General features: G+C 43.7%; 2 protein-coding genes across 2 annotated transcripts; both read left to right on the top strand.

Annotated features, from left to right (window-relative positions):
- Window positions 1-13,322: 13,322 nt before the first annotated feature.
- LOC138789270 (mucin-5AC-like) lies at window positions 13,323-49,783 on the top strand. Its single transcript, XM_069967873.1, has 35 exons — window positions 13,323-13,395; window positions 14,731-14,748; window positions 16,379-16,441; window positions 16,900-16,953; window positions 17,118-17,171; window positions 17,330-17,591; window positions 18,038-18,155; window positions 19,103-19,193; window positions 19,282-19,391; window positions 19,618-19,834; window positions 20,193-20,318; window positions 20,431-20,548; window positions 20,906-21,044; window positions 21,887-21,997; window positions 22,095-22,164; window positions 22,326-22,463; window positions 22,617-22,781; window positions 22,910-23,004; window positions 23,146-23,272; window positions 23,367-23,622; window positions 23,784-23,839; window positions 24,654-24,754; window positions 28,065-28,219; window positions 28,306-28,444; window positions 28,524-28,634; window positions 28,747-28,926; window positions 29,074-29,313; window positions 29,517-29,673; window positions 30,117-30,245; window positions 30,711-30,855; window positions 31,424-31,464; window positions 33,021-33,347; window positions 33,807-44,291; window positions 48,348-48,608; window positions 49,551-49,783. The coding sequence occupies exons 1-35, from the start codon at window positions 13,323-13,325 to the stop codon at window positions 49,781-49,783; spliced, it is 15,165 nt and encodes a 5,054-aa protein (XP_069823974.1).
- A 31,467-nt stretch (window positions 49,784-81,250) lies between these two features.
- Window positions 81,251-143,646, top strand: LOC138789268 (mucin-2-like). The gene is made up of 44 exons (XM_069967872.1): window positions 81,251-81,617; window positions 82,618-82,703; window positions 92,867-92,942; window positions 96,637-96,898; window positions 97,845-97,959; window positions 98,377-98,467; window positions 98,971-99,077; window positions 101,090-101,306; window positions 102,751-102,876; window positions 103,316-103,433; window positions 104,927-105,065; window positions 106,430-106,540; window positions 107,601-107,674; window positions 108,618-108,751; window positions 110,201-110,365; window positions 111,225-111,319; window positions 112,165-112,291; window positions 113,207-113,462; window positions 114,202-114,251; window positions 115,124-115,224; window positions 118,514-118,665; window positions 119,270-119,408; window positions 119,526-119,636; window positions 119,740-119,919; window positions 120,009-120,248; window positions 121,375-121,531; window positions 122,117-122,245; window positions 122,956-123,106; window positions 123,415-123,455; window positions 125,326-125,571; window positions 126,712-128,054; window positions 128,112-128,135; window positions 128,217-128,822; window positions 128,889-129,064; window positions 129,137-135,888; window positions 137,128-137,475; window positions 137,587-137,685; window positions 137,844-137,884; window positions 139,262-139,390; window positions 139,883-140,359; window positions 140,608-140,736; window positions 141,234-141,288; window positions 141,978-142,110; window positions 143,142-143,646. Exons 1-44 carry the CDS (start codon window positions 81,251-81,253, stop codon window positions 143,311-143,313), a joined length of 14,847 nt encoding a protein of 4,948 aa, XP_069823973.1. The 3' UTR covers window positions 143,314-143,646.
- The last annotated feature ends 533 nt before the right edge of the window (window positions 143,647-144,179 follow it).

The following is a 144,179-nucleotide window of genomic DNA, read 5'->3' as shown; positions in this document are numbered from 1 at the left end:
ATTTTTATTTTAATTATTATTACTATTATTATTTTTTACTTCCAATTCAATAAAATAGGTGCAGCATGACCAGGAGAAATAAAGTTTCAGCTGGAGCTTCTACCCAGACGTTGTTTTGGGAGTGATCTGCTTGTTCACAGTGATTCGTGTGAACGTGCAGATCACCAGTGAAACTATTGTCGCATAGGTAAAAGCTCCGTCCATTGCTTCATTTCTACTTGTCTTTCTATGCCTATTTTAATGAATTGGAATTTTTTTTTTATTGAGAATAAGTTGCATGCACATCTAATCTGCCCCCAAGTGCCCAGCACTACTATTTAAGGGCCCTTTTACACAGAAAGATTATCTGACAGATTATCTGCCAAAGATTTGAAGCCAAAGCCAGGACTGGATTTAAAAAGAGGAGAAATCTCAGGCTTTCATATAAGACCTGATCTCTGTTTATAGTCTGTTCCTGGTTTTGGCTTCAAATCTTTGGCAGATAATCTGTCAGATAATCTTTCTGTGTAAAAGGGCCCTAAGGCTGCTCCATCTGTCCACCTGAACCTGAGCAATACTTCTGTGAAGTTGTTCTGAAATAATGTCTTTCCGTGCCTGGTCCTCCTCTACCACACTGGAACTCTTGTGTTTGATCTAGACTGTTGGCTCTGAATCTGTAATGGCTTCCATTAGAGATGAGTAAAGCAACCGGAAATGCATTTTGCGAGCTTCACAAATTTTGGGTCAAATTCTTTAATATTCGCAAATCGAATCTTATAGAGGATGTACCACCTGGTACATCCTCTTTAACCTGAACCCACGGATCGATCGGCGCCGGCACTGGGAAGTCTGTGCCGAGTTCCGTTTTTCTGACCGCCGCCCGGTTTCCGTGCACTGCGCCGTTCGATCCAGCGGTACCGGCCGGTGCTGAAGCACTGGAGGTCGGCCGGGCCGCCCCCAGTGGGGGGTTATTCCCTCCCCTGTATGACGCGGCTCGCTTAGAATGAACGGAACGTCATACAGGGGAGGGAATTCCCTCCCACTGGGGGCGGGCCGGCCGACCTCCAGTGCTTCAGCTTCCCAGTGCCGGCGCCGATCGATCTGTGGGTTCAGGTTAAAGAGGATGTACCGGGTGGTACATCCTCTTTAATGAATTTCAATAAAACTATAGTAGCTACAGTACTGAGACTATTACAGAAGGAGGCATTTGTTAACACATGTTCTTTTAAAAGTGTCAAAAATTAGAAAATCACAATTTCAAAAAAATGTCAATCAGCCAGTCAAACATTCAATCTAATGAGACCCAACTTGTATAATACAGTAGAAGTAAAGTGCGACCACTGATTATGTAAGGTGCATGCTCCTTTCACTGATCCCAATAAATTGGTATAAGTTTGGTAGGAGTTTACAGTGCCCAGTACCCAGTGAGTGAATAATATGGACTGTGTCTTCTCTGGTCCCAGTGAATTCCTATAGGCACCCAGTTATTTGGTAAACTGGACACTTGGTCAGCAGCTTAAAGTGACACTGTCACCCCCTTTTTGTATTTTGACTGCTCTCCACAGGTGTAAAGGGTAAATTTTACAGTTTTCATTACTTATTTTATATTATACCTCATGGTGCTTGTTTTGGTAAAAAGTGGTTTTTATCAACTGTGGATTGGGATATGTGGGCAGGGCTTCGCGGCCTAAGCACTACTTAGCTTCGCCCCATCCGTGATGTCATTGCCGCCTAGCCTCGCCCCCTCAGCGGCCATTGCTGTGGGTCAATCTAGGGGGTGGGGCCTAGATTTTTAGGCTGGCCCTTCCAATGGCGTAATGAATGGGGCGGGGCTAAGTGGCACCAGGGGCGGGGCGATGTGGCGCTTACATATCCCAATCCACAGTTGATAAAAAACACTTTTTACCAGAACAAACACCATGATGTATAATATAAAATAAGTAATGAAAGCTGTAAAATTTACCCTTTACACCTGTTAAGAGCAGTCAGAATGCAAAAAGGGGGTGACAGTGTCACTTTAAACAAACAATCACCCACAATCAGTCCTCCTATCCTTTCCCCTCTGCCCCTATATCACTCTGTTAGTCTCTCCATACTCTGCTCTAACTGCCTGCTCTCTCCTCCACACACAGCCGACTGGCCACCTCCATAAACAAACCACCTTATATAGAGGGGGAGGTGCTGACATCACAGAGGGCCCTGCAGCTGATTGGACGGGTGCTAGAGATTATGATTAATTCCTTTCTCCCGTCCAGTGACCCTCCAGACAGCATGTGCAGCCGCCATTTGTTTTTTGTTTTTTTTTTTTGCAAATTTCCTCAATGAAGTGGTGGGAATACGATTCACAAAAAAAGGCGAATTGACGGCCCGATTCGCAGCAAATTTTGCTTTTCTTCGCTTATCTCTACCTGCCTTGTTCCTTATCCATGTCCCTGAGTAAGCTGTTTTGGACTTGCTTATTACCTACATTTAGACCCTGAATTGCTTTTCCCTGACCCCTTGGTGCCCTACTTTTGTGTCTTTTGGTCTGCTGAGCAACCGGGACCACTCTTGGAAAGTGACCTCTACCAGCTAAGTCCAGATTCCACATCTACGAGTGAGATAATTAGTGGCAAACCAAGAGGGTACTTACTGTAGATTCCATTCCTAAGTTTGGCCCAAATTCAACCCAGTTGAGTAGCAAAGTGTGTCCACACATGTTCGTGTTACAATTATTTACACAAATTGCTCCTTTGCAGCAGTGTATAATATACTGTACAGTAAGTCAAACAGAACATCATCAGGGACTTTGTTGAGAGCTGGAGGTCAGATAATACATCAAAGGTGACATTAATAGTTGTGGCTGAGAAATTTGTAACAATTTCCATGACTTCAAATTTTTACTAGTTTTTCTTTAACAAATATAAGGCGTGTTATGAGATGTCAGCCTTTAGTTGACATATCAAACATCAGAGCCCTTTTCTCACGCTGAACCTATATAGAGTAGTGATAATTATATCAGGAGAAAGTGGAGACAGTTATTGTAACACGGAAACGAGATAACAAGTATTGTTTGTGCACATAGTCCTCAGTTTAAATACAGATTTATATCAACAAATCATTTTAACGTAAAATTTTAAGCGCAAAAATCTTTGGTTGTTTGTGGCAACAAACCAGAGCTGAGTGCTCAGTTGTTGGTGTGTTTCAGCAAGCAAACCACATCTGTGCTCCCTGGCTATCTACCACAAACTAGCTTCCTAACTACCCTCTAGTCATTTGGATCTTATTCTACTTCTTGTTCTCTGCTCATTTTGCAGTTTGATCGCAGAAGAAGAACATTTTGTCCCAGGCTCCAGTACCCCTTTGTTTCTTCAGTCGGTGGTCATCGGGGACCTTTTGTGAGGGTAGCAATCTGGGGGTTACCTGCAGCAAAGCCCATCCTTTCTTTGCGACAGGCTCTGGTAAAACCAAGGGGCTTCTTGGACTCCACTCCTTGGAGAAGGTACATCAGCACTCCTGGGTGATCCAGCGGATCGACCTCTTTGTGCCAGGTCCATCCATTACAGTCGGCTGGTTGTATGTTTTGTGCGGCAGTAAAAACTATCACTATCGGCCACTCTATGTAAACTCTCTGTTGTGAGCGGATAAATGAATGTTAATGACCACATGACTGATCACTGTTTGATCATTGATTGGCACTCATTGGCACAGGCAGCTAAAGATTCCCACATGAAAAATGACCATAACACAAGTCTAGAGCCCACAAAGCTTTAATCTCTAAAATGATGGTAATTGCAATCACAATAATGTGTATAATTTTCTCTGTCCAAAGATTTACAAATGGTTGGGAACCCTGCCATTGAAGTGAAAATGAGTGGTAGTCTTAGTTGATTGGTTTACTCAGGGTAAGACTAACATTTCTATGGCCCACCAGATATAAGTCTAAATTGTAAAATAGCCAAGGAAGAATCAGCCACCTCACCATTGAATTTAATGGGGAAAATCAGTCATGTGACCCTCATCCTTAAATTACATGAGAGTCCCAGAGAAGGGACCTATAAGGCATTAGGCTATTATGATCTGATTCAGGTTAATATGTATCTGTTACATAAGGTATGTAATGTCATTGAACCCGCCATTTAGCGGGAGAGATGGGAGCGGGGGAGATAGCAGCTGGTAGCCAGTGACAGGGTCGGGGGAGATGAGAGTCGGGAGCAGCTCTGGGGAAGATGGGAGCCTGGAGCAGGTGACAGGAGTGGGGGACATGAGAGCCGGTAGCAGTGACAGGATCGGGGAGATGGGCGTGGGTGATGGGGGGTTGGGAGCAGGTGACAGGAGCAGGGAGATGGGAGCGGGTGACAGGAGCGGGGAGATGGGAGCGGGTGACAGGAGCAAGGAGATGGGAGCAGGTGACAGGAGCAAGGAGATGGGAGCGGGTGACAGGAGCGGGGAGATGGGAGCGGGTGACAGGAGCGGGGAGATGGGAGTGGGTGACAGGAGTGGGGAGATGGGAGCGGGTGACAGGAGCAAGGAGATGGGAGCGGGTGACAGGAGCGGGGAGATGGGAGCGGGTGACAGGAACGGGGAGATGGGAGCGGGTGACAGGAGCAAGGAGATGGGAGCAGGTGACAGGAGCGGGGAGATGGGAGCGGGTGACAGGAGCGGGGAGATGGGAGCGGGAGACAGGAGCAAGGAGATGGGAGCGGGTGACAGGAGCGGGGAGATGGGAGCGGGTGACAGGAGCGGGGAGATGGGAGCGGGTGACAGGAGCAGGGAGATGGGAGCGGGTGACAGGAGCGGGGAGATGGGAGATGGGAGCGGGTGACAGGAGCAGGGAGATGGGAGCGGGTGACAGGAGCGGGGAGATGGGAGCAGGTGACAGGAGCAAGGAGATGGGAGTGGGTGACAGGAGCAGGGAGATGGTAGCGGGGGAGATGGAAGTGGGGGAAGGCATCCGTGCTGCCATTCCCACTATGACCTGTCCTATTTTTTTGTGCCAAGGATCACGGCACGGATGATGGCATGGATAATATGAATGCACACATAGAATTTCATGGGCCCTAAAATTGTCCATGGCCACAGATCTGCGACCAGGGACAATTTTACGGGACGTGTGAATAAGACCTTATATGTGACAATCCATATCCTCTTATTGGTAAGGGAAGTGGTAATATGAAGAAATGTTTTTACATCCCACCTCTGGGGTTGCTGAAGGCTGTACATAGGGAGAAATAACAGTAACAGCCAATCTTCCTGCTCTCACCTACAGTTACACTACAATTATCAGAGATGTGTACCTATGCATCCATTAAATCACCAGGATAGAGGAGTAACAACGAAAGCTTCAATTGAATTACAGCAGAGATCTTGAAAAGTTTAGGTTAATTTGATAATTTGATATTTCATAAAACCAGGTGTTGTTGGTGGCTTTCATGTAAGTAGTGGTTATTACCTAACAAAAAACAATCCAAGAAAGACTACTAGAAAACTGGCACGCAGGTCATGGGTGTTCAAGGCTAATTGATACTGTGTGTAAAAAGAGCGAAGGTTAGCCTGTTTGTCCTTCCCCAGAACTTAGTCCTATCGAGCATCTATGGGATGTGCAAGAAAAAGTCTGATCCATTAGGACCTAATCTTGCAAATAACAGAACTTAAAGTAGATAGTTATGGTGCGTTTACACAGACAGATTTATCTGACAGATCTTTGAAGCCAAGACCAGGAACAGACTATAAACAGGGATCAGGTCATAAAGGAAAGACTGGGATCTATGCTCTTTTCAAATCCATTCCTGGCTTTGGCTTCCAAAATCTGTCAGATAAATCTTTCTGTGTAAACGCACCCTAAGCCCTCATGGGCAGGGTCCTCTTTCTCTGTGTACCAGTCTATAACTGGTTATTCATGTTGTTTTCTTGATTTTATGTTACATTCTGTATGTTGACCCTTATCATATGTAGAAGGGCTTTCAAAAAAAAAAAAAAATAATATTAATAATAATAATGAGTCCCCGGGTATCACGTCATGTCAAATGTTTTGCTCCAATAGGGTTTGATCATTACCAGTGATCATGAGAATGAGCCAGGAGAAGCGTGTGCCTGTGCATCACTCCTCACTCCGTGCACTCTCTGCCCACTTGAAGAAGTTGGACCTAATGGACTTATAATGGATTGCATCTCCTGCAGCTGGACAGACAAAGGAGCGAGCCAGGGAGCGATGTGGTCAGCTGCACTTTTCCCCTGGCTTGTTCTAATGATTGGTGGAAGTTTGAATACCCAGACCCTGACTGATAAAACTTTTTAAGAACTCTTTGAACATGTCAAATATTTTTGTAAAATGACAGGGACAATCTAAAGGATTTGCTACTAAATTCTTGCTACCACTGAACACCTTAAGAGGTCTCCTGGAGTCTATACGGCAACAGATCAAAGCTGTTATGGTGATACAAAGGCAACTGACCCAACATTAGATCATGCTGTATAGAGATAAGATTACAGCAGAGCATTACAGCATAGTGTAAAAATGTATAAAACAACATACAACAGTATTATTAATTGAGAAAAAAGGGGATACACAGAACAAATGTTTGAAATAGATGTAAATAGTACTAAAAATAGCAATTAAAATGATACGAACCCTCAGGAGGATTTCAGTAAGGTCTTCGGCTGGGTTGTATCGCCTAATGTAATTTTTTACTATTCTATTGATAAGTTCATTTAGATGTTGTCATTGTTTAGTTTTACCACTGGTACATCATGTATATCCATACTGTACATTGATGTGCATGAATATGTTTTCCACATGAATTTATTCATCTGTTGGCTGTGTTCCCACTATGGGTACGTGCCATCAATTGGTGGGGAAAGGCAGCCATCTATTCACAATGAAGCCAGAGACAGCCCCACTCTTGTCTCCAGCTTTTTACTGCTCAGTTCCATTGAAGTGAATGGAGCTTAATTGCAAACCGCACCTGAACTGGACACAAGAGTCATGTTGTCTCTGAAAGAAAGTGGCCATGTTTTTGTAGCACTGGATAACCCCTTTAACACAGAGAGATTTATCTGACAGATTTTTAAAGCCAAAGCCAGGAATAGATTATAAACAGAGAACAGGTCAAAGACAGAGATTTCTCCTTTTTTCAAATCCATTCCTGGCTTTGGTTTAAATAATCTGTCTGGCAGGCCCAGTGTGCATTTATTTCTGCTAGTCCAATAAGATTAGGGATACAATTGATTTAGATGTCTCTTCTATGGTTAGTAAAAACTAAAGAGTTAATATAGATTGGCTGTCGTCTAGCTAAGCCTACTATGTACATATAATCAAACACCCTATTTATTTTAGACATGTTTGCTTGACCCAAGGGAACAGTGGAACAGCATATATCCTTGTTATATAGTTTCAGCTATGTGTATATACAGAGATATAGATTTGTATGTTTCAGTTTTCATGGCAATAGAAAAAAACATTGATTTGTCCCACGTTTGTAACCATTTTTTTTTTTTTATAACTTATTCTATTCTTTGGTGTATGTAAGATACAAAACTTAGTAACTTTGCAAACTGTTTTGATTACAAATCTTCTGCTGTTATGTGTCTACAGCTCCTATGCAGATCTATGCATGCCTATGGGTCAAGGGGGTACTCCGGGCAAGCTTACTTTGAATGGAGCTCAGCCACCGGAAGTACGACGTCACAGCTGCGTTCCAGTGCCGCCATTCTGTGCCTTGACGTCAGCTGCAGAGGGTGAGCCTTGCTTCAGGCTGTGCTGTCCTCCTCTTCAGATACAGCGCTGTGCCGTACTCTCACGATTGGCAGCACGTAAATGCAGCTGTGCCGCAATATCACACTTTCAGGGGCTGAGCTCCGTTCAAAGTAAGCTAGCCCAAAGTACCCCTTTATGACTAGAGAAGCAAATTTAGCAAAAATTTGATTCGTTAAACGAAACCTTAAAAAATTCATAAAAAAAGTTTATTTAACTCTCCACGTTCCCCCAGTTTCCTTTTCCGTGTCTTTAACTGTGCACTTACTGACTGAGGGACAGCACCATGGACAGTGATTGGCTGAGTGGGCTGTCACTCTTAAGACACAGGAGTGACAGCCAGTTCAGTCAGTGACTAGTTACAGTTATTGGCTGAGTGGAGAGTGACTGCCCACTGTAGGCACGGAAGAGGACGCTGGAGGAGCGCGGAAAGGTATGTATTGATTCATTAAGTTCGGTTCGCTAAGCTTACGAATTTTGCGATAAAAATTTGTGAAAGCTGCAAACCGAATTTTTAAATGCTTTGCTCTCTTCTTATGACCAAAAAACTATGGTAACATGAAATAGGCGGCAGATGGAAGGAAGGAAGGATGACCCCAGGATCTGTATGTTTTCCCAAAAACACAAGTTGATAGAAGCCAGTTTGTTATTATGTAAGTGAGGTTCAAAAGCCCAGGGGGCAGGTAAGTCCAGCCCATGCCCTCTTAAGGCCCTATTACATGAAACAATTATCGGCTGTTACGGCTGATAATCGTCTTGTGTAATAGAAGACAACGATCAGCCGACATGCATGATCAACGATTTAGATAGCTGCGATATACTGCTGTCGCTCTGCGTACTAGGAGCAGCACTAGGAGCAGCGGCAGAAGACCGTGGCTATCTTCTATGGGCTGCCCGGACGGTCTAGCAATCACCCGGGCAGCCCCCCCCCCCCCGCAGCTCCCTGCACCTACCCCCCGGCTCTTACCTGCTCGCTGCTGGCACGCGTAATAACAGACCTAGAGAATAAGTAGCATCCCTTGCCGATGCATCTGCTTAGCGTTCGTTTTTGTGTGTCTGCAAAAACTAACAGGTGGGTTAAAAATGGCCTCTGGGAGAAGCCTGCCTAGAAGTTGCCAGACAATACATCAGTAAAAACAGAGGGGCACAACGAGCCATGTGTATACGCTCCGGACAGAATCCAATAGTCAGCAAGGTTACGTATATTTTCGAAATAATCACAGCCGTTGTACCACAGCTGTGGTTTTAAGAAAATATACCTTGTGTGAACCTAGCCTAGCAGTGGATTTCATGCTGAGAGTTCTGCAGTAAAATCCCCTGCGATACTGGGTCCTTTTCTATGTCATTTTCTATGGCTTTACATGCTTGCACTGGATTTTTCATATGGCTACGAGTATGTAAAGCCCCAAGTAATGTATTAGCTTGGCAGCTGCTGGGTTAAGTGGGAAGGGGCATTACTTGCTTGCTGTGGAATGAAAAATCTGCTGCAAGTATGTAGAAAACTACAGGACACAGGATCGCAGCGGATTTTGCTGTGGAACTCGCAGCATGAAATCTGTTGCAGATCCTGTTCGTGTGAAAGTGGCCTTACGGACAGAAAAAATAATTTGTGGTTAAGTGTTTACTATCAAATTGCTCCCATCCTAAAGAGAGGATCACCAAAGCCATCTTTGTCTTTACAATGCACATCACAGGGAAGTCAACAATAACTTGGGGTAGTAATTGCATGAAGAATACCCGTGAAGGGAAAGACTCTGGTTATTCTGCACTGGGCTGCTTTTTTTTATTGTGTACAAACTTTATGCGATGCATGGTTGCAAGGGGCCTGCTGTGCTGTGTTAAGTGAGAAGAAAATCTGCTCCTCTCATTAGATTTCAGTGAATCTCTAGTTATCCATAAAAAAAATTTGCCACAGTTTTTTGGAAAAAAAATAAATTCAACAACAAGGTGACACTCAGAAATTACTGTAGCTGGGGCAAATATCAGAAAAGTGAGAAAATATTACTTTACCGAAAGAGTAGTAGATCCTTGGCACAATCTTCCAGCATATGTGGTAGATAAATCTACAATAACGGAATGTAAACATGGCTGGGATAAATATATACTGTATCTATCCTAAAAGATAATAAGAAAGTACTTACTACAAGGGCAGACTAGATGGGCCAAGTGGTCTTTTTCTGCCCACAACCTCCTGATGTACCAATAGAGCTTCGATCTAAAATAGGCAACTGAAAGATTGCTCATAAAAGTCCCCTGGGGGACTAAAAAAGTGTAAAAGGTTTTTGTTAAATATTTAGTGTAGCCACACATGGAATTGTCAAAACTATTTAACCCCTTGCCTCTGCAGCCTGTTTTGGCCTTAATGCCTGGGGCCTATTTTTCAAATCTTACCTGTCTCTCTTTATGTAGTGATAAATCTGTGATGCTTTTAACTATCACGGTTTCATGACATGTTCCTCTTTATGTTTGTGGTATACTTTTGTTGATACACTCAGTAGTTTTTTGTAAAAAAAAAAAAAAAAAAACACATTTGCGCAAAAATGTATCTTTTTTTGTATTCAAAATCTCTTTTTCTGAGAAAAATAGTCATGCCACATAAACTAATTACAAATGCAACATCCACAACATGTCTACTTTATGGGTATATTCACACGGGCGGGCTTGCAGCGAGATTCTCGCTGCGAGCCCGGCAGGTCCTGTCAGTTCCCATAAACTACATACTTGCTGCGGTCTAAACGACCGCAGCGAGTATGTAATTATACCGCGCTTAACCCCTTCTACTCCCGCCGGCTCCCCTGCTGTAAGCAGCATACATTACCTGTCCTTGCTGCACGGGTCCGGCGTCCTGCTCTCCCGCCCGGCCAATCAGTGGCTGCGGCTGGGCAACACACTAATTGGCCGGACGGGAGAGCAGGACGCCGGACCCGTGCAGCAAGGACAGGTAATGTATGCTGCTTACAGCCGGCGGGAGTAGAAGGGGTTAAGCGCGGTATAATTACATACTCGCTGCGGTCGTTTAGACCGCAGCAAGTATGTAGTTTATGGGAACTGCCAGGACCTGCCGGGCTCGCAGCGAGAATCTCGCTGCGAGCCCGCCCGTGTGAATATACCCTATGGTGACGTCATTTGGTGAACATCCTTTTACTTTTTAGGATGTTAGAGGGCTTTGAAATTTTGCAGCGATTTTTCAAATTTTCTGGAAAATTTGAAATTCTGATTTTTTTAGGGACGAGTTCAGATCTGAAGTGAATTTTAGGGCCTGTATGTTAGTTATCCCCATAAATCTCTCCTCTGTAAAAACTGCACCCCATAAAGTATTCAAAATAGCATTCCATAAGTTTATTAACCCTTTAGGTATTTCGCTGAAATTTAAGCAAGTTGGAGGGGAAATTTAAAATTTTCATTTTTTTGGCAGATATTCCATTTTAATCCATTTTTTTCCTCTAACACAGCAAATACCAACTGAGAAATGAAACTCAATATTTATTTGCCTTATTCCAATGTTTCCAGAAATCCCCCATATGTGGCTGCAGTGCGTCATCTGACTCAACCACAGGCCTTTTAAGGCCTTTTTTTATTCAGTTTTTTTTTGTTAGCTATTATACCATTATACCATTATATGTCACAGGCCTTTGAGTGTCAAAATATTTGTGTAAGACAAGTTGAGGTTTCCATCGGTACCATTCTGGGGGACATGTGACACATTTTTTTTATTAATTTTTTATGAGGTGGTAAGAATAAAAACACAATTTAGCAGCTGTTTTTCCATTGTGATATCCAGTGATATCCATTTTATATAGCTTTTGTTATAGTTTATGGCATTTATTCTATAAAAACTGTGTCTAGCATATTGTAAGAGTGGTAATATTTTTTTTTTTTTGCCAATGGAGTTATTTGAGGGCTTTATTTTTTTGCGGGGGGGGGGGGGGGTGGAGAATGGAGAGAGGGGGGTTGCAGGGTTAGCCTCCGGCAGGGAAGGGGTGCCTGGGGGGAGCGCAGCAGTGGCAAGGCATGTGCCACAGCCTCCTCCCAGCACCCGATCGGCGAGAGGCAGCTGATCTTCCCATAGATGCTGCGGTTGCACTGACCGCGGCGTCTATGGGGTTAACTGCCCGGTAGGAAGCGCGGCTCCTCTCCTGGCAGTGGCGGCTTGAGGAGGCTATGTGTGGCAGCCTCCTTCAAGCGCTGGAATGCAGCTAGGGACAGAGGGGGAAGGCAGGGACAGTATGACACCCAGGGATGTCATTTTGGGGGAAGGCGTTAAATATGACGGTGTTGATATTGCGTGCTTAATGGCAGAAATGAAAAAGCTCCAAAGTTCAACATTTGAGATTTTTGATTATATTAAAATCAGAAAAAAGTAGGAAAAAGTGATTGAAGTCACATCTATGCAAAAGTAATACCGATAACAGCTACAGATTTCAGCAATTAAAATTTAACCTTACACAGCTTTATAGATGGAAAACAAAACATAAATATAGATATATCAGTCAGAACAAGGTTTTTCTTGTGTTACAGTAACAAGTTACTTGTTACAGTAAAACAAAAAAAAAAGTGCCCACATTTGGTATAGTTAGAATAACCATAGACCTATAGAATAAACCACCTGGCATGTTAGTTTTATCATATAATCAACTCCGAAAAAACTACTGGCTCTCAAATTTCTCAGTTGCATATTTTTTGTGGTGCATGTTGGGACTGCCCCAGGGCCTAGGTAGCTATACTAATTTTATTTCTATGGGCAGTATGTATAAACTATATATATAAAACTTCTGCATCTCTGTTGGCAGCTTATCTTCTCAAGGAACATAAGTGCTTAGTGTGTTGATATGTAACATATCTGACTATTCTCTCCCATGCCATCTGCCAATCCTGTTGATATCAGGGATGGTCATCTTCGATTTGTATGCGAAGATTAAGGATAATCCACTTGTTAAAAATGTTAGTAAACCCATTTAAATTGATGAAACAAAATGCTTCTCATACAATAAAGAAGGCCGTACATCTTAAATACCCGTCTCGGCCAACAATTATTCTTCCTGTCCTCCCCATACACATGGTTGAACATTTCTGTGTTCTTTAATCCGCAGCCAGATAGCTCTGGAGGCAGTTTTTCTCTCTAAAAACAAAGGGGTTGGGTAGTGAAATTTCATCATGCCTAACCCCAATTTCCACCGACATTATCTATCAGTAAAGACTCGGAAGACCCCAATACACTTTATACTGATGCCCAATACAAGTATAAAGTGTATGGGGACTTTAAAATTTAGCAGTAAATTAGGTAATAATAGCATAGAGAGAGCTGCAAACTCAAAAGTGATATAGCTCTATTTTCTTGTCAGGTTCATGACTTATGTTTAATACATCTTTATACATTAATCAAACCACCTCCCATAATACAAACAGATTCTCTGTATCCTTTATCCTTAACACCATAGGACCTCCTATTTTTTGCCAATGCCAATTTCCTCTACACTGACTCCCCCCCATTTTATACATGAATTCCACTACCATACCTAGGCTTATTCTATAAAAGGACCAGATAAGACTCCTAGCTTCTGTTCCTCCTATTATCCCCAGTTCGGTATCCAGTAACCGAACTGCATGCAACATGGGGACAAATAGGAGGTTACTGATATCTATAGGAGGCCTCCTGCTTCTTCTTACCTGTTTCCAAGCACAAGGTAAGTGGAAAAAAAGATATCCAAATCTTGTGAACGCTACATATATATATATATATATATATATATATATATATATATATATATATATGATTGAAGTTGTTTATCACAGTATAAACTCATTCCCATATTTCTATAATTGGTTTCTACTATAATTTTAGTTTGGTTTTAGTGTTTTTTTATTATAAGTGACCTTATGAAGTTCATTGACTAGATATCGGCAATGCATCAGCTTTGGACAACTAATTGCTTATTGAAATAAAAATCACAGAATGTAGAAATCTTGTTAAATATAGTGTGGGCATACATAATACAAAAGTATACTACTGTTTGAACAAAGGGATGAAATGAGCCATTACATAAATACAGGATATACGCAATGATGATATTTTGATTGCTCTGGATTAGCAGTGTTTAACAAGTCAAGTCTTCAATGGATTACACAAAAAGGCAAAGTTTATTTATTCCTTATGCAAACTGTGGCTTTAAAAGTTCAAGAGCGATTAGTAAATTGTCAAAGATGTTCCACTGCGCTGAGTAAATATGCTAGGGATTATGGTGAGCCGACAACAAGGAATCCGATTATGTCATAAAGCTTGATAATAAATGAAAACCCATTCTAATAGTTTAATATCAGCTATATGTAGTCATTATATAGAACTTAAAGAACTTGCAGGGAATGCATTACAAAAAATTATTTATGCCTTAAAAATTTTAATATAATAAAAAAAATATATCCTACCGCTCTAGGTCAAGAGGTCCTATGCCATGTTGGTAACAGTATAAATTTTGTATAGCTCGATCTTCCAGTTCTATGCCCTCACAGATCTCCCTATTTAAATCATACAGGACATTTAGTAGTTTAGCAAACAGTAGGGATTGGCAATCTGACTGCAGGGTCAGAGTTTACTGAGTTTGTAGTCTGTTACCGTGGGGATCTATAGCGATTTTTAAAATATCATAGCACTATAATATTGCAAAGTTGCTTCACATTTTTGTTTAGATGCAATGTCACCCCAAAAAAATAAATAACTAAACAAAAAAACATTGTGAAGGTGTGCAAAGCCTTTAACCAATGAGCCACCAAGGTTAATATTATTCCAATAAGCCACAGTGGTTATTATTATTCAACAGTTTATTTTAAGGCTATGTTCCCACTATGTAGAAATTATTTTAGCAGCATTTTAGTGCTGAATATGGGGTCAAAATGGCGACCATCTACAAGGACGGTCATTATTTTTACATAGTGGGAACATATTCACAACTGCAAAAATGTCATTTAGGTATTTAATTTTATTATTTTTTTTAATACATTTGTACATTTTTTTCATTCTACAGCTCAGAAAAAGATTTCAGGTGAGATATTTTGTTTTTTATACATTGCTTCCACATTGCATCTTGGAGCAGCCGAATTTATTAAACTAATGGAACTAAAGAGTATAAATTTTGCTCAAAGTAACATTCAAAAGGCATTTTAAGATTAGAGCTGTAATCTGCACCAGTTTTGACAACAACTTTAAGTTGTTGTTAGATATACTATGGATAGAGCTGGCCATACACTATATAAATGGCAGCTGACCCCACCAATTTCCATTGTAACACTGACCATCATATAGGAATGACAGCCTCCTACTCATTGGCAATAAGGCAGGGGCATAAGTAGCAATGGCTGGGCCCCATAGCAAATATTTAATTGGGCCCGACTGACCACAAACCCATCAATTGTAGCCATGACGTTTAACATTTAACTACCAGAGAAGGCCACTGGGCACCCTGATGCATCGATCCCTGTAGCAGTTGCTATGGCTGCTAAGGTGGTAGTTACTCCCCTGCCAAAAGGTACCATATGTGTTTTGCCAGTTCTGTCTTTCACTGTTACCGTATAAGTATTTAGAGGTTATAAACAGATAAAATCCTTATCATAAGGTAAAAACCTAAACATATACAAAGAAACTACCATCCATATACTTATACTTCAAAACATATTTCCTATACAGAATACATTGATAACAGCCACTGACAGGCAGCATAAGTTCACTCCACTGTCTATTGCTAGTGTTCAACTTCTACATTCTCCGTCTTCCAGTTAGTCTCCGTTGACATTCTTCAGCACGGAGAGAGAAGCCTCCCATAGACTGTAATTATGACAGGGAGGCTGGCGGGATTCCCCCCCCCCCCCAAGTGTCAGGTGTCTGAAGTAAATGAATGAAGGTGGATTGCATCAGTGCTGATCTCTCCTATTGTTGAACGGAAATATAATAATATCCCCTTGTCAATCCCTCTAATACTCTGTAGATATTAATACGCTCCTACGTACAGGAATCTGCCCTGCTAATCCTAATCAGACATAAACTAACAATCTATGTTTGCGTCTATGTCCTCGTCATATTGATTCATTGCGGATATGTTTGAGGTGTACATTCGTTGCCAAGCCACAGTAAATAATCACTTGGTATTCATAGTTTTATTTGCTTAATATATTATCTAATCCTGTATTATTTATTAAACTAATCCTATAATGGTTGATGTAGAAAATGTATGAAGGAATACACAAGAAAATTATCTAAGGCCGTTCTTAATTCCAGTCCTCATGGCCCACCACCAGGTCATGTTTTAAGGATATCCCATACAAAGAACACCTGTGATAATATCTGATGCACTGAGTATATTGATATCACCTGTGAAATACTAAGGAAATCCTCAAAGGATGACATGTTGGTGGCCATAAGGACTACCACACTCTTGTCTCCAGTTCGGGTGTGGTTTGCAAGTAAGCTTCATTTACTTTAATGGAACTGAGTTTCAAACCCTACCCAACAAGAGTGGTAGAAAAGTGGCCATGTTTTTGTAGCGCTGGATAACCCCTTTAAGAAGCACTGGTCTAAGAAAATTCAGTAATAGCCAATACACTATTGTAAGAAATCACTGCTCCCCCTAGGGCCTGGGAGAATAATGACTGATATATTTCTACTATTGTAATTTTTAGAAGAAGACTGGGATTCTGTTGATCAAGAGTATGGAGAAATGAATGTAGATGAAATTGACTCAGGTGTGTATTCTATGTTCTTTGCACTTTACATGATTTTGGATGCGATACATGCAAAAAAAAAATGCAAATATTCTTCAAGGAAAAATCCAGTAGTCAGCTGTAATTTGTGGTGGGGTCGCACAATGTGAGTATAATTTCTTATGAACCCATTTGAAAACTCTGGGTGTTCTCTAAAACAAGCTGGGAGAAGTGCACGCTTAGACCATTCTCTTACAAGCTCTGTGCATGTGACCAAGTCTGTACGTCTGGGATCGGAAAGAAGTGCTCAGCTAGGCACTTCTCCTCGCACGTTCTAGCTATCCGAACACCTACACCCCAACTGATCAAATTTCTTTTATAAATGTCCCTACGATGTGTCAAAGGTCACAGGTACATTTTAAATGAGTATGACATTTGTTGAATAACTCTGTTTTTGGTTCTTCCTTATTAATAATGTGTATGCACATTGGCATTTCTAGCAGAAGAACAGCAGGTTGTTGGAGATGATGATGAAGATATACAGCAGCAATCAGGTGAGATGACATTGCATATTATATGGTACTCCTATGTAATAATGATCCATTTAGATACATGAAGGTGTAGCTTCTGTTCCCTATTAGCTGATAGTAAAAGGACCATATTCTGACACATTCAGATTGCATTCCAAACCAAGCAACTATATGATACTTCTTTACAGGTGGAAGTCCTTCGCGGGTGAACATTATCGCCTCTCCTGCTCCAGTTTACCGAAGTACGTAAAATACAGAAGTACATATGCCATTGCCATTGGTCACAAATCCAAAAATCTGCCCAATAGTATTTCCAAAAAAACAAACACCCCAAAATGTTCTATTCTTTCATTCTTCAGCCTTTGTATCTATAATACTATATTCTACTTTATACCCACAGCTCTGAATCCATCTCATAACCAAAAAATTTGCAGCACCTTTGGTAACCATAACTATAAGACCTTTGATGGAGACATCTTCCACTTTCCTGGGCATTGTAGTTACCAGTTTGTGCGTCATTGCAAGACCAACTTTGAGGAATTCTTTGTGGGAATCACACGACAGGTCAGGAAAAATGTTCCCGTCATCTCTGGCATCAGCATGAAGCTAGATGGTGCTGATATTATTGTGGCTGAGAAGTCGGTCGTAGTGAACAGTGAAACGTGAGTTATTATTATTGTAACTTTTATTCATTAGGAATCGGAGAATTGTAAAGTAATAGAAGATTGTAGATTGTTCTTGTCCTGCTCTGACTTTTGTTAGTGTGCTGTGGCATGATGATTTGTACAGTATCAAAAGTTACTTCAGTCACAGTAAACTGTAAACTTTATGGATTATATTGTATATAACAGCATCACGTTTAGGAGCTACAGTAATACACATTGGATATGTGTCGGCCTAATGCTTATTCAGACCACAACCTTCTCTCTCCTGCTTTCCCCATAGGTATAGCTGACATTAATCCAATGTACATGACCAGACTAATATATATGAGTTAAAGTTAGAAAGGAAGACACATATGACCTGTCCATCAATTGATTATTCCTACCAGCTATTATTTATTTTTTTGTGAATGTATTTTATACTCATACATGTAATATCCTGACAGTGTGACAGAACTTCCGTTCAGCATTGGTGGAACCCAAATCTCAAAGACTGGTACCTATATAAGAATCTATTCTAAAATTGGCTTTACAATGCTATGGAATGAAGAAGACTCCATCACGGTAAGAAAAAAAAATGGTTTCTCTATCGCTATATAGTTCAGAGGCGGACTACCAAAGTAATTGGAAAATATGTGAAATGCTGAGAAGATCAGCATCATTGAGGTTGAAGTTATCTACGATGGCCATAAAGTGCTTTTCTCATCCGGACAACTTATGTCCTATCATCACTATCCACAGGATAGGGCAACACTAAGATGGGGAGTCTGACCGCTCGGCCCCTCAAGCATTCTCTAGTATGGGGTCTCTGTAAGGAGCTGTGGGCTGCTTACGCGTGCTTCCACTTTATTAATTATCAATTGTCAATTAATGGAGAGGCAGCACATATGCCTGACCCACAGCTCCGTTAAGAGCATATATTAGGGTCCCCATACTCAAGATCATGGTGGGGCACCAGCAGATCAGTTTGCACTTTTTTATTTTTATTTTAGTTACATTGCTTTTAACAGCAGATAGTTATATGCTTTACAACAAGCAGTAGGGACATGAAAACAATAGACTGGATAGGACCCTATAGACTTCTATGGGAACTTTTTCTGTGACTTGTGGATTCTACAGGGAGGTGGAGGCTGAGCTCTGACTTCATTTATTTGAATAGTAAGATCCTCTGCACCTCTGTGACCTATGGACTGGTGTTACAAAGGAGACTGGTGAAAAACTTTCTCTTTAGAACGGGATGTGTTAGCTTAGTTTAGTGGAAAGAATGGAAACTGGAATATTTCATGATTATTCTATTATAGAGACAGACAAATGGAATTAAAAAAAAATCACCTACAAATTCTTTAAAAATATGTTGAATTAAAAACTTGAAAGCTTGACTTGAACAATAAGACATTAATCCTGAGATTTCCTTTTCTTCTTTGGGATGAACACTAGAGGGTTGTATCTTTTTTTGACTGTACTATGTTATTATGTTAACCATTCAAAAATTGTCCATTTTACATTTATAGCTGGAACTGAGTGAAAAATATGTCAACCAAACCTGTGGTCTTTGTGGTGACTATAATGGGATTCCAGTCTACAATGAGTTTATGATTAACAGTAAGTACAATGCTAATTTCCAATAGATCAGATATTAACAGCACTATATACAGTATGTTCTAGAATGTTAATTTTACCTTGTCTGTAGACGCTCTTCTAACTAATGCTCAGTATGGAAAACTTCATAAATACCATATCCCTGAAGAAAAAAGCTGTGAGGAAACTACAGAGGAAGCAGAAACAACCTGCCCCCATAATGTAAGATACTATACTTGTCGGAACGAAAAACTGAATATGCATAAAAAATGTTGGCACTGTTCTTTTATACGCTTTAATATTAGCATCTGATCAATTCAATGGGATTCACAGAATTAATAGACATATTTGAAATTTGGTGTATTTCCAACCAATATTGATCACATATGGGCTAAGAAATCTTTCCTTTTTTAATTTTTTTTTTCTTTCAACATTTTATCTCCAATAGAAACAAATATGTACACATGTCCTGACTGGTTTAGCTCTCCAAGAGTGCAATTCAATTGTTCCAGTTCAGAAATACATTGAACTCTGCGAGCAAGATATGTGTAGGTGCACAGGAAATTCAACAGGGTTCTGTCTTTGCAACATCTTTACTGAGTATTCCAGACAGTGCACCCATGCCGGAGGAAAACCAAAGAATTGGAGAACATCCAAGATCTGCCGTAAGTCATAATTGCAGACTTATGTAAAGGTAGTTGTGTTTGGTCTACTCAAGAATGACGTAAAGGCCATCTTATATAAAACATGTCCAGTCCACGTTATTGCATTGTAAACTTTGATGTTACAGTTTCACGGCCAGGACATACAGTACAATCCAAAAGGTCCAATGCACGGACCAACCCATAAGAAATAAGCCAAGCTTAAAATGGGATATTCTTCTGCTTCGGGATCTATGATTGTGTTGTCTATAATATATATATATATATATATATATATATATATATATATTAATTATTATATCACTGGGACAATAAAATTACTCTATATACTCTATAACATGCAAATTGTATTCTCTTCCAGCTCTAAAATGCGCATTCAATCTTCAGTTTAAAGAGTGTGGCACGGCCTGTCCGGACACTTGTACTAACCCTGAGCGCTCATTGGTCTGCGATGATCACTGCACAGATGGTTGCTTCTGCCCCGCAGGTAATCTATTGTAGTTTTGTACATAACATAAACCTGTCTGACGGATGGAGTGTTGTCCTCTACAAAAAACCCCCCCAAAAAACAAACTTTTTTTGATCTTTTTTTCCCTAAGGGATGGTGTTTGATGACATCAGAAAAACAGGCTGTATCGCAAAGGAGCAATGTCCCTGCACCTATAACGGAGAAGTTTACACATCAGGAACAGGATATGCTGAGAAATGTCAAGAATGGTAACTACTGCTGCTACATTACCTATCTAAGCCTGTGTTTTCAACCTGTGTGTTAGAGGTTATATACCATGACTCTAGGGGGTGGTTGCATTGTGTTAAAGGTGTTCTCCAGCGCTACAAAAACATGACTGCTTTCTTCCAGAGACAGCACCACTCGTGTCCAGTCTGGATGGGGTTTTGTAATTCAGTTCCATTGAAGTAAATGGAGCTTAATTGCAAACCACACCTGAACTGAAGACAAGAGTGGTGCTGTCTCTGGAAGAAAGTGGCCATGTTTTTGTAGCGCTACAAAATTAAAGTGAACAATTTTTCCAGAGTACAAAAATGTTGTCTCTAACAATAACCGTTTCTCAACAGCACATGTCAAGGAGGAAAATGGAACTGTGTTAAAAAGCAATGCTTAGGCGTTTGTGCCCTTGAAGGAGGTTCTCACGTCACCACCTTTGACCTTACTCGCTACAACTTCCATGGAGATTGTACCTACACATTATCTAAGGTAACTAAGGGAGATAGAGACAAAAAATACATGAGCAATTACTCTCACTGCAGATCATGCAATCATAAATGGCTAATCCCAACAAGATATACGTATATCATTTAGTATACAGAAGAGAGGCTTTAAAAGAAACAAACATCTTTCTATTATACATAAGACCACTAAAGTTGCAATGGAGTATGCGAAACGATGCTGGGCCTATTCACCAAGATGTAAGGAAGATTCCCGCTTTTTTTCCATACAACATAAAATGGAGGAATACATAAAGAATAAAACAAATAATGGAAGTGGTGGCCTCTGGATTAAACAGTCTTTCTTATATAAGAGATGGAAAAGGGTTGATGAGACCCATCTGTCTTGAGATGGTGGATACAATGGCCTCAAGCAACATCAGAAATAGAACTACATCAACCTAATATTTTATTTCTGGACGACCAAATACTGTAATAACCCTACTATACACACTACCTCTAGTCTTTGCAGCTGCTTCATCGGTGCTCCTGGTCCTCGTATGGGCTATGTTTCTTACCTGACCGCTCAGCCTATCAGTGGCTGAAGCTGTGTCTGTCACTCATTAGCACAATGGGCAAGTCCTGAGGGTCAGGATGACACAGAACCAGGAGGACCAGGAGAGTCAGGCTGGAAGTTAAAGGTAAATGGACAAGGGGCCTAGATTATGTTTGTAATACATATACAAACCCTAGCCTGGAGAAAATGTAGTGTTTGTCTACACAAACCATTTATCAAGGCATCTTTATATCTTGTTGATGACCATGAACCATACTAATATGCATTGAATGGTGAGTTTATATACTAATAACTCTTTTATCCTATGTTTATAGACTTGTGATTCCAGCCTGTTCAGTGTTTTGGCAGAACTTAGCAAATGTGGCCATACCGATACAGAAACCTGCCTCAGGAGCATTTCCGTTAGCTTGAATGGTGGAAAGGAGGTAAGAACGGTGGTTTAAGAAACAAGAATAGTTATAAGAAGTGGAAAATATATCAGATAATTTTCACAACTTATTATATAATTTTTTTTGTCTTCAGTTCATCTTCGTAAAGAAATGCGGAAGTGTATATGTTAACTCCGTCTACACCCAACTGCCTGTCTCAACGGGTATGTATGATGATATTATAATCTAGTTATAAACTGTCTAAATTTGGCATTGTTTGATGAAATAAAACACTATATATATATATATATATATATATATATATATATATATATATATGTGTATATATAGTATAATTTATTAATATATATGTTACCGTTTACAGCTACTGCTACCATCTTCAAGCCTACATCCTTCTATGTCATCATACAGACTAATATTGGCCTGCAGGTTAAAATTCAACTGGTGCCCACCATGCAGGCTTATGTATTAGCCGATCCAAAACATATGGACAAAACTTGTGGTAAGACCTCATACATTTTTTGTTAAATGACCAAGATTAACAATTGCAATGTACTTATTAAATATTCCCATTACCATTGCATTGTACCTAAAGCACAGCATAGTTGGTAGCATGATAAAGAATCGATTTCAAAGCAAAATTACATCTTTTTAGGTCTTTGTGGAAACTTCAATGAGGTTCAAGCTGATGATTTTAAATCTCCTGCTGGAGTCTTAGAAGGAACCGGATCATCATTTGGCAACTTGTGGAAGTCTCAGCTTGACTGTCCCAATGTCAAAAACAACTTTGAAGATCCCTGTTCGCTCATTGGTCAGAATGGTGAGCATCGCTAAGGCTAATGTATAAAGTGATGATACAATATTATAGTATGATATATAGTATCTATCGGCATCTTCTGAAAAAAACCTCCTCTCACGAATGTAATTGACTACATATTTTGTTTTTAGAACAATACGCATCCCACAATTGTGATGTGCTGCTGGCTAGTGATGGACCGTTTGCCAGCTGTCACAAGACTGTTGAACCCGAAGCCTACCATAAGGTAAAGCTGAAAAGTACTATAACAGGGAAGAAAGCTTAAGTTTGAAATGGTGGTAGTAGCACACTATAGACAGAAATAAAATGGGAGATTTACATTTATAATGCTATATTTCACATATTAATTTAACTTATGTATCTACAGAACTGTATGTTTGATACTTGCAATTGTGAGAAAAAAGAAGACTGCATGTGCTCTGCCCTCTCAGCCTATGTTACTGCCTGCACTAGACAAGGAGTTGACCTACGCAACTGGAGGACAAATATTTGCCGTAAGTTTCCCCAGCGCAATAATGCTTTATCATTATAAGGTTATTGGGTAAAAAAAAGGGTCTGACATATTTTATTGATGTGCCTTTCCTTTAGACTCATACACGACCATCTGCCCGCCTGGTCAAACCTACAGCTACACTGTGACCACTTGTACTCCTAGCTGCCGTGGCCTCAGTGAACATGATGTCACCTGTGAATATGATATTGAGACTCTTGATGGTTGCATTTGTGAAGAAGGAACCTACCGAGACGACAGTGGAAAATGTGTTCTTCCTGCTCTATGCTCTTGTTACTATAAGGGAACTGCTATGGCACCTGGAGAAGTCATTCATGAAAATGGGGCAATGTGGTAAGATGACACTTATCAAACTCATGTCCTAGGGCAACAAGAAACCAGCATTTATACCAGTACCATCATTTATCTAATGCTAGATTGCTAGATCACAAAACAGCCAGTTATACAGATATATGTCCTTATACATTCTAAAATATCCTTGTTGTCCTCCATAGCACCTGCACTAATGGAAAACTGGACTGTGTTGGTGTAGCTCCTGTGGTGGTAAAAGGTATTTTATGCTTTGTCTCTTTATAAGCTCTTTCTATTAATTGTAATGGTTCATAAAAGTGAATGTCTACTTTACATGGGTTGAACAGGTCTCAATAACTTGTTGCTATGAGCCTTAACACAACTCAGTTATCGTGCAGGCCAGACCTCATGAATAATTGCTGGATCAATAATGTGGCCGTTTAATTTCAACATTATTGGTAGCACACCCGCTTTACACAATGATGATATCAGCTGCTTAAACAACGTGATCGGCCCAGAAACAAGCCTTTTCTCATTTATCATCTGATTATTCATGGGGCAATCATTGGTAATGAGTGTTTCTAGCAATGCTCATGGCCCCATAATTAGCCCATGTAAGGCTGTGTTCACACATGCAGTAACACAATAAGGCCATGTTCACACTACGCATATTTTTGTTAAACTACGGCCGCTGTTACTGATTGCAACAACAGCTGTGATTAATATGAAAATATACGTTGCATTGCTGTCTATGGAATCCCGGCCAGAGTGTATACACATGGTATACACTCCGTGCAGGATCCCTAGGCTGCTATTGAATTAATAGAAAACCCTGTCAGTGCACACTATGGAGCGAGCGGCTCAGGCCGCACGCTCCATAGTGTACAGTGGAGAATTCTGATGTGGGCGCACACGGATGTGCCCGCATCAGAACTCAGTGGCGCGAAAGATCATCTGGCCGGTACTGCCATCTCTTACAGTGTGTGAACATAGCCCAAAAATGCAATGTGAAATTGCTTCGTTCTAGTTGGACATAGCCATATGTTTATTTAACATTATTTTTCTTTTTGAAGAATGTGAACACCCAATGGTCTACTTCGATTGTGACAATGCCACTGCAGGAACTAAAGGTTTTGAGTGTCAGAAAAGCTGTTCAACATTTGATTCAGAATGCGTAAGTTAACATGATTGTTTTGAAAAGAGATTCCCAAACCTAAAACATCCATGATAGCTGACTGTATAGCACGGACTGAACTTTTCAACTTTTATGGAACTCCCTGCATCATAATTTATTTTGATGTAGTGAACTCAGAAATGGGTAAAGCTGTTTGCTACTGAACTGACATGGCTGAAGCAGTGACTTTCTTATTCCTCAGATGTGTTTTTGCAGCTCACCCTCATCAACATAAATGGGAGTTAGTTGTAATACCAGGCACAGCTTTAAGGGGTATTCCACTCAAGAGCTAAATATTTAAATGCTCCCAAACCAGCTCCTTGCTGGTCTCAATTACCAAGCCCCCCTGAGTATTTTGAACCATTGCCTGTCTTTCTAGCTGCAGCTGTTCCTGATTTACAAGTTTTTCTAAAAGCTAGTCTATATGCAAGTTGGTGATGACTGGGAAACTACATCTCCCAGTATGCATTGCCTTTCATAGCCAAGAGCCAAGTGTCTGCCTCATCTTGTAGTATCTGCCCATTGCTGGCTCAATCTGCTTCTGCTTTACACTGTTAGGGTACAAACACACACACACACCGTATACGCAGCAGATACGCAGCAGATACGCAGCAGATTTGATGCTGTTTTCAGTTATTTAGATCTAATCTGCTGCGTATCTGCTGCGTATCGCAGCAGTAAATACGCTGCGTATATGCTGTGTGGGTTTATACCCTAAACAAAATATCTATCTATCTATCTATACATCTACATCGTTATATTAGAAAGAGACAGATGAAACAACAGTTTCTTCCTTTCCCTATACTTCTCAGGAGGCTGTCACTGTTCTGTTGTTTCTCCGCCCCTTGGCAATGTGCTCCTGATTTGTTTGATGTCAATGGTGGGCGAGGTTACAGATGAGGTGTTACAGCTTGCCTGGCAACAGAAAAGACAGAGCTCATGTTACTTTGGTCTCAGAAGGAAGGGGGAGGACAGAGAAACCAAGACAGAGTGGGCAAGGAAGTGAGGACTTTCTTAAGCTGCAGGGTGTAAGTCAGGATGTGCTGCAGACAAACTATTCATGTAATAGAAACAAGCTTAGATTATGGGTGGGGATTGGTGAGGGCAGACCATTTTAACCAACTCTGTACAATCCCTTTAACAATTTTTTGTTATCATAAAACCAATATTTTGCTTGTTAATGCATGTTTGGAAAAATAATTTCTTTTGCAAATGAAAGTGATCTTATAATCTAAACATAAACTGCTAACTGGCACAAAGTAACTTGAGGTTAACGAGTCCCATTGCAATCAATGGGAGACTAAAGCATTTTACCAGATGCCCGCACCTTGAGAGCGGAGAGTGGCGGTTAACAGGGATTTTTTTTTTTTGTTCTTTTTTTTGTATTTTTTTATACTTTGTTCCTTCAGGGGATGTTTAAATATACAAATAATTGAACAAAGGAAATTTAATAGCTTTATGCAAAACATATTACAACAGGGACGGGGAATGGTGGAAATTGCAGGCATTCTCCGCCTCAATTGTAATGTGTTTTGCATAAAGCTGTTACATTTTTTAATTCTAATGTTTGTATATTTTGTTTAAACATACCTAAAGGAACAAAATATACAAAAATGAGAACAAAAAAAAGGAATTGTTTTGTCTGGAGCTCGTTCAACACACATTAAATGTCTGATAGGTCAATTACTGGCAGTGGTGGATCACTACTGTGGCCAGTGATTGGCTGAGCAGGCATTTCCTATCTGTGTGTCAAGAAAGGTCTAGGAAGTAGAGGTCAGCAGGGATCCAAAGAACAGTAGTGTGGGAGCTGTACATTTTTTTTTTTAAAGACAAGTCTTCCTTTTTATAAATATTTTATCCACCAGACAATCCCTTTAACCCCTTAAGGACAGAGCCAATTTCGATTTTTGCATTTTTGTTTTTTCCTCCTTGTGCTTAAAAGGCCATAGCACTTGCATTTTTCCACCTAGAAACCCACATGAGCCCTTATTTTTTGCGTCACTAATTGTACTTTGCAATGACAGGCTGAATTTTTGCATAAAGTACACTGTGAATCCAGTAAAAAATAAATGTATAGTGAAATTGAAAAAAAAAAACGCATTTTGTTTACTTGGGGGAAATGTGTTTTTACGCTATTCTCCCTGGGGTAAAACTGACTTGTTATATATGTTCCTCAAGTCGTTACGATTAAAACGATATGTAACATGTATAACTTATATTGTATCTGATGGCCTGTAAAAAATTCAAACCATTGTCAACAAATATACGTCACTTAAAACCGCTCCGTTCCCAGGCTTATAGCGCTTTTATCCTTTGGTCTATGGGGCTGTGTGAGGTGTAATTTTTTGCGCCATGATGTGATCTTTCTATCGGTACCTTGATTGCGCATATACGACTTTTTGATCGCTTTTTATTACAATTTTTCTGGATTTGATAAGACCAAAAATGCGCAATTTTGCACTTTGGGATTTTTTGGCGCTGACGCCATTTACCGTGCGAGATCAGGAATCTGATTAATTAATAGTTCGGGCGATCACGCACGCGGCGATAGCAAACATGTTTATTTATTATTTATTTATTTATTTACTTTTATTTATAACCTGGGAAAAGGGGGGTGATTCTGACTTTTATTAGGGGAGGGGGCTTTTTACTATTAACAACATTTTTTTTTAAACTTTTACACTTATACTAGAAGCCCCCCTGGGGGACTTCTAGTATATACACTTTGCTCTCTCATAGAGATCTCTGCAGCATAGATATGCTGCAGAGATCCATGAGATAGGCACTCGTTTACTTCCGGCTGCTGCAGCCGGAAGTAAACGAGTGCCGAGCCGGGGACGGCGCCATCTTGGAGCGGTCCCCGGCCGGCTTCAGAAACGGAGATCGCTCCTCCGGGATAACATCCCGGAGGAGCGATCTCCTCCGCTAGACACCAGGGAAGTGCGGCGTCCGGTAATCGGATGCAGCTGTCATGTTTGACAGCTGCATCTGATTACTGTATTAGCGGGCACGGCGATCGGACCGTGCCCGCTAATACCGGCGGTCCCGGGCTATAAGCGGCACCCGGGACCGCCGCGGTTCAGAGCGGGGTCGCCGCGCGGCCCCGCTCTGAACGTCCTTAACGGCATCAGGGCGTAAATATACGCCCTATGTCGTTAAGGGGTTAAATGGTTTTATTAGCCATAATATACATAAAATAAAAAATCAAATAGTATACATTTTATCTACATTTTAATTAAAAATATAGCATATTATTTGGATGCTTCACAGATTAGATTGTTTAGATTTAGTTTTTTTCTTTGTTTTACAGCATAGCTCGGGTTGTGTATCTGGCTGCATATGTCCTGAAGGATTGGTGCTTGATGTTGAAAGAAACATTTGCATTGCTGAAGATGATTGTCCTTGTAGACTCAATGATGACTATTATGCAGCAGGAGAAACAGTTCAAGTCAAATGCAACACATGGTAAAATATTGGAGACCACAGTGGGTTTTTTGTTTTTTTTAAGGTAACATCTTAACAATAAATAATCTTTTGATCTTATTGTGCAGTACCTGTAAGCGTAAAAAGTGGGAATGTACCACAAACACCTGCTTGGGGACTTGTGCTGTATATGGAGATGGGCATTACCTAACCTTTGACAACAGAAGATATCGTTTCAATGGAAATTGCTGGTACACTTTAACCCAGGTACATATGAAAGTCTTTTTGAATAAAGGACATCATTTTTGCACAATCACAACTCACAATCTTCTCTATGTATTCCTAGGATTATTGTTCAGGTGACCCAAATAAAGGTACATTCCGACTCTTCACAGAAAATACACAGTGTGGCTCCAAAGGCACCACTTGTTCAAAATCTATGAGACTTTTCCTGGGTGTAAGTGTTTAATATGCAAAACATATGCATCCCACAACTTCAAATTTCTAACAAGCCACATTAATGTTTTTCTAATGTTCCCCTCCCTCCCAATTTTTATCTTCACTTGCAGAACTACGAGCTCAGTCTTGGTGATCAGAAGTTTGATGTGGTCAAGAGGAACAATGGACAATATGTTCCCTTCAAAGTTCGACAGATGGGCCTCTATTTAGCGGTTGAGGCGGCCAATGGTTTAGTTCTGGTCTGGAATAAGAAAACCACTATCTTTATTAAGCTGGACCCAAAATTTGAGGTAAAAAATTGCATACTGTGGTCACTCCAAAAACAAGCCACATGAATGCTTACATTTCAGTTTCCCAACTTAAATATAAATTTTGGTTAATTTCATCGATTTTTTTCCAGCTAGCACCAAATAATGTCATATTCTTTTGTTTTCCAGGGAAAAGTCTGCGGTCTCTGTGGTAACTTTGATGGAAATGCGGCCAATGACTTTGTAACCAGAAGTCAGTCTAAGGTTGGAGATGTCGCTGAGTTTGGCAACAGCTGGAAGCTTTCTGAGAGATGTTCTAATGCTGTGGACATTAAGGATACCTGTGCATCTAATCCATATAGAAAAGCATGGTCCCAGAAACAATGTAGTATCATCACTAGTGGTGTGTTTGCTTCCTGTCATGGCCTGGTGAGTATAAGTTTATTTTTTGTCATTACACATGTGATCAGCTAGTTTTTTATTTTTGTTCTCATTTTATAGTTTAATTTGTATTGTTATTGGAAAATACTGGAAAATACTGGAAAATAAACTGATACAAATACTGTCTCTAAAAGTATAAATAATAAAGCCTTATTGCACCATTTATAATATCCGGGTAATTCAATAATCAGGTGGACCCTGTTAACTACTATGAAGCTTGTGTCAACGATGCTTGTGCTTGTGATACCGGTGGAGACTGTGATTGCTTCTGTACTGCTGTGGCAGCTTATGCCCAAGCGTGTAGTGAGGCTGGGCAGTGTATCAGATGGAGATCTCCAAACATTTGCCGTAAGTATTTGTTTTTCAAATAGTTTGAAACATTTTTGTCTCCTATATATTATAAATAACACGTTTTGATTCATGTAATTCATTACACACAGCATCTATATGTTTCTATACGGAATGAGTCTTGACCATAGGCTATGGCTGGTATTGGTGCTTGTTCCTCTTAAAGTGAATTGGGCTGAACTGCAATACAAGCTGAAATGTGATATTGAGCCATGGATGAAGTCTAGAAAAGAAAAGCAGACTATTTATAATACCACAACCAATCTCTTTTACTTACCTCTCCATGCAAATTCTAAATATATGTCTTGATCTGAGCTTCCTATTGACTAATTAGATGTAGAGAAACCTATAAATTCTCTAAGTATAAATGAAGCTTATTCTTTTACTGCTGCCACACATTCTTTATGCCAGGTGAAACATTGTTGAATCATTTGTCTCCGCAGCTGTATTTTGTGATTTCTACAACCAGCAAGGACATTGTGAATGGCATTACCAAGCCTGTGGTGCTCCATGTTTAAAGACTTGTATGAATCCAACTGGTGTTTGCTTTAACAAGCTCATTGGCTTAGAAGGTAATTTTTTTTTTTAATTTACAAAAAAAAGAATAGTATTTTCATCCTTAAAAGACAAGAACCACTCCACAAATTAAACATTAGAAACAAAAATAGCTATTGGTAAATATATTCAAGTCGATTTGTGGATTTTTCACATTCTACATCATAATGGACAACTAAACAAAATCTCTCAAACCAACCCCATGTGCATTATAAGGACATATGGAAGTCTAAGAAGGAGGCTTCCTAGTTGGGCTATTACTAGCCAGAGAGCGTAACTGCTTAGTTAAAGCAAATAATTTTTATCCACTTAAAAATGTCCCCATCTAATATAACAGTGGCCAACATGTAAAACTGTAGCTGAAAATACTTCCCCAACATTATTAGTTTATTGCTAGGGGTTCCACTTTCAGATTTTTTAAAAAAATCACAACACTGTTGAGTCATGCTAAATTATAAAATTATAATGTGTTTTCACTTAAGGCTGCTACCCTACATGTCCTGAGGATAGACCATTCTTTGATGAGGAATCAATGCGTTGCGTTGCCTCTTGTCACTGTTATGATGAATACGGAGAAGAGTATAAACCAGGAGAAAAGATGCCAGGTCCATCCAGATGTTCTGTTTGGTAAGAGTGTTAACATTGGCATATCTAACAGTTTTCATATAAATGCCGGATACCTTTGCTTCTACATCTCATGTTTATTAAAAGCAGATTATTGATAATATTCTTTCTTGCTGAATCCCCATTTTACAGTTTTCATGATATAATGAACGAGTATTATAGAAGTAGGTTACAGCCACCCTTCCTTTCTGCAGAAATTTTCTAGACGGATTAAGTGGAAAGCATTTTATAGCTAGGTTCACACAATGTCTTTTTTTGGCCATCCGACTGACGTCTTTTTGGGCGTTTGTCATTTTCAGGTCAAATAACATCCGTTATTTTGCAATGATGTCCATGAATTAAAAATAATGGATGTTATTTGGCCTCAAAATGGCAGGCGTCCAAAAAGATGTCCGTTGAACAGCCAAAAAAAGACATTGTGTGAACCTAGTCTATTTATGTCGCAGACTCTTCATACCTTTGTAATCTGTGTTGTCCTGGACATTCCACTCCAGAAATAAATCTGAATACGTATAATAGTAATACCTTAGTATGCTACAGAACTTAACTAATACAAGTATTTTTTTTATAGCACATGCACCAAAAATGGAAGACAATGTACCCAAGCATCAGGTATGACATATTATTATAAAATGCTATACATCAGATACACTGTATTTTATATAACCATTTACTATATACAGAATAAATTTTATGTTATTATGTTATTGTTATTATAAGAGATAAGTGAATAGTGAAATATTCAAAAATTCGATTCCAATAGCCCCCATATTCCTATATTTCGATCGAAGGTAGAATCCCATTATAGTCTATGGGAGAAAACTACTCGGGACTTAGAAATCAATATTCGACCACTTGGAGGTCACCAAGTCCACAATGACACCTCAAGAAATGATGCCAAAACCTCTGGAATGCATCTGGGACACCAGGGGAAGCATGCCTGGGTGTATCTAACTTTTGGGGGTCCCTTCCTATCCAAGGGCCCTATTACACAAGACGATTATTGTTTACTAACTATTGTTCGCTAAGCGTTCGCTAATTGTTTGCTTTAATTAAACATTCGTTCGCTCAAGTTCTGCATTTGTTCTCTACTCGTTCATTGTTTTGCTGGGATCGGATGGAGTAAACGATCGTAGTAGCGTTCGCAATAACGATCAGAACTAACGACTACAGTTCTGTGTAATATGGTGAACGATTTCAGTTTAACGATAAACAATCTTGTTTGCAATTGTTTATCGTTTGTCGGTAAATGTTAAAAATCGCTTCGTCTAATAGTACCCTGAACACACTGGGGGAGATTTATGAAAGGGTGTAAATATACAACTGGTGTAAACTACCCACAGCAAACAATCACAGCTGAGCTTTTAGCTCTAGTAGAACAAAAGCTGAGCTGTGATTGGTTGCTGTGGGCAGTTTACACCAGGTGTATATTTACACCCTTTCATAAATCTCCCCCACTGTCTCAAAACAGCTTCTAAATCTCTGCTTTCTATACTTTTAGCGCTGACACCTAACTTCACTTAAAAGCTTTCTATCCCTGGTATACAGTCTGTCCCTCTCTAGCACCAACCAGCAAGTGACACGAATCTGAAATCACTGATTCGTATATTCAGGAGGCGACATAGTCTAGCCAGCAAATTACAGTTAAAGCTTTTTTTTTTTAAAGTCCTGCCTATTCCTAGTGCCTATCCCTCCCCTCTGCATGTTTATTGGCTAGCAAAAAAGCGCCAGGGGGATGGGAGGGTGAATCGAATTTTTTCTGCGTTTTTGTTCAAATATTCGAACGAAAACGAATAGCTCGAATAGGGTAGTTTTCAATCTAATAGCTATTTCACCGTATAGTATTCTCTTATCACTAGTTATTATGTATAATTATTCCTCCAACATAAGAAATAATGGTATATATAATCTGCACCCCTTCTACCTTGTAAAGCTATAAATAGATGTGTTTCCTTAAGAATGTATCAATGTATTTCATGGCAAATAGTAATACTGAACACATATTTCGTACTGCTTTACCACACAAACTGAATGCAGCTATTGCAAACACATACAGAAAAAGGTGTTCTCCCTTACTATTTCTCTTGTAGTAGACGTATCTGCATCTATTTAAAACTAACCAGTCTTGAACATTTTTTGAATGTTTTATGTTTTTCTTTCAAAACAAGGTTGTTGCACATATCAAGGCAAAGAATTTCTGCCTGGGGACATAGTCTATTACACAGCTGATGGAATTGGTGGCTGTTTAAATGCCATTTGTTCTGAAAATTCAACAGTAGAAAGGAGGATTGGCCTGTGCCCAACTACCACAGCTCCACCTACAACATTTGACTTCAGTCCTTCATCTGAAGAGCACACTCACACTACACCACCAACTACCTATGGTATTTCCCCAACATCTTCTACATCCACTGAATCATCTCCTGAAACTCCAAGTGGTGGGCAAAGCACGGAACAACCAATTACTTCCTCATCTAGTTCCGAAAGTCCATCTGGTATTATGTCTATTAAAATGCATGCTTTATGCTACTTTTATACAAATTCTGCTGTTTTAAGAAAATGACAGGAAGACATGAATTTAGTTACACCCATCTGGGACATGCTATAAGTGCTCCCTAGATGTGGGTCCCAACTCTGGGACCCACACCTACCTTTAGAGTGCTTCTATTGACTTTAGTGTACCAGATGAGTATAACCCTTTAAGTAAAGATTGTAAACTATATTGCTAGAGCTTAATGGTTTATCATGTAAGCATAGTAATATAGATATATAGTATTTATTGCATAGTCTATATTGTGTCAGTATACACGTTTCTTAAAATAGACTTTGATAATATACCCATTTTTAATTGCTTAAGAACCCAAGTTAGGTTTCAGAAAATGTGTACATGTTTTGTCATTTTATTTGTTCATCTTAATATACTGACCTTACCTTTATTTATTTACATTTCTCAGCTTCAACCCCAGCTTGTGTTGAGGCAAATGAATGTATTTGGTCACAATGGTATGATGTCAGCAAACCTGGAGACGGTAAAGGAGATTTTGAACGATTTGAAGATATTAAGAACAATGGTTACACAATATGTGAAAACCCAAGAAATGTTGAATGCAGAGCAAAAGAATTCCCTAACCAATCACTAAAAGATTTAAAGCAACAAGTGACATGCAATCGAAAAATTGGCCTACTTTGTCTCCACAGAGATAATCCAACCTTGTGCCATAACTATGAAATAAGAATGGAATGTTGTAAATACATGCCATGTACATCTACTCCTTCATCAACAAGTAAGGAACAGCTTCCATCTACAAGCTCTTCTGTTGAGATTAAAACACAGCCTTTTACACCTAAAGAGCACCCAACATCTTTGCCTGTTCACTCAGCTTCAGAAACACCTATTAGCACAAGTGCTAAACCACAACAGCCAGAAACTACAAAAACTCCTTCGACCACATCTACAGGTACACCCGAGTCTTCTAGCCCAGTGACAGGAAAAACATCATATGAAGAGACACCAAAGACTCCTACACCCCCTCAAACAACAACCTGCGTGTTCAAGATGGAATGTCGTTGGACTTCATGGTATGATATGAATTCACCTAGTGGCAGAAGTGATGGAGGAGAAATTGAAAATGTTAAAGACATTGAATCGACCGGACATGACGTTTGTACAAATCAAGAAGTTAAAAACAACATAGAGTGTGAAGCTGTAGATAATAAGGGACTCACTATTGCTGATAACAATCAACAATTCACTTGTGATATGGACAATGGGCTGATATGTAACAACAGAGACCAAAACAAGAAAGAGAAGTGTTATAACTATAAAATGCGAATTGAATGTTGTAGAAAAGTCTGTGAAACAACAGAAACACCAGGAGTCACCACCACTGAAATTACAGAACCAAAAGCTCCTGGAAGTGAAACAACAACCCAGGGAACGACACATTCTACCCCAGTATTAACACCTGAAACTTCTGAGCCCACAAGTCAAGAAACACCAACCACCAAACAACCAGAACCCGGAACAAGCATATCATCTACAAAAAAACCTGGTTATGAAACCCCATTAGAAGGCACATCTCCTCCTTCATTATCATCATCCTCATCATCAACTGAAGTTGTAACTTCATCTACTCCAGCAACATGCATACATAAAATGAAATGTCGTTGGACACGCTGGTTTGATCTCAACAAGCCTTCACTGAAAAGTGATGGAGGAGACAGTGAAAATCCAGATGAAATAAAATCATTTGGACATGAGATATGTAAAGATCCAGAAATGGAACATAAAATAGAATGTGAGGCCATTGATCATGAAGGAATAACAATTGCTAATAATCAACAGATTCTAACCTGTGTCTTGGGAAGTGGATTGACTTGCAGGAACAGAGATCAGAAAAAAAAGGAAAAGTGTCATAATTACAGAATACGGGTTCAGTGCTGTGCATCATATTGTGAACCAGTTGGAACACCCACAAAATCAAGTCCAGTAGCCACTAAATCTCCTACCCCTACCACAAGCTCAATTACTGAACCTACTTTATCTTCTCCTAAGGACTGTGAAAATGAAAGGGCAGTAGAATGTCGCTGGACTCCCTGGCTTAATGACAATCAGCCATCTACAGCAATTAACGGTGAAGAAAGAGAAAATTCATATTACTCAAGGTCTTTGGGAACAGAAGTTTGTAAGCCTGGTGAGGTTGAAAATCAAATTGAATGTAAAGATGAACAATATTCTGAAACAGCATACAAACAAAATCGGGGCCAAAAAACTACTTGTACTTTAAAAGATGGTTTGATTTGTAAGAATCAAGATCAATCTGGAGAAAATTGCCACGACTATAGTATAAGGATTGAATGCTGTTCTAAAGAGTTTGTGAAATCTTGTGGGCAGTCTACAACCTCATCCACTAAAGTTACAAGTGTGCCAACAACTGTCTCTGTAACAAAGCCTTCTTCTTCAGAAACATCACCACCTACAACATCAATTACTGGCACAGCCCCTGAAACTATTCCAGGCAGTAGTACGAATGCACCACTGTCTCCAAGTTCATCTGAAATCACATCTGCCACATCATCACCGACACCAGGTTGTGTTAAAAAAACTGAATGTCGCTGGACTTCATGGTATGACAACAATGTTCCTAATCCTAAAGGCGATGGAGGAGATACCGAAAATGCTCAAGACATAACAGCTAAAGGAATGAAGATTTGCAATGAGAATGAAGTTAAACGAGATATCAAATGTCAGGCTATTGATAAAACTGGTGCAGCAATAATGGGCAATCAACAAAAAATTACTTGTGACCTGGCAAATGGATTAAGCTGTATGAACAAAAACCAGAAGAAGAAAGAAAAATGTTACAATTATAGGATACAGTTTGAATGCTGTGCAGATTACTGTGAGAAAGTTGAGGCAACTACATTGGCTACAACAAGTTCAACAACTGTGACAGAGACTTCTTCTAAAGAAGTAAAAACCACACCACCCTGGGGTGTGACTGAAAATTCTTCTACAGAGATACAATCCACACCACCTGCCAGTGTGCCTGAAAGTTCATCTACAGAGGTACAATCCACACCACCAGGTAGCCCTGAATCTTCATCACCTAGTGGTACAAAATCTACAACCAGTAGCATAGGTCTAACATCCTTTCCAAAAACAACATCTTCTACCACAAAAACAGAAAGTGCTTCAAACCCTCCTGCTACAACTACAAGCTGTAAGAAATTACGAAAAAGTGAATGTCGCTGGACAGGCTGGCAAAACAATAATGAACCTTCCAAAGGCACCAGTGGAGAAGAGATTGAAAATTCAGAAAAGCTGAAATCTGAGGGAATTGAAATTTGTACAAATGAAGAAGTTGAAAATAAAATTGAATGCCAAGCTGTTCAAAATCAGCAATTAAGTTATAAAGTAACAGAACAAAAGACAACTTGCAATGTGAAAGATGGCTTGGTTTGTAAGAACAATGAACAATCAGGTGAAACCAAGCAATGTCTGGATTATGAAATCAGATATGAATGCTGTTCTAAAAAGTTTATAGAATTCTGTGGAAAAACAACCCCCTCTCCTACTTCACCATCATCTAGTGAAGTAACTGGAACTCCTTTAACAACTTCGATTACAGAACCTTTATCATCCGGTGACTCTACACCTGGTAAAACACCAACTCATGTTAGGTCATCATCTGAAGAGCCTTCAACCGAAGAACCATCGACTTCTGAGGGACAAGAAAAAATATCTCGCCCACCTGGCACTCCACCTAAAGGCACAACACCTGGTGAGCCATCTACCACTGAAAGACCAGAAAAAAACCCTCAACCACCAGGAACTCCACCCAGAGGCACAACACCTGGAAGGATTGTATCCTCTGGTAGCCCATCATCTGAAGAACCATTAACTTCTGAGAGACCACAAAAAACACCTCGACCACCAGGTACTCCACCCAGAGGCACAACTCCTGGAAGAATCCCATCTCCAAGCAGCCCATCATCGGAAGAACCATCAACTCCTGGAGGAAAAGAAAAAAACCCTCGCCCACCAGGCACTCCACCAAGAGGATCAACACCTGGAAGAATTCCATCCCCAAGCAGCCCATCATCAGAAGAGCCATCAACTTCTGAAAGACCAGAGAAAACACGACCACCAGGCACTCCACCAAGGGGCACAACTCCTGGAAGAATCTCATCCCCAAGCAGCCCATCATCGGAAGAACCATCAACTCCTGGAGGAAAAGAAAAAACACCCCGTCCACCAGGCACTCCACCAAGAGGATCAACACCTGGAAGAATCCCATCTCCAAGCAACCCATCATCAGAGGAGCCATTAACTTCTGAGAGACCAGAAAAAACACCTCGACCACCAGGTACTCCACCAAGAGGATCAACACCTGGAAGAATCCCATCCCCAAGCAGCCCTTCATCGGAAGAACCATCATCTCCTGGAGGAAAAGAAAAAACACCCCGTCCACCAGGCACTCCACCAAGAGGATCAACACCTGGAAGAATCCCATCTCCAAGCAGCCCATCATCGGAAGAACCATCAACTCCTGGAGGAAAAGAAAAAACACCCCGCCCACCAGGCACTCCGCCAAGAGGATCAACACCTGGAAGAATTCCATCCCCAAGCAGCCCATCATCAGAAGAGCCATCAACTTCTGAGAGACCAGAGAAAACACGACCACCAGGTACTCCACCAAGAGGCACAACTCCTGGAAGAATCCCATCTCAAAGCAGTCCATCTTCGGAAGAACCATCAACACCTGGAGGAAAAGAAAAAACACCCCATCAACCAGGCACTCCACCAAGAGGATCAACACCTGGAAGAATTCCATCCCCAAGCAGCCCATCATCAGAAGAGCCATCAACTTCTGAGAGACCAGAAAAAACACCTCGACCACCAGGCACTCCACCCAGAGGCACAACACCTGGAAGAACCCCATCTCCAAGCAGCCCATCATCAGAAGAACCATCAACACCTGGAAGAAAAGAAAAAACACCCCGTCCACCAGGCACTCCACCAAGAGGATCAACACCTGGAAGAATCCCATCTCCAAGCAGCCCATCATCTGAAGAACCTTCAACTCCTGGAGGAAAAGAAAAAACACCCCGTCAACCAGGCACTCCACCAAGAGGATCAACACCTGGAAGAATCCCATCCCCAAGCAGCCCATCATCAGAAGAGCCATCAACTTCTGAGAGACCAGAGAAAACACGACCACCAGGTACTCCACCAAGGGGCACAACTCCTGGAAGAATCCCATCTCCAAGCAGCCCATCATCGGAAGAACCATCAACTCCTGGAGGAAAAGAAAAAACACCCCGTCCAGCAGGCACTCCACCAAGAGGGACAACACCTGGAAGAACCCCATCTCCAAGCAGCCCATCATCGGAAGAACCATCAATAACTGGAGGAAAAGAAAAAACACCCCGTCCACCAGGCACTCCACCAAGAGGATCAACACCTGGAAGAATCCCATCCCCAAGCAGCCCATCATCAGAAGAGCCATCAACCTCCGAGAGACCAGAGAAAACACGACCACCAGGTACTCCACCAAGGGGCACAACTCCTGGAAGAATCCCATCTCAAAGCAGTCCATCTTCGGAAGAACCATCAACACCTGGAGGAAAAGAAAAAACACCCCGTCAACCAGGCACTCCACCAAGAGGATCAACACCTGGAAGAATTCCATCCCCAAGCAGCCCATCATCAGAAGAGCCATCAACTTCTGAGAGACCAGAAAAAACAGCTCTACCACCAGGCACTCCACCCAGAGGCACAACACCTGGAAGAACCCCATCTCCAAGCAGCCCATCATCAGAAGAACCATCAACACCTGGAAGAAAAGAAAAAACACCCCGTCCACCAGGCACTCCACCAAGAGGATCAACACCTGGAAGAATCCCATCTCCAAGCAGCCCATCATCGGAAGAACCATCAACAACTGAAGGAAAAGAAAAAACACCCCGTCCACCAGGCACTCCACCAAGAGGATCAACACCTGGAAGAGTCCCATCCCCAAGCAGCCCATCATCAGAAGAGCCATCAACTTCCGAGAGACCAGAGAAAACACGACCACCAGGTACTCCACCAAGGGGCACAACTCCTGGAAAAATCCCATCTCAAAGCAGTCCATCTTCGGAAGAACCATCAATACCTGGAGGAAAAGAAAAAACACCCCGTCAACCAGGCACTCCACCAAGAGGATCAACACCTGGAAGAATTCCATCTCCAAGCAGCCCATCATCTGCAGAACCTTCAACTCCTGGAGGAAAAGAAAAAACACCCCGTCAACCAGGCACTCCACCAAGAGGATCAACACCTGGAAGAATCCCATCCCCAAGCAGCCCATCATCAGAAGAGCCATCAACTTCTGAGAGACCAGAGAAAACACGACCACCAGGTACTCCACCAAGGGGCACAACTCCTGGAAGAATCCCATTACCAAGCAGCCCATCATCGGAAGAACCATCAACTCCTGGAGGAAAAGAAAAAACACCCCGTCCAGCAGGCACTCCACCAAGAGGGACAACACCTGGAAGAACCCCATCTCCAAGCAGCCCATCATCGGAAGAACCATCAACAACTGAAGGAAAAGAAAAAACACCCCGTCCACCAGGCACTCCACCAAGAGGATCAACACCTGGAAGAGTCCCATCCCCAAGCAGCCCATCATCAGAAGAGCCATCAACTTCCGAGGGACCAGAGAAAACACGACCACCAGGTACTCCACCAAGGGGCACAACTCCTGGAAAAATCCCATCTCAAAGCAGTCCATCTTCGGAAGAACCATCAACACCTGGAGGAAAAGAAAAAACACCCCGTCAACCAGGCACTCCACCAAGAGGATCAACACCTGGAAGAATCCCATCCCCAAGCAGCCCATCATCAGAAGAGCCATCAACTTCTGAGAGACCAGAAAAAACACGTCAACCACCAGGCACTCCACCCAGAGGCTCAACACCTGAAAGAACCCCATCTCCAAGCAGCCCATCATCAGAAGAACCATCAACACCTGGAGGAAAAGAAAAAACACCCCGTCCAACAGGCACTCCACCAAAAGGATCAACACCTGGAAGAATCCCATCTCCAAGCAGCCCATCATCAGAAGAACCTTCAACTCCTGGAGGAAAAGAAAAAACACCTCGACCACCAGGCACTCCACCAAGAGGATCAACACCTGGAAGAATCCCATCCCCAAGCAGCCCATCATCAGAAGAGCCATCAACTTCTGAGAGACCAGAGAAAACACGACCACCAGGTACTCCACCCAGAGGCACAACACCTGGAAGAACCCCATCTCCAAGCAGCCCATCATCGGAAGAACCATCAACACCTGGAGGAAAAGAAAAAACACCCCGTCAACCAGGCACTCCACCAAGAGGATCAACACCTGGAAGAATCCCATCCCCAAGCAGCCCATCATCAGAAGAGCCATCAACTTCTGAGAGACCAGAAAAAACACGTCAACCACCAGGCACTCCACCCAGAGGCTCAACACCTGAAAGAACCCCATCTCCAAGCAGCCCATCATCGGAAGAACCATCAACACCTGAAGGAAAAGAAAAAACACCCCATCCACCAGGCACTCCACCAAGAGGATCAACACCTGGAGGAATCCCATCTCCAAGCAGCCCATCATCGGAAGAACCATCAACACCTGGAGGAAAAGAAAAAACACCTCGACCACCAGGCACTCCACCAAGAGGATCAACACCTGGAAGAATCCCATCCCCAAGCAGCCCATCATCAGAAGAGCCATCAACTTTTGAGAGACCAGAGAAAACACGACCACCAGGTACTCCACCAAAGGGCACAACTCCTGGAAGAATCCCATCTCCAAGCAGCCCATCATCGGAAGAACCATCAACTCCTGGAGGAAAAGAAAAAACACCTCGCCCACCAGGCACTCCACCAAGAGGATCAACACCTGGAAGAATTCCATCCCCAAGCAGCCCATCATCAGAAGAGCCATCAACTTCTGAGAGACCAGAGAAAACACGACCACCAGGTACTCCACCCAGGGGCACAACTCCTGGAAGAATCCCATCCCCAAGCAGCCCATCATCAGAAGAGCCATCAACTTCTGAGAGACCAGAAAAAACACCTCGACCACCAGGCACTCCACCCAAAGGCACAACTCCCGGAAGAACCCCATCTCAAAGCAGCCCATCATCGGAAGAACCATCAACACCTGGAGGAAAAGAAAAAACACCACGTCAACCAGGCACTCCACCAAGAGGATCAACACCTGGAAGAATCCCATCCCCAAGCAGCCCATCATCAGAAGAGCCATCAACTTCTGAGAGACCAGAAAAAACACGTCAACCACCAGGCACTCCACCCAGAGGCTCAACACCTGAAAGAACCCCATCTCCAAGCAGCCCATCATCGGAAGAACCATCAACACCTGAAGGAAAAGAAAAAACACCCCGTCCACCAGGCACTCCACCAAGAGGATCAACACCTGGAGGAATCCCATCTCCAAGCAGCCCATCATCGGAAGAACCATCAACACCTGGAGGAAAAGAAAAAACACCTCGACCACCAGGCACTCCACCAAGAGGATCAACACCTGGAAGAATCCCATCCCCAAGCAGCCCATCATCAGAAGAGCCATCAACTTTTGAGAGACCAGAGAAAACACAACCACCAGGTACTCCACCAAAGGGCACAACTCCTGGAAGAATCCCATCTCCAAGCAGCCCATCATCGGAAGAACCATCAACTCCTGGAGGAAAAGAAAAAACACCTCGCCCACCAGGCACTCCACCAAGAGGATCAACACCTGGAAGAATTCCATCCCCAAGCAGCCCATCATCAGAAGAGCCATCAACTTCTGAGAGACCAGAGAAAACACGACCACCAGGTACTCCACCCAGGGGCACAACTCCTGGAAGAATCCCATCCCCAAGCAGCCCATCATCAGAAGAGCCATCAACTTCTGAGAGACCAGAAAAAACACCTCGACCACCAGGCACTCCACCCAAAGGCACAACTCCCGGAAGAACCCCATCTCAAAGCAGCCCATCATCGGAAGAACCATCAACACCTGGAGGAAAAGAAAAAACACCCCGTCAACCAGGCACTCCACCAAGAGGATCAACACCTGGAAGAATCCCATCTCCAAGCAGCAAATCATCAGAGGAGCCATCAACTTCTGAAAGACCAGAAAAAACACCTCAACCACCAGGCACTCCACCCAGAGGCACAACTCCCGGAAGATCCCCATCTCCAAGCAGCCCATCATCGGAAGAACCATCAACACCTGGAGGAAAAGAAAAAACACCCCGTCCACCAGGCACTCCACCAAGAGGATCAACACCTGGAAGAATCCCATCCCCAAGCAGCCCATCGTCAGAGGAGCCATCAACTTCTGAGAGACCAGAAAAAACACCTCGACCACCAGGCACTCCACCCAGAGGCACAACACCTGGAAGAACCCCATCTCCAAGCAGCCCATCATCGGAAGAACCATCAACTCCTGGAGGAAAAGAAAAAACACCTCGACCACCAGGTACTCCACCCAGAGGCAGTACTCCTGGAAGAATCCCATCCCCAAGCAGCCCATCATCAGAAGAGCCATCAACTTCTGAGAGACCAGAGAAAACACGACCACCAGGCACTCCACCAAGGGGCACAACTCCTGGAAGAACCCCATCTCCAAGCCGCCCATCATCGGAAGAACCATCAACACCTGGAGGAAAAGAAAAAACACCCCGGCCACCGAGCACTCCACCAAGAGGATCAACACCTGGAAGAATCCCATCCCCAAGCAGCCCATCATCTGAAGAGCCATCAACTTCTGAGAGACCAGAAAAAACACCTCGACCACCAGGTACTCCACCAAAAGGATCAACACCTGGAAGAAGCCCATCCCCAAGCAGCCCATCATCGGAAGAACCATCAACACCTGGAGGAAAGGATAAAACACCCCGTCAACCAGGCACTCCACCAAGAGGATCAACACCTGGAAGAATCTCATCCCCAAGCAGCCCATCATCAGAAGAGCCATCAACTTCTGAGCGACCAGGAAAAACACCTCGCCCACCAGGCACTCCACCAAGAGGTACAACACCTGGAAGAACCCCATCTCCAAGCAGCCCATCATCAGAAGAGCCATCAACTTCTGAGAGACCAGAAAAAACACCTCGACAACCAGGTACTCCACCCAAAGGCACTACTCCTGGAAGAATCCCATCCCCAAGCAGCCCATCATCTGAAGAACCATCAACGCCTGGCAGAAAAGAAAAAACACCCCGGCCACCGGGCACTCCTCCAAGGGGATCAACACCAGGAAGAATCCCATCCCCAAGCAGCCCATCATCAGAAGAACCATCAACTTCTGGGAGACCAGAAAAAACACCTCAACCACCAGGTACTCCACCAAGAGGATCAACACCTGGAAGAATCTCTTCCCCAAGCAGTCCATCATCTGAAGAGCCATCAACTTCTGAGAGACCAGAAAAAACATCTCAACCACCAGGGACTTCCCTCGAAGGCACAACACCTCGTGAGCCAAGTACATCTACGGAACCAGAAAAAACACCTCAACTTCCAGGTACACCACCACGAGGCACAACACCTGGAGGGTCACCTACCTCTGAAGAACCAGAACAAACATCTCAACCACCTAGAACATCTGGTGAAATCCTTTCGCCCAAAGTCACAACACCAACAACTCCCGGTACCTCTACTTCAGTTTCTAGTACAACATCAAGCCCTGTTACTGTCACTTCAACTTCTGGTACAACAGTGTATCCAACAGGCTACTCACCTCTTACCACATCTTTTGCCACTCCTAGTGGTAGCACAGAAGTTTTAGCAACAACAGTTACACCAGAACAAAGTACCCCATCATCTGAAGCTCCAACATCCCACCCTGGGCCCAAAACAATGTGTTTCTGCAAAGTTAATGAGGAGTTGTTTTCCCCAGGTAAGATCCAATATTTAAATTTACATTGGACTATATGTGGTCCCTCAAGTTACAATATTAATTTGTTGCTGGATGACCACTGCATGTTGAAAATATTGCATCTTAAGATCAAAACTCTATATTTAAAGAAAAATAAGCAGGTATATAATATGGGTAAAGCAAGTCCTTACATAAAATAGTTAATGTGTTTACACAGACAGATTTATCTGAAAGATTTTTGAAGCCAAAGCCAGGAACAGAAAGTAAACAGAGAACATGTCATTAGGGCCGTTTCTCTTAAGAGTAGCATGTTTTATGGAAAGGCCATAAATTATACTTTCTGCGACACACCACTGATTTCATTGACCCCATGATCTGCCAATGATAGCTGGACACGGAGGTAAAATACAAGGAATTTAGAACTACAAACGCTGTGCAGGTATTGTTATATGCTTCAGACATCACTAGGGGCGTAGCTAGGGGTTCAGTCGGGGGGGTGGGGGGTGGGGATTATGTTACCCATAGGGAACCTCAGTAGATGACAATGCTTTCCGAGTAATAAATGCTATTTTCTACTACTTTATTTATAGTGAACAGTGACTGAGAACAGTGGAAAAGACATTCGACATTTCACATATATAACCATGTAAAAATTAAAGGGCTAATCCAGCATTGCAAAAACATAGCTGCCTTTTTCCAGAAACAGCGCCACTCTCCTCCAAAGCTTGGATGTGGTAGTGCAGCTTAGTTCCACTTAAAGAGAATGGAACCAAGTTGTAATACCACAAAAAACATAGAGGAAGCTATGGTGCTATTTTTGTTTTCTAATTAGCCATCCATCTATTCTTCTATCTCTTTATCTCATATCTATCTGTCTAATATCTATTGGGCAGCATGGGGACTACACCATAGCTGATGGTCAATGACCAAATTAGCAACACAAGAAGGGGATACCTGCAATACTAATAGAGTAAATGAATAGTACAAATGCTGGGTAATAACAATAAATAGTCCCATGCAGTTCAAGGCAACTAAACTAAAGAACCTGTATACAAAAAAGCCAGACTACTGCAACATAACGAAATGGATTACTTTACTAATTCATAGAAACAATATATGACAATATATTAAAAATGTAGGAGAAATCAGCCCCGATAATCATGGTGTACAGGGTGTATGAGAGCAGTCAATGTATGCCTCCATGTGGTATTTAGACCCAATTTTAGCCCTCATATAGTTCTCAGGGTCCCTCTATCCTCTCATATAGTAAAAAGGCCACCATCTATACCCCAACATAGTACATTATCCCCTTTGTTCCTCCATATAGAAGATAGACCCTACCTGTGCACCCCCTTCATATTGAAATTCAGCTTCTCTGTGTATCCATATAGTAGTTAGGCCTTATGTGCCCCAATATAGTTATTTCTTCCCTCTGTTTCCATTTAGTAGTAGTAGTAATAGTTAGGGCCCTCTGTGCCCTCAAGTTTATATAGAATATAGACTACCCTCTGTGCATCTATCTAGTATTTAGACCTCTCTGTGCAGACAACCCCCCTCCCCCAAAAAAGGTTGTATCCTCCATGTAGGCATCCCCTCCAGCACTATCTCATGTAGGTAATCCCCCTGGTATCTATTCTCCATGCAGCCACCCCCCCAGCAGTAATCTCCCTGGTAATCCACCTGGTGGTTAGACACCACCACCACCACCACTGTGAGTAGACTGTACCTCCAAATTAGGTACCCCCTTTTCAGTTAGATAGCACATCCCATACCCCAACCCTCATAGATAACATCCTTCCCAGGAGTTAGCCCCACCCACCCACATAGGTCTCCTGCTGTATAACTAAGGAAAAAAAGCCATACTTACCTGCTGTGCGGTTGCAGTACTGTAGTCTTCTCATGTCAACTATCTCCCTGCTCTGTGACCGCACAAGTGATTGGCAAGGTGGAGAGCCAATGCTCTCCTTGCCTTGTCAATCACCCTGCTGCATTCAACTGTATGTTCTCCTCTCATACAGGCACATACAGCTAAATGGTCAGACACAACATTCGGTAACCGTGTGGGCCCCCCGGGAACACTGGTTGCTGGCCAGGGGCCACCTACAGCCAATAGACATTTAAGTCTGTCTGCAAAAGCAATAGTTTTTGTGGACAGCATTTAAGGAGAAGTTTGTCCAAAAGTCTTTTTTAATATGGTATTAGTTAGGGAAAGTTAGACAAATTCCTAATGTACATTAACCCCTTAACGACCACGGGCGTATATTTACGGCCTGTGGTCGGTAAGGGCGTTCCGAGCGCGGCCGCGCGGCGACCCCGCTGTGATCCGCCACGATCCCGGGTGCCACTCGTAGCCCGGGACCGCAGCTATTAGCGGGCACGGTCCGATCGCCGTGCCCCCTAATAAGGTAATCAGATGCCGCTGTCAAAGATGACAGCTGCACCCAATTACCGGATGCAGCACTTCCCTGGTGTCTAGTGGCGGAAGCAAACGAGTGCCGATCTCATTGATCTATGCTGCATATCTATGCAGCATAGATCTCAATGAGAGATCAGTGCACTTATACTAGAAGTCCCCCAAGGTGGAGCTGGATTTTGTATGCACTTATTATACACTGCAGATTTTCTGCACACGCGTCTTACTTAAGATTTTCAATTGGGGGTGTAGGGGTGGGAGGAACAGGGTGGGCACGTGGTGGAGGGGGTTTAGCACCATTTCAGGTTTCGCCTCAGGCAGCAGAAAACCTAGAATTGGCCTTGCAGGTCATAAAGGAATGACTGAGGTTTCTCCTCTTTTCAAATCCCTTCCTGGCTTTGCCTTTAACAATCTGTCAGATATATCTGTCTATGTAAATGCAACATAAGATGAAGAAAAACAGGGCAAAAGGTGAAACTGAAGATTATAATCAGTATCACCAATTTGCAAAGCAGGATAATCACCTCTTTAGTTCAAGTTACCCTCATCAAAAGTAATGGTGCATTTACACAGACAGATTTATCTGAGAGATCTTTGAAGCCAAAACCAGGAGCAGACTATAAACAGGGATCAGGTCATAAAGGAAAGACTGAGACCTATCCTCTTTTTAAATCCATTCCTGGCTTTGGCTTCCAAAATCTGTCAGATAAATCTTTCTGTGTAAACGCACCCTAACCCTGGGAAATAGTTTCTCATACCATAATCATCATAATGTATCCTGTCCAACAAAATATATATATACTGAGTATATATGTGTGTATATGAATGTATACTGTGTGTGTGTATATATATATATATATATATATATATATATATATATATATATATATACACACACATATATACAGTGGTCCCTTGCATTAGGAGCATAATTCATTCTGGGACCACGCTTGTCATCCAAATCACTCTTAAAGCGGAACAAATTTTCCCATAAGAAATAATTGAAATGCAGACAATTTGTTCAACACCCCAAAAATAATGATTTTTTTTTATTCTGAATAACATGTAAGACAAATGAAACCAACATTTAGAAACAGCAGAATATGTGATATTATAAGTTACTGTACAGTTATGGAGAGGATGGGAAACACAAGGGCTGACAGAGACTGCAGGGAGCATGAAGGAATGAGCAGGGCAGATGTGAGCACATACATGCAGCGCTCTCTGTCTGGGGAGAGAAGGGTTACAGCTATGGAGAGATTACCTCCACAGTCCTGTCCCCTGATGTAAGCCCCAGCCTGAAGTGGATCTGCTATGATTTGGAAAGTGAGGGAGACTTCCTGGGTCAGAGTACAGTGCTGTAGACCCCGCTATGCAGACCATGCCCCTCCTCCATTCGTGCTCCCACCCAGTACAGGGAGCTCTTAAACCAAAGCAATGCTCTTAAACCAAGTTACAATTTTGAAAAACTGTGAGCTCTTATTGCAAAACACTCTTAAACTATGGTACCACTGTATCTACAAATCAATGGAGTAATTTGTAAAGAAGTAATCATTTTTATTGTTCATGTCATGTGTGAGATTTTCCTTCCATGTGTTTAATTAAATTATCACATTTTTAAATATTGTACTGTATACTGCATTCACTTTTTTATTGTGTTTCAGGTGAAACTATTTACACCAGAAGAGATCGTGAAGGTTGTGCATTCCATGCGATTTGTGGGAGCACATGTGAAATTGAATGGTCTGTAGGTGAATGTTCTTCAACAGAAAAACCTTCTACATCCCAAGAGAACATAATGAGTATCAGCAGTAATAAACCACCTTTAACCAGACCGAGCAGGAAACCTCCAACTCGTCCTTCTTCATCTGGTACACCTCAGGAACCTGGCACATCTCATGAACCCAGCTCATCAACAGAATCCGGTAAGTACAATCATGTTAACCTGACACAGTTCAGTCAATTTTAATACAGGGTAAGGCTGGGGTCACACTGTGTTTTTTGCAGTCCGTTTTTTTTTATCTGTTTTATGCAACGAAAAAAGAACAGAAAAGAAAGGAGGAAAAATGGATGTATTTGTGTGCATCCGTTTTCATTAGTTTTTCCTTTGACTTACATTACATAGTTACATAGTTACATAGTTAATACGGTTGAAAAGAGACAAATGTCCATCAAGTTCAACCAAGGAGGGGATGGATACAGGAAAGGGGGAGGGATGATAGGTTCTATACATGCATTTATATTATTTTGCTCTAAGAACTTGTCTAGGCCGGTTTTGAAGCCCTCTACTGTTGTTGCTGTGACCAGATCCTGTGGTAGACTGTTCCACAGATTCACAGTTCTCATGGTAAAGAAGACTTGTCGCCTCCGGAGATTGAACCTTTTTTTCTCGAGGCGGAGGCAGTGCCCCCTTGTCCTTTGAGGAGGTTTTACCTGGAACATCTTTTCCCCATATTTCTTGTAGGGGCCATTTATATATTTAAATAAATTAATCATATCTGCCCTTAAACGTTATAATTTTTTTTTTTTTTTTTTTTACAAAAAACGGATCAAAGCACATTTCCTTCAGTGAAATAACAAGCCTATATCAGGTTACTTACTTTTTCTGATTCTAAGGTCTTATGCACACGAACCCAGTATGGCCCCTGACAGTTGTATGTACCTACAATTATAGCACCCATAGGACTCTATGGGTCACTACTGTAGCTATAGTACATAACACTCCACAGCACATGAATGTTCTCTGTCAGATTCATACAGAATTAGATTCAGAGACTGTATTACAAAAGTGTTATGCCCTAGCAGCAATGTGTTCTAGTAATCTCTCTGATGATTACTATTATCTCTTATGCACTGTATCTATATAGGAGATTCTGCATCTGGTAATGTAGACAAAATGCCTCATGACAACCAGCCGAAACAAGATGTTCTGAGATCTTACAGTTTAGAGGGATTAGGGGGCACAAATGAATACAAAGGTAATTTGGAAGATACATATTTCTTTGCTTGTTCCAAATTACTCTACTTGTGCTTGGGATGCTTTCCAATGAAATGGATGAGGGTCTTCTCTGGGGTTTTCCACCATACAGCAACAAAGTAAAGATCCTCCCACCTCTCCTATGAGCCCCAATCAGAACTTTAGACAATGTCTTTATCAGATTTTAGAACAATGCAGAAATCCTAGTTAATATGCTTGATGGTCGCTATTGTTTCCAAGCCAAATGTGACACATATAAGTCATGAGACTGCTCATAACGCTTGGTTATGAGAACAGAAGCATGTTATATACTGTGCAATATGTATTATGACTATGTATGCTTTTTTTTTTTTGCAGAATGTGGTCCATGCGAATGTATGATGCCAAACTGTGGTACAGGATATCGTGTTGTGTCTATTATGCCACCTGGTGCCTGTTGTGCTAATCTCACATGTGGTATGCAGTATTTACTTCTTATTATATTATATATGCCATTAGGGACTGTGTAATAGAGGATTAATCATTATTTAATAAAATAATTATACAGTTATAATTAAGGACATTAGCTGCTATTTCCATTTACTCTATTCAGTACAACAACCTACTGTTACATGGAAACCATCAACAAGCATGCTGGCAGACTATATTAATACGTACATGTTAGCTATTGTGAACTACTCAATATATCTCTACTTTACAATGGTTTCCATGTCACTAAATAATACTTTTATTTACACACAAAAAAAATGTAATTGGAAAAAGTATGGATAATATACCTATAGTGGAAAATATACTGTATTTTATAGAATGGCATGCCTAGTTCAATGCTGAACTATCTCGAAGTATATATTATGAAAGAAAATAGGGACCACCAATAGATGTCACCAAATTGTGTGCTTTAAACAAACTATTTTGTATCCCCTTCCAGAACCTGATTCCGTGTGTGTAACAGATAACACTGTGTATAAGGTATGTATACCTAACAAATACCTAACATAACATAACATATACCTAACTTTAGGCTAGGTACCACTGGTGCTTCCTTGTATTTAAGACAAGACATGTATATGGATTTCTATGGCTGTGAACCTCTCTTCTGTATCTTTGCACAGCCTGGTTCCACCATCCCACAACCTAAGGATGCATGCCAGAAATGCGAGTGTTCCAAGGATGAAAAGGATGAATCTGGTTTCTATGCAGTAAAATGTGAAGAACTTTTCTGTGACACAACCTGCGAGAAGGTGAGTAAACATATTCTTATGGTCTGTGAACAATAGAAAAAGGCATTGTATAGTGGGCATTATACCAAAATAAACAGAATGATCCATCGGTTTAGCCAAATTATTAGCCACCATTTTGCCCTATGGCAATTGATGTATCCATGAAATACCAGAATAACTTAAATTGCAAAAAAACAACCACACATTTTTGTAATTTGATCATGTTTTCTAAGTGCTGTTTCTTACCACCACCATCGATTACAAGAAGTTACATGAATAGAGAACAATGGAATTAAAATCTGTATATTCTGGTGACTAAACAAAAAGAGGTAGGGAAAGATGGTATGTGGCTTTATATAGAGATCGGGAAAGGAAAGCAACCAAAGGAACTGGAATGGACCGTAGGTATTCTGAGTAACAAAACGTAGCCCCTATCCTTATGATATGTGTCAGATTATGGGGTTCTTACTGCTTGGATTCCCCCCACGAAATCTTAAGAACAGGGTCCAGACTTCCAGAGGACCAGTGGCGGTCTTTGGCACCAAGCACCCCAAGCGATCGCTTGGGGCCCCCAACATCCAGGGGGGCCCCCACACCCCGCTCTTGTGCTCAAGACCGCTGGACAGGGCCACTGCCCCGCTCGCTGCTGCCATCTGAACTGTAACTATGAGCACTCAAAATGAGCGCTCATAGTTACATGCAGCAGCACTGACAGGGCGGGAGACATTGGCTCCCCTCCTGTCAGTCACTCTTGTGGCCGCAGGAAGGGTTTTCCCTGCGGTCACAAGTGGCAGCTTTGTCCTTGTGGTGCCGGCGCTCCAGTGACATCACTGGAGCATCGGCGCCAGGACAAGGGGAGTGCGGCCTCTTGTGATCGCAGGGAAAACCCTTCCTGCGGCCACAAGAGTTAAGAGAAGAGGAGACGCCCGGACCCAGGTGAGTATAACTGTTTGTTTTATTGTGTTATATACTATATGGGAGGGGGATCACACAGAGGTCTGTTTAACTTGGGGAGCACACATCGGGGGTCTATATAAATGGGGGGAGCACTCAGGGGGCTATATAACAGGGGGAGAACACAGGGGGGCTATAGACTACTAGGGCTTCACAGAGGGGTCTATATACTACTGAGGCAGCACACAGGGGGTCTATATACTACTTGGGGAACACACAGGGGTCTATATACTACTGGGGGAAGCAAACAAGGGGTATATACTACTGGGGGCAGGACACATGGGGTATATACTATTGGGGCCAGCACACAAGGAATATATATTACTGGCGGTAGCGCACAAAGGGTATATACTACTGGGGCAACACACAGCGGTCTATTGTTTTGGAACGCAAGTCGAGGGGGGGGGGCCCAGACATAACTTCGCTTGGGGCCCCAGAAATGCCAAGACCGCCCCTGCAGAGGACACATGTATATAAGATTTATATTGCCTTATAACGCTTATAATTAGGATCAGCCATAAGTCCTAACTCCATTTTCCTCTTACCTCACCGTTTGTTCAATCTGTTTGCTTTCATGGCTTTTTCATCCAGGGCTTTGAATATGCTGAAAAGGAAGGTGAATGCTGTGGTGAATGTGTGCCCAAGCAATGCACCATTAAGAAACAGAAGGTAGAGAGTGGAGAGAAGGCAGAGAGTGGCCAGAAGTTAGAAAGTGGAGAGAGCGAAGAGAAAGCTACACATGTTCTGATCAAGGTACGGATAAAAACATTAACGCTTAACCTGTGTATGTTTATTAAGATTATCCTTAGAATTTTGTACAAAGTCATTATTAAGGCTTAAGTTTTTTTTTTTATTTACTCTATTTATAAATTCCAATTTTAATAAACTTTCTTAGATTGGAGATACCTATCATCCCGAAGGCAACACTTGCACTTATTACGAGTGTGAAGAGGAAGATGGCAAGCCTATTTTGACCAAAGTGAAGAAAGTTTGCCAGAAGTTGGATGTCTCCAAATGCGAGGAGGTAAAAACATCATGAATATGTAATGTTGCAAGATTTGCATCTGTTCTAATATTGTACTATTTGTGTTTCAGGACTGAAATATATTTCACTGTTATGTTCCATTATCCTTAAAGTGACTTGACCCGGGCTCCTTATTTACAATGAAGACATTTGTTGAGTTGTTACAAAATGAAAAAATACTTGCTAAGTCTCTTGCTGTTCTACACCTTAGAGTGGGTGGAGGATGGTAGAGAGTGGTGACACCAGCCTGTACCCTACCGTTCCATAGTTATAAATTTTCTAGGATTTAAGGGGACTTATTGATAGTATTGATAGGGTATCTATGTTGGGAGTCTGACCTTTTACACTTATCAATGTCTTATTGTAACCCTTTAATGACTGCAAACCCTCCATTGATAGTGGGCAGTGTACAGTAGGTCCTCAGGCTGCAGCAATGTGTTTTGGCTTGTTACAGATGAGGAGGTGAGCAGTTCACTCCTGCTCTATCAATTTGCTGTCACCAACAGACCCTGCTTGTAATTCTGGAGAACCTCCAATTCCCCCATTTAACTATTTTGTCCCTGTGGTCTGTGACTACTATATGATCAAAGAGGACTCAGGTTTCAAAATAAACCAGTTGGAGACTAAGGACCCCCTGCAGTCAGCTCTGAGGATGTAAAGGCCTACAAAGGTCCTGGCCGTGGCTGCAGCAGGAGCTGTATACCCAAAACAAAGCAGTTTAATCCCCCGGGTGCGTGACAGGCAGAAGCGGGGAGGTAGTCATCTGGGCAACTCCCCATCCGCGTCTAGTCACTGCTCTCTGCCTGACAGCATGCTCCGAGGGAAGATTGACAGGCAGAGAGGCCAGTAACAGACCCCTCTGCCTGTCATTCATCCCCTCAGAGCGTGCTGACAGGCAGAGAGCACTAACTAGACGCGGGCGGGGATTAAACTGCTTTTTTTAGGGTATACAGCTTCTGCTGCAGCCACGGATGGTACATGCAGGAGCTGTATACAGCGGTTCAGGGAACCATATCAGCCCGATTGGGCTGATTGGTTCTCTTTAAGGACTGGTCGTTAAGGTTGTAAAGAAAACCCCATGTATTTTAAAGAACCCCCTATAAGGACCTGCACATTTAGGTGGGAACGTTCAAATCTCTATATTGGGGAGGTGGGTGTCTGAGGTCATTGAAATATCCTTCGCCTGGGCTACCATTGTTATCATACCATCAGATTTTTGCAGATTAAAGCTTTTCTGCTTAACTTTTATCACCATGTAGATGTCATATATAAAATTGTTTTCTATTTCAATCAGGGCTCAGTTGAAATTGATGAGGATGGCTGCTGTCAGACATGTACACCTAAGACAGGCAAGTGACAATACCTAAGCATACATACTACCGTATATAGCAATTACTTGTGTTTCTCAAATCCCAATCCTACAGATTGTAGTTAGAGATGAGATTTGGGGACAACCTGTATTGATACAAGAAACATAATAACATGCATCTGTCTGTGTTATTCCAAATCAAGTGAAATGTGCTAGTGTATAATAGAAATGGGTAGCATTACTAAATATTGGCCAGTATTAACCATTTCTATTTTATTTATAGAAGTTAAGGTAGTAGAGAAACCAGTGCTTGAAAACTGCAGCTCCCGTAAGAACCTGACTGTACTAAAAGAAGGTGACTGTGAAGTTGAGGTAGAGCTTACTTACTGCGGAGGACCTTGTATGGGAACATCAGTGTAAGTGCCATGACTGTAACTTGATGTATCATATACAGTATATTAGCAAGCTAGTGACTAGCAAGAAAGTTAAAAATGAAGTGGAGTACTACAATTATTCAGAATTATGCTATGTTCACACAATGTAAGTTTCCTATTAATCACGGCTGTTGTTGCTGATTTGCAGTACCAGCCGGAATGAAGTTCACTGACACCGGCCGTTCTGTGACACGGCCGGGTCACAGAACGTCCGGTGTCATACGCTATGTGAACCCGGCCTAAGTGTGTGTGTGTGTACATTCATACATTTCTTGAAAATTTCTTCTGGATCAATTTGCTTATATCTAAATGCGACCTTGGAAACCAAGAGGACACTTTAGAAAGTCCAAAGATTTTTTTACTCACTTAAATACTAAACATTAAATACTAAACAAAGAGCTGACGCTGACAGTGCACACAATGGAGTGTGTGGATCCGGCCACACTCTCCATTGTTTTCAATAGTGAATTGGGATGTGGGCTCACACGGATGTGCCCACATGCCAATTGAGTAATAATAAAGATCATCCAGCCGATACTGCAGTACCGGACAGGATGATCTTCACTAACACCAGACGTTCTGTGATCCGGCAGGGTCACAGAACGGCCGGTGTTTCATGTAGTGTGAACCTGACCTTATACAGTATATTCATATATAAATCTGTAAGAGTAGTGCAGTATACAGTATCCATGAACTATAATGTTAATTATAGCTTATTACACCAAATATTTCACACATTGTACATCACTTTTGTGCTTTTTATGTTTTGTGCAATTTGTTCTAAATATAATAGAGCAGTAATAAATCTCTAAAATTGCCTAAATGACTTTTTAGGTATTCTGCGGAATCACAAGGAATGGATCACAAATGTTCCTGCTGCACAGAACTGGAAGTGGCTGAAAGACAAGTGGAAATGTTATGCGCCAATGGACAACGCTTAACCCATTACTATAAGGATGTGGTTAGATGTGGCTGTTCAGTAGCCACCTGTGATCCACTTGCATCTGCTGAGATTCAGGAATCACAGCAACAGCAACAGAGATACCAATCCGCCTCTAGACGAAGAAGAAGATGAACATGAAATCAGAGAGCAAGACAGCAATGTCTATGTACTGCTACCCCATAGTCTGATGCTAGAAGAAGGACGCAAGTAAAGGTCATGAAGAAGGATGTGAAATGTGAATTCTAGCATTACTGCAAAAAGCTTTATGTTTTTACTTGCTCTCTTATGCTTATCATTCCTTGTATATGTATATGTCATTAAAATATAAAAATCAATGTGCAATCATTTGCCTCGGGTGAATTATTTATATGAACAAGTTGAAGCCTCTGGTTATTTAATTATAATTTTAGTGAGATATCCTTCCAATGTTATCTTCCCATTCCCAGACTGGGAGTCACTGGGGCAAAATTTTTTCTGATGGGTTAAATTACCACTGTCTTTGTAAACAACTTTCCCCTATTTGAAACCTAGCATATCCACAAATTACAGCTTAGCACAGGAAAACAGCCTGGAAGTCTTGGCAACTAGGAGTCTCCCTTATCTACAATCTGCTCTTTACTGCCTGTTGCTAGGAGAAATCTGTCCCTAGTAACAGCTAGATGAGCACAGCAGAAAATAAGAGCAGGGTACTGTGTATCTGTAGTCGGTGAGCTAGTCTGTCTTCTGAAATATTATTATTTGTGATCACATAACAAATATTATTATTTGTTATGTCACACGGACAGCCGCATAATTTACATCTATGGGGTCGAACAGATTGGAAAATGACACAAAGGTGGGAGTGAACACACAATGCACTGACTTTTCTAAGCTCATTCTCCTGATCAGTCGTGGTTTGAACACTCAGACCTGGACCGATCATAACTTTTGACATGTCTTTCTGACATATAAAAAAGAAAATCTCATGACAATGCCAGTTTAACAAAGTATGTTTCAGAAGTCTAGGTGGGAAATAATAAGCGCACACACTAGCATTTCTGGCAAGTCATAGTTGAGTATATCCTACGGCAGCGGAGCAGTGAAAGAATGTGTCTCTGATTTAATTTATTTTTACAAAAACACAGTCACAAGTTCTAGGCTATTTTCATACACACTCATTCGCTCAGTATTTTTTCAATCAAAACCAGGAGTGGGTTGAAAACACACTATCATTTCCATGAGTTTTTCTTTGCCAGTTCCAATCCTGATTTTGGCTACAAATACTGACAGAAATACGGGCCAAAAATACTGTTTGAACATAGCCTCAGGCTATGTTCACACAATGTTAAAACAACGGACGTTGTTGTGCAATTAATGGCCGTTGTTTGCATAACGACGCCCGCTGTTAAAAAATAACTTTATAACCGTTATAAAAGAGCTTTTACTAGTCACCTAGCATTTATTCAACATTCGTAAAATGCTAAATATCACAGTGCCAATACACAAAAAAATAAACCACAAAAATAAATAAATAATAGAAAAAAGGAATAAAGGGAATGGCATGCACAGGATGTATTCCACTGAAATAATTATGGATTAGATGCCTATACTGTAATTCCTGATGAGACAACACCTTAAAGCATGAGATCAATTAAAGGAAAAGACCCATGAAATAAAAAAAAGTAGGAAGGCAGGGGGTGCGGGGACATAATAAACAAACTATACTTACCTATTCTCATGCCCTGTAGTGCCGTTTCCAGGCCCAGCTGACAGCGGCCGACCTCCTGTAGCTCTTCTATCTGCAATGTCAGGTACCTGGCTGTTCAATTACATGCTCAGTCTCTCAGTGACTGGGACGGGACACCTCTCCAGTAACCTACTGGCTGAGTGGACAATTAATCAGTGGGACGTTGCAGCTGGAGGAGACAAGTACATGACGTACCTCAATGCCAGCCGAGATAGAAAGCCGACGGCTCTCAGTGAGACCCAAGATCGGCGCTGCACAGATACAAGGACTGCTAATTATGCTCAATATTTACCTGCTTTTGCAAAATACTGAAGTGCAAAAAATGTGACTAGGCCCCCAATAAGCAAACCACACCACCACACGCAGGTGCATACAAAAAAACCACTACCTCTTGTGTCACCCCCCATTCTCCTGGTGTGTAAGCTCTTGTGCCACCCCCAGTCCTCCTAGGGGGTATACTCTTGTGTCACCTCCAGTCCTCCTAGTGTGCAAGCTTGTGTCACCCCCCCACTCCTCCTAGTGTGTAAAATGTTGCATCACCCCTCAGTCCTTATAGTGTGTAAGCTCTTGTGTCACGCCAGTCCTCCTAGGGGGTAAGCTCTTGTGTCACCCCAGTCCTCCTAGGGGGTAAGCTCTTGTGTCACCCCCAGTCGTCCTAGTGTGCAAGCTCATGTCACCTCAACTCCTTCTAGTGTGTAAGCTGTTGTGTCACTCCCTCAGTCCTTCTAGTGTGTAAGCTCTTATGTCACCCCCAGTCCTCCTAGTGTATAAGCTGTTGTGTCACCCCCAGTCCTCCTAGTATGTAAGCTCTTTTGTCACCCCCAGTCCTCCTAGTCTTTAAGCTGTTGTATCACCCCTCAGTCCTCCTAGTGTGTAAGCTCTTGTGTCACCCCCTAAAGCAGGGGTGGGGAACCTCCGGCCCGCGGGCCGCATCCGGCCCCTGAAACCTCCCGATGCGGCCCGCGGCCCGCAGCTCCCCTGTGATGCTCGCCGCTCTGCTGGGGAAGAAGCCGGCATACACAGCATCCTCCGGTGTCTGTGACAGCTGGCGGACACCGGAGGATGCTGTCTGTGCCGGCTTCTTCCCCAGCAGAGCGGCGCGTGTCTTTAGTCTCTTGCGGGCCGCGCGCGATGACGTCATTTCATCGCGCGCCGCCTGCAGGAGAAAGACCGGCACAGATGACCTGGGAGAGAAGAGGACCTGGACTGCGTGGGAGCGGAGGTAAGGTGAGTGGGATGTTTATTTTTTTATTTGGGGGGTTAACTAGGATCCCAGGGACATGACTGATGGGGGGGGGACAACTAGGCTACCAGGGACATGACTGATGGGGGGGACAATTAGGCTACCAGGGACATGACTGATGGGGGGGGGGGGGCAACAACTAGGCTACCAGGGACATGACTGATGGGGGGGGACAACTAGGCTACCAGGGACATGACTGATGGGGGGGGACAACTAGGCTACCAGGGACATGACTGATGGGGGGGGACAACTAGGCTACCAGGGACATGACTGATGGGGGGGACAACTAGGCTACCAGGGACATGACTGATGGGGGGGACAACTAGGCTACCAGGGACATGACTGATGGGGGGGACAACTAGGCTACCAGGGACATGCCTGATGGGGGGGGGGGGGGATAACTAGGCTACCAGGGACATGCCTGATGGGGGGGGGGAATAACTAGGCTACCAGAGACATGACAGATGGGGGGGACAACTAGGCTACCAGAGACATGACTGATGGGGGGGGGGACAACTAGGCTACCAGGGACATGACTGATGGGGGGGACAACTAGGCTACCAGGAACATGCCTGATGGGGGGGGGGGATAACTAGGCTACCAGAGACATATGACTGATGGGGGGGGGGGATAACTAGGCTACCAGGGACATGCCTGATGGGGGGGGAATAACTAGGCTACCAGAGACATGACTGATGGGGGGGGGAATAACTAGGCTACCAGGGACATAACTGATGGGGGGGGGGACAACTAGGCTACCAGGGACATGCCTGATGGGGGTTAACTAGGCTACCAGGGACATGCCTGATGGGGGGGGGGAGAATAACTAGGCTACCAGGGACATGCCTGATGGGGGGGGGACAACTAGGCCACCAGGGACATGACTGATGGGGGGGACAACTAGGCTACCAGGGACATGACTGATGGGGGGGACAACTAGGCTACCAGAGATATGACTGATGGGGGGGGGACAACTAGGCTACCAGGGACATGACTGATGGGGGGGGACAACTAGGCTACCAGGGACATGACTGATGGGGGGATAACTAGGCCACCAGGGACATGACTGATGGGGGGGGGGGGACAACTAGGCTACCAGGGACATGACTGATGGGGGGAATAACTAGGCTACCAGGGACATGACTGATGGGGGGGAATAACTAGGCTACCAGGGACATGCCTGATGGGGGTTAACTAGGCTACCAGGGACATGACTTGGGGGTTAACTAGACTACAAGGGGCATCACTGGGGGTTAACTACAATAGCAGGGGCACTAGGGGAACAATACTATGCCTTGTCCTGGGTGCTGCAAACCCCCGCTACTAACTGCCGCGCACGGTATGCGGCCCTCGAATGATTTTATTAATGCCCGACCGGCCCTCGACATGGAAAAGGTTCCCCACCCCTGCCCTAAAGAGTAGTGCAAGTACTGTAACCAACAACACTGTATAGCACAGCACTATCATTTGTACCTCATACAGCAGGAGAGGAGAGTTAGATGTGTAGGTAGATAGAATAGATGGATATGTGGAGGAGATAGATAGAAAAGAGAGAATCTTACTTAAGAATCAGCAGGGGCACAGGAAGGCATGGAGGGGGGAAGAGGATCCTGGAGCTGCATGGGGAGGATGAGGAGTAGAAGGCCGCCACAGGTCAACTGTGACGGGGCGATTATCAGAGAACACACGGGGATGGAGCAACTTATAGAAAAGGAGGAGAATTTATTGAATCCAACTGTATGAAGCAGGTAATCCAATGCCAATAGAGTCCACCCATACGGATTTAGCAAGAGTCCACACAGTCTATCAGTCCTCAGGTCCCCATGGAGTTCTTCCTCTTCATCCCACAGGGTACTGTGCTCACACCAGCTCCTCTTCTCTCCTCATAGATCTTCTCCCTTCATGGGACCCCAGGATCTGCCACAGCCGTAGCTCCTGGCTCCTTCACAACATCACAGACAACTGCCCCCTGTGTTCTGAGTTCTTTGTCTTCTGCTCAGGATGTTGGGGGTGGGGATCTGCATAACCTACAGCCCCCTGCTCCACACCTAGTGCCCTCTATAAATTCCCCAGCAGAAGGTGATAAGACTCCATGCTGCCCTGCCCCCTTCCTTCTCCTCCAGACTCCTTGTCTCTGGTTAGGAGTCCACAGCCAGGCACACTGTCACATCCTCTCCCCCCCTTTAAAATGTGTACGACCAAGTGACCTCCACAGGTCGCTTGTTGAGTACACAGGCAGATTAATAATTCTGTGGATGGGAGTAGTGTATGGCTGTGGGCCGGACTCCAGACAGAGGCCCGGGCCGCCCACATCTGTAATATCTGACCTCTATTACTCTTCCTCTGTATCTGGGGATGGGGTCAAGGGCAGCTGGAAGTGCAGGGCGTGGCCCCCTCCGACTAGTTGGGCAACTGGCCTGCAGATGCCCCATCTGCCCACATCCATAGCATCTGCGCTTTATCATGTTACCTCCACATCTCCTTCTGGGATAGGGCTTATGGGTAGCCGTCTGCCTCTGGGCTGGACTCGATTGGGCTGATTGGTTCTCTTTAAGGACTGGTCATTAAGGTTGTAAAGAAAACCCCATGTATTTTAAAGAACCCCCTATAAGGACCTGCACATTTAGGTGGGAACGTTCAAATCTCTATATTGGGGAGGTGGGTGTCTGAGGTCATTGAAATATTCTTCGCCTGGGCTACCATTGTTATCATACCATCAGATTTTTGCAGATCAAAGCTTTTCTGCTTAACTTTTATCACCATGTAGATGTAATATATATAATTGTTTTCTATTTCAATCAGGGCTCAGTTGAAATTGATGAGGATGGCTGCTGTCAGACATGTACACCTAAGACAGGCAAGTGACAATACCTAAGCATACATACTACCGTATATAGCAATTACTTGTGTTTCTCAAATCCCAATCCTACAGATTGTAGTTAGAGATGAGATTTGGGGACAACCTGTATTGATACAACAAGAAACATAATAACATGCATCTGTCTGTGTTATTCCAAATCAAGTGAAATGTGCTAGTGTATAATAGAAATGGGTAGCATTACTAAATATTGGCCAGTATTAACCATTTCTATTTTATTTATAGAAGTTAAGGTAGTAGAGAAACCAGTGCTTGAAAACTGCAGCTCCCGTAAGAACCTGACTGTACTAAAAGAAGGTGACTGTGAAGTTGAGGTAGAGCTTACTTACTGCGGAGGACCTTGTATGGGAACATCAGTGTAAGTGCCATGACTGTAACTTGATGTATCATATACAGTATATTAGCAAGCTAGTGACTAGCAAGAAAGTTAAAAATGAAGTGGAGTACTACAATTATTCAGAATTATGCTATGTTCACACAATGTAAGTTTCCTATTAATCACGGCTGTTGTTGCCGATTTGCAGTACCAGCCGGAATGAAGTTCACTGACACCGGCCGTTCTGTGACACTCTCTATTGTGTTCAATAGTGAATTGGGATGTGGGCTCACACGGATGTGCCCGCATGCCAATTGAGTAATAATAAAGATCATCCAGCCGATACTGCAGTACCGGACAGGATGATCTTCACTAACACCAGACGTTCTGTGATCCGGCAGGGTCACAGAACGGCCGGTGTTTCATGTAGTGTGAACCTGGCCTTATACAGTATATTCATATATAAATCTGTAAGAGTAGTGCAGTATACAGTATCCATGAACTATAATGTTAATTATAGCTTATTACACCAAATATTTCACACATTGTACATCACTTTTGTGTTTTTTTATGTTTTGTGCAATTTGTTCTAAATATAATAGAGCAGTAATAAATCTCTAAATTTGCCTAAATGACTTTTTAGGTATTCTGCGGAATCACAAGGAATGGATCACAAATGTTCCTGCTGCACAGAACTGGAAGTGGCTGAAAGACAAGTGGAAATGTTATGCGCCAATGGACAACGCTTAACCCATTACTATAAGGATGTGGTTAGATGTGGCTGTTCAGTAGCCACCTGTGATCCACTTGCATCTGCTGAGATTCAGGAATCACAGCAACAGCAACAGAGATACCAATCCGCCTCTAGACGAAGAAGAAGATGAACATGAAATCAGAGAGCAAGACAGCAATGTCTATGTACTGCTACCCCATAGTCTGATGCTAGAAGAAGGACGCAAGTAAAGGTCATGAAGAAGGATGTGAAATGTGAATTCTAGCATTACTGCAAAAAGCTTTATGTTTTTACTTGCTCTCTTATGCTTATCATTCCTTGTATATGTATATGTCATTAAAATATAAAAATCAATGTGCAATCATTTGCCTCGGGTGAATTATTTATATGAACAAGTTGAAGCCTCTGGTTATTTAATTATAATTTTAGTGAGATATCCTTCCAATGTTATCTTCCCATTCCCAGACTGGGAGTCACTGGGGCAAAATTTTTTCTGATGGGTTAAATTACCACTGTCTTTGTAAACAACTTTCCCCTATTTGAAACCTAGCATATCCACAAATTACAGCTTAGCACAGGAAAACAGCCTGGAAGTCTTGGCAACTAGGAGTCTCCCTTATCTACAATCTGCTCTTTACTGCCTGTTGTTAGGAGAAATCTGTCCCTAGTAACAGCTAGATGAGCACAGCAGAAAATAAGAGCAGGGTACTGTGTATCTGTAGTCGGTGAGCTAGTCTGTCTTCTGAAATATTATTATTTGTGATCACATAACAAATATTATTATTTGTTATGTCACACGGACAGCCGCATAATTTACATCTATGGGGTCGAACAGATTGGAAAATGACACAAAGGTGGGAGTGAACACACAATGCACTGACTTTTCTAAGCTCATTCTCCTGATCAGTCGTGGTTTGAACACTCAGACCTGGACCGATCATAACTTTTGACATGTCTTTCTGACATATAAAAAAGAAAATCTCATGACAATGCCAGTTTAACAAAGTATGTTTCAGAAGTCTAGGTGGGAAATAATAAGCGCACACACTAGCATTTCTGGCAAGTCATAGTTGAGTATATCCTACGGCAGCGGAGCAGTGAAAGAATGTGTCTCTGATTTAATTTATTTTTACAAAAACACAGTCACAAGTTCTAGGCTATTTTCATACACACTCATTCGCTCAGTATTTTGGTCAGTATTTTTTCAATCAAAACCAGGAGTGGGTTGAAAACACACTATCATTTCCATGAGTTTTTCTTTGCCAGTTCCAATCCTGATTTTGGCTACAAATACTGACAGAAATACGGGCCAAAAATACTGTTTGAACATAGCCTCAGGCTATGTTCACACAATGTTAAAACAACGGACGTTGTTGTGCAATTAATGGCCGTTGTTTGCATAACGACGCCCGCTGTTAAAAAATAACTTTATAACCGTTATAAAAGAGCTTTTACTAGTCACCTAGCATTTATTCAACATTCGTAAAATGCTAAATATCACAGTGCCAATACACAAAAAAATAAACCACAAAAATAAATAAATAATAGAAAAAAGGAATAAAGGGAATGGCATGCACAGGATGTATTCCACTGAAATAATTATGGATTAGATGCCTATACTGTAATTCCTGATGAGACAACACCTTAAAGCATGAGATCAATTAAAGGAAAAGACCCATGAAATAAAAAAAAGTAGGAAGGCAGGGGGTGCAGGGACATAATAAACAAACTATACTTACCTATTCTCATGCCCTGTAGTGCCGTTTCCAGACCCAGCTGACAGCGGCCGACCTCCTGTAGCTCTTCTATCTGCAATGTCAGGTACCTGGCTGTTCAATTACATGCTCAGTCTCTCAGTGACTGGGACGGGACACCTCTCCAGTAACCTACTGGCTGAGTGGACAATTAATCAGTGGGACGTTGCAGCTGGAGGAGACAAGTACATGACGTACCTCAATGCCAGCCGAGATAGACAGCCGACGGCTCTCAGTGAGACCCAAGATCGGCGCTGCACAGATACAAGGACTGCTAATTATGCTCAATATTTACCTGCTTTTGCAAAATACTGAAGTGCAAAAAATGTGACTAGGCCCCCAATAAGCAAACCACACCACCACACGCAGGTGCATACAAAAAAACCACTACCTCTTGTGTCACCCCCCATTCTCCTGGTGTGTAAGCTCTTGTGCCACCCCCAGTCCTCCTAGGGGGTATACTCTTGTGTCACCTCCAGTCCTCCTAGTGTGCAAGCTTGTGTCACCCCCCCACTCCTCCTAGTGTGTAAAATGTTGCATCACCCCTCAGTCCTTATAGTGTGTAAGCTCTTGTGTCACGCCAGTCCTCCTAGGGGGTAAGCTCTTGTGTCACCCCAGTCCTCCTAGGGGGTAAGCTCTTGTGTCACCCCCAGTCCTCCTAGTCTTTAAGCTGTTGTATCACCCCTCAGTCCTCCTAGTGTGTAAGCTCTTGTGTCACCCCCTAAAGAGTAGTGCAAGTACTGTAACCAACAACACTGTATAGCACAGCACTATCATTTGTACCTCATACAGCAGGAGAGGAGAGTTAGATGTGTAGGTAGATAGAATAGATGGATATGTGGAGGAGATAGATAGAAAAGAGAGAATCTTACTTAAGAATCAGCAGGGGCACAGGAAGGCATGGAGGGGGGAAGAGGATCCTGGAGCTGCACGGGGAGGATGAGGAGTAGAAGGCCGCCACAGGTCAACTGTGACGGGGCGATTATCAGAGAACACACGGGGATGGAGCAACTTATAGAAAAGGAGGAGAATTTATTGAATCCAACTGTATGAAGCAGGTAATCCAATGCCAATAGAGTCCACCCATACGGATTTAGCAAGAGTCCACACCAGCTCCTCTTCTCTCCTCATAGATCTTCTCCCTTCATGGGACCCCAGGATCTGCCACAGCCGTAGCTCCTGGCTCCTTCACAACATCACAGACAACTGCCCCCTGTGTTCTGAGTTCTTTGTCTTCTGCTCAGGATGTTGGGGGTGGGGATCTGCATAACCTACAGCCCCCTGCTCCACACCTAGTGCCCTCTATAAATTCCCCAGCAGAAGGTGATAAGACTCCATGCTGCCCTGCCCCCTTCCTTCTCCTCCAGACTCCTTGTCTCTGGTTAGGAGTCCACAGCCAGGCACACTGTCACATCCTCTCCCCCCCTTTAAAATGTGTACGACCAAGTGACCTCCACAGGTCGCTTGTTGAGTACACAGGCAGATTAATAATTCTGTGGATGGGAGTAGTGTATGGCTGTGGGCCGGACTCCCGACAGAGGCCCGGGCCGCCCACATCTGTAATATCTGTCCTCTATTACTCTTCCTCTGTATCTGGGGATGGGGTCAAGGGCAGCTGGAAGTGCAGAGCGTGGCCCCCTCCGACTAGTTGGGCAACTGGCCTGCAGATGCCCCATCTGCCCACATCCATAGCATCTGCGCTTTATCATGTTACCTCCACATCTCCTTCTGGGATAGGGCTTATGGGTAGCCGTCTGCCTCTGGGCTGGACTCTGGGTCACTGCACCCAAGAAATGGCATTGTAGATTTCCCATATCATTTCTTAGGAGAACATCTGCGGGCAGACCACCCATCACCCCAATCGTGCATTGCTTGGCCCCAAAGCCATAGTCCAGCTCCACACATGCCTTTGGTATAGTCCTTCTGATGCCTCCAGCCAGTTCAATATTTATCCCTGGTCCCGGCTGTATCGCCTCTGGCCGAACTACATGGGGTTCAGCTAGGGTGAGGAATGCTCCTGAGTCCCGAAAGCCAATGACTCCTTGACCATCCAGCGTAACCTTCTGTAGATGCCTGCTCTGGAGGTCAGAGGGATGTAAGGTGGTGGGCCAAACTCCATAGACCCCAGTGGATGGGACAGTCCAGTCTGGTTCATTGGGACAGTCAAGTTGTGCGGGTGAGAGCCCTTCCTCCATTGAAGGGGCTTTCAGATAGTTTATCGTTTGAGTTGGTGTAGAGCGACCCCCTCTACGAAGAGTTGGGCAGCTTGATTGCAGATGCCCCGGCTGCCCACACTCATAACACTTGCGTTCAAATACTTTTCCTCCGTGACGCATTTGGGGAAAGTTCAGGTTGGCTGGAGAACGGTACCCACCTGTGGGTAAGTGAAGCGAGGTTTGGTTTTGGAGTCCAGCAGTGGAGACTTTTGGATAGCATACGTGTGGTTGAGGGGAGCCCTGCTGACCCCCTCCCAATATCTTCTTCCACTGGGGCTTTATGCTAAGAACCTCGTCAGCCAAAGCCGCTGCTTCTGTTAGAGTTGCTGGGTTCCTTTCTCGCACCCATTCTCGGATCTCCGCAGGGCATTTGGCAAAGAATTGTTCCTTTAGGATAGCTTGCAGTATTGTGTCCACAGTGTAGGCCCCCTCTCCCTCCAGCCACCGCCGGCATGCTTGGGTAATTTTATGGGCATACATTTTGAGGGAACTCTTCCCATTGCAGGACAAAGAACGGAACTGAATCCTGTAACTTTCTGGGGTTACTGCATAATGCTCCAATACAGTTTGCTTAATCATTTCATAGCCTCGGTTATATTGAGGGTCCATGGCGCGGTACACCTCTGCAGCTCCCCCTTCCAGAAGCCCCACAAGATGACGGACCCACTCTGCTTCTGGTACTTCCATCAATGCACATTGGTGTTCAAAATCCTGGAAGAATCCCTCAATGTCCTCCTCGTGGAATGGCTTAAAGTCTTTGCAGGACACTCGTGGGGATTCCCTCCTAGAGAATGTTGTGCTTATGGATTGCTCACGCTGCAGAGTTACCATGTCCCTTTCATGGGCTCTTCTAATAGCCGCCCTCCTATCATCTGCAGTCACATCTGCCCCAAGCAGGGCCAGTTCCTCCTCCACCCACACAAGCCTCCGACATTTTGGGGTAGTTACCTCCGGGCAGATTTCCTCTGTTCCTTCCCGAAGGCTCAGCTGCTCCAAGGCTTCAATCAGCTCCTGTTTGGAGAGTCCCGTGTAGGTGAGGCCCAGCTCCCCAGCCTTGGCTTGCAGAGTCGTCATAGTCCAGTTGTGGTATCCAAAGGCTGTGGCCCCTCTTGTTACTTGGTTGTTCTCCATCCCCTGGGCTCTTATCCCAGCGCTGCCAACCAGTTTGTGACGGGGCGATTATCAGAGAACACACGGGGATGGAGCAACTTATAGAAAAGGAGGAGAATTTATTGAATCCAACTGTATGAAGCAGGTAATCCAATGCCAATAGAGTCCACCCATACGGATTTAGCAAGAGTCCACACAGTCTATCAGTCCTCAGGTCCCCATGGAGTTCTTCCTCTTCATGCCACAGGGTACTGTGCTCACACCAGCTCCTCTTCTCTCCTCATAGATCTTCTCCCTTCATGGGACCCCAGGATCTGCCACAGCCGTAGCTCCTGGCTCCTTCACAACATCACAGACAACTGCCCCCTGTGTTCTGAGTTCTTTGTCTTCTGCTCAGGATGTTGGGGGTGGGGGTCTGCATAACCTACAGCCCCCTGCTCCACACCTAGTGCCCTCTATAAATTCCCCAGCAGAAGGTGATAAGACTCCATGCTGCCCTGCCCCCTTCCTTCTCCTCCAGACTCCTTGTCTCTGGTTAGGAGTCCACAGCCAGGCACACTGTCACATCAACACACCAGTGGCGGATTATAATATGGGCAGTTTGGGCGGCCGCCCGGGGCCCATATTATAATTCGCCACTGCAGAGCCACGGCTGTTGCGCGGCTGCCGGGGTGTCCCGTCCTATCCCCGGCAGCGCGCGCATCACAGAGCTCCCTGTGCGCCTGTGGCTGTGACTTCCGGCGCAGGGGGAGCTCTCTGATGCGCACGCTGCTGGGGATAGGACGGGACACCCCCGGCAGCCGCACATCAGCCGGAGGCTGCAGAAGGAGAGAGACTCGACAGGGGAGCGACCAGTTATAAGGGGGAAAGAGGGGGATCATCTATTAGGGGGGGGGGGGGGGGAGGAGGACCAGCTATAAGGGGGAAAGAGGGGGACCATCTATAAGGGGGAGAAGGAGGACCAGCTATAAGGGGGGGCAGAGGGGGCCCATCTATAAGAGAGGGGAAGGGGGACCAGCTATAAGGGGGGAAAGGGGGACAAGCTATAAGGGGGGGGGGGGGGAGGAGCAGCTACAAGGGGGAAAGAGGGGGACCGTCTATAAGGGGGGGGGAGGACCAGCTATAAGGGGGGCAGAGGGGGCCATCTATAAGGGGGGGAAAGGGGGACCAGCTATAAGGGGGGGAGGGGGACCAGCTATAAGGGAGGGGGGAAGGAGGACCAGCTATAAGGGGGAAAGAGGGGAACCATCTATAAGGGGGTGGCGGAGGAGTACCAGCTATAAGGGGGAAAGAGGGGGACCATCTATAAGGGGGGGGAGGAGGAGGACCAGCTATAAGGGGGAAAGAGGGGGACCATCTATAAGGGGGGGGAGGAGGACCAGCTATAAGGGGGGGGGGAAGGAGGACCAGCTATAAGGGGGAAAGGAGGACCAGCTATAAGGGGGGGAAAGGGGGACAATCTATAAGGGGGGGGAAGGGGGACCAGCTATAAGGGGGAAAGGAGGACCAGCTATAAGGGGGGGGAAAGGGGGACAATCTTTAAGGGGGGGGGAATGGGGACCAGCTATAGGGGGGGGAGGACCAGCTATAAGGGGGGAGGAGGAGGAGCAGCTATAAGTGGGGGGAAAGGAGGACCAGCTATAAGGGGGAAAGAGGGGGACCATCTATAAGGGGGGGGGGGGGGGGAGGAGGACCAGCTATAAGGGGAAAAGAGGGGGACCATCTATAAGGGGGGGGGGGGGGACCAGCTATAAGGGGGGGGGGGGGAGGACCAGCTATAAGGGGGAAAGAGGGGGACCATCTATAAGGGGGGGGGGGAGGAGGACCAGCTATAATGGGGGGGGGGAAGGGGGACCATCTATAAGGGGGAAAGGAGGACCAGCTATAAGGGGGGGAAAGGGGGACAATCTATAAGGGGGGGAAGGGGGACCAGCTATAAGGGGGAAAGGAGGACCAGCTATATGGGGGGGGGGAAGGGGGACAATCTTTAAGGGGGGGGAATGGGGACCAGCTATAGGGGGGGGGAGGACCAGCTATAAGGGGGGAGAAGGAGGACCAGCTATAAGTGGGGGGAAAGGAGGACCAGCTATAAGGGGGAAAGAGGGGGACCATCTATAGGGGGGGGGGGGGGGACCAGCTATAAGGGGGGAAGGGGGACCAGCTATAAGGGGGGAGAAGGAGGACCAGCTATAAGTGGGGGGAAAGGAGGACCAGCTATAAGGGGGAAAGAGGGGGACCATCTATAGGGGGGGGGGGAGGACCAGCTATAAGGGGGGAAGGGGGACCAGCTATAAGGGGGGGGAACAGCTATAAGGGGGGGGAAGGGGGACCAGCTATAAGGGGGGAAGGGGGAACAGCTATAAGGGGGGGGGAGGGGAGGAGGAGGACCAGCTATAAGGGGGGGGAGGAAGACCAGCTATAAAGGGGAAAGAGGGGGACCATCTATAAGGGGGGGAAACAAGCTATAAAAGGGGGGGGAGGACAAGCTATAAGGGGGAAAGAGGGGGAACATCTATAAGGGGGGGGAGGAGGACCAGCTATAAGGGTGGGGGGAAAGGGGGACCAGCTATAAGGGTGGAAAGGGGGACCAGCTATAAGGGGGGGGGGGGAGGGGGACCAGCTATAAGGGGGAAAGAGGGGGACCATCTATAAGGGGGGAAGAGGGAAGAGGGGGACCATCTATAAGGAGGGAAGAGGGGGACCATCTATAAGGGGGGGAAGAGGGTGACCATCTATAAGAGGGGGGAAAGAGCGTGACCATCTATAAGGGGGGGAGGAGGGGGACCATCTATAAGGGAGGAAGAGAGGGACCATCTATAAAGGGGGAAGAGGGGGACCATCTCTAATAGGATTAGCACCCTCCTCTCCTGACATCCTCTGTGCTGCTGTGACCTCCCCTATGAGATCAGCACCCTTCTCTCCTGACATCCTCTGTGCTGCTGTGACGCTGTGACCTCCCCTATAAGATCAGCCCCCTCCTTTCCTGACATCCTCTGTGCTGCTGTGACCTTGCAACCTCCCCTATAAGATCAGCACCATTCTCTCCTGACATCCTCCGTTCTGCTGTGACCTCTCCTATAAGATCAGCACCCTCCTCTCCTGACATCCTTTGTGCTGCTGTGACCTCCCCTATAAGATCAGCACCCTCCTCTCCTGACATCCTTTGTGCAGCAAGGGACCAAACATTATGTTTATTGGGGCCAGCAGGGAGGGGAGGCAGGCAGTGTTTATTTGGGACAGCATTGGGGGGGCAGTAGTGGATTATAATGTGGGCGGATTGACCGGGGGGGGGGGGGCCCAGGTTGGGTGGACAGCCCAGGGCCCAGGGTACATTTAATTCGCCACTGCACCACACTGATGGGGAAGCCAGGCCTGTGTTACAGAGAACGCTACAGCTGCCACCACATACAGCCGACTGACTGATGTTATGATCTGTCGGGCATACTGTTCAGCATGCTGTTTGTGTGGGCGGCTGCAGTGGTATCTCCTACAATTCCCCCCTTCCCCTCTACACTAACTGCACAGGAGACAAACCTGACAGAAATTTATTTTTTTGTACTTAGACTCCACATGTACTCTGCACCCACTGTACTGTCCGCTCCTGAGTGTGAGATGGCGCCTATGTCAGGGAACAGTGCTCACCCTGCACCAGGGGCAGAGCTAGCATATCAGTCTAAGGGGGGGGGGGGGCGTGTGAGTCTGAGTGGGCCCCCAACCGATTATGTTACACATAGGGAACGATGGCACACAACAATGCTTTCTGCATAATAAAGGGTATATTCTACTACATTACTCTTAGTGAATGTGAAGGATTGCATACACAATCTAAGCCCCGGCCGTTTGACACAGGGCTGCCAGTTTACAAGCTGTTTTAGGACAAAAACGGCATCACCGGCCGAACAGACCCCATGACAGATCTTGAATTAAAAGCAGCTATCCGAAGGTACAAGGAGTCTAGGGGGTCAGATTGTGGGTACAGAGTCGCTTTAAAGTAAAGGGGTTATCCAGGATTAGAAAAAACATAACTGTTCTCATCCAAAAAAAGAACCACCCCTGCCCTCAGGCTGTGTGTGGTATTGAAGTGGATTGAGCCATGTTTTCATACCACACTACCAGGGTGATGCTGTATTTGGAAGAAGGTGTCTATGTTGTGCCAATCCTTCATAACACAAACCCCTTAGGCCCCCTTCACACGTCCGGAAAATCTGTCCGGATTTCCTATCAGGAAATCCGGACGGATTTCCGGACTCATAGACTAACATTAGACACGGACACCCTTCCGGAAAATAGGACCGGATTTTTTAGATCCTGTCCTATTTTCGTCCACACCTCCGACCGCCGCTGCCCGGACCTCAGCACTGCACTCTGACCCGGACCCCAACCTCGCGGCCCCGACAGAGCAGGATCCGGGACAGGTGAGATTACCCCTTAGGACTACTACTCCCACCATGCTCTGCTGGCAGGCCATGATGGGAGTTGTAGTTCTGCAGCCTGTGGCCATCCAGGTTGCAGAAGTACAACTCCCATCATGGCTCTGCTGGCAGGCCATGATGGGAGTTGTAGTTCTGCAGTCTGTGGCCATCCAGGTTGCAGACGTACAACTCCCATCATGCCTTGCTGACAGGCCATGATGGGAATTGTAGTTCTGCAGTCTGTGGCCATCCAGGTTGCAGACGTACAACTCCCATCATGCCTTGCTGACAGGCCATGATGGGAGTTGTAGTTCTGCAGCCTGTGGCCATCCAGGTACACGGGTACCTGTGATTTATGTTGGCATACTAGACAATATTATCTCATCAGGAAATCCTGAAGGTTTTTCCTGATGGTTTCCTGATGGTAAAGACGGATTACTGTCAGGAAATCCTGATACTTTCCTGATGACATTTGAGGTCTCCTGATCAGGATTTCCTGACAGTAAAAACTGACACGGACGTGTGAATGGGGCCTTAACCTGGCACAGCAGCAACCTCAACACCTGCTTACAGCTCCAGCACCACTAGTGCATCTGTCTATATTATTCCCCTTATTACAACCTATAGCCATTATAGTGTGATGACCCCCATCCTCTCTACAGCCAGGACAGTGTGATGACCCCCTTCCTCTGTACAGCCAGTATAGTGTGATGACCCCCTTCCTCTGTACAGCCAGGACAAGGTGATGACCCCCTTCCTCTGTACAGCCAGGACAGTGTGATGATCCCCTCCTCTGTACAGCCAGGACAGTGTGATGACCCCCTTCCTCTGTACAGCCAGGACAGTGTGATGACCCCCTTCCTCTGTACAGCCAGGACAGTGTGATGACCCCCCTCCTCTGTACAGCCAGGACAGTGTGATGACCCCCCTCCTCTGTACAGCCAGGACAGTGTGATGATCCCCTTCCTCTGTACAGCCAGGACAGTGTGATTATCCCCTTCCTCTGTAAAGCCAGGACCGTGTGATGATCCCCTCCTCTGTACAGCCAGGACAGTGTGATGACCCCCCTCCTCTGTACAGCCAGGACAGTGTGATGATCCCCTCCTCTGTACAGCCAGTATAGTGTGATGACCCCCTTCCTCTGTACAGCCAGGACAGTGTGATGATCCCCCTCCTCTGTACAACCAGGACAGTGTGATGATCCCCTCCTCTGTACAGCCAGGACCAGGGCCATCTTTCCCATTGGGCAGGGTAGGCGGCTGCCCAGGGGCCTATGACTCATGGGGGGCCCTAGTGGCAGTCGCCTACCCTGCAGAATGGGAAAGACCAGGGGCGGGCTGGGCCGGGGGGCATGTGCCCCCCGGGCGGGTCTTCCTCACCATTGAGTGGTTGAGACTGAGTGGTTGAGACTGAGAGAAAAGCGCGGCCGCTCGCCGCGCTATTCCCTCAGTCTCTTCCGGGCCTCAGTAATCCCCCAAGGAGCCGCAGATGTGCCGCGCGCAGGCACGTCTGCAGGCACCTACATCAGGTCCCCAGCGGTGACGTCACTTCCCTGACGCGCCGCTGAGGACCTGAGAGTGGAGAGAGTGGAGAGAGTGGAGAGAGGAGTCGCCGTGCTGCAGCAGCAGGGAGAAGCTGCTGCAGACTGGAGATCCGGCCCGAGGAGAGGTGAGTTGTTTTTTTTTTAACCCCTTCACATGTGGCCACACGGGGGGGGGGGGGGGGGTTTGAGATGCACAGGGGGGCTATTATATATGGGAGGATGCACAGGGGGGCTATTCTACATAGGGTGATGCACAGGGGGGCTATTCTATAAGGGGAGATATGCAGGGGGGCTATTCTACATAGGGGGGTGCATGGGGGGGCTATTCTAGAAGGGGAGATATGCAGGAGGGCTATTCTACATAGGGGGGTGCATAGGGGGGCTATTCTAGAAGGGGGGTATTCTATATGGGGGGATGCACAGGGGGGGCTATTCTATAAGGGGGATGCACTGGGGGGGCTATTCTACATAGGGGGGTGCACAGGGGGCTATTCTATTAGGGGAGGATGCACAGGGGGGCTATTCTATATGGGGAGATGCACAGGGGGGCTATTCTATATGGGGCGATGCATGGGGGTATTCTATATGAGCGTATGCAGGGGAGGCTATTCTATATGTGGGGATGCAGGGGGGGCTATTCTATATGGGGGATGCAGGGAGGGCTATTCTATATGGGGGATGCAGAGGGGGCTATTCTATATGAGGGTATGCAGGGGGTGCTATTCTATATGGGGGATGCAGAGGGGGCTATTCTATATGAGGGTATGCAGGGGGTGCTATTCTATATGGGGGATGCAGAGGGGGCTATTCTATATGAGGGTATGCAGGGGGTGCTATTCCATATGGGGGGATGCAGGGGGGTATTCTATTTCTTTTTCCCCACATGGGGCTGCACAGCACAAGGTTTGGGGGGAGGGGGATGCGGGGACTTGATCTTGGGTGGGTGGGGGGGGGCAGTCCACAGCTCTGCCCAGGGGCCCATAGTTTTGTTAAGACGGCCCTGGCCAGGACAGTGTGATGATCCCATTCCTCTGTACAGCCAGGACAGTGTGATGACCCTCCTCTGTACAGCCAGGACAGTGTGATGACCCCCCTCCTCTGTACAGCCAGGACAGTGTGATGATCCCCCTCCTCTGTACAGCCAGGACAGTGTGATGACCCCCCTCCTCTGTACAGCCAGGACAGTGTGATGACCCCCTTCCTCTGTACAGCCAGGACAGTGGGATGACCCCCCCTCCTCTGTACAGCCAGGACAGTGGGATGACCCCCTTCCTCTGTACAGCCAGGACAGTGGGATGATCCCCTTCCTCTGTACAGCCAGGACAGTGTGATGATCCCCCTCTTCTGCACTATGTTACCTGTACGTCATCAAGTTTCAAAATATAACACAGCAAGCCTCCCCCAGACTTCGCTGCATCCCCACAGCTCAGCAATATAAAGCTATCACATGTGGGGTGAGTGAGGGCTGCTGTTTATAAGGCTCTGCTGTTCTTACAGCTGCCAAGTACCAATTCTTTACACCACATAGATGTTAGGGGCAGAATACTTGTCACCTGAGACACAGGGACACCTAGTACTAAGAAGCATCTGTATTGGTACAATGAGCTGTATTTCAGCACCTATTCTTGTCATCTGGTTTTCACATAAGTTGTGGCACAGACTTTACTCACCACCGTGTGCAGAGCCTGGGGGCGGCCCTGGAGGAGGAAAGAGAACCTCTCTGCTCTCACACTGCACGGCAAAGTTACAGGGTGCGGAGCTAGAAGCCAGCAGCGCTGGGAGGGGCGGAGCCAGAAGCCAGCACTGCTGGAAGGGGCGGAGCTAGGGGGCCAGTGCCACTGGCAGGGGCGGAGCCAGTAGCCAGTACCACTCGCAGGGTCGGGGAAGCCAGAATTCAGGCTGTTATGCAGCTGAGCTCTGGGCTGTGTCTGTGCTTCTTCTGCTGCATTCAAAGCCAGTGTGGAATCAGTTATAACACACTCCTCTACTCTGGCAGCCTCCCACTGTTAAATGGGTTATCCAGCGCTACAAAAACATGGCCACTTTTCCTCCTCTCTTGTCTCCAGTTCAGATGTGGTTTGCAATTAAGCTCCATTTACTTCAATGGAACTGAGTTTGAAACTCCACCCAATCTGAAGACAAGAGAGGAGGAAAAGAAGCCATGTTTTTGTAGCACCAGATAATTCCTTTAACAGAGGCAGGACAGGTGGCCCATATTACCACCATGTGCTGACACTGGTTGGGGGGGCCCTCTGCCTGTGTGGGCCTGGGAGCGGTGCCGGGCCCCTCTCCTTGTCCTGGTCCCTGTGCAACCAAACCCGCTGCACATGCAGTATGTCTGCCACTGTATCACACATTGTTTTAGTAAGGATCAGGGTAAACAAATAAGGAAGGGCACGGAGCGGGAGGCGCAGACCTAGCGGAGGCCCAGCATGACTAGGTTAGCTGGGAATGTAGTTTAAAGGGTTAAGTGGGGCAGTAAGGGGTTAAGTGTGAGCCAGTTGGGAGGGGGTGAGGGGTTTGAGGAGAAAACGCGGGAGTTGCTAGGTGAGTCACTTACCAACGGACGCGGTGTTATAAGAAGAGGAGGAAGAGGTGGAGCTACAGTTCTTGCCGGACCTGATTCAGCGCGGAGGTGCCCACGAGGAGCTGCTGGATTCGTCTGTGGAGAGCTGCTGCTGCTGCTGTCGCGGATCCGGATGGCAGACCAGACCTTTCTTCAGTCCCTCCGGGGGTTGGTGGCACAGCACGGGGCTTCCTGGCTGGAGGAACAGATGAGGTTAGCCATGGAGCCCCCACCTGTGCCTCCCTCACCGGCCCCCACCCACCACCCAGCCCCTGCCCAGGACCCCCCTCCGACGGCCAGAGCTGTGCGGGCGCGCAGGAGCCGCCCGCCGGTCCGTCTCAGCCCCTCATCCAGCCCGAAGCGGTCCCGACGTGCCAGGAGCCCCTCACAGGACCCTCTGGTCGGCGCCGGCGGCCGGGCCCGCCCTGCTGCTGGTGGCCGGCCGGGCAGGAATCGCGCGGCTCGGCGGGGTCGCAGCAGGGCTGCGGATGCGGCTGTCCCCCCTCCTCTGGCCTCCCGGCTGGCTCCGTCTTCCAGGGGAGCTCCGGCCTTCTCCTCTGGTGGCCCGGCTCCTCCCCCGGCTCCTCCCCCTCACCTGGCCTCTCTCCGGCCCCTCCGGACTGCCGGCGGCCTAACGCGGCCTGCACACGGGCTCCCGCCCGGTCCCGGCGGCCAGGGAGCCCCTCCAGGGACCCTCCGGTTGGCTCCGGGGAGCAGAGCAGGAGCTCACCTGCTGCTCGAGCCGGGAGGAATCCGGCGGCACCGCGGGGCCGTGCTGCTGCGGGAGGCCCCGCCCCCTGGTCTCCCCCGTCTCTCCTGTCCCTCCTTCCACTTGCCGGCCCCTCCGCCTTAACCCCGACGCTGCTGGGGGATCGTGGGGAGCGGCGGAGAGGGTCCCGGCAGGTGGATTTTGCAGAGGAGGGGATCTCTCTCCTGGCCTCCCCATCCTCCCTCCTCTCTTCCCCTGGCCCCTCCCAGAGCAGTGCAGCAGCCTCTCCAGAGCTGCGGAGCGGAGAGGCTGCCTTGCATGATGTCCCTGGTGCCCAGCGCCTGTCCCCTTCAGCTGCCGCAGGTGCTGCTGCTGCAGCAAGTGATGTCCGTGGGGGAGCAGGAGCTCCGCCCGCTACCTTCGCTCACCAGGCGGAGGGAGCCCGACGTCGCAGAGGGTCCAGGAGTTCGTCCCGCCAGGTGGCTCCTCCTTCCAGTCGGACAGGACCGGTGTCGATGGTCGTGGCAGCGGCCGGGCCCAGCAGAGACGACGCACAGCGGCAGACGGCTTACACCGGGTCCTGGGCGCCAGAGAGTTCGGGAGAAGAGTCAGGAGACGAAGGCTTCCGTCATCGCGGATCCGGGCATTCGGCTGTTCCGGCGCCTGGCCAGAGTCAGCTTGGTGAGCATAACCCCTCTATGTCCTCTTTTCTTCCGCTTGCTTCTTCTTCTTCTGTGTGGATGGGTGGGAATTCCTTAGCATCTGTCTCTTCTGCTGTCCCTGGTGTGTCTGCGCAGAGCGATTGGGTGGGTCCTTTAATGGCGGGTATAGGTCAGCTGTTTAGTCGCCTGGTCGCTGCTCCCTCGGCGGCGCCATCCCCGGTTAGTGCTTGGGTGGAGGCGGGCGGTCCAGGGGGTGTCCAGGTTACGTCGGGTGGGAATCAGGCAGCTGTAGTTGACACGCAAAGGGGTGATGCGGTCTCGGGGGTTGCGCCTGCGCCGGTGGCAGCGTTATCTGCCTCTGACCCCGTGGTGGATCCGGTCCGTTTGGACGATGCAGCTCGGGGTGAGGTTTATGTTTGTTTTGATGGCCCGTTGGGGGCGCACCTTAAGCAGGAGGTCAGGGAAAAAATCTGGAAAGACGAATACGTCGAGATTTTTTCCCTGTTACCTTTGGAAAAATTTAACTTGGACAGGGTGAAAGTGACGGAGTCCAAGAAAGAGGAGGAGGAGCGGCGGCGATATCGCCTTATCCCCCGCACCTTTTCTAATTGGTTGCAGGCCTTTTGTATTTTGGCGTGTGTTATTGGTGAGAAGGCCCCGCGGCATTGTTCCGGGTTGTTTTGTTATTTAGATTCTATTGCAGAGGCGTACAGGGTGTATGGCGGGACGGCCTGGCTTCGGTATGACGAGCAATTTCGTCAGCGGAAGGCAGTACGCCCCGCCATTCGTTGGGATCACAAAGACATCAGTCTTTGGATGCGTCTCATGGTGGCAGCGCGTTTGCCTCAGCAGCCGTTTCGGGCCGGGGCCGGGGGTGTCTCCGAGACACAGGGCCCCCCGGCCTCTCGCCGACCGGGTTGCTGTTGGCAATTTAACGAAGGGCAGTGTCGTTTCCCAGGCACCTGCCGCTTCAAACATGAATGCTGGCATTGCGGGGGGTCCCACAGCGCAGTTAGGTGCTTCAGGAAACCGAAGGGCGGACAATCGGACGCTGTTAACAAGAGGGGTGACACCGGTGAGGGTAGACGAGATGGTCCCGTACCTAAGTAGATATCCTGATGCAAGCGCTGCGCGGTTTTTGGAGGAGGGTTTTCGTTTTGGTTTTCGCATCCCATTTTTGGTGATGCGCCGGTTTTTCGCCCCAGGAACTTAAAGTCTGCTAGAATGCACCCTGAGATAGTGGCCGATAAATTGGGGAAGGAGGTGGCGTTAGGTCGTATGGCGGGCCCCTTTGGGGAGCCTCCTTGGCCTCACTTGCGGGTATCCCCCTTGGGAGTCGTTCCTAAGAGGGAGCCTAACAAATTCCGTCTCATACATCATTTGTCTTACCCGGTAGGTTTTTCTGTGAATGACGGTATTGATGATGAGTTGTGTTCAGTGACATATGTTTCGGTTGATAGGGCAGTGGCTTGGGTGCGCCGATTGGGTCCGGGGGCCCTTATGGCCAAGACGGATATCGAGGCGGCATTCAGGCTCCTGCCGGTCCACCCTGACAGTTTTCATCTCCTCGGGTGCATGTGGGACGGCTCTTTTTATGTGGACCGCTGTCTCCCGATGGAGTGTTCGATTTCTTGTGCGTACTTTGAGTGTTTCAGCACCTTTGTTGAGTGGGTGGTCCGGGAGGAGGCGGGTCTGAACTCCGTCTTGCATTATTTAGATGATTTCCTGTGCATCGGCCCTCCAGAGTCCCGGGTGTGTTCGGTGTTGCTTCATACTCTTGAGCAGGTTGCGCAGCGTTTTGGTATCCCCTTAGCTCCTGAGAAGACGGAAGGGCCTACTACCACTATCCGTTTTCTGGGGATCGAAATAGATTCGGTGGCTATGGAGTGCAGGTTACCCGAGGACAAATTGCTTGACTTAGTGCAGGTGGTGGGGGAGTTGAGAGTGGCTAAGAAGGTGCGCTTGCGTCAGTTGCAGTCTGTGCTGGGTAAGCTGAATTTTGCCTGTCAGATTATCCCTATGGGCGGATATTTTGTAGGCGTTTGTCTTTGGCTACGGCAGGAGTTAGGAGCCCGCTACATTTTATCCGTTTGAATGGGGAGCATAGGGAGGATTTGCGAGTGTGGAGTGATTTTCTGGCACGGTACAATGGGAGGTTGGTGTGGCAGGAGGAGTGGGCTGATAATGCAGGTTTGGAGTTCTATACTGACGCGTCGGGGAGCGTGGGTTACGGGGCCTATTTTCGGGGTCGGTGGCTTGCTGAAGAATGGCCGGTTTCTTGGAGGGAGGCGGGGTTCCTGACTAACCTTGCCTTGTTGGAGTTGTTCCCTATTGTGGCTGCCTTAGAGGTTTGGGGGGGGGGAGTTGGGTAATAGACGGTTACGGTTTCATTGTGATAACCTGGCTGTGGTCTATGCCATCAACTCCTTGACGGCGTCTTCCCCTCCGGTAGTGCGGTTATTGCGTCACCTGGTATTGTTGTGTCTATCTTTGAATGTATGGTTGGTGGCGGAACATGTTCCCGGTGTGTCTAACTCTGTTGCTGATGCCCTCTCTCGGTTTCAGTGGGACAGGTTCCGTCGGTTGGCGCCGGACGCGGAGCAGCATGGCGAGCCTTGTCCTCCCCGACTCTGGGACCTGGCGTTCGGACAGCGTTAGGGCTTCTGCGGCGCTCCTTGAGTGAGGTGACGTGGAGGGCATACAGTGCGGTATGGCGGGAATGGGAAGGGCTTTGTCTTGAGGTGAGTTGTGATCCGTTGTATGGGGATGTGTTGCCTGTTTTGTTGTTTTGGATTGGGGATTCCTTTTCTAGGTCAGTTTCGAAGTCTGGGATGCAGCGGAGGTTAGCGGGTTTGGCCTTCTGGTTCAAGGCCTTTCAGGTAGTTGATGTCACCAAACATTTTTTGGTGCGGCAGGCCCTGAAGGGGTATGCTTTAAGGGCTTCTCCGCCGGACGGCCGGAGACCAGTGACGTTTGGGGTTTTGCTTGAGTTGTTGGGTCAGTTGGCGGGGGTGTGTCGTGATGATTATGAACATAGCTTGTTTAGTGCAGCTTATTCGTTGGCCTTTTTTGGGGCGTTTAGGATCGGGGAGTTGGTTAGTCGTTCTTGTGTGAGTAGTGGGGGTTTGCAGTTTGCTGATGTGCAGTGCGGTAGTGATTCTGTGGTTTGCTGGCTTAGGCGGACGAAGACTGTACGGAAGGGGAGAGGCGTTCGGGTGGTTTTACATGGTGTAGAGGATTGTGTGGCTTGTCCGGTTCGTTGTGTGGCTAGTTTTTTGGGTGTTCGGGCCATGGTTGGGGGTCCTTTGTTGGTGCATCGGGACGGGAGGTCCCTTTCGCGGTTTCAGTTTGTGGCTATTTTTAGGAGATTGTTGCAATGTTTGAATCTTCCTGTGTCGGAGTTTAATTCTCATTCCTTTAGGATTGGGGCTGCCACGGAGGCGGCCAGGTGGAATCTGCCTGAGGAGGTGGTGATGCGTATCGGGCGCTGGGAATCCAGGCGGTATCGACTCTATGTGCGGCCTGACTTGGTGTGTGCATGATTGTTGTCTTTCCTGTCCTTTCCCTACTTTTGGTGTGGGTTGTGGTTTTGCATGGTGGTGACTTTCTCCTTACTGTGTTGTTTTGTTTGCGTTTCCCCCCCCTCCTTTTAGCTGACGGTGCGGGCCTCGTGTGGATAGTGGGCCACTCGTATGTGCGGAGGGGAGCTCGGAGAGCCGACGTTAGGCCTGACGGCCGGCAGCTGGGCTTCAAGAGACGTGAGGCCGTCATTAGATGGATAGGTATAGGGGGACTGTTGTGGAGCGGGCTACTGCCGGAGGTCCATTTTTATTCGAGGATGGATCGCTCTCCAGATGTGTTGGTGATTCATGTCGGGGGCAATGACCTGGGTGTGAGGTCGTCACGGGAATTGATTAGGGACATTAAGTTTGATGTCCTCCGCCTCTGGTCATTGTTCCCTGGCATTGTGGTAGTCTGGTCGGAAATTGTGGCCCGGCTGAATTGGCGTTATGCCAGATCCGTGGACTGCATAAATAGGGCCAGGCGCAAGGTTAACAGGGCCGTGTCTAGTTTTATAGTTCGGAATGGGGGGATTGCTGTGCGACATAGGTATTTGGAAACTCCTGCTCCTGGCCATATGCTGGATGATGGGGTTCATCTTAATGGGGTGGGCACAGACATCTGGTGCTTGGGGCTTCAGGAGGGTATCGAGAAGGCGCTGCAGGTGTGGCGGGACTCTCAGGCGTAAGGGGTCACGCCTGATCGTATGGCGGTAGGGAGGTCTTGCAGGGCACGTTAAGGTGGTAATTTGGATGGGGACCCATAAGAGGGATGATACTCCCCGCTTGTTTGGTGGCTTGTGGATGGGAAATGGTGCAGTGCCAGATGACAGATTTGTCAGCCCCTGAGTCGGCGCGGTGCGGCTGGGGGGATAGCCAGGAATACTGGTGCTGCTGCAGGGTGCTCTGCCAGACCTCCCTAGTCATAATGGGTTAACTAATGTTATGGTTATTATTGTTATTTATTTTTTATGTTTGTTAATTATTGGAAGCACTTTTAATAAAGAGGCTGTTATGGCCAATTTTTTCCAACGTTAAAGGAGGTGTCCTCAATTAATGGGCGAAAGGGGGGAGGGGGTGTGTGGTATACGGGGTTTTAGTGGGGGGGTAGTGGTCGGTAGGGGATAGACGAAGGGACTCAGCAATACCTTAAGTCAAGACCCCACACAGCTCCATAAACAGAAAGGTAAAGAAAACAAATAGTAAAAGTAAAATTATTCAAAATATCTTTTTTTTTTTAACCCTATAAACCCTAACCCCTATGCATTTATAAAGGCTAAAAGCTGGATGAAGAATGTCTTCAGTGTACACGAGATGCAACGTTAGCCATTACCCAGAGCAACAGGTTATGGTCATGGGAGTACCATTACATACAGTTATGTCATGGGGTAGCACAGTTTATTGTTCATTTCCAATTATCTGGGCAAATATGTACATAAGGGCACCAATAACATGTATATATAGGTTGTGAAAGAGATGCCTAAATCCTGTGCATGCAATATGTTATCACTGAACTACATGGCCCAGAATGTCTACAGGAACTATTAGTCCTGCAATCAAAGTGCACCTGTAATATTACTGCACTGAGTAGTAAGTGTTCCTGGCTCTGGGTTGTTATGATACATCTGTGGCTCTCTTCCTGTAGTTCCAGGACCTAATGACAGTCTGCAGCTCCCCTGCCACATGGGGGCTTCACAACAGCTGGAAAGCAAGAGCTTGGAAACCATTGCAGTAAGTAAATGCACTCCTATGCACTCCTACTGACCTTAAATCCTTTATCAAAACCTTGAGAATATAGGAATGTGCAGGATCTTACCTGTGTGGAGATGGGACTGTATGTGGATTGTATACACCACACAACAGCTGTGCACAAGAGAACAGCCCCAGTTATACACACTTGAAACAGAGGACAGTCATGACAGGCTGCAGGGGGAGCACATGGCTAATACATAGAGATGGCAGTTATCATGGCTGACAGGAATCAGGCAGTGGAAGCAGCAGAGGGTTCTAGCAGGCATAAAAAAAATTCTTATGCATGTACAGTATAAAGAGGATGCATTTATACTGGGTTCACACTATGTATATTTCAGGCTGTATTTGGTCCTCATGTCAGGTCCTCATAGCAACCAAAACCAGGAGTGGATTGAAAACCCAAAAAGGATCTGTTCACACAATGTTGAAATTGAGTGGATGGCCGCCATATAACAGTAAATAACGGCCATTCTTTCAATATAATAGCCATTGTTTTAAAATAACAGCAAATATTTGCCATTAAATGGCGGCCATCCACTCAATTTCACCATTGTGTGCACAGATCCTTTCTGTGTTTTCAATCCACTCCTGGTTTTGGTTGCTATACAGCCTCAAATATACAGCCTCAAATATACGTAGTGTGAACCCAATTAGTGCTTTGTTCACAACATTTTTTACTCTCTAAATAAGATAACGTCCGTCATTTTGAGGTTAAAATGACAGACGTCACTTCGCTGTTTGGCTGCCCGTCAGTGCAATGACGGCTGCTGGTACATTATTTTAAGTCAGGTAGACTGATTGGCCTTTGGATGTGTCTTAAATTGAAAAGTCGATTGAATTTAATAGTAAAAACAGTAAAAAAAGAAAACTCTGTGTGAACAACTAAAAAATAACGTCCGGTGTTTGCAAAAGACATCCAAAAATAATTGACATGATCATTATTTTGACATCTGCGGAGACACAGTCCGTCATTCCATAGACGTCAATGCATTGCACTGAAGTAAATTGAATCGCGGCAATAACAGCAAGCGCCTTTTCTCTTTTTTGGATGTTGTGTACACACACCCTTACACTGTGTTAGCTGTAGTATGTGTGGACGCAGTCAATGTATCCGTGTATTAGTAAAACATGTTAAACAATGTCATTCGGTTGTGTTAATAATATAGCATATATACTGTCAGGGGCATGCACTGTATCATAAACATAGCTTAGAATCAGTGGGGAGAAGCACTGCCTGGCCTGCAGAGACCTTTGGACAGCCCAGAGAAATTGGACAGAGATCGCTGCACACCAGGCAGCGTAAGGCTTTAATGCACACTTCTCCTCGCTCTTTCAGTTCATCTGTGTGGATCTCATCACACCTCTCAAACCCCAAAATTTTTGACGTCTGTGTGACACTTTAACAATATAGAACATAGCACTACTGTGGGTCCTTATCATAACAGTTTTTGCCTCCAATTGAACATTAAAGCACACAGAGGTCTTTATTAAATTTCTTGTAATATGTTTATGGAGCTCAAGAGGAGGGGACTGAGCAGCAATACCAGGTGCTGCGTGCTGGAGCGCTTTGGCCCCTCCAATAAGCTGATCGTTGGTGGTGCCTTGAGTCTGACCCTTACTGATCTAGTATCGATGGCCCATTTTACAATATTTCACTTACAGTAACATGGTTCCTGTTTTACCTTCTTTATGCAAACTGGAAAGTAATGCCATCAGCAACAAGTTTTTCAGAGTCACTGCCCAGGGTGACAGATGCTATTGACTAAAACGCTATGTAAAGGCACCAGACTAAAGCTTTGAAGATTTTCTGCTGTCTCATACTAACTGTGACATTACATTAACCCAGTGGAAAATTTCTCATTTCGTGCAAGAATGGCTTGTTTATGGAAAGTATCTGTATGATTTGCCTTGGATGGCTTCCAACAGTATAAACTAATAGTGAGAAACGGAAAAGCAGTCTGTCATTAAAGGGGGACGGTCAGCAGAATAATTCTGGCCTATCTGCAGGCAGCATTCCCTAGAGTGGGGGTGGCTATAACTGCATTGAATGGGGCCAGGAAACCAAACTCGGGACTCTCTGAGCTTAGGCCAGCCAGGGAGTGGAGCACACAGCTGCACTCTCTCCCCAGCTGTATATTGGGCTCACATTGGTGAGATCAGTAACTTTTGACATGACATTAGTGACATGACATTAGTACAGACAGAAACACTTTAAATAGTGCCTGTATGGGACATGGAGAGAATTAAATTGAGCATTGGCACTTACATGTAAAATAAGATTTAAGAATGAACAAGCATAGGTAACATGTTTAGGCTGTATTCACACACTGTTTTTAAAGCGAATGTACCACTAGGTACATTGCTTTGGATTTTTTACATGCACAGACTGGCACAGGGATGCAGGTGGCGTGATTCCTTTTTTTGATCCGCTGCCTGGTTCCTGCGCACAGTGCCGGTCTGTTGCCCATCACTGGCCTGCCCTGGAGCACAAGGCGCAGGTCCGCCGACCCCAGCATGAAAAAACCCATCCCCTCTGTGATGTGGCTCCATTTGAATCAATGGACCCACGTCACAGAGGAAAGATCATCACACTAGGGGCCGGCGGGCCAGCTTCCAGTGCTCCTGGGTAGTGTTGAGCTTATCTGTCAAAGTGTTTGAGTTTGGCAGCTGGAACGCTCAGCATTTGATTACCCTTAGCTGTGGAAACTGCATGCCGCCCTAGGGCTGCCAGTAAAACATGGATACAACCTATGGTAATGTCCATGTTTTTCTGGCAACCCTAGTGCGGCAGCCACGGGTAATCAGTTGCCGAGTGTTCCAGCTGCCAAACGCGAACACTTTGACAGAGCAGCTCAACACTACTCCTGGGCGGGCTGGTGCTCTGTAATAGACCAGCGCCATGGGCAGGAACCGGGCGGCAGATTAAAAAAAAGGCTGTGCTGTGCCACCAGCATCCCCGTGTAAAGTGAAAAAAAAAAAGCTGTAAAAACTTATCAAAATCATTAGCTACGGCCGTCTTTATCAATATTTTGATGGCTGTACCTAAACATTGGCCATTGTTTTATACATTGTGTGCCCGTTGTTTGCATTGACTTCAATGCAAATCATTGCATTGACGTTGTGTGAACATAGCCTTAATGTGTATGGCCAGCTTAAAAGGTCGGGTGTTTCACACACAACTGCTTTGTTTTGTTTTTGGAAAACTGCCACTGCAGTTTTTGTGCCAAACCAGAAGTGGTTTCAACAGAAGAGAAGTCCTCCCTGTATATTTTCCATCCCATTTGAATCAAGTTCTGCCTTTGGCACAAAAAAGCCATGTGGCAGTTTGGAGAGACCTAGGGTACAGTTGATGACCACCCTTTTTTTCACAACATTAGGTCCCCTGACTACCAGCTGCTCACACGTTGCCCTTTGTAGTGTTTACCTTTCCTGCACCACCACCACCACAACAGGGTAAATAAAATATTACACAGTTTCCTTTAAAAAGAAATGGGTCAGCTATTAAACATAAAGGGGTACTCCAAAGGAAAGAAGTTTTAAATTAACTGGTGTAAGAAAGCTATAAAGATTTGTTTAAAAACTGAAGCCTTTCAGTACTTATCAGCTGCTGTATGTCCTGCAGGAAGTGGTGTATTCTTTCCAGTCTTGACACAGTGCTCCCTTCTCCCACCTCTGTCTGTGTCAGAAGCTTTTCAAAGCAGGACAGGTGTTTTATGGGGATTTTATACTGCTCTGGATAGTTCCTTTCAAGGACAGAGGTGGCAACAGCGAGCACCATGTCTAATATAATTTCTTTAAAAATTCTCCTTCAGGTCAAATGATTTGGCCACGAAGACAAATTGACGGCCAAGGGAGGAAAGTGCTCTCTCACAGCTACATAGAATGATTTATCTCACATTGCCTTTTGGGGTGGCTCATCTACTTAATAGCCCCAACCACGGTGTCAGTTCATTCCTAGACACTAAGTGCAGGGGAAAAAAATAACAAAAAAGTGACAACAAAAAACACATGAATATAAAAGAAGGGGCAAACTGAAAGTGCCCCAACAAACACCCTATATACAGTAATCTATATATACACTTCCGACGCGTTTCTCCTGTCTGCTTGTACAGGTTCTTCAGGGAAACAGGTGTCTATTATACAATGGATTAGATCTAAAATAGATATAGGATATCTCAATGCGGATCACACGGACTGTGTCTGTTGTCTATTTGGCCCCATAAATTAGGTGGCCTAATACATTTTGGACCTGTTGTTTAGTGGAGGCTAATAATTCATTGTCTATTGCTACTATAATCCATCGGACTTGTGCATCCTGTTTGCTTACTGGAGACATGTAATGGATCAGTGTACATTGTGACATTATTTATTCCATACATCTGGTGGCTGTCCATCTGGACCCATATAGTGGGTGGCTAAGTACTTTTTGCACCTCCCCTATGGTGGATGCTATGAATTTATCATCTATTGCTACTACTATTATACAATTTTAGAATTTGTGTATTTAAGTCTGATCCGCATTGAGATATCCTATATCTATTTTAGATCTAATCCATTGTATAATAGACACCTGTTTCCCTGAAGAACCTGTACAAGCAGACAGGAGAAACGCGTCAGAAGTGTATATATAGATTACTGTATATAGGGTGTTGGTTGGGGCTTGTTCAGTTTGCCCCTTCTTTTATATTCACGTGTTTTTTGTTGTCACTTTTTTGTTATTTTTCCCCCTGCACTTAGTGTCTAGGAAGGGACTGACACCGTGGTTGGGGCCACCCTATTAAGGAGGTGGGCCACCCCAAAAGGCAATGTGAGATAAATCATTCTATGTAGCTGTCAGAGAGCACTTTCCTCCCCTGGCCGTCTATCTATAAATATTTTGAGTCCCTTATCCTCGAACAGCATTTGACATTAGGTACAGGAACACATTAGCACGATTTTTGCACTATTTTTGTTTAGTGTTTGGATTTTAGAATATCTGTAATAAAAGTTATGTTTTATATGCCCTAGGGTGTGAATAGTGGATCGTCAATGATTAACAACAAAACTTAGGACATCATCGGGCGCTTGTATATATGTAGGCTTGCGGTGGCCTGAGTATCTTCGTGTCCGCAGTGATAATAGGTTTGTATGAAAGACATTTGGGCTAATTTACTAGCAATCCGTTAATTTTAAGCTGTTACGCTGTCGGTTGTGTATCTTTTTTTTCATTCATTCATTAATGCGGTGCCTGCTCTTTGTAAATCTGAAAGGTTTTTCACAGGACAAAACTCAAACCCGGCCATCCCGCTGTAGGCTGTGTACCGGGGTGGGCTCCCCAGGATACAGCAAAATCCCAAACAAGGAAAGTGACTCGATCACCAGTTTAAAAAAAACTGCACTTTACTGAAACATACAAAGGTACCAAAGGTACTAACAACTGAAATATCCCAAAATTACATACAATCAGGCCAAGGCCTCTGTGCTACACAGCGTGCCTCCTGGAAATTAGTTGTATGAATACACACACAGTAACTTTACCTACTAGCAAACTCAGATAGGCCATCCGCCATATACCTATTTATCCCCTAAATAAACAGGAACCAATATGTGGAGGTGCATCTCATGGGAGTTTGCGGTATAGCACAGCAGCTAAAGGCCCTATTATACCAAGCGATTATCAGCCATATTTGGACAATTATTGGCAGTTGTGGCCGATAATTTTTTGGTGTAACAGCTACAGCTAAACATTTTTAAACAATAACGCCGGTGTGCTGGCCGTCACCCCGTGTAATTGGAGCAGTGGCAGTAGACGCCACTATCTCCTATAGGCTCCCCTTCTGCACCTCCTTGCCCCCCCCCCTCCCCCCGCACTTACTTGCTCGCTGTCAGCGCATGTAATAGGGCTGGCAGCGAGCAGGGAACGAGGAGCAATCGAGCGATGATCTGACATGTTGGCGCTCGCTTGCTCCCATTGTAATAGGGGCGTTACAATCCTATAAACTATTTACACTGTTTCTTAAACCACGAAAAACAGTATAACAAGACAAATGGCCAAGTATGCTGTGATGTTCCTTACACAACACAATGTGGTCACAGACAATAGCCCTGAGTAAACGATCTACAGGCCCAATATCTGTCCCAGAAGGTTTGTCGTGAATGCTTACTGACCCGGTCTCCTTTATATGGTTACTGAATGAGGGAGCCCCTATTGCCACAGTTCTGTAGCAAAGATGGCGGTCTATTCTTTTCATAACTGCATTTGACTCAGCGCCTATGTTATCTCGGCAAATCTCTCCCCTCCCAACAAGATCCAGTCACAGACTACTATAGCTGCTCTCCTCAGCAGTTATGGGGTCCTAGAAGAAGGATACTTCATGTGGATGGCATCAGGTCTCTCAGTCTGCATCTGCTACAGCCAACTCTCTCATTAAAATGGCTGCTCCAGACTTCCCTCATCTTCGTTCAGGTTCGTCTCCCTTGACAACAACACAGTCCTAACAACACAGGCTGTGTACAAAACAGCGTCATCTTGTGGCCAAATGCAGAATGTCAGTTTAAAACCATATGTCATACATACTATACACAATTACATCTCTTTGGTTGTTTTACCATCTCACATCGCCACACTAGAAGTGTCTGGTTTTTAGAATAGAAAACTCAACAAAAAAATGGCGGTTTGCTTAGTAAATCTCTTGGTTGTGGTGGGTTTTAAAGGACACACCCATGACACACCCACTTGGCAAGTTTTTGGACAAAAATTACGGGTTTATCAGGTTTTGGGGAAAATTGTGTCATATGCGTTTAGTAAATATGTCGGAACACCAAACTGACAGGAAAAATAGAGAAAAAAACTGTAAATTTTCTGACGGGAACAAATTAGTAAATACCCATTGAGTCCTAAATTTGCCAAGGCAGCCATTGGATGATGTTGGCATGAACTTTACTGTGTAAAGGGTGCATTGGTACACTGGTCGAGTCATCACAGCAGTGCAATGGGAAAAAAGTATTAAAATTTTTTTCAAAGGAGTAAAAAATAAGAAAAAAGAGATTTTGTACATATGATAGGGATTTACTTTGATCCAAATCTTGACCACAAATAATAACGATCATTAATTTTTAATTTATTTACCTTTCACAGAGAGTATATACAACATATGTTATGTGCATAATTCTAGACCACTTGCCTATTGACTTTGATTGTTCCTATCAATGTGGTTTTGAAAAAAAAAAAAAAAAGAATTTTTTACACACAAGGTAAGCTAAACGTAGGGTGGACATTTGTTCTGCTTGTCTTAATTTCACTGACCCTTTGTCTCCTCCAAGACTTTCCTTGTGAAAGTAAACTTCATCCACCCGCCAAAGAACAAACATCCTGGATCAGAATTCTCCATGTTCACATAGGGTGAGAAACAAATTTGCTCAGGTTGGTCCACACAGAATTCCACCCACAATTTCACATCATCTGTGATGTAAATCTGATCTTCGTTGGGGTAACTTTTTGCTATAAAAAGAGACAGTTGAGGCATTGAGAAGCTTCACCGCCTTTGAATCCAGTCAAGGATAGTACCTAAGGTGGTGACTGGACTCAACAGCAATGGGGACTTGGAGGGGTAAGGGGTTAGCAACATGCTCCCTTTTAGTAATACTAACACAGTTTAGTGTGCAAGGTAAGTGTATATTTTTTTTTAGTTATTCTTTTAATACTTGCTTGTTTAATTGTTTGAAATGATTGTTTGAAATTCTATGTTTTTTTTTTTTAAGCAGGTTTGATGTCATCCTCCCTTTCAGTGCAACAGATATCTGGTAAGTACCTCATTTAGTAGTAGATAGTGCTGTGTTTCCCAACCTCAGGGCACCCCTCAGAAATTTCTTTTACTTTTTGGCACCACGGCCAAATACTGAATGTTCTACAAAATACAAAAAAAGTCATCCAGTGACTCACAGGTAGCGCATTCTTTAATTTGAGACGTTCCTTTTCCTCTCGATCTAGCCCAGACCACTATGACAATTACTTCCAGCTACAATTCATCTCTTCCGAACCTGACAGACAAATATCGTAGTCTCTGCATTTTTCTAGCAACTTTCTTCCCTTTTTCCCAACTATAGGCTCCCAAACAGTAGTAAATCTGCTGTTTGGTAGGGTGCCTCCCGTATGTAGGATCCCCTGATGTGACCCCTCATATAGTAATAATGCACCCTGCTGTGGCCCTTGATATAGTAATAATGCCCTCTGGTGTGCCTTCCATATATTAATAATGCCCACTGCTGTACTCCCATATAGAAATAATACCCTCAGCTCAGCCCCCATATAGTAATAATGCCTTCCGCTGTGCACCCTCCCCTTGTGTGCCCCCATAATAAAAATGCCCTCTGCCCTACTCCCATAGTTGTAATGCCCCTTGCCCTGCTTTGCCCCATAGTAATAATGCCCCCCGAAATGCTGTGACCCCATAGTAATAATATGCAAAAAGAGAGCCTGTGTAGCCTAATTTAAGAGTCCTGAAACACAGGACTACCAAATTGGTGCATTTGGTAGTTTCCCTACAGAAGCTACCCCTTGGCTGGGTCCTTCCCAGAGTGATATCTTGCTAGTCCTGTGTTTCCAGACTCTTAAATGAGGCTCCACGGGCTCTCTTTTTGCATATTCATGTTTCCCAGGGAGCAATGCACCAAGAATTTTACTGCATTGAACGTGTTAATTAGCAGCCGGCAGGGTTATCTTTGGCTGTTCTCCTTGAGATTAGTGATCTGTTTCTCTCATAGTAATAATGTCCCCCTTCACTGATGTGCTTCCATAGTAATAATGCCCACCTGCACTACTGTGCCCCCATAGTAATAATGCCCCCTTCACTGCTGTGTCCCCATAGTAATAATGCCCACCTGCACTACTGTGCCGCCATAGTAATAATGCCCCCTGCACTGCTGTGGCCCATAGTAATAATGCTCCCTTGCACAGCTGTGCCCCCATAGTAATAATGCTTCCCTGCAATGGCCCAACACAAAAAAAAACAACAAACCAATATACTCACCAAATCAAGGCAGGGAGACGCTCTTCCTCTCTTCTTGCCCCCCAGTTTGTGAGCCGCCAGAGCAGATCCTCCAACAGGTGCAATGATGTCATATCACTGCACCTACTGTAGACATCACATCCCGGTCTCTCATAGGCTGCAGGCATGAAGAGCACTGTAATGTCAGCCTGCTCAATGTAATGCCGATACAGTGAGTGGGCTGACATTTTAGTGAGCACAGCCGAAGGTTCTAGGGATACTTAAAGTGAACATTCCTACCAGAATGTCTGGCACCACTAGTGGGTTCTCCAGGCACCCCAATGTGTCACAGCACCCTGGTTGGGGACCACTGACATTGTGTATAAATATATATCCCAAAGTAGCAGTTGAAAGCATCTGTTTTATAATAATGTATTCGTAAACCATACTGATCGTATTTACGGATTCAGGTTGCTTATAATGGTCAGAAATAAAACATCCTTTAAATGGTCAGAAATTTACCAAACTCAATATTGGCCCATATTTCATACTTAAATATGTACTGTAACTTGTATTGACATTTCTAACAAAGAGCAAATATCAACTTCCTTGGTTCAACAGTCCCGATTCAACAAAACAGAACAATAGAAGTGTACACAATACATAGGTTCACACAGCTCTGTGCCGACAAAACAAGTGTTTACTATAAGGATAACAAATTATAGTCTATTGACACAGTAGTAGTCACAGTCCGTTACTCAATAATTCAATGGTCACGTTCTGGAATAGAGCATATCAATACATTCTAGAAAGTCACCCCTGATTTTTTTATTTTAAAAAGTTCTTTAAAAATGTATTCAATGCAGTTAAATTGGGGCAATAATGGGGCAATGCCAGGTATTCCAGCTTTCCAATTCAATACTGACACAGCTTGACAGACGAGCTCTAGTGTTTTCATGGCAAGAAAAGTTCTGCTGACTGCACTATTATGGACATCAAAATATCAGAAATCCTGATTTGTCCTCTGGATGAAAGATGGAACATAGCTTTACTATACCTAACTGTGTTGAGTATTTTATGTTTAGAAGAATTCCGACCAATAGATTGCTAATTTGCTTTTTTTCACCTTTGAGTAGTGAATTATATCCTATGTGTGCAATAATTCTTTGTTATAAGGTTCTAGAAAAGGTCTTTCTTTTTTCTGTAGATTCCCAACTGACCTTCATTGGAACTCCAACACCAGTTATAAGAAGTAAGTGTATAATACCTAATGAAATATGTTAACATTTAATTTATTAAATATACAACAGAAACAAGTAAGTCCGGGTTTACATTCATCCCGTGGTAAGTCGGCATTTCCCTCCGGTGCAGGAGAAAAGCATTTTGGATCTGAACCCATTGTTTACAATGGGACCGTACAAAGCATGCGGCGTTCAAATAGTGCCACCACATCGCTGGACATCTTGTGCGGCACAACCTATCCTGCAGCGTCCTGACGCACCGCCAGTCCGGTGATGCGGCAGCCGCATCCATTGAAGTCTATGGAGTGCCGGAGGACCTGCCGGTACCAACACCTGCATTTATGCACTCCAAAAAAAAGTTGTCCCCAGCCCTCCCATTAACCCTTGTGACCCTAGCCCTGCAGCAGAGGGGCCCCTGGAAGGAGGGGCAGCACTCTATAGGAGCTGTCCCCATGTTCTGCTGCCCCCAGTAAAGAGCTCCGATATGAGTTGCCCTCCCTCATCCACTATAGTACTCTACCTGCTCTGATGGCTCGGATGCTGCCTTCTGTAGCAGCTGACCCTATAGATGTCCCCATTTAAAGGGCTCTGGTGGGAGTTGCCCTCCCTCCGCCAACCTATAGTAGATGGCCCCCTCTGAAGTGTACCCCTAAAGCAGACCATCTACTTTTGGGGTACACCTCACAGGGGGCCAACTACTTCTGTGCTGCTGCCCCCTAAAAATAGATAGCCCCTGTATGTAAAGGAAAAAAACTGATCACAACTGATGTAATAAACTGATTGTAACTGGTTCTTATGAAAAAAAGGATAGAAAAACTGATTTAGTATCAGTTGTGACATTTCTATACTGTTTAATTCAAGGAAGATCTTGTATGTGTGAATGCATCCTTAGGCCCATTCACACATCAGTAACTGTCTATAATTGCAGACCTGCAACCATGGACAGGATTAGGAATACGTTTTAGTAAATGTGCAGGGACCCACTGTCAAGCGGGTGACACGGACGCACAATGGCTTAAAGTGTCACTGTCATTTCATTTTTTTTTTTTTTTTTTGCAGAAATCAATAGTACAGGCGATTTTAAGAAACTTTATAATTGGGTTTATTAGGCAAATATGCTATTATCTGCAATCAAAAAGACTTCCCCCAGGTCTCCCCCCTCCCTTCCTCTCTTTCATCCACTGCTCATTATCAGGAAATCTCGACTAGTTTACATCAGTCGGACCCTGTCGGTTCTATGAAGGGAGGGAGGGGGAGGAAGAAAGGAGGGAGATGAGAGAGCTGAGAACAAAGGATTACACAGCGGGAGCTGCATGAAAGCTGTTTTTCAGAGGTCAGAGAAGTCAGTGCTGACTTCAGAGGAGGTAGCCCAGTGATGTAGCTGTAAATTAACTCTTTGTTGTCCTGTTTTGATGCCTCATCTCCCTCCACCCCTCCACTCTCTATAGAGAACAATAAAGACAGGGGGGAGAAAACTGCTTTTTCATGATAAAAATGCATTTTTCGGCTGTACTGATTTCTGCAAAAAAATAGGCGACAGTGACACTTTAATAATTTTTTGGGGGGCACAGATCATGTCCCCAAAACGGATCTGGTCACATGATTCATCTGAATATAACAATTTAGAGAATCCATCATATACCACATAATAGAATAATGTGCAAGTTTGGGTCTATTATATACTAAGAAACCAGACACTTTTAATAGCAGCATAAAAAGTTAATTAATGTAAATCTAATTCCTAGGTCAAAAAGAGGGGCATGTAAGGGGCAAAGAGGGACAGAGAGACGTGGGTCACAAGTAGGGATTGTCCCTCCAAAAGAGGGACACTTGGGAGGTATAAGTAAACCAACACTGCAGGAGAGAAATAAATACTCTTCCACCTGTGGTAAACCAACATCGCAGGAGAGAAATAAATGCTGATCCACCGGTGGTACACCAACACTGTAGTGCAGAAACAAATACTGCTCCACCTGTGGTAAACCAACACCGCAGGGTAGAAATAAATACTGCTCCACCTGTGGTAAACTAACACTGCAGGGTAGGAATAAATACTGCTCCACCTGTGGTAACCAACACTGCAGGGCTGAAATAAATACTGTTCCACCTGTGGTAAACCAACACCGCAGTGCAGGAATAAATACTGCTCCACCTGTGGTAAACCAACACCGCAGTGCAGAAATTAATACTGTTCCACCTGTGGTAAACCAACACCGCAGTGCAGAAACAAATACTGCTCCACCTGTGGTAAACCAACACCGCAGTGCAGAAATAAATACTGCTCCACCTGTGGTAAACCAACATCGCAGTGCAGAAATAAATACTGCTCCACCTGTAATAAACCAACACCGCAGTGCAGAAATAAATACTGCTCCACCTGTGGTAAACCAACACCACAGTGCAGAAATAAATACTGCTCCACCTGTGGTAAACCAACACCGCAGTGAAGAAATAAATACTGCTCCACCTGTAATAAACCAACACCGCAGTGCAGAAATAAATACTGCTCCACCTGTGGTAAACCAACACCGCAGTGCAGAAATAAATACTGCTCCACCTGTGGTAAACCAACACCGCAGTGCAGAAATAAATACTGCTCCACCTGTAATAAACTAACATAGCAGTAGAGAAATACACACTGCTCCACCTGTAGTAAACTAACATAGAAGTAGAGAAATACACACTGCTCCACCTGTAGGACACCAACACCAGAGTGCAGCTGTCCTGTTCCCATCTCCACCCCTCTACCCATAAGAGTTTTAACCCTCTTCTTCTTTCAGCAGCTCCCGTGCACATTCCACGTTCTCCAATTTGTTATACTGCCCCCTATGTAAAGGACCTGGGAGATCATAATCATGTGAAAATGATCATGACATCAGCACAGGTCCTTTACACACTGTGAGTACAGAGTCTACAGAGCTGCCATTATCAGTGTATACTTTGCCTGGAGCCCCTGCTGTGTGCACAGGGACCCAACGCCCCCCAGAGAAGCGCTGTCCTGTGTCATTAGACATGCTTGTTGTTTAAGAGGCTGGAGCAGGACCTGGACTCTGGCGCCCCCATTTGATTTATGAGGTGATGCACCCTGTGCGATCGCAAAGGTCGCACACCCCTAAGGCCGGCCCTAAATGCACACAATGTATTAAATAACAGATGTTGTCTGCGCCAACATCAAAGTAATGTTTGTGTCAATTATTTTCAGACGTCTTTTGCAACCAGTGGACGTTATTATTTTGTTATTCACGAACAGAATTTTAATTTTTTCACCCTTTTTACTATTAAATTTAATGGGCTTTTTAAATAAAGACGCACCCAAAGGCCAATCAGTCCACCTGAATTTAATGACAGGCCTCCAATGCTTAAAGTGTATTAAATAACGGACGTTGTCTTCGTAGACGTCAAAATAATAATCATGACACTTATTTTCGGAGGTCTTTTGCAAACACTAGACGTTATCACCAACAGTTTTTCTTTTCACCATCCTTTCACCGTTTTAACTATTAAACTATTTAACTATTAAATGGCTTTTCAATTAAAGACATGGACGGCAAAACAGCGAAATGATGGACGTAATTTAAAAAAAATTTAAACGGACAAGAAAAAATGTAGTGCGAACATAGCCTTTGGCTTCAAATACTGACCTAACTACTGTATTGTGTGTGAACATGAATATGTTATATAAAGCCATCTTTCCATCTCTAACAGGCGCCATTTCTGCTCACAATGGCCAAGTTTGCAGCACGTGGGGCAATTACTACTTCAAGACCTTTGACAATGACGTCTTCTATTTCCCTGGAACATGCAACTATCTTTATGCATCAAATTGCAAGAGCAACTATGAAGACTTTAACATCCAGATAAGGCGGTCCATTGTCAACAACCTGCCAACCATCAGCCACATCACTGTAAAGCTCGATGGAGTTTACATAGATTTACAGAATAACACAATAACAGTTAATGGACAACCGTGAGTTATTCAACTTATATTTTATTACACAGATTTACAATTCAGTATTATCTATTTATATATGCTTTACCTACCAGTAACATCTAATAGCTACAATGATATTTACTTATTGCATACTACATTAAATATATATTAAAATATATAAGAAACATTATTATTTCTTATATAAATTAGATCCACACGTCCACCTTTGTAATTATTTTCGTATTGCTCCAATGTGTGTGAAATAAAAAAACAAAATCAACCTTAGGCCACATTCACACTACGTATTTTTACATTAAACAACGGCCGTTGTTGCAGGTCGCAATGACAGTGTACAATTACAATACACTGTATGGAATCACAGCTGTAGTGTATACACTGTGTATACACTATGGCCGTGGTTCTCTGCGGCCACACAAAATAATTGACATGTCTATTTTGTGCGGCCGCTATTTAGTGAATAGCGGCCGCACAAGATAGCCTGTTCTCACAATGTAAAGTACGGCTCCGGACGTACTTTACATTGTTCTCTATGGCTAATTAGAGTGCGGGCATACCCGAATGTACTCGCATTTCAATTAGAATGAAGTGATGTTCACTTGCCCAATACTGCAGTATTGGCCAGGTCAACATCTAAGACATCGGCTGTAGTTTGTCACGTCACACACCGGCCGTGTAAAACAACGGCCAATGTTCATACAAAGTGTGCACATGGCCTTACACTGTATATATAGTTTATATTTTTGCAAAAAACAGATAAAAAAGGATGCATTTGTGTGCATCCGTTATGATCTGTTTTTCCATTTACTTCCATTGTAAAAAAAAAACGGATCAAAACGGATGAAACGGATGAAAAAAACGGATTGCAAAAACGCAGTGTGAACCTGGCCTAAGGGACATTCCTCTTTATTGATGTGCTCTTCATCTATTGCATTTATTAACTTACTGTTCATGTCTTGTACAGGGTGGACCTTCCCTACAGCTACTCTGGAGTCCAGATTGGCAGGTCTGGGATGTACATTAAGATAACTGCACGCTTAGGCCTCCAGTTTATGTGGAATGAAGACGATGCTCTCTTGGTAATTTTTTTTAATTTGATTTTCATACAGCAGATACAGATAAATCTGCTAATAAATTGGAATATTTTCTAATCTCTACATCACCCAATGTCAGATTTTTCTGCATATAATTGCAGCAGGATACACATACTGCATCTGCAAGGGATGCTGCTGTATGGCATACTGCAGACTCTGTTACCCATTGACGTTATTAAACAAAAAAAATCTAGTTTTTTTTTGTACACAAAAATGTGGTTGACTACGGTTTCCTGTACGCTAAAATTAATGTACTGAAATGGAACAGTGAAACAGATGGAAAAGGCGGTGTGAACCCAGCCTAACTTGCACAAAGTATTTAGTCTCCAGAAAAACTCCTACACAGCATAAAATATAAAGACATTTATAGATTTTACTGTTTAATTATTTTTTTTTTTTTAGTTGGAACTGGATCCTAAATTTGCCAACCAGACATGTGGTCTTTGTGGCGATTTCAATGGAATTCCAATTTATAATGAGTTTATCACCAATGGTAAGTTCTCAGGAATGAAGACATTAGATAAACTGTGTCAACCTTACATAGATTAGTAACAAAACAAGAGGGGGGGAGGCAGGTGTAAGGCTGCGTTTACATGGAACGATTATCACTCCAATTTTCGTGATAACGATCGCATTTGAGCGATAATCGGCTTGGGTTAACACAGCGAACGAGCAAGCGACGAGCGAGAGATCGTTCATTTTGATCTTTCAACATGTTCTCACATCGTTGTTGCTCATTCGAAAAAAATTCGCAGATTGATTCGTGTAAACAGTCTTTCACCGATACATCCAATGTGTGAGATGGGCTTAAGCGATCTTAACGATCGCAATAACGATTTTTCCAAACGATACATTGTTCTGTCTAAATGCTGATCGCTATAAAAAACCCATTGTTATTTCGAAATCGTTAATCATGCTTTGTTGATAAATTTAGTAAATTTGACCCTTTATGATCAAATCTTCTCCATTGTCTTATAATTCTATAACGCTTTACAGATGTTCAACTGTCTCCAAATCAGTATGGAAATTTGCAGAAACTGAATGGCCCACAGGAACTGTGCCAAGATATAACATTAGCCGCTCAGAGCAACTGCACAGACTCTGTAAGTAAACAAAACTCAATCTGTCAGGTATCTCACCCTATACCCTGACCCCTGACCCTGATACATGACTTAGGGGCCATTAACACATCCGCAATACTGTATATAGCCCGTGCCCAGACTGTATAATGTGGACCAGTCCTCACGTTACTGTACTGACACACTGTGTGAATGACATGTGAATGGCCCCTTACTCCTTTGTGCCTTCACCTCACTCATTTTGGCTCATATTCCTGGCCCCTTCTGAATAATCTTGTATGTTAGACAGTGTGTAGGTAACACTATCTGCCTATCTGTGAAAGCCAGGTGAAAATTACATATCAGGTAGTCACCTCTTACTACACTTCTTCAAAGCTAAAGGATCCAAATGTATCCAGATGAGATCTTACAATTATAGGCTATGTTCACTGAATTGGCAACAACGGCCGTGATTAATTCAAAAAATACTTTCAATTGCAAATCAATGGGACATAGTATACACTCCGGCAGCGATCGATAGCGGCCTCAGTAAAAACTGACATGTCAGTTTTATGCGGCTGCCACTCATTGAATAGAGTCCACACAAGCCTGACAGGTCACACAAAGGAGAGTGTGTTCAATTGTGTTCAATAGAATTGAAGTTTATAGATAAGATTTACTGACACCGGCCGTTTTGTGACCCGGCCGGGGCACAGAACGGCCAAGGTCTTACATAGTGTGAACCTGGCCATAAGATATTAACTTGTTAGAATTGTAGAAGCAATGTAAATAGTTTGTGACTCACAGATCATTTTAATACTTTAAGGGGTTGTCCCAAATTTGATATTAAGTTAAAGTGTCACTGTCATGTCATAGGGACTTGTCAAAAGTTTTGATCAGTCCGGGTCGGAGCGTTCAGACCCCTACTGATCAGGAGAAATAAAGAGTCGAGCTCCATAGACTTCCATTATGAGCTTGACTCTTCTTTTAAACTCAGAGCGGGAGTTGATCGCACTGCAACTGTCTTTTCCTGATCTCAAACACACATCTCTATAACCTGTCAAAAGTTTTTTAAAACAACTGTGACACTTTAAAGCGAATGAACCACTACGTAGATCATTTTGTGTTTTTTACATAAACAGACAGGCGCGGGGATGTCGGCGCCATGATCCTTTTGTTAAACAGCTGCTTGGTTCCTGTGCACAGCTGATGTATTCCCGAGCACTGGCCCGGCAGAAAGTGCTGGGGGTGGGCCCGGCAGCCCCCAGTGTGACGATGTCCCTTCTATGACGCTGCTCCATTGGTACTAATGAAGCCGCGTCACAGAGGGAAGGGGGGTTTGTCACACTGGGGTTGGGGGGATGCCCACAATGCATCATGCCGAGCCGGTGCTCAGGAATAGATCGGCGCTGTGCATGGAAACCGGGCGGCAGTTCAACAAAAGGACCATGGCGCCGGCATCCCTGTGCCGGTCTGTTTATGTAAAAAATACAAAGCAATGTACCTAGTGGTTCATTCGCTTTAAATTATTAACATATTTTTCAGTAAAAACCTTTTCAATTACAAATATTTAACTTGATTTCCTCTCAGAATGTCTATCTAATCTGCCTAGTGCTGGAAAGTAGGGGCTGCTTCTAGTGCACCGCACTACCCCTTTAATATCAGATCAGTAGTGGCACAACCACCAATCAAATGAATGAGATCTAGCCACAACACAGGAAGCAATCTAGAGCTGTGCTTGGTAAACAATGAAGAGGACACAATGTCAACCGGCTTACACCCAGGAATGGTTACACCCAGGGATCTGTTATTTATGGCCTATCCAAAATAAAGGATTGTTGTACTTCTGAAAGACCCCTTTAACTATGGTGAAAAAACATTGTGGGGGCATCTCTACCTCTTCACATAGTGTGTAGAAGTCAGTGAACATTTTTTTTAGGAATTGTGTCAACACGACAATAATTTACAGTAAACTTTGTTTTTTACAGAAAGACTTGTTGTGTTATACCAGTTAAACAATTCTGTTAAAAATATTGTGTCTGTATTATTCCCAACAGAGGAAAATATGTGAAGTGGTCTTGACAGGCGCACCCTTCTTACAATGTAACTCTTTGGTAAATCCAGCTCAGTATATTGATGCCTGTGTCCAAGATCTATGCAGATGCAATAAAGATGCCATAGGCTTTTGCTTATGTAACACCTTTACTGAGTATTCCCGCCAATGTACCCATGCTGGTGGAATCCCACAAAACTGGAGAACTACCACACTCTGTCGTAAGTGCCATATGTATGTTCTAGATCAAAGGTCCCCAATTACTTATGAGTGATGGTCAGTAGCCAGAATTATAAAAAAAAAAAAAGTGAAAGAAAGAGATAATTAAAGGAAAATTCTGGATAGGGACTTTTTTTTTAAGTGCAGAGGAGGGGGAGGTAAGTGCATGTTCTTCTTCCCATCCTCCCCTCCCTGGCACTTTTGAAAAAATTGGCTAGACTTCTTAAAACAATAATAATATTATTTAAAGCACAATGTATGGCATCGGCCGTTCTGTGACAAGGCTGTGCCACAGAACGGCCGCTGTCTGTAAAGTTCAACTTGGCCGGTACTGGAGTACCGGCCTGATGAACTTCATTTATTTCAAACTGGAATGCAGGCACATTCGGGTGTGCCCGTGTTACAATTAGCCATTGCAGACAATGTAAAGTCTGGCTGAAGCCAGACTTTACATTGTCTGCACTGTCAGTCTTGCTATTCAATGAATAGCGGCCGCTCAAAACTGACATGTCAGTTCTCTGTGCGTCCACATGGAATCTCTGCTTGATCCCATAGAAAACAATGCAATGTATTTTTTCAATATATAGCAGTCGGTGTTGCAATCTTGAACAACGGCCGTTAGTAATTAAAAAAATATATTGTGTGAACCCAGTCTGAAACTGGTATTATTGATAACATTTAAATTAGTACTGCACAGAGAATAGAATTTGTTTGCACCTTAGTCGCTAAAGATGTTGTACTGTAACTATTATGCAGTGCTTCTATAGTAAGACACAGATGGCGGCCACAAGGCACACATTGTCAAACCACTGCTCTAGGTGAGCAATTTAAAGAGGACACATGTTAGGTCAATTGAAAAAATTTTGAAAGAAAAACAACAAAAACAAATAAAAACAGTTACACCAGGTGGGCAAGAACATCTCTCATGGGAACCTTGGCAGTCAAGATGTATAGTTAAAAAAAAAATGCATATGATCATCAGTGCTAGAAGGATATGCTAGACAAAAGGACAGGGAAAGGGGAAATGAAGCTGGGGATGTTATTACAGAAATAAGACTGGGAAGATAGAGAGGATTGTAATTGCCAGGGAGCCCAAGTGCTTTAGAAGATTTCCAAGTTCTGTGAGTGTTCTATGGAGATGCTTCAGAGAACAGAGATGTTGGAGAGTTTTTGATTAACCATATTATAGATTAACCTAAAGTCTAAGGTGCACTGGTTCCCTGCTCTAGTTATCCTTTGTTTAGCAGCTAGGAAAATAACGGTATCCAGGTAGGGATTAGAGATCAGATCACTAATAAGGTTTCTGGTCATTTAACCCCCTAGATGCCATGGGTATTAGCAAACGGAAGGATGGAGCTACAATACCTCTGTAGGGGTCATCTAGGGGGAGGACTAGGCGTTACTATCATATATACCAATTAATCTGATTATCCTATCTTTTTACAGCATTGTCCTGCAATTACAACATGGAGTACAGAGAATGTGGAAGCGCCTGCCCTAACACTTGTTCCAATCCTGAACGCTCATTGGTCTGTGACACTCACTGTACAGATGGATGCTTCTGCCCAGCAGGTACATGCTTTTTTGATGAGGAATTTACCATTACAAGAGATGATTTTTGTATGAACATGTAAATCTAAGCTTACCAACACTTGCCTGTTCATTATATTGTGCCATATTACTGCCATCACAGTCAAAGCCATTACAATTATTTTAAATGTAGAGATTTCCTAAGGGGTTATACCAGACTTGACGGGTTTTCCTTAGGAAAGATCAATGGCAATCCAACAAAAATAAAAATAATTGTGTAAAGAGTTCTTCAGCAATGACTGCATCCCCTATTATTCAGCAGACCCAGACTTTATCCTATTCAAGGCCCTTCCAAAAGCTAATCGGTGAGGGTGCTAAGAGTCAAAACTCACTGGTCTATGCAGAGGCTATCAAGTCTTTGAATATGGAAATTGTAGACTGCAAAAGCAAATAAAAAATTGGAACTGATTTTCTGTTGCAGGAACTGTCTTTGATGACATCAACAACTCAGGATGTATTCCTGTACAGCAGTGTTCCTGTACGTACAATGGACAGGTTTACACCACCGGCACTGGATACTCAGGCCACTGTCGCACTTGGTAAGTCAGATTTAATTTTAAATAGATATTTTCTATGTTAAAAAATCATCTTCATTCAGTTATATACCATTGTTTGATTCCCACCACACCTGTCACCCATGCATCAAGGTTGTCTCTAAAAGGGGTTGTCCAGCGAAAATCTTTTTCTTTCAAATCAACTAGTGTCAGAAAGTTATATAGATTTGTAATTTACTTCTATGAGAAAATCACAAGTCTTCTTGTACTTATTATCTACTATACATACTGCAGGAAATGTTTTTTTTTTATTTTCATTAAAGGGGTAGTGCGGCGCTAAAAAATTATTCACAAAATAACACACTTTACAAAGTTATACAACATTGTAATGAATGTTATGTATGTGAATGGCCCCCTTCCTCGTGTTTCCCCCACCCCCGCTAGACCCAGAAGTGTGGTGCATTATACTCACCGCATCTCGTGCCGACCCCCGTCCGCCATCTTGTGATAATGAAGTAGTCTTCAGGAGGTCGGCTGAACCGCTCCATCCGTCCCTCATGCCAGCCCCCCTCTGCCGCGTTATAACTGTGCTCAGCCGCGATTGGCTGAGCACAGTTATGCTCAGCCAATCGCGGCTAAGCTGCTGATGTCGCGGCAGAGGGGGGCCGGCATGAGGGACGGATGGAGCAGTTCAGCCGGCCTCCTGTAGACTACGCCATTGTCCTAAGATGGCGGACGGGGGTCGACTCGAGATGCGGTGAGTATAATGCACCACACTTCTGGGTCTAGCGTGGGTGGGGGGAAACACAGGGAAGGGGGCCATTCACATACATAACATACATTACAAAGTTGTATAACTTTGTAATGTGTGTTATTTTGTGAATAATTGTTTAGCACCGCACTACCCCTTTAAGACACCTAGCTCTCTGCTGACATCTCTGGCCAAGACAGAAACTCTCCAGAATAGGAGAGGCTTTCTATGGGAATCCCCATAGAAAACCTCTACTGCCCTGGACAGTTCCTGTCTCGGCCAGAGATGTCAGCAGAGAGCACTGTGTCAGACTGAAAATAAAACAACACTTCCTGCAGGATGTACAGCAGCTGATAAGTACTGGAAGACTTACAAAGACAATACAAAAATTACAAATCTATATAACTTTCTGACACCAGTTGATTTGAAAGAAAAAGATTTTCACTGGACAACCCCTTTAACTGGAGACAAGAGTCGTGTTGTCTCTGAAAGAAAGTGGCCATGTTTTTGTAGCACTGAATAACCCCACTAGAGGGAGTATACAGTAGACTGTTTGATATTGAACTGCTCTCTCTAGTGGTGGCTCCAGGTAGCAGCAGGTCCTTTTTTAAACCTATTTTAAACCTCCAGGCAGGGAATTTAGAGTTCTATATTAGAATAAAATGCCTATAAACATATATAATAAAAATTGAACTCAGAATTAATGACCTAAAAATGACATGGTCATAAAAAGCTAGATTTTCACTCTGAATATACGATTTAACAAACTATGTCCCTTTTCCATCAGCACTTGTTCATCTGGCAAATGGAGCTGCATAGACCAGGCTTGTCCAGGCTCCTGCGCAGTTGAGGGAGGGTCTCACATCACCTCATTTGACTTGACACGTTACACATTCCATGGAGACTGCAGCTACGTCCTATCAAAGGTACAGAATAATCTATTTTCAAGTAACTGCATTGTTATCATTGGGAACACTTTTCTCTTCATCAGTTCATCGGTGTGTATGTATTACATGGTCATCCGAAACTAAAAGTTCACACAGTAAAATCTATTCATTCAAAGGTGCTTTGTGGTCAGACAGAATGAAAGCAACCCCTTTATATGGCTTACGGTATATACTGTATTTCCCATCAGTTTGCAGTTTTTCTCACTGGTGGTTCTTTCTCACTGGTCTTTATACTGTACAGTCCATGCTGTAACAGAAATCCAGGGAGCCTACAGACTGTAATACAGACCCGATTTATTACCGATCCTTAGTTAGGATCAAGTGTTGGGCTAGGGTAGTGCTTGAAAGTCCTTGGTTATGGATGCAGTGGTTTCTCATCTGATACGCCAAGGGGAATTCATTCAATGAAGCAGCAAATGGGACTCTTTGGAGAAGCAACCCTTTGAAGTAAATTGAAGATTTTTGTGCAGATGCAATTTATTTTTTATACCAAAGGTCCAGTGACCATCTGTCTACTTCAGAGTCCCATACACATATGCAGTAGGGTTCGCTGAACTGTTGCTAACCTGCTCCACTATAGCATGATAGTCTGCCCTGCCCAATTGTATCCAACGCTCACCTCTTATATCATTGGCATGGTTAATATAAAACTGCACAGTCGCAGCTTTAGCGTCACTTATTTGCAACACTGCTCTTATACTGTCATTAATTAGAACAAAAATTATTAGCGAAAAAAATATTTTTCATTTATGAATGATCTTTAGGAAAAAAAATATTCTTAGAACATCCCAGATAGTTCTTCCTTCGCTGGATGTCATTAGTCATGTATGAACAGTCTGAACATCATTGATGGCCAATATGGTTGCTTCTATGAATTGGTCGTTCATCTGTTGTTAAACCACTTTTATCTAATGTGTATGGCCACCCTTACTTCATGTGGGGCCTCAGCTATGGTAATGAGTAGTGATGAGCGAATAGTGAAATATTCGAATATTCGATATTCGTACGAATATCTCCCGAATATTCGAATATTCAATCGAATATTCGATCCCATTAAAGTCTATGGGAACAAGTATTCGATTATTGAAAAACATCTATTCGACCACTTGGAGGTAAAAAACGGAAGCTGGGGGATTTGAACGCTTATCGAATATTCGGCGAACTATTCGATAATATTCGATAAATCGAACACCTTACTATTTGATCGAACAGTATTCGCTCATCACTAGTAATGACTTCATTTCATATTACACGCAATGATCAGTTATTGTTAACCACCAAACCTTGTGCCAATTTGCTCTAACTCTTTGCCTTCATTGCTTTGGTTATTTCTCTTTCACTAGACATGCTATAACACCACATTCAGCGTTTTGGGAGAACTTCGCCAATGTGGGTTGACTAGCACAGAGACCTGCCTGAAGAGTGTGACCCTTGTCTTAAATGATGGAAAAGATGTAAGTTTAGGCTGCTCTTCATAATCATACATCAAATTCATGGTAAATGTAACGTTTTGTGCACATCATATTTGTCGAGTCCATTTAGTGTTTATATCGTGTACAAACTAAACAGGTTTATAGACTTACATTTCCCGAGGTTACTCTTTTGACCCCTGGCCGGTATATAGTATGTCAGTATACAACAAAAATGGAGGTTAAAACAGTATACAAAAATGCACCTGTTATTAAGATACCTTATTAGTATATAAGTGATGGATGCCAATTTATGGTATTCAGTAAACATATTTGTTATGAGTTTTTCAATTGCTTTGCATGACATTTCTGTTAAATGCCATTATAAGCTATAGGTGATAAATCCACTAAATTGATACCTAACAGTGGCACCCATAGGCTATAAGGACATCCATTTAAAGGGTTATCCAGTGAAAATCTTTTTCTTTCAAATCAACTGGTTTCAGAAAGTTATATAGATTTGTAATTTCCTTCTATTTAAAAATATCAAGTCTTCCCATACTTGTCAGCTGCTGTATGTCCTGCAGGAAATGTTTTCTTTTCAGTCTGACACAGTGCTCTCTGCTGCCTCCTCTGTCCAAGACAGGAACTGTCCAGAGCAGGAAAGGTTTTCTATGGGAATTTGCTGCTGCTCTGGACAGTTCTGGACAGTGTCAGACTGAAAAGAATACACCGCTTCCTGCAGGATATACAGCAGCTGATAAGTATGGGAAGATGAGATTTTTAAATAGAAGTAAATTACAAATCTGTATAAGTTTCTGACACCAGTCGATTTAAAAGAAAAAGATTTTCACTGGATAACCCCTTAAATGCATTCATGAAGAAAAAGCACATAAAGTATCCAGCAAATGGATCCCATGTAGGTATACGGGTGATGGGTATCACTGCTAGGCATCTATCACAGTTCCTGTTTAAGTTGTGCATCAGGAACCTTCCCTAATGCTGTATATACATTAAACAAATACCAAAAAGTAAGGCGAACAGCTTCTATGTTGTTATTTGGTACTTTTTTTTTTCTGTTAACCTTCTTGTTCTGTTGTTATAGTTGATCTATGTGAAGCCTTGTGGCAGTGTATATGTGAATTCACTCTACACTCAGGTCCCTATCTCATCAGGTAAGTTGGGCCAGTATTCTGTGGGTGCCAAAGTATCTGTGCATGGACTGGCCTGGACTAGCTGACTATGTTTGGGCCATATAAGTAAAGGGGGTCACCCGGACGGCACAATTGTTATACGAATGAACCTTTAGACACATAGGGGGGATTTATCATTGGGTGTAAAATATAGACTGGTGTAAACTGACCACAGCAACCAATCACAGCTCAGCTTTTAGCTCTTGTAAAATGAAATCTGAGCTGTGGTTGGTTGCTGTGGGCAGTCTATTTTTTACACCCTTCGATAAATCTGGGCCATATACTCTATTCCTTTGTATAGAAAAAGTGATCTCTGGATAAGGATTGGTAACATCTCGCTGGGAAATGCTACCAATTTTAGTGAGGCACGATAGTGGACTTTATCATTCCCTGCGCAGGAGTGGGGATACCTCAACAATCTAATTTGGTTAGAATACGCTGCAACTGTCTATCATGAGCCATCCCCTTTTTCAGAGATTATTTTTTTTTTACCAATATAGAATATGTCCCTTTTATGCAGAATCTTAATGTTATAAAAATTGGAACTTTGGAACCGCACAGTAAATGAGAGCTGTCGGCTTAACAGCATACTGTATTTCATGTTAGCATTTTATTTGAGGCTTTCTTTCTGCACAATTCCATCCTTCAATGCACTTTTAACACTTTTCAATGACCATTCCATATTCCATAATTCGGCATTCTGTAGGCCCTGATACTACCACACTGAAAGATGATGGCTATTTATTTCAGTAAAATTGATGTACTGCTTTTGTAATACCATATGGCTCTAGTAGGTGATGATTTACAAAGCTTTCATTGTAATGAATCATATAGCTTGAATGCTATTCTATCTATACTATGGATGATTATATTACTGTGTTATTCCATTATCATACTGACAAGATCTTCTGTTCTTCATCCACAGCCAGTGTTACCATCTTCAAACCTTCCTCATTCTTCATCATTGTGCAGACCACATTTGGATTACAGCTACAGATCCAGCTGGTGCCCACCATGCAGCTCTACATTAATTTGGATCCATCTTACGCAAATAACGTTTGTGGTAATTATCTGTAAATTATGTATAAATCTTCCTAAAGACAATGAAAAGTATTTATTAGAGATGAGCGAGTAGTGAAATATTCGACTTTCGAGAATTCGAATCGAGTAGGCACCGAGATTCGACTATTCTAACGAATCCTTGATCCTATTATAGTCTATGGGAAAAAAATTCTCGGCACTTGGAAATCCAAATTCGACCACTTGGAGGTCACCAAGTCCCCCATGAAACCTCCCTAAACGATGCCAACACCTCCGGAATGACACTGTGACATCAGGGGGAGCATGTCCAATAGCATGGTAACAGCATCTCACTATGGAAAAAGAAAACTTTATTCCAGCATGGCACACAGAGCGACGTTTCAACCTTAATGGTCTTTTCCAAGCATACAAAGTAGGAACAACATGTAGTATATAAGGGATCATCCCTTATATACTATACGCTCTGTAGAGCGTCATGTGATTCGCGCGTATCATGCATTACGCTGTACGAACGCTAGGCCGCAGCAGAGCAGAGATTGGCACACTGGGTATCACGTGCCTTTTACTGGGTAACTGGCACACTAGGTATCACTTGCCTTTTACTGGGCAACTGGCACAATAGGTATAACATTAACGTGCCCTTAGTGGGCTAAACCAGGGACACTATAAGTCACTTGTACACACAGGGTACTGGAGTTAATACAGCTGCTGATGCTGATGCTGCTGTTATATCATCTATTCCTTAGCACTAAGAAGTGCTTTGTATTCAGAGATGACTTTTTCACTGTGAAAAGGACTTTTTGGGGTCAGTAGTAAGCCTACCTAACCAAAACGCTACTAAAACCTATCTCTCCCTGCTCGAGGAACTCTCCCTGACTAGGTTGAAAGCGCATCTGCGGTCGAGAGGCAGAAGGTTTGTATTTAAGATTCAAGGTCATGTGGTTCAGCCAACCAATGAGGGTAGACGCCGTTTTTGCGCTGCGTGCGTTCTCCCAGGGTCCCTCACGGCCTCCCTGCATGGTGATTGGATTTAAAAAAGCGCCAAGTGCGATGGGAGGGCTTTCGAATGTTTGCCGCGTATTCGACACACTACTCGATTTTATTCAAATCTTTCCAATACCGCAATATTCGATCGAATACCTACTCGATCGAATCGTATTCGCTCATCTCTAGTATTTATGAATGAGATAATTACAGAGTACAAAGGTGGAGGTTATTCAGTGCAATAACTTCTGGAGTTGAAAAGCATTGTACTTAAACCAAATGCTATTTTGAAGATACTCCAGATTGATGATATGTTAATAGGTGTGTGTGGCATCTTTACACCTCTTGGCCATGTTCACAGCATGTTTTGTAAAGCATGTTTTGTTTTTTGATTTACTTTCTTACTACCTTATCTCGTAATAACATAAGCTATTTTTTCTGCTAGAAGATAATTTCTTCTTATTCTCACTGAATATTTCATTCACAGGGCTTTGTGGAAACTTTAACAACATACAGGCCGATGACTTTAGGGTCCTTAGTGGAGTAATTGAAGGAACGGCATCTTCTTTCGCCAATACTTGGATGACCCAAGCAGACTGCCCCACTGTTTCAAACAGCTTCGAGAATCCTTGTGCCCTCAGCGTGGAGAATGGTAAGATACTCATGTCCAATAGAGGCGGATATGGGAACGTATGTCTTGAGTAGTTTAGTACACAGGGTTATATATATTCTGGTGTTAGGACATATAGTAATATGGTTCCATTTCTGCATCTATATTATAGCTGCAAGTGTTGGAGCCTGAACTAAGTGCATCATATGGATCTCAAATGTTTCTGTTAGAATCATGCAGCCGTAATATGGACAAAAGAATGCATCTGTCTAAAATCAGTTTGAGGCTATGTTCACACATGACAGATATGCTGCAGATTTGTTGCAAATATTCCCAATTATTGTAAATTGATTAAATTAAAATCTGCATCAAATCTACAGCATATCTGCCACCGGCAAAGATATCCTTATTAGAGTTGATTGAACCTCGAGCATGCTCGAGTCCATCCGAACCCGAGCATTCGGCATAGTGGGGGCTGCTGAAGTTGGATAAAGCTCTAAGGTTGTCTGGAAAACTTTAATACATGGATATGTTTTCCACATACTGTAGCCTTAGGGCTTTATCCAAGTTCAGCAGCCTTCGCTATGCCAAACGCTCATTCCTTATACAATCCTTATACATCTTAGATAAAATGCAATTTTCTATTTGGCCACTAGATGGTAGCATTGATTTGGCTGTTTGCTTCTGTGTAATAAACACTTGTAATTTTGGACTCTGAGTTTGGTAATGGAACAAGAACGAACCAATAATGTCTCCCCTCTGAAAATTAACCCCTTCCTTATTGAGTATGCGATGACTTTGTTGTGTGCACTGAAGGCTACTAAGCTAATTGTCAAAAATCTCAGCTCTTTTCACTATATATACCCTGTTACTATAAGTATTCATTATTTGATTTATATAGAAGTGTATGCCACGCATTGGTGCTCCATGCTAAGTGATGCTGCCGGACCGTTTGCAGACTGTCATGCTAAAGTCAATCCAGATATTTACACCCAGGTAAATGTGTTATATAATAAAGTATTTGTGTATAACAAACACATAAAATCTATATAAGTGTATTAGAGGGACACTTTAAATCATACCATACATAGTTATGCCTTGTTAAACCTTTAATAGGCCCTAACACAGTGTATCAGTGTGACTAGAGAGTTCCTTTGGCCTTACTATCCATATGGTATCATATATAGCTATAGATGGCATCAGTTCCAGTAGTGAACACTGAGTGTCATATTGCCTAAGGGGGCTGCTGAGTGCCCATTGAGTGCCATATAGTGCCTCTATCACAGCTTTAGCCATTACCTACATCTTCTATGTTTCTGCAATGTGCCTTTAGCTGGTAAAATGACTGATTGACATGACCTGTTTCAGTCTACACCCAGTGTCAGACTGAGATGCATTGGGCCCACTGGAGAAAATCATCCTGTGGCCCCTCTAAATCTATACAGAAACACATTACATCCACTACTATTTACATTGCAATCTTTGTTGTTATTATTGTACACATAGGAAGATCATCAGTAAGGTCGTATAGGTTATTCATGATCATTCCATAAAAACAGACCCTGATGCAAGTAATGAGCTCCAAAGTTGCCTCCAGTTGGGGTTATCTTCTGCTGCAGAATTGGGTCCCATTACTATGTCAGAGCCAGGGCTCAATGGGGGATCCCCTAATACCCTGGTGGGTCAGTGGCACCCTGTGTGCAGCAGTCATTACAGTTGTCAAGATCATTCAGATCAGCAAGGGAGCACTGTACAAAACATCTGTTCCATTTCTATAGCCTATGTCTTTTATATATTTATATCTTTACTCATATCATTAATGTATCTCATCTTTTCTCTAGAACTGTATGTTTGATTCATGTAACTGTGCCAAGAGTGAGGAGTGCATGTGTGCCGCCTTGTCCTCCTATGTACACGCCTGTACTATGAAGGGAATCGTTCTGAAAGGCTGGCGTCAAAATGTCTGCAGTAAGTATGAAGCTGTCCCTACAGTCCACAGGGAGACAAGTACTGTATACAATAACCGCATGATTGTTAACATTGTATATCAGTAAAGAACTTTAATAAAATAACTGCATAACAAGATGAACAACTTTATTATTTTAGTTAAAGGAGAAGTCAGATGGTAAAAAATCACTACGTGCAGGGGGTGGGGGGGGGATATAATAATATAAATATAACATGCTTACAGCTACCACAGAGCTCCCAGACCCTGGCAGCTGTCATCTTCTCCAGGGTTCCAGGTACATCACAACTCTGGTTCTACATCATAGATGGGTGGGATTTAGCCCGCTCAGCCAATCAGTGCCTTCAGTGATGTCCCGCCCCAGTCACTGACCGGCTGAGCAGAGCATCCGTCAGCTGGATCATGACGCAGCCAAAGGAGAGCTCAGAAGACAGCTGCCGGAGTCCAGGAGCAGGACCATGCTCTGTGCGGCACCAGGACAGCTGACTATAACTTCTTTTTTATTTTCCCCCCATTCCCCGCCTATAATGATTTTTGACCCCGGCCGGACCTCTCCTATGTTCACACTGAGTGAAATCGGCAGAATTCCGCTTCCCTCGTTCTCTGCTCAAAGAATTGTGGTGTCAATTCTTTGCGCGGAGAGTGGAGGTGCGCGAGCCCTCCCATAGACACACTGTAGGACACTGTGACAGACGGAGAGCTCTGCCTCGGAATTCCGCTGATTTTGTGTGTTTGTCTGAACATACCCTAAAAGTTAACATAAAAATATTATTTATCAGGTATCTAGACTCTAGGCTTGATAAAGTATGTACCTGCCTAATGCTCCGCCGCTGCAGGTCCAACAGTACCTGGGTTGCTTTGTTCTGTGAGAATTATTCTGTACTGATTTGGTGACATTGTCCTCATGTATATCCCAGGTTCATATACAACCACTTGTGCTGCATCCCTGACATACAGTTATTCAGTGAGCACCTGCCAGCCCACTTGCCGCTCCCTCAGTAGCCATGACATTACCTGTGACATCTCCTTCGTCCCAATTGATGGCTGCATTTGTCAAAATGGAACCTACCTGGATGACAATGGTAGATGTGTGCCCCCAGCATCCTGCTCTTGCTACTACAAGGGTACAGCAGTGCCACCTGGAGAAGTAGTTCATGACAATGGCGCTATATGGTAAGTGCCCTCTTTTATTTAAAATGCTATGCAGAATGCAGGCTTTGTGTACAGTTGCAGAAGGGGAAGCGAGCGGTGAGCTGACAGATTGGCGCTTGCTTCGCATTCTTTTTCCAGTACACAGTAACAAAATTTCCAGTTGCAGTGAATACGGTACAGAAAATAGGCATTTCTCAAAGATTAACACTGTTCTCATTTAATAGCCCTCTTGAGACGTACCGATTGTACATAAACAGGAAATATATCAGATTTAAGCAGGCACCATTCCACATTCCAGAACTATAGATTGATGTGTGACAATCAAAATGTCTGGAAACAATGGGGGGAGGGGGATTTATGAAGACTGGCGTACGAGTACACCAGTATTAACTTTGGCCATGCCCCCTTCCCCTCGCCAGATTCACTAAGAGGCGCTCGCCTAGGAGTAAATTATGATAAATGCCACGCCTCCTCTTTGCCTTGTCCCCCTGCACACCCATCCGGCTAAAGGGGGATACGGCAGGCATACGCAAGGGAGAATGGGCGAATCTTCTCCCTGGCGTATGCCTTGGGCGGACATTTCATAAATGTCCCCCAATATAATTAATATAATTAATATAATTTCACCGCAGAGCCATGGAATTTTGTAACACTTATGGGCCGCACAACCAACTACAGAGCAGTTTGTGTGAACCCAGCGTTTAGGTTTACCTTACCCTTTAGATGACTTGTATACTCATGTTTACTTATTATATTTCAGCACCTGCTCTTCTGGAAAACTAGATTGCATTGGACAAAAAGACGTAACAGGTGTGTAATTGCACTTTGTTTCCTAGAAAGAGTGAAAATCAAACAGAGGAGTGTGTGGGTTTAAAAGAGAGGTCAAAAGATTGTATATTCTTCCTACATCAGAATAAAATAGTTCCCCGAAGTCTGAAAGTGAAATAAAAAAAAGTGTACTGCTCGTAAAAAGCCATCTTATTATGAAAGCTTATAGGGGTCATGAGTATGAAGTATAACTGTTGGATACTCTCTTACATTGTGGTGATTGATTGATTGATCTTAAATTGTTCACTCTATTACACAGGACGATGATTGTTACTTACGGTCGTTCTTCGCTCGTCCCTTCCTGGCTGATAGACCAGGGAACGACCAAATGATGTGTTATTACTCTGAACGATGTTTGAACGATTTGTGAACAATCAACGATGAAAATAGGTCCAGATTCTATCAAACGATCAACGATTTCTCATTGGTCATTTAATCGTTGCCTGCTATTACACGAAACGATTATTGTTCAAATCCGAATTATCTTACGATTTTTCCTGTAATACCACCCTTAGACAGTGACTAAGCTACTGCCACTTAGCAGTATGAACTCTCAGGCTATTGACTTGCAAGGAAAACATTTGGAGTGTGAGCTATTGGAGGATGCTCCTAAGCGGGAAATTAGCCTACACTTTTTCTAAGAAACCTCTAGCAACTTCTCATATATACCATAAATGAGGGCCTAGTTTTAGAGGTCTAATATCCTGTAATAATAATAATAATAATAATAATAATAATAATAATAATATAATAATAATAAAAAAACAGTTTATCAAATTCCTCATTCTGTTCTCAAAATGTTCATCTATTTTTCTGTAAACTAATGTTATTTTAATGTTTTGTTTTTTTTATAGTGTGCACAGCTCCCCAAGTATACTTTGACTGCACAAACAAGACAGCAGGCACTGCAGGGGTAGAATGTCAGAAGAGTTGCCAGACTTTAGACATGCAGTGTGTAAGTAATTTTTATTCAGAAAAAATAAATATGGTAATTCCATCTGGAATTAAAATTGCTGTGAAAATCTGGCCCCCAAAGTCCTAGTAACCTGGAGGCTATTGTGTAGTAATTAAATTCAGTGAGGCTAAGACCTATGTGTAATGCTGAAATGACACATGCACTTTTTTTTTAGCTAAAGACAGGAGTGCAAAAGAAAGAAGATATCATATGATGGAAGGGTTAATACTTTGCTTATCTATTGCATTTGTTCCAATGTTTGGCTTCAAAAAACTGCATCAAAAATTTCCACCAATACATGTATGATTCCAGTGCTTTCAGACCAAGACTGACAGTTAGTGTTGTGAGCACGATGGTCCCATAGACTTACATTGTATGACTATCTTAATCACACAGCATGAAGTTGGGAGAGAATACTCTGAACTCATACTTCTTGTGGCTTGTTCTCCTGGTCAGTTGGGGTCCAATCACCTAGGGTCCTTTTACACACACGCATATGTGACCAATTTATTTGACAGATTTGTGAAGCCAAAGCCAGGAACAGACTATAAACAGGGAACGGGTCATGAAGGAAAAACTGATATTTCTCCTCTTTTCAAATCCATTCCTGGCTTTGGTTAAAAAAAAAAAATCTGGCAGATAAATTGGTCAGATATCTGTGTGTGTAAGAGGACTGTCCAACTGGTCAAAATGTTTGATATGCCTCAAAAATTTTTGAAAATAAAACACCCCATTTAATGAAAAGGCAGATTGCATGTGTTCTAATGCAGTGTAACCTGCTTAGTGCTTTCTGGTTGGTCCAGGCTCTACTGTCTTCTTCTGGAAACTCATCTAATTGGAATTATGATGAAAACTACGTTCATGAACTATGTATTGTTCATTACTCATCTTCCATGATTTTTCCATGAAAAATGGAGCAGTTAACGACCAAGCTTTCAGAGCCCATCTGAGAGAATTGCCATTGAGTGCAATGTATTTAAATATATGCAAGCAAGAAATTTTTTTTTAAAGTGTCACTCTCATTATAGAAAACTTTTGACAGGTCATAGAGACATGTCAAAAGTTTTGATCGATCCGAGTCTGGGTGTTCAGACCTATACCGATCGGGAGAACAAGCGCGATCCTCTCCCGGCTCACATAATCAGTCGGTCTCATAATGTAAGTCTGTGGAGCCGACTAATTATGCGGGGAGCGGATGGGCTGCAGCACGGTCCTCTCCCTGCTTGTTCTAAATATCGGTATGGGTCTGAGTTTTCAGACCCACACTGATCAAAACTTTTCACATGTCTCTATGACATCTCAAAAGTTTTCTATGATGATAGTGACACTTCAACAATAGTCTCATTGGGGGGATTTATGAAGACCGGTGAACAAGTACGCCGGTCTTACGTATATTAGGCCTTGCCCCCTTAGTGAATCAGGCCAGGTGCCCGAACCTGCGCCCGGTGTACTAAATATAGGACTGCTTCCAGCAGGTGTAGATCTGGATCCTGATTTACGCCGAGCAGGCGTAAATCATGATAAATGAGGCGCCTGTCACGCCACCCCCCCCCCACCAAGCTCTCCCAGCCCACCCATCGGGCAAGCAGGACATACGGCAGGCGTACGCCAGGGAGAAGGGCCGAATCTGCACCTTCTCCCTGGCGATACGCCTTGGGCGGACGCTTCATAAATGTCCCCCATTGACTTTTGTTATTGTCATGTTTCTATGCAATGTTGTTTAGCTGTTTATAGTTGAAGCATGCGCCATATACGACCCTTTTCTTTCCTGTCAATGATGGTAATAGAATGTTTTTTCTTCTAGCAATATTTGTCGTAGTCTTAGTTGTATTTGTTGTCGTGCTTGCAGGCAGTGAAGTGGAACTGTACAGTACTTGGTTGTGTTTGCTGCAGTTGTAGTGGTATCCATACAATATATAAAATGATTGTACAGTACTTCCCATGGCTGATGCAGTTGGAATAATTGATTTAGCATTGGTTTTTATTGCACTGGTGGCATAGAGCGTACCTCTGAATTATGTTGGGTACCCATGTATAATGTTATAGTACTTTTCAAAATGGTATGTGGTTGCCTGAGCTGCCCTTGTTGTCTGTGTGGTCCATTTAGTCTTAGTAGAACTTCTCGTGCTTGCATGTTCCATCTGCTGCTATTGAAATACTCATAGTACTCCAAGTAGCTGTTCCTGTCCTGCTTGTTGGTAACTATGAACTTTTGCTGCGATACTTGCAGTTTAGCTGGTCATATATAAATTGGTGGTATTTTTAATTGAAGAAGCGGTTGAAATAATTGTAGTTGTAGAAAGTGGTGCTTTTTTGTGCCAGTACCATGGTTAATGGGATGATCCAGTTCTAAGTTGGGGCACGGGAAATTCAGCTATTGTTCTAAGGCAGGGATGGGGAACCTTCGGCCCTCCAGCTGTTGCAAAACTACGATTCCCATCATGCCTGTACAGCCAAAGCTTTAGCTATCCAGGCATGATGGGAATTGTAGTTTTGCAGCAGCTGGAGGGCCAAAGGTTCCCCATCCCTGATCTAAGTACAGGGGTATATTCAAATGTACTGTATATGCTGTAGATTTTATACTGTGTCCAACTGTTTATTTATATTGCTTAAGGGTACGTTCACACTTACCGGATCCACAGCTGATCTTATTTAAATGAAATCTGCTGCGGATCTGCTGCGGATCCGCTGCGGATCCGTAACAGATTTCATTTAAATAACTGAACACAGCATCAAATCTGCACCATCAAATCTGCTGCAGATCTGCTCCAGATCCGCTGCGGATCCTGTAGGTGTGAACGCACACATACACAGTAAAAAATCTGATGCATTAAAACACCCAAAATGTGTGCTGTGTCATAAAATCTATACAATAAGGAAGAACATACCCTATTATAGCACCACAAGGTGTCACCAGAGTAGAACAGCGCTGCAGTAAAGAAGGAGACCGACTCACCAACTTTTCCATGAAGAATTTATCCTTGAACGCTTACTTAAGAATAAATACATGATGAAGCGTAACATTTCCATTTGCCAATCTCTTCCTGTGATGTCTACACGGATGGCCTAAGGATCACTCAGAGCTACTCCCAGATCTGTTTGTACAGTAGACGCCAAACACGCAGAACAGTTCAGCTTGAATGCCTATCTACTCTCTGGTGATTTTTGCTGTGTCATACTGAGTTTAGATCTTTAAAGTTCAATTAAACACCAGTTTTAGTTGCTATTATTGAAGATAATTAACAAAACAAGATTTTTACATCATTACTTCTCATCATGTCTTTTACAGTACAGCACACAGTGTGTATCTGGCTGTGTTTGTCCTGATGGACTTATAGCTGATGGTAATGGAGGATGTGTGACAGCGGAGCAATGTCCATGTATACACAACAATCAAGTCTACGCTGCAGGCTCAAATATCAAAGTGCTCTGCAATACCTGGTGAGTGCCTCACAGTTAAATGTCGCTGTCTGATTTTCATCTCATTTCGAGCAGTAGAGCCCTTCGAGGGGAAATTTACATTTTGCCAATCATGTATATAGATATAGATGAAATTCTTCCTTAGATCTGCTTTGAAATGCTCATACAGGTGACAGGTGTCCTGACATTCATACTCAAGACTGGGATCAGTACCTTAGCTAAGAGACACATAACCTTTGCAATCTGTTTTACATAGCTCAAGAAATTTCTTTTTATGTGGTTTCTACAAGATTGCCAAGTCTTGTAGTTGCTTAGCATGGTACCACCTGATTATGCAGTGCGGGCTTGGTGACATTTACACTATGTATAATTGCATTTTGCTCCTTGCCTTTGTCTGTGCTACCAATGGCCTTCCTGTTCCTGAATTTTTCAGTATCAACAGGGGACCCCATTTTATATTTGCTGTAGCCCTCCCCCCCCCACACCTCTACGTATGTAATTGAAGGGATTCTAATAGACAACTCATAACAAGTATACAGTTTACTATCTACATGGCTTCCATGTTTTTTTGTTTTATGTTGGTGCATAATATAATTCCAAGACTACTGACTTTTTTTCCCCACAGTACTTGTGTTAACAGAAACTGGGAATGCACTGGTGAGCAATGTATGGGAACCTGTACTGTATACGGAGATGGGAACTATATCACATTTGACACCAAAAGATACAGCTTTAGTGGAGACTGCGAATACACATTGGCTCAAGTAAATAATTTTTTTACAGTCTTCCTACTAAAATAAAATAGAAAAAGTCCACATCATAAAATATTACTTACTAGTAATGTTTTTTTTTTTATTTTTTATTTTTTATTTTTAATCCAGGACTATTGTAGTGGTGACCCCTCTAACGGAACATTCCGTATCATCACTGAGAATGTACCATGTGGATCCACAGGTACTACCTGCTCCAAATCCATCAAGGTCTTCCTTGGCGTAAGTGACACTTTATATTGGTAACATCTTGAGGATTGAGTTGTAATGCACAAACTAACTGAGATGATGTTCAAATGTCTTCTTCATATTTTTGTTTCTTTAGAATTATCAACTGATACTGAGCAGTGAGAAATTTGAGGTTGTAAAGCTTGATGTTGGAACATATGTCCCATACAAGGTGCGGCAGATGGGCATCTATATGGTTATTGAAGCCCTTAATGGATTGGTGTTAATATGGGATACAAAGACCACCATTTTTATCAAGCTGGAACCAACTTTTCAGGTATTGAACAAGACCATTGTAAAATGTAAAACTAGGCATTATGACTCTATTTAGTGGTTGGGAATTGATAACTCTTATTTTTTCTATAGGGCGCAGTGTGCGGATTGTGCGGTAACTATGATGGAAATGCAGTCAATGATTTCACCACGAGAAGTCTGTCACTGGTAGGAAATGTAGTTGAGTTCGGAAACAGCTGGAAACTATCTCCAAGCTGCCCAGATGCAAGTACCCTCAAGGACCCCTGTTCCCTGAACCCCTACAGGAAGTCCTGGGCACAAAGACAATGTAGTATCATCACTAGCTCCACATTCAGTTCTTGTCATGCTCTGGTAAGATTTTCTGAAGTATATATTTGGATAAAATATAACTACATGCTCACAGTCTATGTAAGGCTATGTTCACACTACGTAAAACTATGGCCGTTGTTGCCGATGGCTTCAATGGGATCCCGGCCGGAGCGTATACACATCGTATACGCTCCGGCCGGGATCATGTGCGGCCCCGCAAATAACTGACATGTCATTTTTCAATAAATTTCAATGAATTGCGGCCGTGGAAAACCCTGTCAGTTCACACTATGAAGCGAGCGGCTCCAGACACTCGCTACATAGTGTGCTATGGAAAGCTCTGATGCGGGCGCGCGCAGATGCGCCTGCATCAGAGCTCTGCGGCCAGAAAGTTTGTCCGGCCGGTAGTTAAGTACCGGCCGGGATGATCCGGTCAGAGACCGGCCGTTCCGTGATACGGCCGGGGTCACGGAACGGCCGGTCTCCTCCGTAGTGTGAACATAGCCTAAAACTGTATCAATCTACGTATCAATCTGCTCCATAACATGATGTCCTTTACTGTTTGGTAAATGTCTATGCTTGAATAGGATTTCAGTTACCGCCTTCTGTGTCACTTATGTGGATAGTGGTGTAAAGCAAAAAATGACTCCTACCTTTTAATTATGACTGTGTATTACAGTGGTTGCCTGGGCAGCACTTATTAATTTTACTAACACACAGAGAGTGTTGTGGTTATTAAAAAGCTCCCCTTCCACCCCCAAAATCAGAGAGCTTCTGTCATTACAAAGCAGCATCGGGTTTGTAGGCATAATGCCACACACCTGCTCAGCCAAAATTTGGCTGCAACAGTGTCCCTTTCTCAGCCACTCAACCACTGGCTGAGCAGGCTTATGATGTCATGTCTATGAACCTGGGAGGACTGCAGTGACCAGAGCTCTGCTGCTCCAGGGGTGGCAGAGAGCGAAGATGGTGAGTGATTTTTTTTTTTTTTTTAAGTGGCGGCCTCATACTTCCTACAGAATAAAGCCTAAAAAATACTCACCCATGATTTATTATAGAATTCTTGATACTTTGTTGTCTGTATAAGAGCATTTGACACATTTCACATTTCTTTTTATTTCCTACCAGGCCTTCTATCATAACTTCACCAAAATTTTCTTTATTCTAGGTGGATCCTGTGAAGTATTATGACGCTTGTGTCAGTGATGCCTGTGCCTGTGACTCTGGTGGAGACTGTGAGTGCTTCTGTACTGCAGTGGCATCATATGCCCAAGCTTGTAGTGAAGCCGGAACTTGCACAAGCTGGAGAACCCCGACATTGTGCCGTGAGTTTGATACTACCCTTTGTAGCATTCCTATAAAGATAAAAGTTTATTAAAATTTATTTTTAAAAATCATTCTCAAAACACAACAGCCATTTTCCTTATGCTCGATTAGAGCTTACATCATTGTGTGGTTCCCTGGCTTAGGTTCAGACTCTATTAGCCTTCACTGAGGGTTGCTAACAAAAGAGGCTCTTATTTGTTGACGCTGCTCAATCATGTGTTGGACCAGAGTCATCTTCTTACACCTATAATGGCTGGTTTCAGAATCTGAATTATTGGTGGCCAGCTGATTGCTAGGCTGGTTTGTGGAAAAAGAGCTGGTATTTATGAGACTATACTATTAATAAGGCCAATAAGGCCGGCTTAAAGTTGGATAAGATTTGTCATACATACAATTGCCTCATTTGTCATATATACAATTGCCACCTTAGCATTACCCCCTTGCAGACTGGCACCATCACTCATGTCTATCCTCCATTTCTCTTAGGAACTTTGTTAAAAAAAAAAAAGAGGTGTCCCCTCAATGGTTCTCTAATGGCCACTTACTTCCTGCTATTGATCATTTCTTTTATCCTTCTCAAACAGCACTGTTTTGTGATTTCTACAACCAAGAAGGACACTGCGAGTGGCACTACAAGGCCTGTGGTGCTCGGTGTATGAAAACTTGCCGGAACCCCAAAGGAAGCTGTTACAATAATCTTCCTGGTTTAGAAGGTATGAAGCTGGCTTAAATGTATGGTACATCCAAAAATATATTTGTATTATAGTATTTACATGGTTAAAATCTAAAAGTCTTAAAGGTCTACTTGACAGGGATTATGGGGGAGATTTATCAAACATGGTGTAAAGGGAAACTGGCTCAGTTGCCCCTAGCAACCAATCAGAGTCCACTTTTCATTTTCCAAAGAGTCTGTGAGGAATGAAAAGTGGAATCTGATTGGTTGCTAGGGGCAACTGAGCCAGTTTCACTTTACACCATGTTTGATAAATCTCCCCCTATCTTTGTATAATATACATAAAGGTCCCTAACTATAGACTTCCAGACATACTAAAGATTGATGAGATGATGACCATCTCATGACATTGCTGGTCACCCACCCTTTTACTTGGTGTAGAGGTTGGGGCCTGCTTCCTATAGTATGCCATGAGTTCCATGAACCACGAAGAGATACCTTCCCTGCCGAATTGTATAATGCTTACATATGTATTTTTACTTTACGCTAAATCTGGGATCTGCAACCTAGGATTCTGCAGCTGTGGTAAAACTATAACTCACAGTATGCCCTTGACAATTCCTTGCTTTACATACTATATTGCAAAATAAATTGTATAAAAAACACTAAAAAATATGTAAGTGAAAGATATAACCATGATCAAAAATGTGTATTTGTACCACTAACTGTAGCTACATTTCATCTGCATAGGATGTTATCCTAGTTGTCCTGAAGAAGCACCTTACTTTGATGAAGACACAATGAAGTGTGTGCCGGCATGTGACTGCTATGACGAATATGACAATAAATATCCCATAGGATACACAATGCCATCTGACAGCAATAATACTTGCACAGTCTGGTGAGTATTCTGCTTGAAGGTGCAGGCAGACATAACCTCATCCTTGCAGATCCTTACCTTTATGTTTACCCATTTCTCGACATCCATTCAGAGATTTTTTGTAAGATTTTACTATAAGTGTAGTGTTTATAAAAATTGGTGGATATTGCTTAGTAGTAATAGATTGAACTTGCAATGACATGTAAGTATAGAATGCTTATAAATGTTTTCTTCTGAGGCTCTATGTATTGATCAAGTCCTACATGACAGCATAACATGCACTCCAGGTTCAATACTCACATTTTCTTTTCATTTTCTTTCTTATACAGCAACTGTACAACTGAAGGCAAAACATGTTACCAACTCAATGGTAAGGAGACGTTTATACTATGTTACAGATTTGCTCTGTGCTAAAGTTGGTGCCTCATGTGGACAACTCCGTCAGTATGCTTGATCATGGCATATGGATTTCTAAGAGATGCTGCTCCCTTTCTGGTGGATTCAGTCCATCCTTGTATTACATATGTGTTTTATTTGTCAGTTGTTACATACCTAGCTGGCAATTATTTTATAGCTGATTAGACACCCCTTTCCACCTGCAACATCAAAGGGGTTTACTAAATGATAGTTCACATGTACTATTAGGACATAACATAAAGGGGGGGACTTATGAAGACTGGTGTACTCGTATGCCGGTCTTGACTTAGGCCCCACCCCATTTTCCCCGACCGAATTCACTTAGAGGCGCACACCTCTTAGTCAATCCGCCCGTGTCCCCGAACCTGTGCCCGACATACCAAATCTACACCTGCTTCCAGCAGGTGTAGATTTGGATCATGGTTTACACCAGGGCCGTTTCTTGCACCGGGCGGGCCGGGCGACGGCACGGGGTGCCGAGAGTTAGGGGGCGCTGGTGGCTCCCCCGGGACCTCACACAGCCTGGGTTGGATAGCGCACCATGCGCCCCCACACCCAGACCGTCACCCAGCCGTCCGGCATCTCGCCCACGATCTGTCATATGAGCGGCACGGGACGCTCATGTGAGCGACAATCCCGTCTGCAGCTGCCGCGACCGCGCTCATGTGACTTGCCCTGGCCGTCCCTGCGCCTCACCTACTGCCCGCACTCCTCCAATCAGCGCAGAGCGGGAGCGTGGGGCCGCTGCTGCCGGCCGTGGTGCACGCAGCCAATCAACGTGTTCGCCACGGCCGGCCGCAGCGGCCCCACGCTCCCGCTCTGCGCTGATTGGAGGAGTGCGGGCAGTAGGTGAGGCGCAGGGATGGCCGGGGCAAGTCACATGAGCGCGGTCGTGGCAGCTGCGGAGGGGATCTGACAGACCGGGGGGCGAGATCCGGGGATCCGGGGGGATAGTGTTTGGAGAAGTGGGGGGGGGGGTCAGGGGGGATAGTGTGTGGAGAAGGGGGATCAGGGGGGATAGTGTGTGGAGAAGGGGGGGGTCAGGGGGGATAGTGTGTGGAGAAGGGGGTTAGGGGGGATAGTGTGTGGAGAAGGGGGATCAGGGGGGATAGTGTGTGGAGGAGGGGGGGTTAGGGGGGATAGTGTGTGGAGAAGGAGGGGTCAGGGGGGATGGTGTTTGGAGAAGGGGGGGTCAGGAAGGATAGTGTGTGGAGGAGGGGGGGTCAGGGGGGATAGTGTATGGAGGAGGGGGGGTCAGGGGGGATAGTGTGTGGAGGAGGGGGGTCAGGGGGCATAGTGTGTGTGTTGATAGTGTGTGTGTTAAGGGGGGGCGAATGGCGTAGTGTCTATGTGTTGGGGGGGGGGCGCTTTTATCAAGATTCGCCCTGTAGTCAAAATTACCTAGAAACTGCCCTGGTTTACACCTGCGAGCAGGCATAGATCATGATAAAAGAGGTGCGGGAGAAGGCCATGCCTCCTTCTCACCCTGCCGCGCCCCTCCGAGCCCCCGATGTCTGCCGATCGGGCGAGCAGGGGGATACAGCAGGCGTACGCCAGGGAATAAGGGGCTAATCTGCACCTTCTCCCTGGTGTACACACCTGCCCTGCCTTACTTTTCATAGATGTCCCCCAAAGGCTTCCTCTGGAGTCCCTTGCACAAGCAGGATTTCAATTAATCTAAGTAATGGCCTGAATTCAGTTCAAAGTAGGTCGACAGGTGTAATCTTCCTTCTATGGTAGAGGTATAAAACAATATGACATTTTATACTAACATAAGGTAAAATATATCAGAATAAACAATGTTTATTCATTCTTGTCAACAGATTGCTGTATGTATGCTGGGAAGATATATAAGAACGGGGAGACAATTTACAACACTTCTGATGGCATTGGAGGTTGTATCACAGCCAAATGTGAGAATGGAGGAGTCACAAGAATCAATGAGCCTTGCGGCACAACATCACCACCCACTACAACATTTTATTTCTCCACTACATCACCAGTCACAACAACAGTCAGTTCTACCACCCCAACAGTCACCACTCCGAGTACAACCACAGTGACAACAGGTAAGTTATGCTTCCTTTACTGTGTTGGATGTACTGTGCCTTTAACTCACCATAGATCAGATTTACATTGGTACCTGCATGATCTCAGCATATGAATGCCCACCTATTACCAATAAGTGCCGTTTTGAGTTAATATTTTAATTGGTAGAATCTCTGTTTTTCCAATACAAAGCCACAAATTCCCTACATATAGTGGATCAGTCCTAAGACTATGCAAGGCCATCTCTGCACTTTTATAAGCCAAAATTATGCAATAATTTTAAAATTTCAGATATTTCTTTTCAAAATTGATGTAATATTTAATGTTCAATAGAAGACATTAAAGGAGAAGTCCAGTGAAAATTTTTATTAAAGTATTGTATTGCCCCCCAAAAGTTATACGAGTCACCAATATATACTTATTACGGGAAATGCTTATAAAGTGCTTTTTTTCCCTGCACTTACTACTGCATCAAGGCTTCACTTCCTGGATAAAATGGTGATGTCACGACAGACAGATGTCACGATGGCAGAGGGACACTGAGGGACACAGGGCACTGGAGGGACACAGAGCATCCCTCTGCCATCATCCTCTCCAGCAGCCACAGCCCGCACAGCTCTGGGAGTCGGGTCGTGACATCACCATTTTATCCAGGAAGTGAATCCTTGATGCAGTAGTAGGTGCAGGAAAAAAGCACTTTATGTGCATTTCCCGTAATAAGTGTATATTGGGGATTTGTATAACTTTTGGGGGGCAATACAATACTTTAATAAAAATTCGCTCTGGACTTCTCCTTTAAAGCATAGAGGAAGTGGAATTCTTTCCAGCCTGGAGAGCAGGAGAGGTTTTCTATGGGGATTTGCTACTGCTCTGGACAGTTCCTGACATGGACAGAGGTGGCAGCAGAGAGCACTGTGTTAGACTGGAGAGAATACAACACTTCCTGCAGAATATACGGCAGCTGATGAGTACTAGAAGACTTGAGATTTTTAAATAGATGTAAATTATATAAATCTCTGGCACTTTCTGGCACCAGTTTGTGTTTTTTTCCATTAGAACTTTGACTTTTGGATTTCCTCTTTTTAACTATTTTTACCCTTCATAACAAACCCACTGAAATATTTATACAGTTTTCTAACTCTAATTATTTTCCATTTTAGTGTGTGCAAAATGCACTTGGTCGAAGTGGTATGATACTTCTTATCCAGTGATTCTTTCTGGCCAAAAAGACACTGGAGACTTTGAAACATTTGCTAACATCAGAAAAGCTGGATATAGTGTCTGTGAATCACCGCTCAGTGTCAGATGTCGGGCAAAGGCATTCCCAGAATATGAGCTAACAGATTTAGGACAAAATGTAACATGCAGCAAGGATATTGGTTTAATTTGCAAGAACTCGGATAACCGACCTATTTGCTACAATTATGAGATAAGTATCCAGTGCTGTGACTCCTTAACAACTTGTGAAACAACTACTACAGAAAGTCCAACAACTAGCCTTCCATCCACAACTCGAGAAGCTACCACTACAACCACACCAACATCTACCCCCTGCACACATATGGATTGTCGATACACCGCATGGTTTGATTTGCATGCCCCTACCTCAAATATTAATGACGGTGATAAAGAGAGTTTGCAGGAAATTAAGTCACAAGGTTATCAGGTTTGCGGTGCTGATGAGATAGAAACAAACATTCGATGTGAGGCTATAGTATATGGAGGAAGCAACAATAATGCATCAAGCCAAATATACCAGTGTGACCTTAAAAAAGGCTTGATATGTAACAATCGTGATCAAACTGGTTCACAAATTTGCTACAATTACAGAGTGCAATTTGAGTGCTGTTCTAGGTTTTGTGAAAAGACAACACCTTACACAAGTACCTTGACTGTAACATCTGGTGTAACTGAGACAACCCCATCTACTGTGACTGGAACTGAAACTCTAACTACCTCTGTGTCAACAACTCAGATTGTAACAGAGACAACTACTCCCACCACCACCACTGTCTCAACTACGTCAACATCTACCCCATCTACTGTGACTGAAACTAAAACTCCTACCAGCTCTGTGTCTACAACTCAGATTGTAACGGAGACAACTACTCCTACCACCACCACTGTCTCAAGTACTTCAACATCTACTCCATCTACTGTAACTGAAATTAAAACTCCCACCGGCTCTGTGTCCACAACTCGCATTGTAACAGAGACAACTACACCCACCACCACCACCACTGTCTCAACTACTTCAACATCTACTCCATCTACTGTGACTGAAACTAAAACTCCCACCACCTCTAAGCCAACAACGCAGATTGTAACAGAGACAACTACACCCCCCACCACCACCACTGTCTCAACTACTTCACCATCTACTCCATCTACTGTGACTGAAATTAAAACTCCCACCACCTCTAAGCCAACAACTCAGATTGTAACAGAGACAACTCCCACCACCACCACTGTCTCAACTACTTCAACATCTACTCCATCTACTGTAACAGCAACTAAAACTCCTACTGGCTCTGTGTCAACAACTCACATTGTAACAGAGACAACTACTCCCACCACCACCACTGTCTCTACTACTTCAACATCTACTGTGACTGAAACTAAAACTCCCACTAGCTCTGTGTCAACAACTCAGATTGTAACAGAGACAACTACTCCGACCACCACCACTGTCTCAACTACTTCAACATCTACTCCATCTACTGTGACTGAAACTAAAACTCCCACCACCTCTAAGCCAACAACTCAGATTGTAACAGAGACAACAACTCCCACCACCACCACTGTCTCAACTACTTCAACATCTACTCCATCCACTGTAACAGCAACTAAAACTCCCACCAGCTCTGTGTCAACAACTCACATTGTAACAGAGACAACTACTCCCACCACCACCACCACCACTGTCTCTACTACTTCAACATCTACTCCATCTACTGTGACTGAAACTAAAACTCCCACCAGCTCTGTGTCAACAACTCACATTGTAACAGAGACAACTACTCCCACCACCACTGTCTCGACTATTTCAACATCCACTCCATCTACTGTGACTGAAAGTAAGACTCCCACCACCTCTAAGCCATCAACTCAGATTGTAACAGAGACAACTACACCCACCACCACCACCACTGTCTCAACTACTTCAACATCTACTCCATCTACTGTCACTGAAATTAAAACTCCCACCAGCTCTGTGTCAACAACTCACATTGTAACAGAGACATCTATTCCCACCACCACCACCACCACTGTCTCAACTACATCAACACCTACTCCATCTACTGTGACTGAAATTAAAACTCCCACCAGCTCTAAGCCAACAACTCAGATTGTAACAGAGACAACTACTCCCACCACCACCACTGTTTCAACTACTTCAACATCTACTCAATCTACTGTGACAGAAACTAAATCTCCTACCAGCTCTGTGTCAACAACTCATATTGTATCAGAGACAACTACACCCACCACCCCTGCTTCAACTACGTCAACATCTACTGTGACTGAAACTAAAACTCCCACCAGCTCTAAACCAACAACTCAGATTGTAACAGAGACACCTACCCCCACCACCACCACCACTGCCTCAACTACTTCAACATCTACTACATCTACTGTAACTGAAACTGAAACTCCTACCAGCTCTGTGTCAACAACTCACATTGTAACAGCGACAACTACCCCCACCACCACCACCACTGTCTCAACTACTTCAACATCTACTCCCTCTACTGTCACTGAAACTAAAACTCCCACCACCTCCAAGCCAACAACTCTGATTGTAACAGAGACAACTACTCCCACCACCACTGTCTCAACTACTTCAACATCTACTCCATCTACTGTCACTGAAACTATAACTCCCACTAGCTCTGTGTCAACAACTCACATTGTATCAGAGACAACTACTCCCACCACCCCTGCCTCAACTACGTCAACATCTACTGTGACTGAAATTAAAACTCCCACCAGCTCTAAACTAACAACTCAGATTGTAACAGAGACAACTACTCCCACCACCACCACCACTGTCTCAACTACTTCAACATCTACTCCATCTACTGTGACTGAAACTAAAATTTCCACCACCTCTAAGCCAACAACTCAGATTGTAACAGAGACACCTACTCCCACCACCACTACCAGTGTCTCACCTACTTCAACATCTACTCCATCTACTGTGACAGAAACTAAAACTCCCACCAGCTCTGTGTCAACAACTCACATTGTATCAGAGACAACTACTCCCACCACCCCAGCCTCAACTACGCCAACATCTACTGTGACTGAAACTAAAACTCCCACCAGCTCTAAACCAACAACTCAGATTGTAACGGAGACAACTACCCCCACCACCACCACTTCAACTACTTCAACATCTACTCCATCTACTGTTACTGAAACTAAAACTCCCACCAGCTCTAAGCCAACAACTCAGATTGTAACAGAGACAACTACTCCCACAACCACCACTGTCTCAACTACTTCAACATCTACTCCCTCTACTGTCACTGAAACTAAAACTTCCACCACCTCTAAGCCAACAACTCAGATTGTAACAGAGACAGCTACTCCCACCACCACCACTGTCTCAACTACTTCAACATCTACTCCATCTACTGTGACTGAAACGAAAACTCCCACCACCTCTAAGCCAACAACTCAGATTGTAACAGAGACAACTACTCCCACCACCACTACCAGTGTCTCAACTACTTCAACATCTACTCCATCTACTGTGACAGAAACTAAAACTCCTACCAGCTCTGTGCCAACAACTCACATTGTAACAGAGACAACTACTCCCACCACCACCACCACCACTGTCTCAACTACATCAACATCTACTCCATCTACTGTGACTGAAACTAAAATTTCCACCACCTCTAAGCCAACAACTCAGATTGTAACAGAGACAGCTACTCCCACCACCACCACTGTCTCAACTACTTCAACATCTACTCCATCTACTGTGACTGAAACGAAAACTCCCACCACCTCTAAGCCAACAACTCAGATTGTAACAGAGACAACTACCCCCACCACCACCACCACTGTGTCAACTACTTCAACATCTACTCCCTCTACTGTCACTGAAACTAAAACTCCCACCACCTCCAAGCCAACAACTCAGATTGTAACAGAGACAACTACTCCCACCACCACTGTCTCAACTACTTCAACATCTACTCCATCTACTGTGACTGAAACTAAAACTCCCACCAGCTCTGTGTCAACAACTCATATTGTAACAGAGACAACTACCCCCACCACCACCACCACTGTGTCAACTACTTCAACATCTACTCCCTCTACTGTCACTGAAACTAAAACTCCCACCACCTCTAAGCCAACAACTCAGATTGTAACAGAGACAACTACTCCCACCACCTCTGTCTCAACTACTTCAACATCTACTCCATCTACTGTGACTGAGACTAAAACTCCTACTGGCTCTGTGTCAACAACTCACATTGTAACAGAGACAACTACTCCCACCACCACCACTGTCTCAACTACTTCAACATCTACTCCATCTACTGTGACTGAAACTAAAACTCCCACCACCTCTAAGCCAACAACTCAGATTGTAACAGAGACAACTACTCCCACCACCACCACCACTGTCTCAACTACTTCAACATCTACTCCATTTACTGTGACTGAAACTAAAACTCCTACTGGCTCTGTGTCAACAACTCACATTGTATCAGAGACAACTACTCCCACCACCCCTTCCTCAACTACGCCAACATCTACTGTGACTGAAACTAAAACTCCCACCAGCTCTAAACCAACAACTCAGATTGTAACAGAGACAACTTCCACCACCACCACTGCCTCAACTACTTCAACATCTACTCCATCTACTGTCACTGAAACTAAAACTTCCACCACCTCTAAGCCAACAACTCAGATTGTAACAGAGACAACTACTCCCACCACCTCTGTCTCAACTACTTCAACATCTACTCCATCTACTGTGACTGAGACTAAAACTCCTACTGGCTCTGTGTCAACAACTCACATTGTAACAGAGACAACTACTCCCACCACCACCACTGTCTCAACAACTTCAACATCTACTCCATCTACTGTGACTGAAACTAAAACTCCCACCACCTCTAAGCCAACAACTCAGATTGTAACAGAGACAACTACTCCCACCACCACCACGACTGTCTCAACTACTTCAACATCTACTCCATTTACTGTGACTGACACTAAAACTCCTACTGGCTCTGTGTCAACAACTCACATTGTATCAGAGACAACTACTCCCACCACCCCTTCCTCAACTACGCCAACATCTACTGTGACTGAAACTAAAACTCCCACCAGCTCTAAACCAACAACTCAGATTGTAACAGAGACAACTTCCACCACCACCACTGCCTCAACTACTTCAACATCTACTCCATCTACTGTCACTGAAACTAAAACTTCCACCACCTCTAAGCCAACAACTCAGATTGTAACAGAGACAACTACTCCCACCACCTCTGTCTCAACTACTTCAACATCTACTCCATCTACTGTGACTGAGACTAAAACTCCTACTGGCTCTGTGTCAACAACTCACATTGTAACAGAGACAACTACTCCCACCACCACCACTGTCTCAACAACTTCAACATCTACTCCATCTACTGTGACTGAAACTAAAACTCCCACCACCTCTAAGGCAACAACTCAGATTGTAACAGAGACAACTACTCCCACCACCACCACGACTGTCTCAACTACTTCAACATCTACTCCATTTACTGTGACTGACACTAAAACTCCTACTGGCTCTGTGTCAACAACTCACATTGTATCAGAGACAACTACTCCCACCACCCCTTCCTCAACTACGCCAACATCTACTGTGACTGAAACTAAACCTCCCACCAGCTCTAAACCAACAACTCAGATTGTAACAGAGACAACTACCACCACCACCACTGCCTCAACTACTTCAACATCTACTCCATCTACTGTCACTGAAACGAAAACTTCCACCACCTCTAAAGCAACAACTCAGATTGTAACAGAGACAACTACTCCCACCACCTCTGTCTCAACTACTTCAACATCTACTCCATCTACTGTGACTGAGACTAAAACTCCTACTGGCTCTGTGTCAACAACTCACATTGTAACAGAGACAACTACTCCCACCACCACCACTGTCTCAACTACTTCAACATCTACTCCATCTACTGTGACTGAAACTAAAACTCCCACCACCTCTAAGCCAACAACTCAGATTGTAACAGAGACAACTACTCCCACCACCACCACCACTGTCTCAACTACTTCAACATCTACTCCATTTACTGTGACTGAAACTAAAACTCCTACTGGCTCTGTGACAACAACTCACATTGTAACAGAGACAACTACTCCCACCACCTCAACTACTTCAACATCTACCCCATCTACTGAAACTAAAACTCCTACTGTCTCTGTGTCAACAACTCACATTGTAACAGAGACAACTACTCCCACCACCACCTCAACTACTTCAACATCTACCCCATCTACTGTGACTGAAACTAAAACTCCCACCAGCTCTAAACCAACAACTCAGATTGTAACAGAGACAACTACCACCACCACCACTGCCTCAACTACTTCTACATCTACTCCATCTACTGTCACTGAAACTAAAACTTCCACCACCTCTAAACCAACAACTCAGATTGTAACAGAGACAACTACTCCCACCACCTCTGTCTCAACTACTTCAACATCTACTCCATCTACTGTGACTGAGACTAAAACTCCTACTGGCTCTGTGTCAACAACTCACATTGTAACAGAGACAACTACTCCCACCACCACCACTGTCTCAACTACTTCAACATCTACTCCATCTACTGTGACTGAAACTAAAACTCCCACCACCTCTAAGCCAACAACTCAGATTGTAACAGAGACAACTACTCCCACCACCACCACCACCACTGTCTCAACTACTTCAACCTCTACTCCATCTACTGTAACTGAAACTAAAACTCCTACTGGCTCTGTGTCAACAACTCACATTGTAACAGAGACAACTACTCCCACCACCACCACCTCAACTACTTCAACATCTACTCCATCTACTGTCACTGAAACTAAAACTTCCACCACCTCTAAGCCAACAACTCAGATTGTAACAGAGACAACTACTCCCACCACCACCACCACTGTCTCAACTACTTCAACATCTACTGTAACTGAAACTAAAACTCCTACTGGCTCTGTGTCAACAACTCACATTGTAACAGAGACAACTACTCCCACCACCACCACCACCTCAACAACTTCAACATCTACCCCATCTACTGTAACTGAAACTAAAACTCCTACTGGCTCTGTGTCAACAACTCACATTGTAACAGAGACAACTACTCCCACCACCACCACCTCAACTACTTCAACATCTACCCCATCTACTGTGACTGAAACTAAAACTCCCACCAGCTCTAAACAAACAACTCAGATTGTAACAGAGACAACTACCCCCACCACCACCACTGCCTCAGCTACTTCAACATCTACTCCATCTACTGTTACTGAAACTAAAACTTCCACCACCTCTAAGCCAACAACTCAGATTGTAACAGAGACAACTACTCCCACCACCTCTGTCTCAACTACTTCAACATCTACTCCATCGACTGTGACTAAAACTCCTACTGGCTCTGTGTCAACAACTCACATTGTAACAGAGACAACTACTCCCACCACCACCACTGTCTCAACTACTTCAACATCTACTCCATCTACTGTGACTGAAACTAAAACTCCCACCACCTCTAAGCCAACAACTCAGATTGTAACAGAGACAACTACTCCCACCACCACCACCACTGTCTCAACTACTTCAACATCTACTCCATCTACTGTAACCGAAACTAAAACTTCTACTGGCTCTGTGTCAACAACTCACATTGTAACAGAGACAACTACTCCCACCACCACCACCACCTCAACTACTTCAACATCTACCCCATCTACTGTAACTGAAGCTAAAACTCCTACTGGCTCTGTGTCAACAACTCACATTGTAACAGAGACAACTACTCCCACCATCACCACCTCAACTACTTCAACATCTACCCCATCTACTGTGACTGAAACTAAAACTCCCACCAGCTCTAAACCAACAACTCAGATTGTAACAGAGACAACTACCCCCACCACCACCACTGCCTCAACTACTTCAACATCTACTCCATCTACTGTCACTGAAACTAAAACTTCCACCACCTCTAAGCCAACAACTCAGATTGTAACAGAGACAACTACTCCCACCACCACCACTGTCTCAACTACTTCAACATCTACTCCATCTACAGTGACTGAAACTAAAACTCCTACCAGCTCTGTGTCAACAACTCAGATTGTAACAGAGACAACTACCCCCACCACCACCACTGTCTCAACTACTTCAACATCTACTCCCTCTACTGTCACTGAAACTAAAACTCCCACTACCTCCAAGCCAACAACTCACATTGTATCAGAGACAACTACTCCCACCACCCCTGCCTCAACTACGTCAACATCTACTGTGACTGAAACTAAAACTCCCACCAGCTCTAAACCAACAACTCAGTTTGTAACAGAGACAACTACCCCCACCACCACCACTGCCTCAACAACTTCAACATCTACTCCCTCTACTGTGACTGAAAGTAAAACTCCCACCAGCTCTGTGTCAACAACTCACATTGTAACAGAGACAACTACCCCCACCACCACCACCACTGTCTCAACTACTTCAACATCGACTCCATCTACTGTGACTGAAACTAAAATTCCCACCAGCTCTGTGTCAACAACTCATATTGTAACAGAGACAACTAGCCCCACCACCACCACTGTCTCAACTACTTCAACATCGACTCCATCTACTGTGACTGAAAGTAAAACTCCCACCACCTCCAAGCCAACAACTCACATTGTAATAGAGACAACTAGTCCCACCACCACCGCTGCCTCAACTGCTTCAACCTCTACTCCATCTACTGTGACTGAAACTAAAACACCTACATCTGTTACCGAGACAACTCCTCTAACCAGCACTACTTCTACCACCCTTACATCTACATACACTGTTACTGTCACATCAACATCTGGAACAACAACATCGCTGACTCCTACTACAACAGTCTTAACATCTTCTACATCACCAACTACAAGCACCGCAACTTTAACAACAAGTGTCTCCTCAACTACTAAAACTCCGCCACCTTCATCCTCAATTTTTACAGAAACTTCGACAGCCAGCACTACGTCCTGTTTCTGCAAAGTAAACAATCGGCTATTTTCACCTGGTAAGACTTATGTTACTAAGTTTTTTGCTGTCCAAGAGAAAGCTTTAATGTTTACTCCTAATGCAGAATATAACAGTTTACAACAATAGTTTACAACCCTCAAAGGGTCGTAAGAATAACTGAACAGTAAACTCCCATTTAAAATATACATGGCATACTACTGTCCTCAGTGTCTGATAAGTGGGAGTTCTGTTTCTGAAACTTAAGGGCTTTTTACACAGGCCGATTATTGCCAACAAGCGCTCCTGCTGCTGATAGTTGTCCCATGTAAAAGTGGCATGTATCAGCCATGGAGTGGGAAAATACCAGATCTTTTTGTGATTTTATTTTTAGAGCTCAGTTCAGAATATATTATCAGATGCACGTGTTCCTGTGATAGCAAAGGGGAAACTAACAGCACCAATATGCAAATATCCATGCTGCCAGTTTTTAGCTGCTATCATGTCAGCACTGTATACTTACCATTAGTGCCTCTGCGATACAGTACTGGCAGTGTTACACATGTCCTGATCTTGACCTGCTGTCTTCTTGCTGTATTTGCCTCCCCCTCTCCTCCAGAGTGATTAACTGCTGGAGGAGTGGGGGTGGCATATATACGGCGGCCAGAGAGAGCAGGTCGGGAGCAGGACACGTGTGACACTGTCAGGAAGGTGAAGATGCTGGATAACAGCAGCGCTGGTTGTAAGTATGCACTGCTGATGTAATGGCATCTCGCAACTGGCAGCACAGATATATATAAGTTATGCTATGTAAAGGCATTGCAAATCTATTGTTTGCTCCCTTGCATTACCCCATGTCAGGCCATGTATAAGGACCCTTATCTGAAGAGAATGAGAGGAGGGAGTAGCTTGGCTCTAACACAGTTTTTTGCATGGTAGTTTATTGTAGGTATAGAGAAATTCTCATTAACTACTGGACTGGGATGAAGCATTTACATGCTTGGCCATCCTATCGACCCCATCTTCTCTCTAGAGTTCCAAACACAGACTGTGTTATGGCCTTTGGCCTGATATATACAAGTCCTAGTGATGGAACCTCAATGTATGAGACTTTTATGGCATATTCTTAGCCATAAATGTGTCTAATGGAAATACACCTTGGTATAGGAACACTCCTTACAGATATTCTTTTTTTATATAATATATTTTTTAATGACATAAATTAAAATAAATTACTAAAACATTATTTTTCATTTAGAAGATCATACTATTATTCTAAATATCATGTCTTAAATTCCAGGTGAATTAATCTATAGAACTGAGGATGCTGATGGATGTGAATATTACGCCATCTGCAATGACATATGTATCACAGAGAGATACACTGGACCATGTTCAACTACACCTTTCACCCCGTCATCTGCAAATGTTGTAATATCAACTACACCGACCACTCCAACAACCCCATCAACCACAACAACAACTGGATCCACTCCATTTACATCATCTTCAACAACAGGAACAACAGGAACAGCAACCTCGATGTCCAATGGAACCACAACAATATCAACAACTACTGAAACTACTCTGTCAACAATTATATCTACAACAACCCCATCTACAACATTAAATATTTCCAGCACCACACGTAGGTGTCATTGATTTATTTTAGTAAATATAACACACTACTGCATAATATTAGTAAAATCATAAAAGTACCTATATTTATTAAACTTGATTTATTTTTATTTTTTGACAGCATGTGGAATCTGTGAGTGCCAAATGCCTAAATGTGCCCCTGGCTTCAAAGTGGCTACCTTTACCCCACCAGGTGCCTGCTGTCCAAACATCACCTGCGGTAAGGGCAATTAATATGTCCCTTATGTCATGCAAAAGTAACAAAAATTAATTCATATCATATCAAATATCAAGACCCAAAGTATTGTGAATAGTTGTAACAAAGTAAATTTAGCTATATAAACTAATTAAAGACTTATGTTTGGTTTTTTTTTTTAGTCCCAGAATCTGTCTGCGTAGTAGGAAATGATGTGTACCAGGTAAGATTTATTACTGGAAATTAATCTACCTATTGTTTAACTGTCATCTATCTATTCACCCATTGTTTATCTGTCTATTATTATTATTATTATTATTAATTTTCAGAGTGCCTTTTTTTGCTGTACATATGAAAAGGGGTTAAACTGAATATCATAACACCAACGCAATGAATGTAATAGGGCCCTGATTGCGAGGGATTGTATTCTACAAGGGAGGGAGGGAAACAATAGGGAGATATCTGGTCACCTGTGAGTAGTTAAATTGCCACCTGTTTATATCTATCTAATAAGTAAAGTTTACAACAGAGTTGCACAACTAACGTTGAGGAGATCTAGCGTGGTAAGGACTTGATCCAGATTCTCCACAATTCTCTATCTATCATTAAAAAGTCTAGCAGCACTCCAAAGGTTGAACGTGAAATAAGTTTTTAACCTATTTGCAGTAACAGCGACTTGTGGGTTTTTCTCAAGCCAAAGTAAACACACATTCCCAGGCTGGGTGTTTATACCTCTCACATCAGACACGCAGTAATTAAAGGGATTGGCCACTTTATAGTAAAATAATTTGGTGTACAGTATAAGTAAATGTTCTTACTGTATATACTGACACACTGGTCACATGCTCTTCCATATTGGCCATTTTATGAACAGAAACTCTACAGAGCAGGGCAGCACAGCCTGGAGGAGGGGAATCTGATTTTAGCTCTAATTGATTCATATAACCGCCCATGCAAGAGTATGTACAGGAGCTTAAAGACAGACATGTAAACATGAGCCAGTGTTAAAGGGATAGCACACCTATTAACAAGGAGGCAACCACGGAGGACTCATATCAACAGCCCCCCCCCCCCACAGTGCCTACTATAAATAGACCCAATCCTGACCATCCAATAGGCAGAGCAGTAGAGGGACTCGATGTAATCTTGTGGGGGCTGCTTAACTGGCACAACTTACACACAGCTTCCATATATAAGCTAAGTTGGGCCAGTCAGGCAGCCCCCAGAGGTTCCAAGCCCTTTACTGCTCTCGGAATCTAGAGGGTTGGAACCAGATTGACTAGCAAATACAAGATGCATCAGGACACCCACCTTAATTCAGTCCTGCATTGAGATGGAATAATCTTGGTATTTATGCTGAGCAGAAAATTCTTTACTGTAGCCAATGCTTTGCCCATAAGGTTACTCATAAAAAGGTAATGTCAATGTCCAGCTTTAACTAAAATGATTATTAGTTTTGTAGTTTATTTTTTAATTTGTATTACTCTTCTTTGTTAGACTCCATATATATAACATACTGGTAGGACTAAGCATTCCCTAATATACTGTATGAATGGTAGAATATTAAGCCTAAAAATATTCAAAAAATTTTTCTCCCCAGCTTGGCTCACTTATTCCACAGCCAAAAGGTTCCTGCCAGAGATGTAAATGTTCTTACAAAATGGACAACAATGCCGAGTTTTATGCTGTTGACTGTGAACCAATTGTATGTCAGACAACTTGCAAGAGTGTAAGTATATTGTCTTACTTAGGGGGGTAGAACTATTTCTCAGGAGCCCGTCTCATCAGCTGTGAGAGTGTCAGGCCATCCTCGACCATCATTGAGGAAAAAATAGGGCCTGATGTTGGATTCATGGAAAGAACACAACCATTGTCAATTTTGACAATAGGTCTCACCAGCCTTTTTCTGATTATTATTTAGCGTTATTGCGAATACTTCAAACACATTAATTAGTTGTTTTTTTTTACTTACCAATAATGGGTTACATTATTTAGTAAGTTGCCTAATAAATGCTAAGACACTGTGGACAGCGTGATTTCATCACACTCTTTGGACTAGTTTTTATCCCAGGGTTAGAATTTCTTATTCCAAATTAACAACTAGTTGTTCTGAAAGCTTGATAAGTCTGCATTCAAACCATTCACATAATATTTTGCAGGTATTTCATACCTTGATGTAAATTATATATTGAATTGAATGAAAATCATATTTCAATTTCAGGGATACACATATAAATCAAGAGATGGAGAATGCTGTGGGGAATGTGTTCCACTCCAATGCACTATGACCATAACCAGTACTAGTCAAGGATCAAGTGGCTCCACAGGCAGCTCATCAAGTGGCTTAACAGGTGGATCACCAAGTGGCTCAACAGGTGGATCACCAAGTGGCTCATCAGGTGGATCACCAAGTGGCTCATCAGGTGGATCACCAAGTGGCTCCTCAGGTGGATCACCAAGTGGTTCATCAAGTGGATCAACACCCAGTCCAAGTGGTTCTACAAGTAATTCACCAAATGGTGCAACAAGTGGTTCTGCAAGTGGATCAGCAAATAATTCACCAAGTAACGTAGGATCCAGTGACTCATCAAGTGGATCGGCAAGTAATTCATCAAGTGGTTCATCATCCAGTACAGGTGGATCATCACCATCAGGCAGCTCAACTGGCAGTCCAACTGATAGCACCATAACCATTCCAGTAAGTAATCCAAATAAAAATGATAGTAGATATTAGCCCACTGCATAAGTAAATCATAAGTCAAAATAATATTAGTCATTGTAGAATATAATGCACAGTGGCAGCTACATGCTGTTCTGTTCAGTATCGGAAATCAATTTGTCGAGTTTCATGATGGGCATACTGTGTAACTATCATCCAACTCTGAGGGCCAAAAGACATGTACTAAATATTAAGATATGGTGCCACAATCTGTTTTTATTTTACAGATTGGAACTATTTATCATGTACCGAACAACACCTGCGTCTACTATGAATGCAATGAAGAAAATGGCGTGCCTGTATTGACCAAAGTGCAGAAAGTCTGCCAGACCTTGGATTTAACTACTTGTGAACCGGTATAGTTTTTTAAATGTATATTTATTCAGATATCAACAGTACTGCAACACTTTACTTATAAATCTTTAAGCAAGTAGCAAGTGTTAGTGCCTTGGGTATCACCACTATGTGGACAACTTATGATTCTAGTTTATAAAGGTGTCACACTCTTTTGCTTCACAGAATCATCCAGAGTCTGCTTCAGAGGTGTACATCAGAGAGAACTGTTATGTAAAAAAAATAGACAACTCTGGCTGATTGGTTATGTTCCCATAACGTCTTTTATTGGCCGAATAGTGGCTGTTATTTCATAATAGCAGCCGTCATTTGTACAATCATTATGAAATAACAGCTGTTATTTGGCCTTAAACAACCAAACACCATTGAAGTTACCAAGCAGCCTGTAGTGTCACTGAAGGACAAGCGGATGCTCTTTTCTTACGGTTACTGTTATGGTAATATATGTGTTATTTAACTTCAAACTAGACTCCATTTTAATGCATGGACTCTTTTACAGGGTACTGTTAAATTTGATGCTGATGGATGCTGTCAGACATGTACTCCTAAGCCAGGTAAGAAAACTTTTTTTTCTTACATATATAGAATAATTATAGTTATAAAAGTTATAAACTCTACAAACCCTAATAAGACTGGCAGTATGAACGTCACTGCTGGGAATAAAACAAAAACATTTCAAGAACATTAGTGAAATGTTCCTGAATTGAGCATTCATGAGCAGGCAGAACTTTTTCTTCTTATTTTATAAAAAAGACTTCTCCCTAGTCTGCACAAACCCTGATGTAGTAAAGTGGCATTATTGTAGTAGTTTATCTTAGACTACCATGACACGCCAATATAACTTGGTACTGTTAAAGGGAAACTTTTAGCAGGTTAGAAGACTCTAATCAACTGATACTGTACGTCCCTTGTGCATGGGGCATTGAGGATGAAGGTCAGTTTCTTACCTTCATATTCTGTGCCGTTTCCATATAGTTTGGAGTTATATCCACAGGCTAATATGGCGGTTTGGAGCACTGGGGGCGGGATTACCGACCCTACTGCACCAATCCAGTCCGCTGCGTCTGGCCCGCTTTGTTGATATTTATTAAGAGGAGCGAGCCGGCTGGGGGGGATCAGTACTCTGGGGGTGGTAGTCTTATTATCCTTTTTCAAAATATAGAAACAAATCAGTAGGATATATCTGTTGCATCTGTGTTTTACATTCTCAATATGTTACATTATTTTTTTTTTATCTATGCAGTTAAAGTAGTAAATGTAACCACTGTTGAGAACAACTGCAAAGCTCAAAAGAACGAGACAATCTTGAAGGATGAAAACTGCGAACTGCTTGTGGAACTTACATACTGCGGAGGGCCATGCATGGGATCTTCTGTGTAAGTCACTGAGTGTTCTGAAAAACATACAAAATTACAGTGGGAAATAAGGATAGGAAAATATTAGACACTTATACCCTTAGTAGCTGAGGACATGTAACCAGGATAGCCTGAAATGTGTCATGTCTGGGCTTAGGGGGAAATAACCACAGTTTATTGTAATGAAGCTAGTTGGGTTATAGAAGTATACAAATAATTCTGAGAATATTGCCTTTTTAGCCTGAGAGAAAAAAAACCCTGTGTGTACAGAAAACGAGACTGATTTGTCAGCATCAGAAGACAATTGTTGATAGACCATAAAATCCCCATGAGAAAAGTTGGCAATCCTGACTATTTCATCAGAGCCATACCGCTTATGTATGTGTGGGTCTCCGGAGAGATGATGTTGAAGAAAAGAAGACATGTTAATATTCAAAGCCCAATCCTTCAGTTCTCCCTAGAAATAGGCCACTGCCAGAAGTGTCTAGTAGTGACCTATTCCCCTACGAGTGGTTGTATAGTCCTGTGGTTCTGAATAGCTTTTGGCAGAATAAGCTGTATGAGCACCATTTGACCTCAACTCATTGGTCAACTCCCGAACCGTCAATTGTTTGATAATGCAGTTAACTGGAGAGAGGAGATTTTCTTTACAATTAAAAAAAAAAAAGAATGGTACCAATTAGGGCTGGGCCCCCTCTCTGTCAGGGCCCCAAGATAGCTGCATATTCTGTCTCTATGGGAAGTTTTCCCTTCTACATAGGCTCACAAGGAGGCCACTTACAGAAAATTTGTGTCCATGATGATGGTGCTCCAGCAGTGGCTTATTCCCTTCTGCTCATTTTTGACATGTGTAAACTCAACATTGTATGGACACATTAAGAAGGCTTAGATATAGTTATCATTTTAGCAGTGCTGGTGACTACTTGTTTTAATCTTTTGTACTGTCTTTCTGAAACAAATGTGCCTCTCGGATGGAATGTTTTTCTTTAGAATAGCTATACATCTATTTAAATACAAGTATGTTTCTGATGTTGCTGTGACCTTCCTTCCAGGTATTCCATGGGACTACAAGCAATGAATCATCAATGTTCATGTTGTTCAGAGCTGGAAGTACAGGAAAAGACTGTTCAGCTGCTGTGTAAAGACGGAACATACAAGAGCTATACCTACATTGATGTCATCAGCTGTGGTTGTGTTGGCGCATTCTGCAAGCCATCCTTGTAACAATGAGAAATTTACCATAAGCCATTAGTAAAGTTAATGCAAAGTCAAATATATGACTGTCGAAATGTATAATTGTGACCTCCACTAAGTATTTGTCTTGTAGTTCATGTCAGCTAATTGTAAGCTGCAATTTGTAGTCTTAGGCTTTACTTTAGAATAGCCTTAAGTTATTAGGAGAAATAAATCAACCCAGCTGTATCAACAGTATAGCACACTAGGCATAGTGTCTCACAGACCAGGACTATCGCAGATACTGAACATGACTGACATGTTCATGATGGATAATATTTAGTGAATTTCACAACATTTTGTAATTTTTTTAATTGTTATTATACACAGTAATAAACTTCAGAGTTAAAAGCATTTATGATTACCTGACTCATTCATCGATATGTATGATATAAAGGGATTTAAAGGGGGGGCCTAGTTCACAGAACCCATTTTTAAATACCCTAGAATGGGTATATTGAGTAACCCCTTTTGATTGAAAAATAACAAAAGTCGCTTTAACTATTTTTCAAAATACAGAGGAACTACAAATGACCTCTCACAATCCGAAGGATGTGAAATAAATATACATTACATTAGACCTCAACATGTTTTCCCCAGAAATACAGCTTGGTGTCCAAGCAGAGAGGAACCTTTAAAGTGCACCTGTCAGCATGGCCACAGTAGGATCAGTGACAAATTCTTCCCTTCATCCAGAAGTTTGGGTATCTACAGTAATGAACCAGGCCTTGATGGAAATGCAGTCAAACCTCCATTGGATCACAGCGTGGTTCAGGTCTGGGTCTGAGTGTCCAAACCCATACTAATGAGTGGGGAGAGGACCTGTCTGCTCACCGCTCTGTGTCAGTGAAAGAATT

This window comes from Dendropsophus ebraccatus, chromosome 4 (genome assembly GCF_027789765.1).
Source record: "Dendropsophus ebraccatus isolate aDenEbr1 chromosome 4, aDenEbr1.pat, whole genome shotgun sequence".
Lineage (NCBI taxonomy): Eukaryota > Metazoa > Chordata > Amphibia > Anura > Hylidae > Dendropsophus > Dendropsophus ebraccatus.
This window is presented reverse-complemented; position numbering and strand designations above follow the sequence as displayed.

Excerpts from the sequence above, each read along its gene's own strand:
- LOC138789270 (XM_069967873.1), top strand. The coding sequence starts at position 13,323 with ATGGGGACAAATAGGAGGTTACTGATATCTATAGGAGGCCTCCTGCTT. Across the intron at positions 21,998-22,094 it reads GCTTGAATGGTGGAAAGGAG|TTCATCTTCGTAAAGAAATG; the intron begins GTAAGAACGGTG and ends TTTTGTCTTCAG. Across the intron at positions 33,348-33,806 it reads TAGTTCCGAAAGTCCATCTG|CTTCAACCCCAGCTTGTGTT; the intron begins GTATTATGTCTA and ends TACATTTCTCAG.
- LOC138789268 (XM_069967872.1), top strand. The coding sequence starts at position 81,251 with ATGGATCGCTCTCCAGATGTGTTGGTGATTCATGTCGGGGGCAATGAC. Across the intron at positions 120,249-121,374 it reads TCAGTTCTTGTCATGCTCTG|GTGGATCCTGTGAAGTATTA; the intron begins GTAAGATTTTCT and ends TCTTTATTCTAG. Across the intron at positions 139,391-139,882 it reads GTCAGACAACTTGCAAGAGT|GGATACACATATAAATCAAG; the intron begins GTAAGTATATTG and ends TTTCAATTTCAG.